We start from the raw sequence: 111,624 nt of genomic DNA, 5'->3' as shown, positions 1-111,624 counted from the left end.
AAATGCACATTGGATTATGCCTTAACAGACTTAGACAGTCCTAGAAAATGAACTAAAAAACTATTTGAAATAACTTTAACAAAGCTATAGAATATAGAAATAAACCCCTATAAATCACCAGCATATATATTATTATATATGTTGTGCTATATATGCATATATATACATATATATATAAGTCTAGAAGCAAGAAAAAGAGAAATTTAAAATAACTGTAGATAATGTAAAATACTTTTGTTACCATTGCAGTTAAAGTCAGCTTCTTATAAGAAAATTCATTTGTATAACCATTGAACCTTAGTAGTAGAAAAAGTCTATCTGCCAAGACTGTTGATCCTATGCTTTCATATATAAGATTTGATCATCAATAGCATCTGATCCTTCTAAGGGGAATTGTGAAAGTAGAAAATTTTCAGAAACCAACAGTATCATACAATACTATACATGAAATGTAAATGATTCTTATGGGGTATACAAAACTTAAGTACTCTGGAATTTTAAGTAAATTGTGTATTCCTAATTTGGTATTTCTCTCATAACCCTATTCACAAGATCAGAACCACAAGGTTTGAGCTAGTTTTCACCATAATAGTTATCTGGGAAATAAAATTTGAGAGGTTATATAGAGATCTGTTTTATAAAATATTTTAGCAGAAACATCTGAGTCACTATAAGAAAGTTGGAACTAGAGAAGCAAATATATTAAAGAGGAAATCTATCCTAAAGTGTCCAAGGGAAGAAGTTCCAGAGACCAGCAGCAATATAGGACATCTGAGAGCCAAGATGAAATTTTCTGACTAAATGAACATTGGGAGCAGGTTATTAAATTTTTTAAAAAACCCTGATGTTTGTTAATGTTGATTATCATGATTATGTGAATGTTTTTTTTTTTCTTTCACGCTATTTTATGCTCAGTTCTCCCAGTTATTTTGGTGGTGTGTAAATTTTCTCTCCAATTGCTCTTGAATTTAGATATTCTTGCTATGGCTTGTACTTTGATTAATTATTCTTGTGTGACAACGCCCTCGCACCCAGGACACCCCAGAATCAGCTGGGGTCAGGATAAGCAAAAGTCCTTATTATTTATTCTTGGTCTTTAGAGGTAGAAGTGAACAGGATGGAAATAGAATCTCTGCAACTGCCTTCTTCCTCCCCCACAGCAAAGAGTGACTCTGACTCGTTTTACTCCACCCCCTAGTCCCTCCTACAATCCTCTGTATACACCAATCATTGAGCCAGCACAGGATAGTGAGAAGGACCATTTTCCAAGCATATGCCCATAGACTATTGTCCAATCAGTAATTAGCCCCAAGTGCTTGAACCGACCTCAATTCAACCACGAGTTTCAGCCCTCTACACTCTTGTTCTTACATTCATCAGTTTGGGAAAACTCTGACTGTTCTCCCATTAACAAAAAGGAGAAAATTGAGAATATCAAATTATTCTAATTCCATTTTGTAATTGATTCTATTCTGCATTGCCCCTGTGAGAGTGTCCCTGAGATTAATATGTCTGTTTTCTATGAGTTACTTCTCCAGGCAGGTGCACTGTTGACAGAGCAATCCTTTTTGCCAAAAAAAGAAAATCAGAAGTCCGCAATGAGGCAAAGTTTTACTCATTCCCAGATGCCTTTGCCAATGATAACTTTGATGAGCTGTGCCTTTCATATCAGCTTAAATCATCCTTGCAATCCAATATTCTGCAAAACATCCTGCTCCTTTTCCTGGAAAAACTGTACATTCTTTACCCTAACTTCTTCCTGAACTTCAGTTTTGAGGTTTTCAAACATCAATTGCCCTTGTCTCTTCCCTAGCACTAGTTTTTCAGTTTCATTCCAATAAATTCTTTCCACCTTCAACTGAACTTGGACTCCTCTATATTTGAGTGGTGGGCTTCAGGCAATTGACACCCCCAATATGTTGTAAAATTGCCCAAATCATTTTTGTCTCTGAACCCAGTTTAGAAATTCAACTAATCTGTTTTAAATTAAGTTTAGAAATCCACTTTTCCCACTAATCACAACATATCATTGGGATGGAAGAAAATTGTAATAATTGTGGTCATTCTCTTAAATGTCATGCTATTTCCTTACATGTACTTATTATATGATAGTATAATGTAGTTCCTTTGTAGGCTCCTCTGCTTTCTCCATATTAGCAAAATGACTTGTGTACTTCTCAGGAAATCGGGAGGAAGAAACAAGACAGAACACTATATGAGCAGCTCATAGGGAACTAGACCTGGAATTGGTGCAAGGACCTGAGACTGCTCAGGACTGGCCTCTTGTGACTAAGCTCCCCCAAGTAACTCAAAATCTATTAACGATGAAGCTGGAAGACCGAATTAATAACTGATGAAGCTAGAGAAGCCTGAGGAGACTTGTATGTAATGATACAGACTGAGATAAATAGGAGAACAATCCATCCTTGGGGACTCGGCTGTCTGTCATCACCAACCACTGCTCTAGAGCGCTCATCGAAGGAAGCTCTCAGCTCCATAGGGCACAAGATCCATGCAAAAAGGTGTTCTTGATTGTAACAATGGTTTTGTTTTCCTTTGATTCTTAATACAGGCATGAGGTGGGAGGCAAATCTGGCAGATTTTTGGTTTTTAAATAAAATAGAATGTTTGAGAGGGACTGCCTTCTGTGGTCCGGGAAACAGATTTTCCTGTTCCATGATCTACGCCATCTTCTAGGGCACCGATGTCAAACAACTGAACCAGATCAAAAGGGAATGGGAGATGTTTAATAAAATAAATGAAAACACGGGAAAACACTGCTATTATTTTTTTTTAAAAAAGGCAGTAGTACATGGCGTGCAAGGATCCCATTATGGATGAATGGCTCCTGATAGCCGAATTTGCCACCCCTGCTCTGGAGAAGCAGCCTTTGTGAAGATCTGGGGGCCCTCCTCAATAAGGGAGACCTGAGCCCCCCGTGGGGGTCCAAAGTCTTGGTCAGACTCTGGGCCCGACCCTGGATCACCGGGTCCTAGAGCCAGGAGAGTTGGTAGGGGTCATTTTATAGAGGAAGAAACTGAGGCCCAGGTTATGGAGGGGACCAGAATTCGTTTGTTTCTTTTAACATAAAGGCACGAAAAAACGATTCTTTCCCAAGTATCTAAGTGAAAGGATCAATGGGCGCAAGTCAGCCCTGGGCAGAGCCCCATTCACTGCGCAGACTCAAGTTTTGAAAAGGAGGGCCGTGATATCTTGTGGGGAATGGAGTCTGGAGACGGGGGTGTGCCCGTGCCTTCCTGCTTCCGCACTACATTTCCCGGAAGGCACTCCTAAGCAATGCCGCGCTTTGGCCCGCTTGGTCTTCTAGTCTGCGCAGTGCCGCAGAACGTGATGCATTGTGGGAATAGTTGCTCCAGACTGCCTGGGGGGAGGCTGCGGTCTCTCCCGTGAGACTTTCCCTTCACCTTGCTCCGCCCCGGCGCCCTCTCCGTCCTCCTCTGCCCCTGCAGTGGGAGCTCGAGGTGAGAGGTGTGAGGCGGAAGGAAGTGCGCACGCGCGGTCCCGGCTCTGCCCTCTCCCTTTCCCCTTTCCTGTTGGGAGAAGAGGTGGCAACCTGAGGCAGTGCGCACGCGCGGTGCTCGCTCTGCGCCCTGACCCCATCCCAGGATGTGGGCGCCTGGGTGAGAGTGAGGAGTTGGTGCGCAGGCGCATCCAGCTTTCCCTCCCTCCCCTTGCCGTGAGCACCTTTGTGTAGGATCCACTGGGACTGCCCACGTGTGACACCACGTGTGTAACAGTTTGTGCTGTGACCGATGGGGCGTGTGTGACGTCGCCCTGAAGGGGGGAGAGTTCCATGTGTGCCCACGTGGGCCACGCGGCTGCCTCCCACCTCCCGCGGCTTCGCAGTCCCTCCCCAGGAGCTCCCTTCCTCTGCCCCGCCCCCACCCTTTGGGGATTTATTCTCCCAGCCTGTGGCGTGAACCCCAGGGATCCGAGTGAATGGGAAGGAAGCTGGGGTAGGGGAGCGGAGGAGAAGGCAGGATCTGAACTGGGGCCCGGGCACGTGCAAAGGGCTGCACAGTGTTGCAGGGTCTCTGAGGAGCCCCGAGAAGGTCCCTGCTCTGGGTAATGGGGCAGCATGTTGGAAAGGATGAGGACGAGTGCCCGCTCCGTGCCCAGCACTGTGCCAGCTCTGGGGCTAACGGGCAGGCCGGCCAGTGCCTGCCCTCGGGCCACAGAGCCCCAGGCATTGGTGCCACCTGGGTTCTGGCAAGGTCGGGTGGGCACAGAGTCCTGGAGGGGGTCCTGGGCCGAACAGGAGCAGAGCCAGCAATCTTGGAAGTGCAAGGGCCACTACTCCCTCACTGGACCCATGGCAGTCATTTGCAAGAACATAAGATCGGGAGGACATTGTTTAGAAGTCACAGTTTGATTAAAAGATTTTCTTATTGATTGTTTTCTTAATTTATCAATTTTGAAAGAAATTGTAGTTAAGTTTTTCTTTTATTAATCTGACCATTAAAAATCGTGTCCTTCTTGACAGAATTCAATAAATCTTTGCCCCGCCCCCCAATGACCCAATTACACATCTTTGTGGTGTCCAAAATCGTCCAATCTGTGGGGAAAACTACTGTGGGAAAGCTCTGAGCCAGTAGCTAAAGAGGGGCCCCCTTTTTCAATGTCCTTTTATGGACAGGGGTGCAGGACACCCCAAGAAACAGATAGGTCAGATACATTCATTTCACTGGGGAGTAGACCTTGATTTTAGCCCTTAGGAGGGCCAGAAATGATATATCAACCTGGACTGTCACAGTATGGACAAGGCAGGGATCATCTGGGCTGATCAAGTAGTCTCATGTTGGGCAAGAGGGGCTGATCTGGGGATGCAGATATATATTGCAAATTGAAGTCCCACTCATGCAGAAGGGTGGAAGGAACTTTATAATGACCAGTGAGCTTATTTATCACTAGTTAGTGGAGAGTGAACTAACTTACAGCTTATAGTTAAAGTTGAGAACTAATGTAAAAAGAAATCTATCCAACCTTATCTAATTATTCCTATATCTGAGATATATAAAATACATATTAGTATGTGCAATTCCTGTACTCATGTTAGTAACAGTAAACATATATTAGTAAATAAGTGTAATACTAACATTTGCTAACAGTCACTAGTCTAGTGGAGTCACACTAAATTGGAGATAAGTTTGGAATAAAATGGGCGTCTACATTGATCATTTCTTTAATCCTAATGCAATGTCCTTTCTCTCTCTAGGGATCTGTGCCTAGGATGGTACATTGCCACATCCAAAAAAGTGATTATCTCTTGACCGGTTTTCTGCAACGTTCTGTTTCTCCTACAGTGTCCACCACTCAGTGCTTCTCAAATACATTGATTGAATATTGAAATTCATCACTCGCTTATTTTTGTGTCCAAGGCCTCTGACTGTTTCTGAAGGCGTTGAGTTATAGTAAGGGGGAGGTGTGTCTGTGTGTGTGAGCTACCTACAACAAAGGAGATTTACATGTAAGCGTGACAGTCATGGTACATTTGCGAAGTATGTGCATTAAGTTTAAAAGTTTGGACAGAAAAGTACTCACATCAGGAGAAGGTTAATAAGGTGAAAAGTACACAGCAGAGAACAAAATAAAACTTACAAAGAAGCATCGGGCTTTCCCATCCCGTCTTTAGATTTGCCCTCCAGCACCTCATTGAGAAGAGCCAAGTGTGTCACAGTTGGTCATCACATACTCTTGTTGCTGTGTACAATTACATATGCTTTCTTGAAATGGAAACTTGTTATATATTTTGAATCTTCCCTGATGTGCTGCTGGGCATATGGTAAGTTTTTTGTTTTGTTTTGTTTTCTTTCATTTTCTATTTTTTTTTCTTATTTTGCATTTTAAAAAATACATTAAAAAATAAAAAAAGAAGGAAGTTTGGACATATTTAGGGAAAGGGCACATACCCTTACCACCCCCTCTCCTGAATCTTTGTCATGGCCTCCCTGGTTCATCACCATGTGGCTGGTGGTCCCTGTGTTAGCTCCTGTTTCTCCAACAGGGTGAGGCAGCAAAGGTTTCTTATGTAATGAAGTACCCCATGCCAGGGGCATGGCTAAGGTTGTGGGTGCTTAGGGAACCCTGTGTTATGTTGTGTGACTGATTCGCTGCTCCCTCCTACTGTCTCCGTTTCCTGGCTCAACTGCCCTGATAGAGTTCTCGGGTCTGGCCAGCAGCAGCCCAAGTGCAGACCCCAGCTGGGGACGGGGATCTGAGCCGCAGAGAGAAGAGCCAGTTAAAGTGACCTTGTTCTTCTGCTCCCAGGTCTGGGCTTTCCTGGAAGGTGGAGCGTATAAATGCTCTCAGGAAAAGGGGCCCCCCAGGAGACACCTCCTGCTCTGAGATCTTCCTCCACGGCTTGAGGGCAGAACGGAAGGCAAAGGAGCGGCCCTGGCGCTGCTGATGGGGCAGTGACTCCAACCGGGGAACCTTGGAGTGAAGTCCTAGCGGGGAGAGCCCGGCCAGCACAAGTGATCATGGTGGAGGTGGCTCTGGTGCTGGAGGAGAGAGGAGAGGAGCCTCTTGGCCCTGTTGGGAAGGACCACCTGCCCAGTGTGGGAGGCCACAGCTAGTTAGGGAAGGGAGAAGAAGGAGGGCACCCATCCTCTGGCCACGCTACCTGGCCTGGGAGGTGAGCCTCATCGGCACTGAGCAGGTGGAGACTGGTAGAAGAAGAAGGCCTGGGAAGGGGAGGACGGGACAGAATGCAGCCTTGGGGTATTCTTCCTCGGAGTCCAGGTTGGGAAGCTGGGGTCCCCCTTGCAGTGGGCCACATGAGGTTGGGGTGTGACCCCTCAGATCCCCAGCGGGTGGGCGGTGAGGAGGGCCTTGATTAGGGGCTGAAGGCGGGACTGATCTCCCCATGCCCTCTCTGTCCTGGTGCACCCCACCAGTCCAGAAGGGAATGGCTTCGGTGCTCCTAACAGGGATGACTCGGGTGAGTTTGAGTTTACTCCCTCTCCCTGTGCCCCGTGCCACGCTCGTGAATTTCTTGGGGTGACATTTCTTTCCACAATCTTCAGTGTCCCCAAGGCCCATCCAGGCTCCTGAGTCACAATGATTCTCCCCTAGAACCCCCTGGCTATCCTGATCCATGGCACAGAGAAGAGAAGGTAAATTCTAGAATCTCCCCAAAACGAAGCAGAAAGTTTTAGAATCAATATGTGGAATATGAAAACCAGGAGTCTTTATGATTGGAGTAATGGGTGAAGGATGGGACTTCCATTTAAATGTGAAACAAAAAGTCCTACCACTTGCTCTCAGGGGCTGTCCCTCCTAACCCTCAAGATTTGTTTTCCCTTTCCTTTCAACATAATGTGCCGGGCATTGTGGATACAGTGATGCAGTTCTGGAACATTTTGTTCAGTTTGTTGCCCAGGTTTTTAGCAACATTGTTGGTAACCAGGAGAGCACTAGGGTTGTAGGTGTGACAACAAAAATAATTTTTTGGATGAGCTCCTGATTATTTGTATCAAGCAAAGCTTCAAAGATGGAGACTCTTTACTACTGTCATGGAAATTCTGCCCAAGGCCCATTATCAACAGGATTACCTGTAGGAGGTTTTCCAAGTACTCTTTTTTGTGTGTGAGTCTAGCATTGTGTAGTGAGATTTTAAAGTTTGAATTAGCTATCACAAATGACATATGTGTTTTAGAAGCCAAATATAAAAGAACTTTAATAATAATAACTAAAAGCAGCAAAGAATGGACTTTTTACAATAACAAAACCAGCATATAAGGATAATAACTAAACACACTACAATTATTAATATAATGATCAGGACAGAAGAAAAAGAGAGAGAAAACATCACCAATTCAGGGGAGCACCGACTCTGATTCACTGTGACTGGGGGGTCCTGTGTTCAGCCTGTGAGTCCCGAACTGGGAACTGTTCCAAGGCAGAGCGTCCTCTCCATGGATGAGACTCCAATGAGCCATCTCAGAGCAGGGGCTTTTATGTGGTTACAGACAAAAAAGGCTTTGGGCTAAGGATTTGGGCTTTGGATGGACCAGGGGCTTTGGGCTTCAGCCCACTTTCTTGGCTATTGGTCATGGCAATACAGATGTGTTAGCTCATCAAGGAGATAATCATGAAGGACTGCAAGGTTACAACCTTTACATTTAATTACAATTAATAAATTATATTTATTAATTAATTAATAAATGACATACATGGGAGATTAGCCATTTCTCCCAAGTACTGTCCTTGAATTTCAGGAGGGGCTAGTTCCTGCAACATAGATAAGCAGCCAACACATACATGATACATTCCTTGAGAAGTCAAAGTGAACTTTCCTTGAGAAGTCAACTAAAGGACAGAGTGAACTTACTCAGGAATGGGGAATATTCCTTCCCATTGATAGGGTTTCCTTAACATGGTACACAGTGGAGGGCCTCCCGAAAGAGATCTGTACCCTTGTAGAATCTAGTCGTCATCAAAAGAAAAACCAAGGAAGAGAAAAAGGCCCGTTGCATGGGCTATGATAGGCAGTTGTAGGGACCAACCATAGAAGTTTATGTAATCTGTTCAGATCTAGACCCCAAACTGAACCAGCAGAAGCGAATAGGCTGAAATTAGGAAATTATATAGGTCTCTGAATGATACAAGATTTTGCCTGGAACAAAATTATTCTTGCTTTTTCTGAGAGTAAAACGAGGAAGACCACCAACCGAAGAATTCCTCTTTGGGGCCATTGAACATCAGAAGGTCCTGTTTTGGGGGTCAGTGCCAAGTCTATTGCCAGTCAAAGCTACATACTGGAAGCAGCACAGAAAGTCATCAGCAGAAAAAGGCTGACCAGAAAATGATGTGGTCCGTGATGGACTGGAGAATGAGGGATGGAAGAGGAACATAGATTCCCCTTCTCTTCCTCCCATCCCATTATTTAGGCTACAATAAGAGACAGAGAGGAAATCTTGTGGAGGATTTTCTGGGAAGAAGTATCAAGCAAGCTTAGGTGTACGTTTACATTGGATCATCAATGAATAAGTGGATTTGGATCCCCTTCTAAGTGGGGATCCAAACAGAAAAGGAAGCTGGGCCCTGCTGTTGAGGAGCTCACATTTTAAGAGGGAGGCTGCATTTGTGCAGATCAGGTAGAGAGATCCCAGGGTTCTCAAGGTGGCAGCAGTGAAGTTGAGAGGCCTTTTTAATGCCATTTCCAGTGATGAAATGGTAGCATTTGATTCGGAGGCTTTGTTAGAATCCGAGACACGGAGGGCCAAGACCTTTGTTTTCTGGGTGGTCGATCCCTATAGCTGTAGCCTGAAGGAGCAGGGGGCAGTCTGTGTCTCCACAGGGGCCGCTTCCCAGGATACTTTAAAAGCATTTCCATTTCCAAGGACCCTGGGTTCTGAGCAGTCTCCATCAGGATCAGAAAGGTACGCTGACCTTTGAATTGCTAGAGAAAAGTTCTCCCTTAAAACTTAAAACAGTTCTCTGTACATATCAGCAACTAATTAATATTATCAACCTGAGAGGCAAAAATTTATTTCCGATCTCCACAGACAAAGGAGAGCAGATTGCCATTAGTGTTTAGAACTCTGGGATATTGCTTCCCTTGTTACTCTGGACAGAATCAGTTGATTAGTAATAGAGAATGATTGCTAAGAATCTTATTTAGAATGTGATTGCTAATATTCCTATTGATTATCTAATGGAGGTTGATTCTGTGGTTTGGTTTGGGATTTTAAGGGTATAATGAATACTTTTCTTGGGGTTACTTGTAGAGAGATTTTTGTCAAGATGAACTTGAGACTCCAGGGAAACTATACATGTGCTACTGAGACTTGTACAAGTTGAAGTATGCAAGGAATCAGGAGAAATTTGGAAAAATCATCTTTGGTTAAGCAGGATTGTGTTTGACTTAGGAATCAGTGACCTTCAGGGACGTGGCCGTGGACTTCACCGGGGAGGAATGGAGACGCCTGGAACCGGCCCAGAGGGCCCTGTACAGGGATGTGATGTGGGAGAACTATCAGAACCTGGTCTTTCTGGGTAAGTGTGACTGTCCCTCTCTAATTCAGAATTGGTCCATGAGGGTATCTTTGCACTTTTCTCAATGCAGGTTGTGGGAGGTCTGAGAGGCTCAGCCAAATATGGGCTTTGTGCAGGAATGCGGAAGGGCATCACATGGTCAGTGCCAGATCCATTATGTCCAGGATTTAGGGTGCTGTTGTACAGATCCAGGTGAAACTGTTCAAATGGAAATTCCCGAGTTTCCTTGTGCTGACTCTCTGGCTACAGCCTCCCTACTTCATGGATTTGTAGGTCCCTTGCTCCAGGAAGTTTTCCTTCCCACTCTCCATGGGAGATGGGACAACTTTTCCCCCATCTGCTTTGCATGGCTTTCACTCTCTCCACATTGGGAGCCCCAGGAGGCAGATGTGAGCCATGTTTTAGCTGAACTTGGTCTCTCCCAGCACAATCCTCTGTCTGTATCATTCAGTCTGGTTCTGTGTGACCCCATGGACTTTGTATGTAAGGTTTTCTTGGCAAAGATACTGGGGTGTTCACCATTTCCATCCCCTGTAAGTCCTCATTTTACAGATGAGGAACTGAGGCAAACAGGTTGAGTGAGTTGCCCAAGATCACACAGTTAATAAGTGTCTGAGGCTGGATTTGCACTCGAGTCCTCCTGACTCCAGGCCTGGTATTCCATCCACTGTGCCTTTTTTCTTCTGGCTGTAGTAAATAGTAAATAACTTTTTGAAGTTTTTTTTTTTTTTTTTAAGTCTTAAGTTAGATAATAGATCAGACCACATCCTCTTGTGGCTCAAGAAGCTCTAGGGGCTCCCTATTGACCAGAGAATCAATTATAGAATCTTACAGTATTTAAAGCCTTTTCAATTTAACTCCAAACTTCCTTACCAAGGTTATTGCACGTTTTTCTGCTTTGGCTACTCTAAGGTCCAGCTGATCAATAAACATTTATTAAGCACCTACTGTGTACCTGTCTTATTTCCTGTCCTCCCATTGTACAGTTCACCTTCTCTCTCACCATACTTTTGTATAACCTAACTCAGGGGCCGTCTCCTCAGGGAAGCCCTTCCTGATCCCTGCTGCAATATCTCGAACCCAAAATTACCATTTTTTATCTTAGAACCTGATGGCCCCGTTCTGGGATCTGGCCTTGTGGCCTATCTTCCTCCCTGGGAAGGCCCAGCTGCCCATTGTGCTTAGCTGCCTGCTTTTCTATAAAGAGAACTAGCTTCCCAGACACCTTTCTGTCCCCATCAGTTTTTCATTTACCTCCCTCTGGGTAGGAATTCCTGTTTGCACCCTGGACATGATCTCCCTGCTGGATAGACGAGAAGTTCTGAAGAGGGCCAAGAGAGAAGTTTGCAGAGGCCTCTGTCCAGGTGAGTGCGGCCAGAGCAGGTCAATGACCATCACCATGGGCAGCCTTTCCTGGGTCCACTCTGTGCTCTTACTTTTGTGTCATCATCACTAAATCCCATAAAGTCCCACTAAATCCTTGAGCTTTTTCTCTCATTGTTATGGCTTTTTGCTTTCCAGAAAAGACTGCATCATTTTTAGTTATGCTACTTGGATAATGTCATGTCCACATCTGCATAGCCCCACTGGCATCACATTCTGTAATTCTCTTTTTAAGTTAATGGGATTTATGTTGTATCTTGAATAGGTTTTCATTTGAATTTTTATAATTATTGGAAGCATTTGAATAATCTTCTGGTGATTCTTGCTAAATTATGTTCCTTTCAAAAGGTTTTTTTGAAATCTTTAATCTTGTTTTACCTCATCTTAATTTTTTCTTTTAAATTTATTTTTATTCTGAATTCTGCAAATACCAATAAACATGAACACACCCATATATAAAGAACGGACTAGGAAACTGAATCTCCAATATATTCAATTTGTTTCTTTTTAATAAAATATAAAATAAACCTAGTGCTTTAGTTTCAGAATTTTTCTATTTGTGTCTTCTGAACCTCTCTTTGTGCCCTCTGCATTCAACAGTATTTTATTTTCCCAATTACATGCAAAGATCGCTTTCAGCATTCACCTTTGCAAAACCTTGTGCTCCAGTTTTTTCCCTCTTTTCCTCCCTTTTCCTAAAATAGCAAGTAATCTGATATAAATCAAACATGTGCAATTTTAAAAACATATTTCCATATTCATCATGTGATGCAAGAAAAATCTGATCAAAGGGAAAAACCATGAGGAAGAAAAAAACCAACAACAAGCCTTTGCATTTTTGAAATTCTTCTCTAGCATAATTTTTTCCTTTATTCTATTTTTGAGCATCCCCATCTCATGCCCTGCTCCTCCATCTCATGCCCTGGTCCTCCCCTGTTATTCTTGCCCCTCCCCCATATCTCCAACCCAGCCAAAAAGAAATTTCTCTTTTATAACACATAACTGTGCTCAATTAAAACACGTCGGTCATGTCTGAAAACATGTGTTATTCTGTACTTTTTACCTTACCTTCAGTTTCTGTTTTTAATACATTTGATTTATTCTACACTTAAACACCAAAAAAAGAGAAAGCCTTTCCATCTACAAAGCAGAACATAAAAAGATGCTCACGTATGAAACCATAAATGACTCCCATGTACACTTTGCTTTATTATTCAGTAAAAATAATAATTATAGCTGTCATTTTTATAGCTCTTTATTATTATAATATATTATATTATAATATATTTCAGATATTTCGGAAATAATATATTATTACATAATAATAGCTGCCTCCCATGGTTGTTGTGAGGTTCAGATGTGATAAGTGCCCAGGCCCAGGTCCCATTGTGGGACCCACTGCACCCCAAACTACTTTTTAGAAGAAATTAAAAACTTTTTTTAAAATAAAATTTTAGAGATTTTATTTGTATCAATGAGCAAAATTCTTCTCTCATCCATTCTCCCCTTCCCATCTCTGAAAAGGAAAAAAAAAATACCTTAAAAGCCAATATGTCTAAAGAGGCGAAATGTCCACTTATGGTCTCTTGATCCAAAAAAAAATGTCTCATCGTTCATATTATGCTCCTCCTCAAACTCTTGTCGGGCAATATTCTTCATTCCTAGTTCTCTGGGATGAAGGTTGGTCTTGGTATTGAGTAGTAGTCAGTGAGAAGTCCATCTTTGCATGTCAAGTAGTACTCAGCTCAGAATAGATCACTCAGACATTTCTTTTTTAAAAAAAAATAACTTTTTATTGACAGAGCCCATGCCAGGGTAATTTTTTACAGCATTATCCCTTGCACCCACTTCTGTTCCGATTTTTCCGCTCCCTCTCTCCACCCCCTCCCCCAGATGGCAAGCAGTCCTATACATGTTAAATATCTCACAGTATATCCTAGGTACAATATATGTGTGCAGAACCAAACAGTTCAGACATTTCTTAAAATTAAGAATTAGAATAGAAAGATTTGCTGGGTTGGAGGGACAAAATTTGGGATGCCTTTCATCTGTTTTGGGGACATTTGTATTCTCTCCCTGAGACCAGACTAAGTCCTGTCTGTGCCGACTCAAACCAACCAAGTACACGTTTCACCACCTCGCCCTCTTCGGCATTCTTCCAAGTTTCGCTAGATGGAGATGAAACATTTCTTTCTTTCTGCTTTAATGCTCATTCAAGTGTGGGTGAGCTGCTGGATCGCCCTTGTTGTAGCAATAAGGAGGCTTAGGACCACTGAGGAAGTCTCTCTGGAATACTAGGCCTTTGGCTTTGCTGCTTCTTTCTTCAGCCTCGCAGGCCTCTGCTTTGGGCTTCTGGCCTTTTTGTCCTGTTTGTTGGGGGAGCCGGCATCCTTGGTTGGTTAGTGGTGCTCCTTCCTGATGGTGGCTCATGTTTTCGGGGCAGTGCAGCCCAGCTGCCCATTGTGCTTAGCTGCCTGCTTTTCTATAAAGAGAACTAGCTTCCCAGACACCTTTCTGTCCCCATCAGTTACTGACAGGTATGTCAGTAGTTTCCTCAGAAATTAAAAACTTTAACACACCACAGAGTTGTTTTTGTCTCTGACTCCTTTTGGACTTCAGTTCTCTTTTGTCCATTTTCTTTTAGATGCTTCTGTGACCCATAACTAGTTCTTTTCTTTGGCCGTCCCTATCACTGATCCCTTTTCCCCTCCAAATGCTAAGAAGAAAACACAAATTAGCTTGGTGAACCCAAACAATTGCATTTTGTAAATTCTTCTCTAGCATAGTTTTTTCTTTTATTCTGTTTTTGGGCATCCCTATCTTATGCACTGCTCTTCCTCTGCTATTCTTGGCCTTACCTTCCCTCCTTTTTCCCCTTTTTCCCCTCCTTTTTCCCACCCCACCCTCCCCAGCCAAAAAACCCCCCAAAACATTTTTAACACATAATTGTACTCAATTAAAATATATTGGCCCCATCTAAAAATGTGCCTGAGCTATTCTGTGCCTGAGTCAATCATTTCTCTGTTAGTAATCATCATCAGCTCACTGGGATTGTGCTGATCATCGTATTGATGAGAATTCTTACATCTTTGAAGTTTTGTTTTATTTTTTTACAAAGGGAATCTCGTGTGTGTGTGGTGTGTGTGTGTGTGATAGATCACTTTGATAGTCTAGTGAAACCTAAGAACCCATACCCACTATGATGCTTTAAAATATATAAATATAAAGGATTACAAAGGAAATCAATTATGTTGAAATAATTATCAAAATGTTAAAACAAGTCTCTCAAAAATGTTTCCTTCACAATGTGGTTTCTGTTGAACTTTTCTCCTGGTTCTACTTCATTCTGCATCAGTTCTAACTACATTGATTTTGTTCATGTAAAACTTTTCAATTTTAAGTAAGAAAAATCGCTCTTTTATTTTATCTCCTTTCTTTATCTCCTATTTAGTTATGAACTCTTGCCCTATTTGGAGGCACAAGAGATATTTTTCTTTCCTTGCTCCCCTAATTTGTTTATGGCATGAACTTTTTAATCTGTGTCATATATGCATTTGGAGGTTTTCTAGGTTTATGTGTGAGATGTTGGCCTGTGCCCTTTTTACTCATTTCTTTCAGCAATGATTGCTTTCTGTTTCTCATGTGTTCCCTTCATTTTTATAAATTGCAGTGTCTGGACTGGTAGAAGATTGAAAAGGCTTATTACCTTTATCCTACTTACTACCTCCCCAACCCCCACCTCCAACATAGCTTTTTTTCTTCAGATATGCTATTTTTAATTTTTAATGACTTGAATTGCTTTCACATGTATTTTTCATTTTTCTATAATCAGTGTTCCATGATTATTTTCTTTTCTTGAGAAGATAAGGTTATATCATTTCTTCATTTTCAAGAAAGTTTTACTTCTTTAGATGTCTCAGAATCACAGAAGTTAAGTTGTATCCTAGTACACCTGATAAGAATACTTTTCACCCCATGAACAAGAGATGATTTGGGAACTCCCTCAGCATTGTGGGGAAAAGCCTTCTCTAGGCTGTGTTCCCAGTGACTTCAGCAGAACCTGGTATAAAGCACCCAGAGTCATTTCCTTTCTGGTTGCTCCAGTTTGTCAATAATCCTGTTATATTAAGAATAGAACAGTCTTCCAGATCTTTTTGACCAGGTTAAGATTGGACTTTTGGATTCTCTACCTCAGAGAATATTAATTTTATTTGCTGCCATATATAGTGCTTTACTTAAGTTGAGAGAGCTTCCATATGGCTAAAATCATTGGACTTTTTCTATATGAACTGCAATTTATGAATGCTTCCCATAATTTATCTTTGTTGAGATAAATTTCTAAATTGAAATATAAGACTTGGTACCTATCACTGTTTTACTTTTATTAATTTCTAACCCAATGATTTATCCTTTAACTCATCTATTTTATTAGATATCCCTCCAAGCTTTGAATTATTTGCAAATTACACTGGTTGTGAATGTGATTTCATTCAGTTTATTGGTAATTTTTTAAAAATGAGGCCCTTTTGGGCAAAATCACTTAACCCCAATTGCCTCAGCAAAAAAACAAAACAAAACAAAAAATGAGGCCCTGTTTCAGTAAAATGATACTTTTCATTTCATTTCATTTAAAATTGATGCCCTACTTTATATTAATTTAATAAGGCTTAGTCAATTTGTTAGGAATTAATGAGCAATCCGCTATATATTGGTTGGCCCTCTCATTAAATGAGTTTGAGCTTCCTTAAGCTTATCCTTTCAGTTACCTATTGTGAAATCAGAAAAAATAGTAAGTCAATTGATTGAAAATTATATCTAATCAGTATGTCTAATCAATATTTGTAAATCAAATTCAAATAAGATCTATTAGTAAAATTTGTAAGAATTTAACTCTTTTATTCCTTTAAGCTAAAAGTCCAATCACAAAGATTCAAATCTGTGACTTTTTGCTGATGAAGTCAATCTGATCATAAGATATTTGCTCACAATGGGACTTTCCAAAGGATGTCAGCCTGGGAATGTTGGTCCACCTGGTGAGGAACTGATATAAGCAGCACCAACCAAACGGAAGTGAAAAATGTAAACACTTTATAAAAGACTTACTCTATCAGGTGTGTCCTTGACTACTGAGGGATCTTAAAACCAATTTATCAGTATTTGCTAGTCTTATAAATTGATTGTGCTCTGAACTTTGTGTCTCAGTTTCTCCTTGTCACAGATTTTTATCACGACAAATCTTTTAATTTTCAAAATATCAAATTTGGGCTTTTGCAATTTCTTAAATTTGCAAATCAAGTTCAAATTTATTGTGCATTCCTTTCTTTTTAGCGGCTTTTGAAATCACTTTGTCCTTATTTTACTGTGGATAGACAATGTATTTCTGTGATTTGAATTTGATGTTCACTACATTTGTTAGTCAATAGATATTTTTGTTGAATTCTTTTTTAGTATTTTTTGAAATAAAAAAATCATATATATATATTTTTTTCTGATATCTACATCTATATCTATATCAGTTCTATCCTTTTGTTCTTAACAATTTTGGGAGAGTCCATTAAATCTTAGGTTCTCCCTAGATCTCTTAATTTTATCTATATAGATTTCAAATTCAATAAAGTTTTAGTTGAAGAATTTTTCAAGCTAACTTTTTCCGTTTTATATGGTTTTCCATTCTTCTATTCTGCAGAAAACAATTTGTTTTTCCCTAAATGGTTTTTTAATGACATCTGAAAGTGCTTTTATTTCTCTAAAATCTGACTCATTTAATCCTAGATATATGTTATTTTCTCCTCTTCCTTTTGACCTCAGTTCCTTCAGTCTGTGGTTTTTTTCTACTTGGTCCAGCTTGAGTACCCGTTCTCCTTGGTAGAGAAGATAAAAACTAGAAGTTGTTCTGAAGCAGATTCCTTTCCTTTGTCAAAGCTAAAAATATCTAATGACCTTTTTACTTCTTATTTCTTTCAGATTTTCTTCATGAGAACAAGCTTGAAAGGAAGGACTCAAATGTGTTACAAGGCAATTGCATAGGAGCATCATTCAAGAAAAGACTGGCAAAGAATACAGTAGTCAGGCATTCCAAGATGAGAGAAGCTAGGGAATGTGGTGTTAATTTGGAGAAACAGAAGTTCAAGCAGGACAGACAATCCAGACAAGTAACAGTCACTCCTAGAAAAACTTTTAATAAAAAGATCCTACCTCAGTGTTCCACATTTGGGAGAAATTTTAGACTGAGGTCAATCTTGATTTCATTGTACAAAGAGACTATGGGCAAATGTCTCCATCAGTATAAGACATATGAAATGAGCTTCCAGAATTATTCTCATTTAATTACACTTCATACATTTGCCTTAGGGAAGAACCTTTCTAAATATAACAAATGCAGGAAGCCTTTCAGTTACCAGTCAGACCTAGTTAAATTTCACGGAACACATGCTGGAGGTAAGTTAGCACATATTAAACACAATGAATATGAGAAAGCCTTCAGCCACAGTCGAAGCCTAACTCAACAAAGGATTCACATCAGAAAGAAATTCTTTGCATATAATGAATATAAAAAAAAACTTTATTTGGAAGGCAGAATTTATTTGCCAGCAGAAAACTCATATTGAAGAGAAACCCTTTGATTGTAATGAATGTGGAAAAGCCTTCATCAGGAGGGATTATTTTGTCAGGCATAAGGGAACTCCTGCTGCAGAAATACCTTTTACATGTAATGAATGTGGGAAAGCCTTTAAGCATTGGGCAAACTTTTTTGCGTATCAGAGAACTCATACAAAAAAGAAACCCTTTTCATGTATTGAATGTGGAAAAGTATTTAGGTACAGTTCCAGCCTCATTACTCATCAGGCAACTCATTCTGGAGAAAACCCATTTGAATGTAATGGATGTGGGAAATCCTTTAGTGATAGTGTAGTCAGAAGCCATCAGACAATTCATACTGGAGAGAAACCCTTTGAATTTAATGAATGTGGGAAAGCATTTAATCAGAGGGGAATCTTATTACCCATCAGAGAACACATACTGAAGAGAAACCCTTCCCTTTGTGGGAAGGCTTCCAGCCAGCGTGAAATACTCAAAAGCCATCAGAGAATTCATACTGGAGAAAAGCTTTTTGCATGTATTGAATGTGGGGAAGCCTTTAGGCATAGATCAAGGCTTCTTATCCATCAAAGAGCTTTATATTAGAGAAAAACCCTTTGCATGTAATCAATGTGGGAAAGTCTTTAGGTACAATTCCAACCTCATTACTCATCAGAGAACTCATACTGAAGAAAAACCATTTAAATGTAATGATTGTGGGAAAGCCTTCAATGAGAGTATAGTGCTCAAGAGGCATAGGAGAACTCACACAGGAGAAAAACCTTTTGAGTGTAATGAGTGTGGGAAATCCTTCAGTGATAGCTAAGTATTCGGAAGCCATCTTAGAATTCATACTGGAGAGAAACCCTTTGAGTATAATGAAGGTGGGAAAGCATTTAGCCAGAGGGGACATCTTATCACCCATCAGAGAACACACACTGGAGAGAAACCTTTTGCATGTAGTGAATGTGGGAAAGGTTTCCAAAATAGGACAAAACATCAATCATCAGAGAACTCATACTGGGGAGAAACCTTTTACTTGTAGTAACTGTGGGAAAGCTTTTAGCAGGAGAGAACATCTTACTAGACATTAGAGGACTCATACTGGGGAGAAACCCTTTGCGTGCAATGAATGTGGAAAAGCATTTAGGCACCAGTCACACCTCATTACCCACCAGAGAACTCATACTGGAGAAAAACCCTTTGTGTGCAATGAATGTGGGAAAACCTTCAGCCAGAGTGAAATACTTAAAAGCCATCGGAGAATTCATACTGGGGAAAAGCCTTTTGCATGTGCTGAATGTGGGAAAGCCTTCAGTGAGAGTGAAGTACTAAAAAGCTATCAGAGAATGCATACTGGAGAGAAACCATTTAAATGTAATGAATGTGGGAAAGCCTTCCGCCATAGAGGACGTCTTATTAATCATCAGAGGACCCATAGTGGAGAGAAACCTTTTGCATGTCATGAATGTGGGAAGGGTGAATGTGAATGTGGTAAAGCCTTCAATGAAAATGAGTTACTCAAAATTCACCAAAGAATTCATACTGGTGAGAAACCCTTTGAATGTAATGAATGCAGGAAAGACTTCAGTAGGAGGGAACACCTTATTAGCCACCAGAGGATTCACACTGGAGAGAAACATTTTGCATGTCATGAATGTGGGAAGGGCTTTAGTCAAAGGGGGAATCTTATTATCCATCAGAGAACTCATACTAGAGAGAAACCTTTTGCATACAGTGAATGTGGGAAAGCTTCCATTGAGAGTGTACTACTCAAAATCCATCAGGTAACTGATATTGAAGAAAAATCCTTTGAATATAATGAAGGTAGAAAAGGTGTTAGTCATAGGACAAATCTTATTTCTTATCAGCAAACTAATACTGGTGGAGAAACCTTTTCTGTACAACTAATGTAGAAAAGTCTTTAGAAAGAATGAAGTATTTAGAAGTAATTGAACTCAGCACAGGTAAGTCCTTTGAATGTAAAGAATATGTGAAAGCCTGCAGAAGGAACCACCATATTACTGATCACAGAACTATTGGACAGAAACCATTTACATTTCTATGAAATTTGGGTAAGGCTTCAATGAAGAGGGAAGTATTCAAAAACCATCAGAGAATGTACACTAGTGGGAAACCCTCAGTATAATGGATTTAGGATAAATGTCACTCACCAAAAGGGATATCTGAAAATCTTATTAACCATCAGAGAACCCATATTGGAGAAAAATCCTTTGCATGTAATTGTGGGAAAACCTTTAACCAACTCAAACCCTTTAAATTGTGTTTGTCAGCAAATATTTCGCATTTAAGGAATCATACTGGAAACTTTAAATGTATGAAGAAGTCCGTAGACAGACTTAGAGGGGTTGAAACATTTTGAATGTAATAAAATGAATAATGGCTGATTCCATGTTGACATTGTTAGGGTGGGGGGATCCTCTAAGATAACTGAAATCTTGTTTGACCTTGTACAAGTTAACATTTTTACCAATGTCTTATGTGCCTTTAGGCACAGGTGTTGTGTTCATCAAATTTACACATAAAACAAGGCTTAGAAGGAAGGTTAACACACTGGTTGCCAGAATGAGAATCTTTAGAGATTAGAGCATTTGGTCCCACTGATGGGAGAATAAGTAAAAGTTGGATGCTAAAGGTTGAAGAAAATCAACTCCAGAAGTTAGAAGATGGGGGGACAGGCAGGAGTTAGGCAGCAGTTATTTAAAAAGTGAATTTTAGAACTGATGCTGAGTGAAATGAGCAGGACCAGGAGATCATTATATACTTCAACAATAATACTATATGATGACCAGTTCTGATGGACCAGGCCATCCTCAGCAACGAGATCAACCAAATCATTTCTAATGGAGCAGTAATGAACTGAACTAGCTATGCCCAGAAAAAGAACTCTGGGAGATGACTAAAAACCATTACATTGAATTCCCAATCCCTATATTTATGCCCACCTGCATTTTTGATTTCCTTCACAAGCTAATTGTACAATATTTCAGAGTCTGATTCTTTTTGTACAGCAAAATAGCATTTTGGTCATGTAGACTTATTGTGTATCTAATTTATATTTTAATATATTTAACATCTACTGGTCATCCTGCCATCTAGGGGAGGGGGTGGGGGGAGGTAAGAGGTGAAAAATTGGAACAAGAGGTTTGGCAATTGTTAATGCTGTAAAGTTACCCATGTATATATCCTGTAAATAAAGGGCTATTAAAAAAAAGTGAATTTTAGTGATCTGCAAGTTCAGTATAAGCTGGGATTATGAAGTTTGTTGGTATTTAGGTAACTAGTCACATCCCACTCTTTGTGATCCCATTTATGATTTTCTTGGCAAAGATACTGGCACAGTTTGCCATTTCCTTCTCCAGTTCATTTTACAGATGAGGAAACTGGTAAACAATGTTAAGTGACTTGCAAGAGTCACACAGCTACTAAGCATCTAAGGCCATATTAGAACTCGGGTGCTTGTGAGCTCAGCACATGATCCTATCCCACCTACCTGCCCTGGGATTATAATATAGCAGCCCCCCCAAAACAAATCCTGGTGCAATCATGGCCTGCACTGAGGAACATAACTTCCAGGAATTGGGAGTTAAGTTACCCTGTACTCTTCCCTTGTCAAAGATTCCTTACTGCAATTATTTTGGTTATTTCTGGATAATTTAAGAAGGCTATGAAGGCTATTAATTTTAATAGTATTTTATTTTTCCAAATACATACAAAGATAATTTTCAACATTCATCTTTGCAAAACCTTGTGCTCCAAATTTTTCTTCCTCTTCCCTTTCTTCGCCCTTCCCCAAGACAGCAATCTTGTTAGGTTAAACATGTGTAATTCTTCTAAACATGTTCCATATTTGTCATGCTGCACAAGAAAAGGCAGATCAAAGGAGAAAAATGGAAAAAAAACTATCAAAAATAGCAAAAGTGAAAATGCTATGCGTTGATCCACATTTAGTCTTCATTTATTCTTATTCTCTGGATGTGGATGGCACTTTCCATCACCAGTCTATTAGAACTACCTTGAATCACATCATCGTTCAAAAGGGTCAAGTCCATTATAGTTGATCATCACAGAACCTTGTTATGGTGTTCAATGTCCTCTTGGTTCTGCTCACTTCATTTAGCATCAGTTCATGGAAGTTCAGGCTTTCCTGAAATCAACTTTCTCATTTCTTATAGGACAATAATATTCCTTTACATTCATATGCCATAGCTTATTTAGCCATTCCCCAACTGATGGGCATCCACTCAGTTTCCATTTCTTTAATACTACAAAAAGGGTCACTACAAACATGTTTCCCTCTTTTATGAACTCTTTGGGATACAGACTCAATAGAGCACTGTTGGATATGGACAGTTTGCTAGCCCTTTGGGCATGGTTCCAGATTGCTCTCCAGAATACTTGCTTCATTTCACAACTCCACCAATAATGTATTAATGTCCCAGTTTTCCCACATCCCCTCCAACATCATCATTATCTTTTTCTGTCAAATTATCTAATCTGAGAAGTCTAAAATGGTACCTCAATTTACATTTTCTAGTCAAAAGTGATTTAGAGCATTTTTCCCCCACATGACTAGAAGTGTCTTTAAATTCTAAGAAGAATATGAATAAGCTGGAAAGAGGAGGGGAAACCAGAATGGTGAAGAGCCTTGAATCTAGATGTTTATCACTTGAGGAAACTGGTCATATTGAACCTAATTATAATGAATCTTATGAGAAAAATGAATCTGTCTTGATGTATTTAAAGTTCTTTCATGTGTAGGCAGGATTAACTTTGTTCTATTAGGCCAGAGAGGGTAAAACCAAAAGCAATGGGGAGAAATATAAACTTAACAGGACATTGTTCAGGGTGCTGAAGGTGGAACCAGGAAAACTATACACAATGACTGCATTAATGTACATGAAAAGAAAGAAAATCAAATGCTTGTAGTTATAATGAATTCATCCTGGAAAATGAGGGAATGCACTTCTCATTTTCACAAATGAAGTATTAGGGATAGAGAACATTACATATATTGTTAGACTTTCTGGACAGGTTTACTAAATTACTTCCTCCCACTTTTTTTTTTAAGAGTGATAGTTCTCTAGGGATTTGGAAATAAATGATTTAAGAACAAACTAAATAGGTAAAATATTTTTTACCCCTTTTTTGTTACTAACTTCATAGATTGGGAATGTATATATGCTTCAAATAGGTATTAGCAAAATATTTTATAAAGTCTTGTTTTATTCTTGTGGAAAAAATAGAGAATAATACAGTTAATTAGCTTGTATTTTGTCAGCCCCCCAAAAGTGGTCATTGAAGATTTCATGTCAGATTGGAAGGCTTAAAGTAGAGTTCCCCTGATAATCTGTAATAGTTTCCTATTTTTATCAGTGAATTAGATTAAGGCATAGATGCTTGTCCAATTCCCGGGTAACAAATTTTCTTCCCTTTTCTCACAAATTCCAGTACGTTGGAAGGTTTCCATCATACCATCCTTTCCCCAGGAAATTCATCATTGGGAAATGTCATTCTCCTGCAAAATTGAATCTTCCTGCTTCTCACATCTTATTTGTACTCTCTGCATCCATTCATCCCCAAGGCCTAACCCTGTGGCTGCAAAGCAAGGCCATGAATTCCAGGACCTATTTTTAAGACAGAGGCTCAGCACAGTCCTTTATATCCCACCATCTATATTATTGTTAGATTTCATCATATTCCCATGTGCTTCTGCCATCTTTCTCACAACTCTTTTCAGTTTTTTTTGGTATGTTGTCATCCTGCATTAGAGATCAGGGACTTTTGTATTTTGTATGTTTTGTATTTGTATCCTTAGATTTTAGCACTTGGCAATAAAAAAAATATTTATTGACTTAGAGGGATAGTAATATGGTGGATGATAGGAATCAGTAAGATCTAGACAAACTAGAACACTATGGAGAATTTATTTTTGTATTCAGAGTTTAAACACCTATAAAAGAGGGTATTATGAGACTGTGAATCTCTTTCCTACCACTTGCTTTTTAAATATATATATACGTATACATAAATAAATTATATGTGTTATTTTGAAGATTTTTCTTACCTTTTGCTTTCTGAACATGCATTTTAAAAGATGTTTCCGTACCTTTCTTTGGAGGGGGGATTACTATTTCCAATTCTTCCCCATCCCCACAACCCTCCACTCAATTAAAAACGTAGAGAAAAAAATCCATTTTAGTAAAAATACAGATAGAAGATCAAAGAAAGAAGAGCAAAATGAATCCATATTCCTTGCCACAAAATGTGGCCCTTTCTGCAACTGGTGTCTGTCCAGCATTCTGTCAAAAGTAATAGTTTTCCTTCCAGATCTTTTGAAGAGGTGGTTGGTCATTGTAGTGATAAGTTATTAAATCTTTCCAAGTTTTTCTTTACAATGTTGTTGTATAAATTGTTATCCTTGTTCTACTTGATTCAGTACATAAAATGAGATGACTTAGGATTCTCTGAAATCATCTCCCTAAGGATCCCTTATATATAGCTCTTTCCATTTACCCCCATCCAATCCCTTAAACCCCTCCTCCCTATTTAGGGTCAGAATGCCCCTTTTGCTGCCTCACCATCCACTTCTTACCACCTCTGGTCTCATACCTATGTGCTTTCTTGTTGAGTCTGATGTGTTTCTACATCACATTATGTATTCCACTCTCCTTTGCCTACTCCAAACAACTTGCTCACATTTATCAAGCAAGAAAATCCCCAAACTGAATGAATTCTCTTCCTGTTCTTGACTGTCCATTCTAAGGACGGCTTATTCAGAAGGGAAGAAGCAGTGCTTGGGCAAGGACCATGGGAAAATTCCCTGGGTGGCCAGCTAGATGGGATGTAAAGGACCATTCCACACAGGTACCATTAGATGGCAGTAGAATTGCATTAATCAGAGCAATGTTGCTTCACACAGGATTTTATTTTTAGCAAAATCATTGCAATATTGTTAAGGAAAAATTTGCCTGAATTTTAATTCCCTTATTTTGAATTTAGTATTTATAAACAAAAATATGAAATATGAAATGTTTTTAAAATGACCATACATATGAAATTGTCATTTTTAAAAAGTTTAACGTGTGATTTCCTTTTTTCAGTTCATCCCTTTGCCATTTTCAAATCTCTTTGTCTTTATATTTATTATTATGATATGGTTATTATGTCGTACTTATACTCAGTTCTTTCTCCTGCATCACTTCATGGGTTTCTTTTGAACCTATACAGAGGTAAAATTTCTTTTGGATGGCTTATCAGTGACCCATCATTTTCCTAAAACAGTTAGTTCAGCCATTCCCTCAGTCACAGAAGACATGAATTCCTTCCATTTTTTCTATTATGCATAATTCTGTGAGTCTTTTTGTACAAATAGGTGTCAGTTTCCTTTTTATCGCTATTGTCTTCCGAGGTTTGGGACAGAAAAATGTGGTGTATGGGACAGAATATTTCCCAACCCCAACATTCATTTCTTTATTTTATTGGGGAAAGTCCTTATTATCAGGCCAGTTTATGAAATGTCACTATGGAGCTAATCTGTTCTCTCTTGTGTTTTACTTTCCTACTTCCCCACTTTGGTAGCCATCTTGTTTGCCAATACTTTTAGCTATCATTGGGTTTCTGGTTCCTCTTTCATGGCTTCTACTGTCCATGTGGACCACTACTGCTCTATTCATGGCTTTTCTCTCTCTTTTTTTTTTTTTTTGTCACTGCTTCTCCTATGCCTCTTAGGCTTGACATACTAAGCTCCTAAGAATCTAACTCGAATATGACTACATTGTCTCTTCAAGAATTCTGTATAATCAGTCTCATTTATAAGGTATGTGCCCAGCATTTGAAATGTAAAGATGCAGATGTCTCTTTGACCAATGGAATTCAAGCAAGTAAAGGAAACAATGACTTGTTTACAAGTATCTAGAAATTAGAAAATAAGATACACAGGAAAAATTCTAGTAAAGAACCATATTAATTCTATTTGGCGCTAAGTCATCTCTTTAGCCACTTAGTATCAAGGACTTTTGTTTTAGGGCTACAGAATATCAGTTATCTTCACTCCTTTTTCTGAAGCACTAGGTGCTTAGAATTACTTGATTTAGTACTTGGGTTATCCAGGCACCAAAAGGCTGATGTCACAAGGATTAGAAAATTTACTTTTTCTGTTTTAAATTTAATTTTTTAAAAATCTTAACTTAAATACCATAGAAAACATTTCTACATGCACAGAACACAAAAATGGGATTCTATATGAAACCACTTCATACTTTGTGGATTTTTAAAAAATTATATAATGAACACGAACTACTTTTACAACCATCCTGCTTGTTTGTGCTTCCTTCTGAATATACTTTTTTTAAAAGACTCTTTTTAATTGGCCTCATGATTGCTAATCTTCCCCCAACTTCCTCTTTTCCCCTACAATTTACTAAAAAGGGAAAAACTGTTATAACAAATAAGCATAGTCAAGCAAAAAAAAGTTCCATTCAATGGCCATGCCAAAAAATGCATAGCCCTGTACCTTGTGTCTATCACCTCTCTGTCAGGAGGTGGCCAACATGTTTTATCATAAGTCTTCTGTAGATGTTGGTCAGTGCTTGGATCAGAATTCTTAAGTCTTTCCAAGTTTACACACACACACACACACACACACACACTATGTTATTCTTGTATAAATCATTCTTTTTGTTCTCTTCATTCTGCATCATGATATTCATATTACCCAGAATTCTCTAGAATAATTTCTTATAATATGTTGCATTATATTTCTAATATCTCTTAACATATTACTGTATATTAATATACACGTAATATAGTAATATTACATGCTAATATTCCATTATTTTAATATACAATTCAGTCATTTTCTAGTAGTCTAAACAGCAATCTAAAGTTTCATATTAGATTCTAAGTTTCTTTTCATTTTTTCTCTTTTAGTGATTCCTTCAGGATTAGGAAGTTTGTTACTTTTAACTATTCTCTTCATAGTATTATACTCCTTAAGCACTTTCCTTCATTCCCACTTGTTTCCCTGTTGAATTTGATACATTTCTACACCCTCTCTCCCTCCCTTTCTCTCTCTCTCTCTCCTCCTTTATTTCAGATAAGAATGAAATTCTCTGATATCCATTCCCTCACTCCTTCCCTTCATTTTTTGTACATTCTTCTCAGACATTCTAATTTTGAAAAACAGCCAATTCTATGCTCTTTTTTCCTCCTTTGTATCCTAATGTATTACTACTATTATCAAAATAGAACCAGGGTTTCCTTCAGGATCTTTTATGTTATTTAAATTCTTTATTAATCTTTGAAGACATTAAGTATCTAAAGGGACACTTGCTTATTCTCCTGTTAGAATGTTAGCATGGCATCATTATAAATTTAAAATCCTAGTTTTTCTGGAATTTTGTGTTTGTATTTCAATGTTCCTACTCAACTGTAGTTTTTTTCATCAGAAATGCTTAAAAGTACTCTATTCTTGATCCAACCATTCTGGAGACCAAATTTGAATTGTTCCCAAAGGATTAGAAAACTATATGTGGCCTTTGATCCAGCAATACTCCTACTAGGTTTATATATTAAAGAGATTTTTAAAAAGGGGGATTTTTGCGATTGTGCATCTGAACTCTAAGGGAAGGGTGGTGTGATATCTGGCTCCCATTTGCACAGGATCACACACAAAAGGTCAGTTGGGGCTCTGGTTTGGAGCACAGTGGAGATGAGTAGAGGTGTTATAATGGGCATTATGGAGACTGACATGAGACCTTGATGTGGCTACAGTGACTTGAAACTTTACCTGTTCAAAGACTACTTACTAATGGGGATGATTGTAACAAGTCTGATAGTAATGTCTGTTGAATTAAAACAAGGCTGTTTGTTTTTTGGGGAAGGGGATTAGCCAAAGACCTGTAACATTACTTTTAATTCCCTTTCTTGATGCTGGTAACTGAAAGGAACTTTACATGCTTTTCTGTTTCTTTAAGTTGTCTTTATTTTAGATTTTTTTGGGTCTCCTAGAAACTAGGGCTGGTTAGAAGTGATCTGTGACTCACATCTAATAAATGTATGAAGAGGAATACAATACAAATTTCAGAGATGCTTGCTATAAATGATTCTGAGTCAGAGCTTTTAATCTTTTGTTCAAAACACTAGGATTTCATTTCTAACGGGATGAACCAAATGGGAAGAACAATTGATGTAGGTGCTGTGGGTGGACAGGTACTGGCAGGTACTGAGGTGTTCAATTTGTCTAAGCAGTAAGAAAAGAAGTTCGTAACCAGTCCCCAAAGTCATCACACTGACAGATACCCCTCCCAGGCCTGCATCCCAAGGAAATGAGAGGGGGAAAAATTCATAAGGACAAAATTGTCTTTAAAAAAAAAAAAGAAGAAGAACAAAAAGAACAATCCTTTGTTGCAAAGAACTGGAAGCTGAGGGTACTGTTATCTGGGGAAGAGATGAACAAATTAAGGCATGTTAATGGAATATTATTACATCTTAAGTAATAGTAAAATCATATAAAAATGGTTAAAAACTGGTGGAAGAGAAAGATTTTTGTGAGGGGCAGGAGAATGAAGCCAGGAGAACCTCGTGTGAAACACAAGTTTGGTAAGAATGGGGAATTCTGATAGCTGCAATGCGCAGGCGCGATCCTGGGAGCTCCACGGAAGAACCAGGTGGCCCACCTCCCCACCCACGAAGTACAGACTTAAGAGCCATGGAGGGATGAGGAGTGGAGGGATGGACAGGGGCTGGAGAGCAGAGCGTTGTTTTCATTTTTTTCAGGTGGAGGAGAGGAAAAGTCAGGATTAACTGCTTGAAAAGACACCCCCACACAGCCCTTTTCGAAGTGGCTAGAAACTGGAAATTGAAGGGATGCCCACCAACTGGAGAATGGCTGAATAAACTGTGGTATGTGAATGTTATGGAATATAATTGTTCTGTAAGAAATGACCAGCAGGATGAATACAGAGAGGCTTGGAGAGACTTACATGAACTGATGCTGAAATGAGCAGAACCAGATCATTATACACATCAACAACAATACTATATGATGATCAATTCTGATGGACGTGATTCTCTTCAACAATGAGAGGATTCAAATCAGTTCCAATTGATCTGTGATGAACAGAACCAGCTACACCCAAAGAATACTGGGAAATGAGTACGAACCGCAACATAACTTTTCCACTCTGTTATCGTTTGCTTGCGTTTTTGTTTTTTTCTTCTCAAGTTATTTTTACCTTCTTTCTAAATCCGACCTTTCTTCTGCAATAAAGATAACTGCATAAATATGTATACATATATTGTATTTAACATATACTTTAACATATTTAACATGTATGGGACTACCTGCCATCTAGGGGAGAGGGTGGGGGGAAGGAGGGGAAACGTTGGAACAGAAGGTTTTGCAAGGGTCAGTGTTGAAAAATTACCAAGCACATGTTTTGTAGATAAAAGCTACAATAAAAAATAAAATTTAAAAAAAAAAGGAGAATGCCTGGAACACTCTAAGGCACCTATAACTGTGAGGTAACTATTTTCACAGGTGAATTTTTAGGTCTGCAAAGTAGAAAGGGGAGTGTTTGCTAATGCCAAGGAAATCCTTTTTTTTTTTTTTTTTTTTTTTTTTTAAACATCCTAAGCAATCTATGCTTATAATAAATAGACTTTCCATAACACTCTGAATTAAATCAAGCAAATCTAAAAAGAAGAAATCCCAATTCAAGCAATGGGGATCATTTCCTTTATTAGTTCAGCTTCATTTGGCATTGAGCACACACAGATTGTTTTAAGAGGGTTCCAGATGGACAGATGAGCTGGGCCCAAAAGTTAGCAGAGGAAAAAGAGAATGTCTTTAGCAACAATCCCAAATTGTACCCTTCCCCACAACTCGTCTTTTTAATGCAAATTTTCTCCTGGTGATGCAACAGATACAATCCCTGAAGAATCAAAGGAAGAGTGCAGAGGCTCATGGTCAGCCTGAAAGTGGACTGTAAGTGGACATCTTTCCAATGATGACTAAACTGCAGAAATGCTATGAAGAATGCTGGCACAGCAATTGTATGTTCAGAAAAGGTCATGACAAAAGAGGGAGGGATAATAATGGAAGCCTCAGAAGGGCCATGGTAAGCACAAAACCTATAAAGACCTGATGGATCCAGGGTACCAAGCAAACCTTTTATTTAAGATGTAGGGGACAAGATGTACAAGAAGCATACAAAATAAGGCATGGATGGGTGGACTGCTATGTTTACCAGTGATGAGAACGAAAAGTGGATGATGAATCACAAATCCACGGAAATATAAAGCTAATATCTGGTTCTAAAAAGAAAAGAAAAGACACCCACACACGGAGGACAGAAATGAGTGCGGCTGAAGCTTTTATTTTCCATCGGCCGCGGTGGAAGTAGTGGAAGATAAGCCCCCTCCTCCCCCCCCCCCCCCCCCCCCCCCCCCCCCCCCCCCCCCCCCCCCCCCCCCCCCCCCCCCCCCCCCCCCCCCCCCCCCCCCCAGGGAAGGCACGGCAAAGTACCCTGCAGGTAGCCCTGTCCAGCTCGGAGAGGCCGAAGGGGAAGGCCTGGGTGTGGGCCTCCTAGGCCCCTGGGGGGACCCGCGTCTTCTCGGAGGGAACCTCCGGCACCGGGAGCGGCGGCGTCCTCAGGGCCCCCCACATCCCTTTTAACAGAGACACGAATCCTGAATTGGCCAATTTGCTGCCTGTGGGCAGAGTCACAGGCCCTGTTCTTGCCTCGGTTTCCCCATTAGTAAAACGCGGGGCTCGGGCTCATTGGTCCGCTTTAGCGCTACACCCGGGACGCCCGCAGCTCCACAAAGGCGGGAGCGCTCCAGGGGCAAGGCGGCCGCACAGGCCTCTGGGAGATGTGGTCGGGACAGGCCCTCCCCGTGTCACTGAGTCTGGGCCCATTTCTCAGAATTCCGTGGGACACCCGCACCCCTCGAGTCGGACCTAGGAGGAGGCCGCAGAGCGTGTTGCAGGGCGGGAGTTTCCCGCCCACTGGGCTGGACTAGAGTCTGTTAGTCCGTGGGGTAGGGCGAGCGGGAGAGTAGATCCCCAGCCCAGTCCCTCTCTCCGCCTTGGTCATTCCCTCCAGTCCCTATCCCGACTCTCGATCCCCGAGTGATGGGGGAATGCAGGGTGAGCGTTCAGCACATTGCCCCAGTCTCCTCTCAGCCGAGTGGGGGGGAGGGGTAGGCACACTGCGCCTGCGCTGGCTTCTTTTCAATGTTCCCCCATCCCAGCGCCTTCACGCTGAGGGGGCGAGGGACGGTGAGGGAGGCAGTGCTCCTGCCCAACCTCCCGTCCCCTTGCTCCCTCCCCCCTCCCTGAAAGAGTGAGCCACGCCCCCCGTTTGGGGCGCCAGCCCCACCAGCGCAGAAGTGAGGGGGCGGAGGGGAGGGAGTGGGGCAGCCGGGCATCCTCGGTCCAACCCGGCGGTCCCGCCTCCGCCAAAAGCCACGGGGGGGTGTTTTGGAGCGTTCCTGGGAGCGGGCGGGAGGCGGTGGGCGGGAGCGTGGGGGGTGTGTCTGAGGGCGTGCCCAGGTGGGAAAGCCCAGGTGGGAGACCCCGGGGCCTCGCTCTTGGGCGGGGGGATGGTAGGCGTGTGCCCGAGAGTGTTGGTGTCAAGAAGTGGAAAGTGGACCTCTGAGGAAGGCCCAATCCAGTGGGAGGGGGTTTTCAAAGTTGGAGTCCTTGTGGTGGCAGTTGGGAGGGGGGTGGCTAAAAGTGGGTGTCCTTGTAATGTGCAGGGGGGAGGGGGGGTAAAGTCTGATGTCCCAAGTGCAGGTGGGAGGGGTGGCAGTCTTGTCCCTTGAAAAGGGCAGGTGGAGGGGTGGGTAAAGGCTTGTCCCTTGTGGTGCAGGTGGGAGTGGGGGGCCAGTCTGTGTCCCTTGCAAAAGGGAGGGGTGGCTAAAGTGTGTGTCCCTTTAAGGTGAGGGAGTGGGGTGGAATGCTGGTTCCCTTGTAAGTTGCAGGGGGGAGGGGCAAACTGGGTCCCTTGTAAGTGTGCAGGTGGGAGTGGGAGTGGCTAAAGTGCTGGTGTCCCTTGTAAGTGTGCAGGTGGGAGTGGGTGTGGCTAAATGCTGGTGTCCCTTGTAAGTGTGCAGGTGGGAGTGGGAGTGGCTAAATGCTGGTGTCCTGTGTAAGTGTGCAGGTGGGAGTGGGTGTGGCTAAATGCTGGTGTCCCTTGTAAGTGTGCAGGTGGGAGTGGGTGTGGCTAAAGTGCTGGTGTCCCTTGTAAGTGTGCAGGTGGGAGTGGGTGTGGCTAAAGTGCTGGTGTCCCTTGTAAGTGTGCAGGTGGGAGTGGGTGTGGCTAAAGTGCTGGTGTCCCTTGTAAGTGTGCAGGTGGGAGTGGGTGTGGCTAAAGTGCTGGTGTCCCTTGTAAGTGTGCAGGTGGGAGTGGGTGTGGCTAAATGCTGGTGTCCCGTGGAAGTGTGCAGGTGGGAGTGGGTGTGGCTAAATGCTGGTGTCCCTTGTAAGTGTGCAGGTGGGAGTGGGTGTGGCTAAAGTGCTGGTGTCCCTTGTAAGTGTGCAGGTGGGAGTGGGAGTGGCTAAATGCTGTTGTCCTGTGGAAGTGGGAATGGCAGTGAAGGATTTGTTTTTGGATTTCTGTGTGTGGAAGTGTAGATTCAGGGGCATCTGTCTTGTATAAGTACATGTCTGTGTACATGTAAATGAGTACAAAAGATTGTGGATAAAATGTTTGTGTTCTCAGTGTGTAGATTCTGGGCTTTGTATGTTTTATGGGTCAATCTGCAGGTAAAATATGAGTGGGGGAACATATTAATGTTCTGTGAAAGTGCAGATTATGGTGTGTGTGCAAATGGAAGCGGTAGTGAAAAAGTGGGTAGAGTGTTAGTGTTCTGTGAGTTTAAGTGCAAGTTCAGTGTCAATGTGCACATGTAAATGGCAGTGCAAATAGATATGGAAGAAGTGTTTGTGTGGTAGGTGTATAGGCCAGGTGTGTTCCTGATTCCCCATAATCCCTGGGCATCCAGCCCTCGCTCCTTGGATGTCACAGTCCCTGTGTGTGACCTGGGTTTCCCTTCTCTGGCCTGTGGGGGTGCTCAGAGGTCCCATGTCCAGTAGTGATCAGGGGCTGCCCCTCACCCCCCCCCCCCGAACTGTACCAAAAGGTGCAGGTGGCTCTGCCCCGGGGAAGCCTCCTGCCTGGCACTGCTGGGGGGTGGCGAGGAACTCTTGCCCATCCTGCCCAGGGGAGGGAGGGGTAACCCTAGAGGCCTTGCCCAAAGGCTTGGGCAAAGAGAGGTGAACATTGCAGACATGTTGGAGGGAGCAGAGAGTGCCCCGGGAGACCCTGGGGAGGAGTGCAGCAGCTAACACCTCTCGGCCCCTGCTTTGGACTGCACATCCTGCCTCATATTGGCCATCATTGCGGGCCATAAGTTAGTCAGAGATCACTTCCTCACCATCGTGCTCTGCCCTGGCCCTGAAGGGCAGGACAGGCGGGCTGGGGGAGGCTGGTTTCATCTGTGGGTGGTGGCCAGGTAGGTGCGGGCAAGTGGGTGCAAGCAGGGAAAGCTCATCTGCGGTGAAAGGTGGGAGGAGGCTGGCGGGATCCTCGGTGTGACTGCTTTCTCACTCTCCCCTGGACAGGAGGATGGAGGCGGAGGAGGGAACGACATCCAGGAGTCCGATGGCCAGGAGCCTTGTGAGTTGTGTTTCATGTGGCCTGTGTTGTGCCGTGTCTCTCAGGGAACGTTTCTCTCTGGACTCTCTGGTGATCTCTATTCATCCTGAGCCATCTCGGCTCGTCTGACTCAGGTAGTCTCCTCCAGAAGCCTCCGTTGGTCAGTCAGGAGCCTAGAACCTAGAGAGTGGAATTGGCAAAATTTAGAACCAATGTACTCAATTCAAAAAGCAGTTGTCATTCTGATTGTTGTACTGGGTGAAGGCGGAAGTCAAACATTAAATATAGATCAGAACATTTGGTCAGTTAACGTGAAAGGTCCTTTCTTCTAACTCAAGATAATTTTTTCCCTAAAATTCAAAAAACCTGTTTTAAGTTCTTCTTATGTTCCAGACCCTGGACATACCCAGTAAAAAAAATAAACTGCCCCTCCCCTCAAAGACCTGGCATTTTATTGAGGGCAGTGTTACAGGAGCCACCTGCTAGTGGTTGCTGGGGATCTAATTATGACCAGCACAATAGATCCCTTCATGTGAGAGGATGATAAATTCCCTCTTCCCTCGGATTTATTTCATTCCCAATCCACAAGCAACATCTGCCCAGCAGTCAAGGCTCATTTGCAGTTCTTTCAGGGGTGGTATGATTCACAGCCAGGAGCTTTCCTCCCTGCTCCTTAATGGTGCAGTCCCCTTTAACCTTTATAGGCTTTCTGGGTTTTGCACTTAGGTGTGGTCCTTAATAGGGATGCATCTATATCCAGATAAGCAGGGGCTATGCTGGACCCAGCTCCCACTTAAGCATTGCATTTTTGGGACATTTATACTTAAGAAATGGCCAAAGTCAGGGCTTGATTTATTGTTTTGCTTAAGTTTATACTTAAGAAAGTGCCAATGACACAAATTAAAACCAAAAGTATGTGTTCATGTATCTCTCCCCCCCCCCCCAGATCTGATATTCTATATTTACCGGCAATATCGCTGTCTGTATTACTCTAGAAACATCTCGAGCTCAACAGATGAAGTCGCCACCAGACTAGAGGGTAATGATCACTGCAGCCGCCACCGTAATAATAATAATGATGAGACCCGGTATTTGCATCATATTATAGGGTTTGCAGAGTGCTTTCCAGCCAACAGCACCCAGTGCTGATCAGAGACCACCTTGAGAGAATAGGGAAAGGTGGGGGCAGGAGAGTGTAGAAGAGGAATGGAGGAGGAAAGGGAACAAGAATTGGGGAAAGACAGAAGCTGGACTGGTTTGGTACCTGGTGGTTCTGGGGTTCTGTGTTCAGCTTGCTGACAGGCAAACCAAACTGATGGACCAGAGCAGGTGACCCAGCCTGGGAAAGTATCTGGACATCATCTGATATGGTGTACACTGGATGGAGGAGAGATATCTATATTTGAGAAGATCTGGGGAGCCCAGCCTCTCAATGTGTTTGAAGGAGTGTCTCAAAGAATTAACAGATGGGCTTGGCCCCCAAAGGGGAACACTGAGGGAAACTGCAGAAGGATGCAAAGGAAGGCTCCTTGCCCGTTAGATGATAATGATCAGCAGTTTCAGAGCGTGCTTTACGATATAATCTCATTTGATCCTCCAAGGACGCTGGGAGGTCGGGGCTCTTAGAATCCCTTTGAGTAAACTCAGACAACAGGGTTCGGTGACTTGCCTACACACCTCTGGTTACAGGATTTGAACTGGGTCCTCCAACCTGCAGGCTTGGTGCTTTGTGTGCTGTTGGGCTGCCAACTACTCACCTCTGGAAGTGGGGCCACCCCTTTCTGTAGGTTTTGAAGCAAAGCCGGAGTCTGCCCCTTGTCAGAAATGTGTGTGGTGAAACCTTAAGTGGGCACGGCTTGGACTGGCTGAGGAGCACAGGGAAAAGCAGGTGGGGAGGAGGGCACGGGTGATGGCTGAGAGATCAGAGGTCGCTTGGTGGTCCAAGAGCAGGCACAGAATGGCAAGGCAGAGGAAGAGGGCCTGTCAGTAGACAGATCAGATGAGGAATTATGGAAGGCAGGATCAAAGAGTGACCATCTTTGTGTGGGCAATGGGATGGGGAGGAGGAGTAGTTTATGGCAAAAGTAGAAGATCTGGAAGGAAAAATGGGCATCTGAAGGACTCATTGTGAGTGTCAAAGTCCCCTCTGTGAGGGCAGGAGTTGGGAAGGAGAGAGACTACAAGGGCCAACACTCACTGAGGAAAGAAGGGTGCTCCTGGAGGTCTGTCAGCAACCAGGATTCTGATTCATGGTGGGTGTGGACCCTCAGAGGACACTGAGGTTCCGATGGTTAATGATAATCGTGGTAGGGGAAGAACTTGGAGAGGATGGGGGGAGCCATGAGTATACCAACCACTGAGTCCGGAGAATGAGTAAAAATGCAGCCAGAGCTGGAGAAGATGGCTGGGGCAGCTGCATCCCCAGGACTGGGCAAAAGGTGGAGAAGGTGGGGCTGGGGTGGAGACACAGCCCAGCCTTCCAGAGCGCTGTCTCTGCGGTGGGACTGTGGGGCTGGGTTGGAGTAGGGGGAATATTCAGGACTAAGGCATTGGACAAGTGGGAAATGAGGATCTGATGCCTGCGGGGGTTCACAGACTTGGGACGGGAGAGTGTGACTGTGGCCCAAGGTGGATATTTATTGATCATTAAAGGAATTATGAAAAAATGCACAGCACTGCCCCATCTGCCACTCTTCTTTAGTTTTCGAAAATAGCTCCTTATAAAATGATGTGATGACTTATCATTTCATAATTGTATCCATTTTAATGTCTAATATGATGCATGTCAAAGGCTGTCACTTTCATAAGCTTTTGCTTATTTTAAGTTGAAAGAGGCTCTGAGACCAAAAAGTTTGAGACAGGCCATCGAAAAGCAAAATCCACCATGACAAAGTGTCCTCTGCTCTGCCGGCACGTCCCTGACCAATGCTCAGCCAGAGAGTTCCCTCGGATTCCTTCTGCCGAGCGGACGTCCTGAGGGACGTTGTCCTTCAGGGTTGGTCACGGTCCAGGAGGGTTTCCAAAGTCTCCCTTGGATGTGGGGATCAGTGACTGGCACTCGGCAGAATCTCCTAAGAGATCTGGATCTGCCCGCTGCCCCAAAGGAAAAAGCGCTGTCCATGGTGTCTGGGAGGGCCACATAAGGTGCCCCATGGGTGGGTAAGACAGAGACACTTAGAGGGCTGATCCTGGCTCAGCAAGAATGTATTTCCTTCAGGCCTCGGTGACCTTCTGGGACGTGGCTGTGGATTTCACCAGGAAGGAGTGGAGGCTCCTGGAGCCGGCCCAGAGGGCCCTACACAGGGACGTGATGCTGGAGAACTATCAGAACCTGGTCTCTGTGGGTAAGTGTGGCTGTGCCCGTGACTCGGGGTCTGGGGATGGGTGTGCCAGGCTGCGGGTGGTCAGAGACAGTGTGATCCTTCCTCCTCCTCAGACAAAAGAAGTCCTACGAGCTCCTAGTGTTGTCCCTGAGGCTGCAGGCTCTCTACTCTGGAGTCTGCTTCCTCCAGGAAGCCTTCCTTCCCACTCTTGTCTGACTTTGTTCTGCATGGAGGATTTCCCTCTCTATGTTGGAGTCAGCAGGGGCCAGGCCTGTCTTGGCTAACCTACTCTCCAGTGTTCCCTGAGACAGAGCAGCCCCCCTCAGGTACAGGGATGCTCTATCGCAAGAGTTCCATCAGAAAGAATGTGTTTATTCCTTTAGGAGGATTATATTTACTCCAGGAACTGGCCAAGTTTCCAGAGTTAACACAGGCCTGCCATGAAGTTTATTAATGAAAGCACAGAGATCAGCTAATCCTTCTAGTGCTCCCTGAGATTTTATCAGATAAGTAGGAGCACATTTCAGAGTTCTCAGCAAAAAGAAGTTTCACAAAAGACATGGCTGAGACTTCCTTAAGGTTCCTACTCACTAAGATTCCTTACAGCAAGTCGGTAGAATTTAAAAACTGTCCCAGGGAAGATGAAGGATCACAGATCTAACCATGCTAGTCCCCGGGAAGCTCCAGGAGTCTACCTCTTTCATTAGTAGTGATTCTGTAATTAACTTGGGTTATGTTTCTTGCACTAAGGTTTTATTTTAAATCTATAAATGTAGATTTTCTATTTTCAGTTTAGTCGTAAAAATCATTTGACTTATAAATGAATAATTATTTTCCTACATGATAATGAAATTTGGGGTTTGGGGGGTCTTTTTTGGTTTCACTTTATTCTGTTTGCCAAAAAAAAGTAAAAAAAATAGTAAAATACCTGTTGATAAAATGGTAGTGACTATAATCTGTTTGCAAGGTGATTTAATACCACACAATTAAAACAAATTACTATGTAGGGGGAAAAAAGGAAGCTCCTGGGCCCTTACTGTGGCCCCTGGAAGCTTTTTGGGCTAGCCCGGCCCACCCGGCACGTCATACCCTCTTAAGCCTGTCCACTGTTTCAGGATCCACACTGTTCCATGTCCTGTTCCTCCCCAGAATTACTGGGAATTGGTGTGGTTTTATTTTTAAAATTTTATTGATTTTTTAAAATGTCACCAAACTTTTGCCCAAGATCTTTCTTCCTTTTTTAAGAGGGGAAGCCAGTTACTGCATTGGAAAAGTTTGGAAATAGAGACTCTTTCACATCAGGGGATTCCCACTTTTGCAAAGGACTGAGTAGAAGTGGGGGCATCTGCTCCCCTTGTCTTGGCAGTGCGTCTGTTCTTTGTGACTTTGACTCAGTTTTTCTGTGGTGGAGGCCCATTGTCAATATTGAGAGTCTTCTTTTCGTGGGTCTGTTTGCTCTTCTCTTTTTGTCCCTTTTATTCTCCCGCTTTCACGCACAGCAGCCTGTGTAGTCATTCTACCAATGGGTGAAGATTTTGTTTTAGTTCTTGGCTACCATAAAGCACTGCCATTCCAAATTTTGTGGTATAGAAGAAGATATTATTCTTATCAGTGACCTCATTGGGTTATGTACCCATATAATCTGTGTTAAGGGTGTGGACATTTTAGTTACTTTATTTGCATAAATTCAAGTTAAATTCACAGCTTTTACTGATTCACAGCTTCATCAGCAAAGCAATAGTGTGTCCATTAGCACTAGATGATGTAGTACCTAGACAACTGGGCCCAGAGTCAGCCCTGAGTTCAAATCCCATGCCAGATACTTACCTGCTGTGTGACCATCATTTACCTCAGTTTCCTCAGTATAAAATGAGGGCAATGGTAGCATTTTTTTTTTCTGAGAGGAGTTGTGAGAATCAAATGAGATAATGATAACCGTTAGTTACTCAGCACAATTATGTGTAATGGGGATACGCTAGAAGCATTCCCAATAAGATTAGGGGTAAAACAAAGTTGTCTAATATGACCACAATTATTCAACATTGTACTAGAAATGTTAGCTTTAGCAATAAGAAAAGAAAAAAAATTAAGGAATTAGAGTAGGTAATTAGGAAATAAAAGTAATTTTTTTTGTAGATGATGTGATGGTATATTTGGAGAATCCTAGAGAAACAATGAACAACTTTAGCAAAGTTACAGGATACAGAATAAATCCACATAAATCATTGGCATTGCTATATGTTACTAACGAAGTCCAGCAGCAAGAGATAAAGAAATCCCATTTAATATAATTGTAGATAATATAAAATATTTGAAAGTCTCCCTGCCAAGAAGCCAGGAACTGTATGAACACAATTACAAACACTTTTCATACAAAGTAAGATATAAACAATTGGAAAAATATCAATTATTCATGGGTTGGCTAAGCTAATATACTAAAAATGACAATCAATCCTATCTAAATTAATCTAATTCAGTACCATACCAATCAGACTGCCAAAAATTACTTTATAGAGCTAGAAAAAATAATAACAGTATTCAACTGGAAGAACAAAAGGTCAAGAAAAGCAAGGGAATTAATGGGAAAAAATGCAAAGGAAGGTGGCCAAGTTAGACCTAAAAATATATCATGAAAACCATTTGGTACTGACTAAGAAATAAAGTACTGGATCACTGGAATAAGTTAAGTATACAGGACATAAAAGTCAATGACTGTAGTAATCTACTGTCTGATAAACCCAGACTCTTGCTTCTGAGATTAGAATTCACTTTTTGACAAAAATTAAAAATAATATGGCAGAAAATAGGCATTGACTAACATCTCACAGCCTATACCAAGATAAGGTCAAAATGGGTTCATCATTTAGACATCAAGGGAAATACTATAAACAAATTAATAGAGTAAAGCATAGTCTACTTGCCGGATTTGTGGAGATGGGAGGAATTTATGGCCAAAGAAGAACTAGAGAACATTATGAAATGCAAAATGGATAATTTTGATGACACTAAATTAAAAAGGTTTTGCACAAAGTCAATGTAACCAAGACAAGAAAGGAAACAGAAAGCTAGGAAACCATGTTTACAGCCAGTGTTTCTAATAAAGTCCTCATTTCTAAAAACATACAGATATGTCAAATAAATGTAAAAAGGCAGTCAAGTAATACATCCTTTACAGACCATATGATGTAATAAAAAATAATGATCAATTCAAGGGAACACACACAAAAGACAAAGGCTCAGATTCTAGGATGAAATCCTAAATAATGAATAGGATAAAGCACAGATAATAGAAACAATGAATAAGTATGTGAAACAATATTCCCCAAATTTGGAATGCAGCTAAAGTAATCCTCAGAGGGAAATTATATATTCAAAAAGATATGTTAACAACACAGAAAAGGAGTCAACAAATAAACTGAAAATAAATATGAAAGAGAAAAGTTTTAAAGTTAGAAGCAAAATAAAAAGGACAATTGAAATAACTAAAAAAAGCTGATCATTTGAAAACATTGACAAAATTGATAACATTTAACCAAATATGTGATGACTGAGTTAGCACCCTGGATATCTTAGAATCAGCTAGAGTCAGGATAAGCGAAAGTCCTTGGTCTTTATTCTTGGTCTTTAGGGGTAGAAGTGAAGGGAATGGATGCAGGATCTCCACGACCTCCTTTTTCCTCCTCTACTGCCAAAGTGACTCTGGCTTGTCTTACTCCAACCCCTAATCCTTCCCACAAGTCTCTGTATACACCAAAAGAGTGAACCAGCACAGAATAGTGGGAAGGGCCATTTTCCAAACATATGTTAATAGAGTATTGTCCAATCGGTAATTAGCCTTAAGTGCTCCGTTGTCTGACCTTGGTGCATCAACTAAAGAGTTTCAGCCCTTTACAAACATAGTCATTTATTTTCTTTTTACTCAGTTGTCTTTATCTTAAAAGATTGTTGATTCTTGGCATTGATTTGTGTATTTTTGGTGTTTGTGTGTCTAATGACTAAGACAATGAATTGTGTATAATAGCATATAATTGCCTATTGATTGAGAGTCCTGAATCTCAATTGAATTAAAAGAAATTGCCTTTTTTCAAAAATATTTATTTTTACTAGCATTTAATCTCTTCCTCCCCATTGAACAATTTAAATAATCAAAACAAAAAAAATACTTATAATGGATTTGTATGATGCAGCAAAAACAAATCCCTAAATTGGTTGTGTTCAGAAATATGTCTTCTGGTTCTAGAAGGGAGGGAAGATGTTTTGTCTTCATTTGCCCTTCATTCTGCTGAATTCATGTTGTACCATTGCATCAGTCTCGGTTCTAAAGTCTCCCAAACCTGTTTTTCTTCATAGCTGTGTTGTTACTGTATACAATTGTTCTAGTTCTGCTTACTTCACTCTGCATCAATTCATTCTTCAAAAATTGTCCATTTTGTCATTTCCTGTTATACAGTTATGTTTACATGCCATACTCTGTTAAAGAATAGTCTTAGCATGAAGTTGAGGAACTAATTTCATTCTTAGTCTAATTTAGATTTTTGATTTATACTTAAAAAGATCTAGGATGTGAAAGTTCATTGGTGGTGACAGAACTCATCCATTTATGATGAACCATCCTGTGTGATTCTTTTCTATTGATATGCCACGGGAGGGTCCACCTTACATGCCAGGAACCTGCATCTCTTTCTCCTGATATTGAAATTGGTTATTTATCAGCTCTTGCTCAGACCCACTGGGATCTTCTATTTATTTTCCTTTCTGTAAGCCCCTCCTTTTTTAAAGATGCTTTTTAATATTCATTTTTAATACTAGCTTTTTATTTTTCAAAACATATGTAAAGATAGTTTTCAACATTCACCATTGCAAAACTTTGTGTTCCAAATGATTCTCCTTCCCTTTCTCTCTGCCCCCTTCCTTAGCAAATAATCTATATAAATTAAACAAGTGCAATTCTATACATTTCCACATTTATCGTGTTGCACAAGAAAAATTAGATCAAAAGGGGGAAAATGAGAAAGAAAAACCAGGCAAACAACAAAAATGGTGAAAATGTTATGTTGTTGTAATCCACACTCAATTCCCATAGTCTTCTTTCTGGGTTCAGATGGCTCTCTCCATCGCAAACCATTGGAATTGGCCTGAATTGTTGAAAAAGTCCAAGTCCATCCCAGTTGATCATCACATAATCTTGTTGCTGTGCACAATGTTCTGGTTCTACTCACTTCACTCAGCATCAATTCATGTCTCTCCTGACCTCTCTAAATTTATCCTCCTGATCATTTCTTATAGAACAATAATATTCCATAACATTCATAGACCATAACTTAATCAGCCATTCCCCAACTGATGGGCAGGCACTCAGTTTCCAGTTTCTTACCATTACAAAAGAGGCTGCTATAAACATTTTTGCACATGTGGGTCCCTTTCCTTCCTTTAAGATCTCTTTGGGATATAGGCCCAATAGAAACGCTGCTGGGTCAAAGGGCATGCAGAGTTTGATAGCCCTTTGGGCATAGTTCCAACTATTCCTTAATAATACATCAGTGTCCCAGTTTTCCCACATCCCCGCCAACATTTATCATTATCTTTTTCTGTCATCTTAGCCAATCTGAGAGGTGTGTAGTGGTATCTCAAAGTTGTCTGAATTTGTATTTCTCCAATCAATTGGGATTGAGAGCATTTTTTCTTAGGTCTAAAAGTGATTTTAATTTCTTCATCTGAAAATTGTTTGTATCTTTTGATTATTTATCAACTGAAAAATGACTTGTATTCTTATAAATTTAAATCAAATATATTTTAGAAATGCGGCCTTTATCAGAACCCTTGGATGTAAAAAAAATTCCCCAGGTTTTCTGCTTCCCTCCTTATCTTGGCTACATTGGTTTGTTTGCATGAAAACTTTTTGATTTAATATAATGTGATATTCACCTTTAAGGAAGAACCCTGTGAATCAAACTGCCAAAAATTATTTTATAGAGCTAGAAAAAATAATAACAAAATTCATCTGGAAGAACAAAAAGTCAAGAATATCAAGGGAATTAATGGAAAAAATATAAAGAATGATGGCCTTAATAGTACCAGATCTAAAACTTTAGTATAAAGTAGCAGTCATCAAACACATTTGGTATTGGCTGAGAAATAGAGTGGCGGATCAGTGGAATAGGTCAGATATACACATGACCTAGTAATCAATGACTGTAGTAATCTAGTATTTGATAAACCTCAAACTTCAGCTTCTGGGATAAGAACTCACTATTTCACAGAAATTGCTGGGAAAATTGGAAAATAATACGTCAGAAACTCAGCATAGAGCTACATCTCACCTCCCAAACCAAAATAAGGCCAAAATGGGTACATGATTTGAACTAACGGGTGATACCATAAGCAAATTAGAGAGCAAGGTGTAGTTTACCTATGAGATCTTTGAAGAAGGGAGGAATTTATGACCAAAGAAGAACTAGAGAATATTATGAAATGCAAAATGAACAACTTTGATTACATTAAATTAAGAGGTTTTTGCACAAACAAAACCAACATAAACGACATTAAAAGGAAAGCACAAAGCTAGGGAAAAAAATTTATAGCCAGTGTTTCTGATAAAAGGCCTTTCTTTTTCTTTCTTTTTCTTTTTTATTTATTTTTAATACACATTGCTTTATGAATCACATTGGGAGAGAAAAATCAGAGCAAAAGGGAAATAACATAGGAGAAAAAAACAGAAAAAAGAAGTGAACATAGCATGTGTTGATTTACATTTATCTTCTTAGTTCATTTTCTGAATGCAGTGGCATTTTCTGTCCAAAGTCTATTGGGATTGCTTTGTATCGCTGAACCACTGAGAAGAACCAAGTCTTTCACAGTTGATTATCACACATTCTTGTTACTGTATTTAATGTATTCCTGGTTCAGATCATTTTGCTCAGCATCAGTTCTGTAAATCTTTCCAGGCCTTTCTAAAATCAGGCCGATCATTATTTTTTATAGAACAATTATATACTTTTATTCCTTCATAGACCACAATTTGTTCAGTCATTCCTCAATTGATGGGTATCTATTCATTTTCCAATTCTTTGCCACCACAAAAAGAGCTACTACAAACATTTTTGCACGTGTAGGTCCCTTTCCCTCCTTTATGTCCTCTTTGGGATATAAGCCCAGTAGAAATACTGCTGGATCAAAGGGTGTGCACAGTTTTATGGTCCTTTGGGCATATTTCTGATTGCTCTCCAGAATGGTTGGATCATTTCACAACTCCACCAACAATGTATTAGTGCCCCAGTTTTCCCACATCTCCTCCAACATTTATCATAATCTTTTCTTAGCCAATCTGAGCAGTGTGAGGTGGTACCTCAGAATTGTCTTAATTTGCATTTCTCTAATCAATAATGATTTAGAGAATTTTTCTTTATGACCATAGATGGCTTTAATTTCTTCATCTGAAAATCATCTGTTCATATCCTTTGACCATTTATCAACTGGAGAATGACTTGTATTCTTATAAATTGGACACAATTCTTTTTTTTTTTTTTTAATAGCCTTTAATTTACAGGATATATACATGGGTAACTTTACAGCATTAACAATTGCCAAACCTCTTGTTCCAATTTTTCACCTCTTACCCCCCCCCCCCCTCCCCTAAATGGCAGGATGACCAGTAGATGTTAAATATATTAAAATATAACTTAGATACACAATAAGTATACATGACCAAAACATTATTTTGCTGTACAAAAAGAATCAGACTCTGAATTATTGTACAATTAGCTTGTGAAGGAAATCAAAGATGCAGGTGTGCATAAATATAGGGACTGGGAATTCAATGTAATGGTTTTAGTCATCTCCCAGAGTTCTTTTCTGGGTATAGGCTAGTCATTTCTATTACTGCTCCATTAGAAATGATTTGGTTGATCTCGTTGCTGAGGATGGCCTGATCCATCAGGACTGGTCATCATCTAGTATTGTTGTTGAAGTATATAATGATCTCCTGGTCCTGCTCATTTCACTTAGCATCAGTTCGTGTAAGTCTCTCCAGGCCTTTCTGAAATCATCCTGTTGGTCATTTCTACAGAACAGTAATATTCCATAATTTTCATATACCACAATTTATTCAGCCATTCTCCAACTGATGGACATCCATTCAGTTTCCAGTTTCTAGCCACTACAAAAGGGCTGCCACAAACATTCGTGCACATACAGGTCCCTTTCCCTTCTTTATAATCTCTTTGGGATATAATCCCAGTAGTAACACTTGCTGGATCAAAGGGTATGCACAGTTTGATAACTTTTGAGCATATTTCCAAACTACTCTCCAAAATGGTTGGATTCGTTCACAACTCCACCAACAATGAATCAATGTCCCAGTTTTCCCACATCCCCTCCAACAATCATCATTATTTTTTCCTGTCATCTTAGCCAATCTGACAGGTGTGTAGTGGTATCTTAGAGTTGTCTTAATTTGCATTTCTCTGATTAATAATGACTTGAGCATCTTTTCATATGACTAGAAATAGTTTCAATTTCTTCATCTGAGAATTGTCTGTTCATATCCTTTGACCATTTTTCAATTGAGAATGGCTTGATTTTTATAAATTAGAGTTAATTCTCTATATATTTTGGAAATGAGGCCTTTATCAGAACCTTTGACTGTAAAAATATTTTCCCAGTTTATTGCTTCCCTTCTAATCTTGTCTGCATTAGTTTTGTTTGTACAAAACTTTTCAGTTTGGTATAATCGAAATTTTCTATTTTGTGATCAGTAATGATCTCTAGTTCTGCTTTGGTCATAAAGACCTTCCCTTCCACAGGTCTGAGAGGTAAACTATCCTGTGTTCCTCTTAATTTATTAATAATTTCATTCTTTATGCCTAGGTCATGAACCCATTTTGACCTTATCTTGGTGTACGGTGTTAAGTATGGATCAATGCCTAGTTTCTGCTATATTAGTTTCCAATTTTCCCAGCAATTTTTATCAAACAGTAAGTTCTTATCCCAAAAGCTGGGATCTTTGGGTTTGTCAAAGACTAGGTTGCTATATTTGTTGACTGTTTTATCCCTTGAACCTAATCTATTCCACTGATCAACTAATCTATTCCTTAGCCAATACCAAATAGTTTTGGTAACTGCTGCTCTATAGTATAGTTTTAGATCTGGTACAGCTAAGCCACCATCATTTGATTTTTTTTCATTAATTCCTTGAAATTCTTGACCTTTTGTTTTTCCATATGAACTTTGTTGTTATTTTTTCTAGGTCATTAAAATAGTTTTTGGGAGTCTGATTGGTATAGCGCTAAATAAATAGATTAGTTTAGGTAATATTGCCACTGCCCTATCCAAGAGCATTTAATATTTTTCCAATTGGTTAGATCAGACTTAATTTGTGTGAAAAGTGGTCTGTAATTTTGCTCATAAAGTTTCTGATTTTCCCTTGGCAGATAGATTCCTAAATATTTTATATTATCAGTAGTTACTTTAAATGGAATTTCTCTTTGTAACTCTGACTGTTGGATTTTGTTAGTGATATATAAGAATGCTGATGACTTATGTGGGTTTATTTTATAACCAGCAACTTTGCTAAAGTTGTGGATTATTTCTAATAACTTTTTAGCAGAATCTCTGGGGTTCTCTAAGTATACCATCATGTCATCGGCAAAGAGTGATAATTTGGCTTCCTCATTGCCTATTCTTATTCCTTTAATCTCTTTCTCAGCTCTGATTGCTATAGCTAGCGTTTCTAATACAATATTAAATAGTAACGGTGATAGTGGGCAACCTTGTTTCACTCCAGATCTTATTGGGAATGGTTGCAGTTTGTCTCCATTACATATGATGCTTACTGATGGTTTTAAATAGATGCTGCTGATTATTTTAAGGAAAAGTCCATTTATTCCTATATTCTCAAGTGTTTTTAATAGGAATGGATGTTGGATTTTATCAAATGCTTTTTCTGCATCTATTGAGATGATCATATGGTTTTTGTTAATTTGGTTATTGACATGGCCAATTATATTGATAGTTTTCCTAATATTGAACCAGCCCTGCATTCCTGGTATAAATCCTACTTGATCATAGTGTATTATCTTGGAGATGATTTTCTGTAGTCTCACAATTCTTGATATATTTTATAAATGAGGTTCCTCTGGTCCTTTATAATGAAATACACCAAGTTTTAATATGTCTTGACTGACTGGCTCCATGATATTTGAATTGATTCTTTTTAACTGTTTGAAACATCTATCAGATCTTTGGAGAAGGGAGGGATTTATGAACAAAGAACTAGAGAACATTATGAAATGCAAAATGGACAACTTTTATTATATTAAATTAAAAAGGTGTTGTACAAACCAAATCAACTCAGCCGAGATTAGAAGGTAAGCAGAAAGTTGGGAAAAAATTTTATAGCCAATGTTACTGACAAAGGCCTCTCTTCTAAAATATATCACCTCATACCTCTCAGATTGGCTAAGATGACAGGAAAAGATCATGATAAATGTTGGAGATGTGAGAACACTGGGACACTAATACATTGTTGATGGAGTTGTGAAATGATCCAGCCATTCTGGAGAGCAATCTAGAACTATGCTCAAAGGGCTATAAAACTGTGCATACCCTTTGATCCAGCAGTGCCATTACTAGATCTGTATTCCATGGAAATCATAAAGGAAGGAAAAGGACCCACACGTGCAAAAGTGTCTGTAGCAGCTCTTGTTGTGGTGGCAAAGAACTGGAAAATGAGTCGATGTGCATCATTTGGGGAAGGGCTGAACAAGTTGTGGCATAGGAATGTTATGGACTGTTATTGTTCTATAAGAAATGATGGACAAGTTGATTTTAGAAAGGCCTGGAAAGATTTCTTTCCATGTTCCATGTTCCATGAACTGATTCTGTTTTTTTTTTTTTTATTTAATAGCCTTTAATTTACAGGATATATACATGGGTAACTTTACAGCATTAACAATTGCCAAACCTCTTGTTCCAATTTTTCACCTCTTACCCCCCCCCCCCCCTAAATGGCAGGATGACCAGTAGATGTTAAATATATTAAAATATAACTTAGATATACAATAAGTATACATGACCAAAACATTATTTTGCTGTACAAAAAGAATCAGACTCTGAATTATTGTACAATTAGCTTGTGAAGGAAATCAAAGATGCAGGTGTGCATAAATATAGGGACTGGGAATTCAATGTAATGGTTTTTAGTCATCTCCCAGAGTTCTTTTTCTGGGTATAGCTAGTCATGAACTGATTCTGAGTGAAATAAGCAGAACCAGGAATACATTGAATACAGTACAGTAACAACAAAAATGTTATGATGATCACCTATGAAAGACTCGATTCTTCTCAATGGTTCAGTGTTCCGGGGTAATCCCAATAAGCTTTAGATGGAAAATGCTACCTGTATCCATAGAGAGAATTAAGAACACTGAATGCAAATCAACAAATGCTCTGTTCACTTTTTTTCTTTTTCTGTTTTTTCTCTCTCATATTTTTTCCCTTTTGTTCTGATTTTTCTCTCCCATCATGATTCATAAGGAAATGGGTGTTTTTTAAATGAATATACATATATAATCAGAAAAAAAGGTTTTTTTTAAAGGAAGAGATCTGTAAGCATTCAGGAGTTTGGCCCAATCATCCACAGCCATGGCTGGGTGGATGAAGAGGGTTCTTTGCTGTGGTTACCACTTGGATTTAGACACACAACTTCCAGGCTTTGTCTGCCAGTGTGTGTCTGAGACATTGAAAATGGATGACCATGTTCTCTTTGGAGGACAGAGAGTGCTTCAGAGATGCTTTGTAGCAGTCTCTGGCCTTCAAGGCTGCTTCTGCTGCTGCTTTTTTAAACAAAATGAAACTTTTTAATCAAGAACACAAACTATCCAAAGACACTCTTGGAAAGGACAGGCATTTACATTATTTACCAACTTTGGAAAGCCTCACTCTCCATATAATCTGTTAGTTAACATTGCAAAGATTTCCTGTGTGCTTATGACAAAAGTGAGTCATCAGTTCTTTGTGGACTAAGCAGTGAAAGAGCACGTTCCTGTATCCTGTCAGCCAAGCTTGGGAAGGCTTAGGCTAGTTCCACCCCTTATTCACAGGCATCCTTCAGGAAAGTTGTTCTATAAAAGCCTGTTCCATTTGGAAGGAAGGCTGCTGCACTCTTGCAACTAAAACTGACCCAGAATAGCTCTGAATAAAGTGTCTAGTGAGATGTTTGTACAGGGACAGATAACATTTCAGTTTAATGTCAAAAATATTGATAGTTAAGTGAATAAAAAAAAAATTCACAAAGACCAGCTAAATACAAATGAAAACTGCATCAAGTTACACAGTCCCTCATTTGCTCCGGTCTTGTTTTCTTCCCAGTGATGGATTTTGGTACATACATATTTATCACTTTTCTGTAAATGGGTTATTCAAAGAATTGTCATTTTTTTCCTTATCTGTCTAAAGTTGAATTGAAGAAAAAGTGAAAGGCAAAATTTATAAGTGTGAGTTTGTGTATACATATGTGTATATATATCTTACATATTATATATATACACATATGTTTATATATGTATATATTTTTAAAATCTTTAAATTTTAAAACTATATTTATATTATTTTATTTTATTCTATTTATTAACATATTCTATAATATAATTCTATTCTAAATATAATTTTATTTAAATAAATTTATTTTATTGTTATTATATCATTTTATTCTATTTATAAATAGATAAATAGAATAAAGGATAATATTTTTATGAATGTGCCTTCTGTATAATCTATGGCTAAATGTGACACAGATGTGCCAATTGCAGAGCTAGCCTGGGTGCTCTGAGACTGATGTAAGCACAGTCTGGCTTGAGTGTCTTCTGAAGTTCTTTGCTATGGGAGGAGGACCAGGCAAGACACAGAGGACCCAAGGGGTATAGGGATAGAAAAGTATCCCTTTCCTCTCTGAAGATATTGCTTGGTTTTACCTGATTTGGACCTGTATCAATTTTTAGCTTTAAACATGTTAATGGTAGCAAATTATAAAATTCTTTAAAGCAGAGGGTTTTAAGCCAATACTTAATGATTTTTAAGGATCTCCTCAGAGACAATTTTTTAAATGAAAAAATTTGTTGCAGAAAAAGAGACAGAGAGGAAAAATGACTCAAAACTTACCTAAGAACTGATCTAAAAAATCCTTTATGCTTTACAATGAGTTTTCAAATCTTATCAGTTGTTTCTTCTGATATTTTATATTTTTTAAGTAATTGCTCTTGCTTCAATTGTTACAGCCTCCAGTTTTAAAAGTGTGATTGTCAAAGGGGAGAAATCTCTTTGAGGAAGGGACCTACCTACTTTCCAAATGGTGAAAAGGGACTAAAAAGATTCCTTGAAAGGCTGAGCCCACCTGGGAGAAAAATGGTACTAGGTATAGGGTTTGAGGAAGGATGGGGGAAAGAAAGCTTTCTAGTTTACTGAGGGAGGATGAGGGTGTTGATAACTGACGGCAGTTTTCTTGTCAGATAAGCCCTGGGCTCTAAGAAAGAAGAAAAGTAGCTAAGATCTAGGATGTAGAGAAGCTGCTGCCTAACAAATGGTTAGGAAGATTTGTCAATGCAGTCTTTTGTTAGATAACCAAATTTATGTGAAAAGGTGCCATAAGAAATGGAACATTTCCTAGATTTTGCTACAGAAAGCCACGAGTGAGGAGGGCTTAAGGTAATTTAATTGGCAAATGGAAGAGACAAAGGCTACTTAACTGAAGGTTAGGATCAATATATTTTTCTTCCTTGTGGCTTCAAAATGGTAGAGGTATGGATTCAGTGTTACCAAATACTATACTAGTTTAGTTTTTTAAAGACCACTTATTTCCTGCTTGCACACAGGTTAGACTCCATGCATTCCAGACTGTAGCATAAATCTCACTGATGTACATAATGTAGAGGGAGAGAAGTAGCCTTTTTATTCTCTAGACTTCTCCCAATTTGGAAAACTCAATCATCTTGCTACTCACTTACATAATCAGTTAGTCATCCTAGCCTGGGACTTTCTCTTACACTGGAGGGTAGCATTTGTGTCTTATGGCTACATGTCACCTCTTTACATGGCAAGTGATTTTGAGAGAAAGCTCAGCAGGCCCTCTCCTTAAAATCAGCAGATTGTTAAGGATTTTCTATACTAAGAATTTTCAGGAATTAGACTAAGAATGGGAGTAAATAAATGGAAAGAGGTTCTGGGATGCTTTTAGAAACCTTAGCCCAAAAAAGAGGCCTTCCCTGTGCTAGGAGAGTCAGTGCATCTGGGTGTAGGGCCAGTGTCACTCATAGCTTTACAGGGGCTTGTTTTCATAAAACTATGATTCTTTAAAACTTTACCTGTTTGATATCCAGGAGCAGCTGCTCCTAAAATTTAAAGGTGTTTTCTCTGGATTAGATTTGTTAAAAAAAAAATCTTTTCAGTGGAAACAATATTATATAGCAAATGTCAATACACTTGACCACTTAGTTCTCTTTGCAAGGAAAGCACAAAACAGCTGAATAACCAAATATCGGCGTGATTGTATATGGTTTGTCATTCTTGCATGCACTTTTAAGTATGCTGGGTAAAGTCTCCTGTACACAACTCACATTTTGCCTCCCAGTCACAGTGCAACCCCGCCACTTCCCATCAAGCACAGGAACCTTTCAGAGTCCCCAAATTGAGTGAAGTATGAAAGATCGTTAAAAATTTGTTGCCATCAACCAAACATGGAAAGGGTTCAACAGCATTCTTCTTTAATGTAAACTGTGCTCTTTAAATGGGCATATAAATCACTGAAAAAGTGGCTTTCATTCAGTAAGTCATCAGTAGTAGGAAAGAAGTCAATTAATTGGAATGATAGGCTAATTTATCTACTGGCAACTGGGTATGATTTACCAGGTGTTCAAAGGCGAACATTTTAGGCAACGTAATTGTACTGGTTTGGGTTTTCTTTGTCTCTTTCCATGTAGTCCCTGTCAATTAAGGATTCTATTCTCTTCTTGAGATCAGCAGGCTTAACTGGGAACCTCAGTTGATTATAGGCTTCTGAAATAAGCTGATTGTGGTCTAGAGCCTTTCTTATCTTCATGATTCTCACAATTGCAGCATCAATGTGATACTGTCGGTCCTGAAAGACTTTTTCAGTAGTGCTTGCTTGTTCCTCTACTGTTTCTTTCATCTGGATTTGATTGATTTTTATCCTGAAGAGTTTGTGTCTGAAGTCATCGTTGCAAGTAAATTTATCACCATCTTCCACATCTTTGCCCTTGGGATTTTTCATCAGAACTCTAGCTTTGCCACAGGCTAAGGACTGGAGTGATCTTCTTAATTCTCCATCCTCTATTCCTGTAGCTTGCTTGATATCTTCTACACTAAATTCTTTGCCATCATTAAACATTAGCAACACCAGTGTTTGGAAAAGAGAGACCTGAAGCTCCTTTTTGCCCTCTTTAAATTCTGCTTTTAGTACACAGTGTCCTAGCGTTGATTGCCACTGAAGCTTCCTCCCACTGTGTTTACCTAAGTAAAAAGTCTTGAAAGTCTCCTGGAGTCTTACCATCTCAGCCGGTAAGTGAACCTCCATGGGCACATAGGTCGGCCAGTGACCCGTTGTCAGGATATTCACGGTTAGTTCAATGCTAACAGGAGAGTTTTGGTTTTGCACATACTGTTTGAATTGAACCATGATATCTTTGGACAGCTCTATGTCTTTGAACATCCCTTCTAGTTTGCTGGTGAACACAGGTCCACATTCGTGCTTGAGTTTGGAAAGCATCGACTTTTCAGCATCTGTCGATGCACTCTTTCCAACCAAGAGCCTTTTGACTAAGTCCTTCTTATAAAAGGCTTCAAAGACATCTTTCCCATAAATGAACCGAAATATGATCATGATCTTATCCAACATTTTCTCAAGTTCTTCATCTGTAGCTTCCCTATTACCTGCACGGAGCTTCGAATCCACGTACTTTGCTATGAGCTCAGCAGGCTTATTTGGTCTTTTGTTAATGAAGGTTTCAAATGCTTCCTTCGTGGCATTGACAAACCTTTCGTTTTTCATAAAACTGATTTCCGTAATATAGTCAACTTTATCTTTAAAATCCAGCAATTCCTGTACCATGGTCTTATCTTTTTCGGGATTGATGACAATAGCGCTGCCAAATGCCTTGATGTATTCAGTCCAGTATTGCAAGAGAACCTGAACTCCATTGCATACCCTACTAAATAGCTGATAGAGTAGAGACAAATCTTGAGTCCGATTTTCATCGAGAAGGTGACTTAAACCTTTCTGAAGGATGGCTGTTAAATGTTCACCTAGAAGTTGCTTTTCTACAGTTGCAATTAGTGGCTTCTGAGTACTCAGATCTAGATAAGTGATCAGCCTATCTTCTTCTTCTTCTAGACGTCTGTTGACATGATGAAAGTATTCAGAAACCTCTCTTTCTTGCATCAAACGCTGACCCTCGGCCGCATACAGCTGGTTGGTTTCTTCCAAAAATCTTTGTTCAAAAGAATCTTGATAAATCTGCAAGTCTGAAAGCATACTCAGGAGGCTTCTAAGCAGACTCCTGTCAATTGCTTCACCGTTCCTTTCCCTGTCAATCAAAAGGAGAATGCCTTCAATAGTCCTGTTCTGGACTGTCTGATCGTTAATTATATGGGTCCTAAATAATTCTAGACCCATGTCCCAAATGGAAGGCAGCATTGAATTCTGAAGAACGTACGTTCTATCCAAATACAAAAAAATGCTCCTAATCATGGACATTTGTCTGCAGTGATTATGCCAGCACTTATCTATCTTCTTTAGAAAGAGAACACTGTCCAATGAATCCTCTCGGAATTGGTGAATTTGGGTTCTGATGTGTTCTTCACAAATTTGTCTCAGCTGTTTGTATAATTTTGCAGAGATCCTGTAGGAACAGAGGTTTTCAACAGCCTGATAGAGTTCTTCTAAATTGTATGTAATCGAAGTACTGTTCTGAATGGCTTCTACTGCTTCCTTCAGTTTCTGCCATAATTTCTCTGTGTAGTTTTCTGGAAGAGGTTTCTCTTTAAAGTTCTTGATCACCAATTTCTTGGCTGAGCCTGGTTTACTGGTGGTAAAGCTAGAGGTAATAGAGGAGGCTCTGAGAAGCTCACTTGCATGCTGCCCTTTAGTCACAGAGGGGGGAAATAAATTTTTGTTTTTAAGTTCTTGCTGCTGATCTGCAGCAAGTTCAGGTGAAGAAGAAGATGTGGATTCCTCAGCCATCTTCACATTAAGTCCAATAAAATCCAAGGAGTCTTCCAGGTGCAGTTTCTTCTGGAGGTAGTGATACTTGAGGATAGCAACTGAAATCCCGGGGCAAGAAGCTGTAAAAGTGGTGGAAGAGGTGGGAGAGGAATTCTTGGGGAGGAGCAGGAAGAAGGGAAGGGATCAGTCTTCTTTTTGTTGCTGCTGTGGTTGTTGTTTAACTTTCTCTTCTTGAAACAGGAGGTAAAGGTGGCCAAAGTAGGGCTGGTGCTGTTATAACCATCAGTGGCAGGTCTGACCTCCTGGGAAGGAGGAGCAGCAGCAACTGGGGGGCTGGGGAATGAGAAACCTGTTGGAAACATGAAATTGCTGGTGTCAGTAGGCTGGGAAACATGGACCCTTTTGGATGGATGAGAAAGAAAAGGTAGAAAAGCAATCCATCCAGGACCCAATGAAGGGGGTTGGCAGGGGAAGGCAGGGAAGTCAGCCTGCTTCTTTATGAATAGAGTTAAATTCTGATTGCTTTTTCTCCCTGGCATTTTCTCATTTCTTTCCCTGCATATAGGGATTCCTGTTTCCAGACTGGATGTAATTTCCCTGTTGGCAAAACAAGAAGCACAATGGATACCAGAAGTCCCTGGGGGGACCTGTCCAGGTGAGTGAGTGCAAAGCAGGTCATTGGGGGTCACTGCAGGTGACCACTTCCTGCATCAACTAGAGGGTCCCCGGTTAGGATGGCATCCTGACCTTTTTGTAGCTCTTATTGTTTATTGCTGTATTGCCTTCCAAAATGATTATACCATTTCATAGCTTTAGCTTTGGGCAAAATCATGTCTGTTTCTCCATGGAGTGAGTCACTGGCATAATTCTTTTTTCTCTTTTTTTGTGCATACATTTTTAAAATAAAAGCTTTTTATTTTCAAAATATATGAAAAGATAATTTTCAACATTCATCCTTGCAAAACCTTGTGTTCCAAATTTTTCCCCCGCCCCTGACAGCAAGTAATCCAATATAGGTTAAACATGTGCAATTCTCCTATATGTAGTTCCACATTTATTATGTTGCACAAGAAAAATCAGATCAAAAAGTTTAAAAAATGAGAAAGAAAAACACAATTAAGCAAACAACAACAAAAAAGGTGAGAATGTTATGTTGTGATCCACATTCAGTCCCGACAGTCCTCTCTCTGGGTGCAGATGGCTCTCTCCATCACAAGTCTATTGGAACTGGCCTGAATCATTTCATTGTTGAAAAGAGCCAAGTCCATCAGAGTTGATCATCACAATCTTGTTGCTGTGTACAATGTTCTCTTGATTTTACTCACTTCACTTAGCATCGGTTCACGTAAATTTCTCCAGGATTCTCTGAAATCATCTTGCTGATCTTTTCTTATAGACAATAATATTCAATTGCATTCACATACCATAACTTATTCATGGGCAAACATTTTTACAATTTTAGTAGTATTTTATTTTTTTCAAATACATTCAAAGGTAGTTTTCAACATTCACTTTGGAAAAACCTTGTGTTCCAAATTTTTCTCCCTCTCTTCCCCTTCCTCCCTCCCTAAGACAGGAATCTGATATAAGTTAAACATGATATAGGTTAAGCAGTTCTTCGAAACATATTTCCATATTCATCATACTGTGCAAGAAAAATCAGATCAAAAAGGGAAAAAAACATTAGAAAGAAAAAAATCCAAGGAAATAAACAACAACAACAAAAGGTGAGAATACTATTCTTTCATCCACATTCAATCTCCATAGTTCTCTCTCTGGATGTGGATGGCCACTTTCCATCCAAACTATAGGAGTTTTTACTGGCATATTTCACAACTTTCTTTTGAATTTAATGGATTTCAATCCCTTAAAGATGATTTCATTTGCCTTTTTACATTTTTTGGAGAGCAAACACAATTTTTCTTATGGCCATTGCTCTTTGTATTCCCTTTAAAAAAATATTCGGGTCTTTTAAAAGATTTTTTTTTAAGTAAATGGAAAAAAAGATTTTTATATCAATTTCATTTTCTTTAAAAAAAAATTATGTTTTTTGTTATTCTGAATTTGATAAACACCACTAAATATGAACATTTTTATTTGAAAAACAGAATAACAGGACTGCATTTGAAACTGTTGATCTGTATCCATCATATGTCCTTTAAAAAATATACATAATAAATTCAACACTATAACTTGAAAGGTGTTGTGTTTCTTTGTATCCCTCTGAATCTTTTTCTGTACATTCTTTTAAATGCTTTATTGATGCAATTTTCTTCCCCTCCCTTTTTTGTCATTAGACCTTAATCATGCTCTCTGAAATCCTATTATAAAATAAACATAATCTAGGAAAACAAGTTCATGTATTAACCATGATCAAAACTGTAGATGCTGCTCTGTACTCTTTACATCATCATTTTCAAATATGTCCTTCACCTCTCACTTACCTGGGAGTCATCAATGTCACAGAGAATAAAAATCAAGGGGAGATAAATTATTTCTAGAAAATGAACATATCAGTGTATCTCATGGCATCCTCAAGAGTTCCACACATACAAAATTCCTCACTACTGCAAAGAAGGCTAGGACATTTTCACATCTCTGTTTCAGGGCTTCAGGGCTTTGGTATTAGATTTATCCAACATCCAGTTTGAATTTTGTTCATTTTTTTCTCATTTAAATTGTTGTGGTCATTGAATATTTGTTTTCCCGATTCTGCCTACTTTTCTCTGTATCAGTTCAAGTGTTCTCCTGAGATTCTCTGAATTTTTCATATTTATTATTTTGTAAGGCAGTGTCATTCCATTCCATTCATGTACTGGGATTTTTCTTTTCTTTTCTTTTCTCTTTAAGCTATTCTCTTCCCAGTCACTGGGCATTAACTTTGTTTCAAATTCTTTGGTACTGCCAAAAATGACGTTATGAATTTTCTGGTAGCTCAATAACAAATTGTTCTCCAGAATGGAATTAATATTGGTTATGTTGTATGTAAATTCCACATACCTTTTCTGTATCTTTTTAAAAAGTTTTTTTTAATTAAATTACCCAAATTTCCCACTAGATTTCTCCTCCACCCCTCCCAAAGTGCAAAGAGGAAGAAAAATTTTTTATAATACTTGACATCCTATCAAAATATTTAGATTATATGTTTCATATATGTGTGTATACAAATTTGTGTATACAAATACATAGAATATATTATGTATCACATTAAAATATATAGAATATATAAATATATATTTATTTGTTTAGTTATTTATATAATCCACTTCCCCATAGTAGAAGTGGGGCAGAAGGTATCTTTTCAAATCTCTTTTTTGGGGCCAAGGTTAATCGTTATAATATCTTATCATTTAGTTTAGATTCTATAATGGTATAAGTTATTTCCATTAACGTTTTGTGGATATTGATTTTTTTGGTTCTACTTCATTTTGTATTATTTCCATAGATGTCTTTTTCATGCTTTTCTGTATTCATTTTGTTCATTGTTTCTTCAGCACACCCATATAAATGTCCCTTATTTTAGTACCATTATAAAGTTTTTTTTCAGGCTTTTCATTAGTTTTTTTTTTTAATTATAAATTTCAATTTAATTTACATGGGTAACTGTTGATATTTAGAAATATTGAAAAAAAAGCAGAAAATAACAAAGTACACATACAAGGTGAAAACTCAAACTATTCAATGGTACATAAATATACCTGGTTCTGTATACTTTTTAATATTTATTAATGCTACCCCCCAGACTGAATTAAAAACTCTGTTATCCATCATCATCCATATTTTTATGCTTTTTTTTCCTACTCACCTGTGAGTAAAACATCACTTTGTTGCTGTTTCTGTTTATCTATATGGTTGTAGCCAGTGTATATACTGTTCTTTCAGCTTATCTTTCCTTTCTCTGCACCATGACCTAGAAGTCGTCCAAGATGTCTTTTGATTCTCCATTTTCATCCTTTGGCTGAATAATATTCCATTACATTTATATATTATAATTGGTTCACCCCTTCCCCAGTTTCTGGAAATCAAGCATGTTGCTTTTGTTTTGTTCTGTTTACAATAACCAGTAATGCCGCTAGGAATATCTTTGTGTAGATAAGTCTTTTCATTCCTAGGATATTAGACCTTGAGTGGGAAGGGACTTCTGAAACTCTGTTGTAACCCCTTCATTTTACAATAAGTAAACTGAGATCCAGGGAGTTTAGGCAGTTTGATTTACTCAAGGCAGTAGTTAGTGTCAGGAGCGAGATTTGAATCTAATTCCTCTCATTCAAGAGTCAGTGTTCTTTTTACCAAACTATGCTACTTTCCATTTTTATCAGTCTGACTTTTTTTTTGTAAGAAATATTGATGACAAACATATTTCTCCAGTCTCTTTTCCTGGTGATTTTAGAAATATTCTTATTGTGGAAAAAAATTTACATAATTAAATATTTGTCATTATTTTCTGATGTCTTTTATTCCCAAATAGATAAGAATATTCTTACCTCTCCACAGTTGTGTTCTATACCTATCATTTTCTTTAGCTATGTATCACCTGAAGCACCCTCTGCCATCCTTAGACCTGTGCAAAGTTACCTCACATACTACATACTTGTTAGATCATAATCCTTTCCAAACTGTAGCACAGAAGCCCTCACTAGTGTGTTTATTTTTACTAGTTAGCCTCCAGCAATACTTAGGTCAAAGTAAAGGCATATCAGGAAACATTACAGGAATAATAATTACTGTAGAATTCTCTTCCTCTTTCACATTTGGATATCATGCTTCCACAAATAGCAGTCTTCTTTGGAAGAATGGATTTGCCCCTTGTGTGACATGTTCATATTAAGAAACCAGTGGAGCCAAGGTACCTCTGCTGATGAGCCACTATCAGGCTTCAGACTTATGGATGCAGCCGGATAACACGCGTCAAGGACCATCTCAGGTTTCCCGTAACGCAGTACCCCAGTGCCTTCTAGCAAGGCCGTTATGCTGCTTTCTGCTGAGTCGTCTTCTGTCTCTTCTGGGCATTGTATCTCTGCTCTTTGCTCTCCATTGCTGGTCATCACTATGTCTCAATTTTCTCTTGATTCATCTGTCTCAGTAACAGCCTAAACTCTGTCAGCAACCCACGGTGGGATACGGTAAATAGTAAGACCTTATTTAGGCAATGAGCTCTTTTAGACTAATATCCCTGCCATCTACTAGTTGGTCCCATGTTTTAGGATGCCTCTCTATGGCCATGAAAAGTTCCAGTTCTTTTCAGCCAAATCTATTGTCCATTGACTATTTTGAACCACCTCTCATCATCATTTCCCTCTCTTTTGTAAAAATTCCAAGAGTTGGACTTCGCTCTCCATTGTTGGCCATCACTCTGTCTCAGTTTTATCTTGAGTACAATCTAAACTCTGTCAGCAGCCCATGATGGGATACAGTGAATAGTAAGGCCGTACTTAGGCAATGAGCTCTTTTAGACTGATATCCCTGCCATCTGCTAGTTGGTCCCATGTTTAGGACGCCTCTCTATGACCATGAAGAGTTCCAGTTCTTTTCAGCCAAATCTTTTGTCCATTGACTGTTTTTAACCGCCTCTCATCATTTCCCTCTCTTTTATAAAAATTCCAAGATTTGAACTTTATCTCTGTATCTCCAGGGCACAGACTACATCTAGGTCTTTCCTTTCTCCACAGATTCATAATTTTTGAAATTTAACTTTCATTTATGATTATAATTATTTCTATCTAATTTTTAAAATGTTCATATAATCAGATTTTTCCATAATTATTTCCTTTACTTCAAAACATCAGATGGGATCTGATCAAGAGAGATGCTTGATTTTTCCCATTCTGTACTCTCTTTCTCACTTAAAGCAGCATGCAACAATAGTAGGTATTGGCTACTCTGCTAATTACTTGTGCTTCTAAGTCACTGAAAAGTTGGTTGTTTAGTTGATTAGTTGTGACCAGTCCTATGTGAGCTAATTCGGAGTTTTCTTGGCAAAGATACTGGTATTTTGCCATTTCCTTCTCCATCTCATTTTACAGATGAGGAAACTGAGGCAAACAGGGTTAAGTGATTTGCCCAGAGTCACATAGCTAGTTAATGTCTGAGACTTGATTTGAACTCAGAAGTGACTCTTCTTGACTCTAGATGGCACTCTATCCATTTTGCCACCTGGCATTAAAAAAAACCCCTGGATATTTTTTAGATGAATTGCTATCTAGCTATACTTTTCCTATTTTGTACTTGCAGAAATGAGTTTATTCATACTTTGTCTCCAATATACATTCATTAAGTTTAATTCATTGGTTTAGTCTGTTGATTTTAATACTGGTTTTGATCTCCAAATCCTCCTTATCATTTGGACGGATATACATCCTTGCTGGTTTTGTGTCTTTTGTAAATTACTTTGGCTTATCCTGAATTATAACAGATCATAACAGAATAGAGTCTTTTTTAAAATGATTCTCTATTACATAAAATAATGATATCATTACTCTTTTTCACTTTCAGTTTATCATATTTAGGATTTTGTATTTCTTATTTTTGTAAAAAACATGCAAATCTCATTATTTAATATGTTATCTTTTGATTACATTATTGTTAATTAATAGTAATAGGTCTATGTGAATTGAATTTGGTGTTCACCCTGTTGCTAAATGAATAAATTCTTTGTTTAATTTGCCTTTTCCCTAATATTTTTGGAATTTAAAGCAAATACACTCATTTCTGTCCAATTTATTTGCAAGTTAAGATATCACCCATGATATCTGTGGTCCTCTTTGAGAACAAAGGACAATAATAGGGACAATCTTCTGGAAAATGGATTCAATTATTTTCTTTACAATTTTGGAGAATTCCTATTAATTTTAAGTTTTATCCAGTTGGTGGCTTCCAGATATGTCAGGTTGGCCTGCATGTATTTAAATTAGAATACATTTTGAAATGAGCAATTTTCTGAGCTAATTTTTATTCTTTTGTAGATTTCCATTCTTTTTTATTGGAGATTATTCAGCTTTTTACTGAGTATTGTCTTTAACAACCTATATAAGTGTTCTCAATGCCCTGAAATGTAATTAATTTAGTCATGTGCAATTGGGTGCTCTTTTACTATCACCTCACTTGTCTGTGGTGTTATTTCCCCAAAATAGCAAATCCTTGACTTCCTTTAAACCTCTGTTCAAGTGCCAGTGCCTCCAGGAGGTCTTTTCCAAAACTCCATCTGTTACAGTGTCCCCCTTCCATTTACTACTTAATATTTTATCTTCTCTGTATCAATTTGTATAGATGTCAGTTCCATTAGAATATAAGTTGCTTGAGGGTTGGAATTAATTAATTTGCTTTTTATTTGTGGTTTCAGTACTGGGAATATTGCCTGGTACATAATGATCACTTAAATATTTATTAATATTTGGTTCAAATTAAACATCATTTTTTTTCTGATGAAATAGAAGATAGAGTTTACTCTAAACAAGAATCTTTTAGTACTGAAATCAATGCCTAATTACTTTTTAAAACATTTCTTCCAGATTCTTCCAGTGAGGAGACCAGATTTGAACCCAAAGATTCAAATTTGATGCAGGCCATTCGCCTGAGAGCATCATTTAAGAAAAGATTGACAAAGAATACAGTAGCTCGGCATTCCAAGATGAGAGTACCTGAGGCACGCAATGTTAATGTAGAGAAACAGGACAACCAAGAGAGACAATCCAGACAAATAACAATCACTTCCAGAAAAACTTTCCATAATGTGAAAGTACCTCGCTGTAATAAATTTGGGAGAAGTTTTAATCTGGAATCAAATTTTGTTGCACCATGGAGAAGAACTATGGGAAAAAGTCTCCAAAAATACAAGACACTTGGAAGAAACTTCAAAGGTTTTCCCTATTTAATTACAAGTAATAGATTCTTCTTCCAGAAAGACCTCTGTAAGTATACCAAATGCAAAAAACCCTTCAATTACCACTCAGATTTAATTAAATTTCATAAAATGCCTGCTGTAGGAAGGCTATCTGAACCTAATGAACGTGAAAAAGTATTTGGCAAAAGATCAGATGACAGTGGACATCAGAGGGTTCGTAATGAAGAGAAACATTACAAATGTAATAAATATGGGAAATTCTTCAGAGACAGAAAAGGTTCGATTAAACATAATGTGATTCATATTAGGAAGAAATCTTTTTCACATAATCAAAGTGAGAAAGTCTTCACTGAAAAGGGACATGTTAATACACCACAGAGAACTCATAATGAAGAAAAACTCTTTAAATGTAATGACTGTGGGAAAGCTTTCAGTCAGAGGGGAAATCTAATTAGTCATCAGAGAGCTCATACTGGAAGGAAACCCTTTGCGTGTAGTACCTGTGGGAAAACTTTTAGCCATAAGGGAAACCTAATGAGTCATCAGAGTGTCCACACTGGAGACAAACCTTTTGCATGTAGTACATGTGGGAAAGTCTTTGGCCAAATGAGACATCTTATTATACATAGAAGAAATCATAGCGGGCGGAAACCCTTTGTTTGTAATGAATGTGGAAAAGCCTTTATCAGGAGAGGGCACCTTATTACGCATCAGAGAATCCATACTGGAGAAAAACCTTTTGCCTGTAATGAATGTGGGAAAAAGTTCAGTGAGAGGAGAAATCTTATTACCCATCAGAGAATTCATACTGGAGAAAAACCTTTTGCTTGTGATGAATGCGGAACAGGCTTCCGACAGAGAGTAAGCCTCATCATACATCAGAGAACTCACACTGGAGAGAAACCTTTTGCATGTAATGAATGTGGGAAAGGCTTCAGACAGAGTGGACACCTTACTACACATCGAAGAATTCATACTGGACAGAAACCCTTTAAATGCAATGAATGTGAAAAAACCTTCAGTGAGAGGAGAACGCTTATTACTCATCAGAGAATTCATACGGGAGAGAAACCCTTTACATGTAATGAATGTGAGAAAACCTTTACTCAAAGGGCAAGTCTCATTACTCATCAGAGGACTCATGCTGGAGCCAAACACTTTGAATGTAATGAATGTGGGAAAGCTTTCTTTAGGAGGGGACACCTTATTACACATCAAAGAAGTCACACTGGAGAGAAACCCTTTGCATGTGATGAATGTGAGAAAACTTTCAGTAAGAGGAGAAACCTTATTACCCATCAAAGAACTCATACTGGAGAGAAACCCTTTACATGTAATGAATGTGAGAAAACCTTTACTCAAAGGGCAAGCCTTATTAGCCATCAGAGAAGTCACACTGGAGAGAAACCTTTTACATGTAATGAATGTGAGAAAATTTTCAGTGAGAGAAGAAATCTTATAACTCATCAAAGAACTCACACTGGAGAGAAACCCTTTACATGTAATGAATGTGAGAAAACCTTTACCCAAAGGGCAAGCCTTATTAGCCATCAGAGAACTCATACTGGAAAGAAACTGTTTCCATGTAATGAATGTGGGAAAGCATTTACCCAAAAGGCAAGCCTTATTACTCACCAGAGAACACATACTGGAGAGAAACCTTTTGCATGTAATGAATGTGGAAGATCGTTTACTCGAAGAGCAAATCTTATTACGCATCAGAGGACCCATGCGAGAGGAAAATCTTTTGAATGTAATAACTGTGAAAAAAGCATAGAAAACCTTTACCCAAAGGGCAAGCCTTATTAGCCATCAGAGAACTCATTCCAGAGAGAAACTGTTTCCATGTAATTAATGTGGGAAGTCATTTACCCAAAAGGCAAGCCTTATTACTCACCTAGAGAACACATACTGGAGAGAAACCTTTTGCATGTAATGAATGTGGAAAATCATTTACTTAAAGAGCAAACTTTATTATCTATCAGAGGACCCATGTGAGAAGAAAATCTTTTGAATGTAATGAATGAAAAAAAAAAAGTTTCATCCTGAGGAAACATCTTATTGCACATGAAAATATTCACTCTGAAGAGAAACTCTTTGAATGTAACAAATGTGGAAAAGCCTTCAGTGGGAAGGAATGCTTTATTAAACATCAAAAAAGTCAAACTGGAGTGAAATGTATTGAAAATGATAAATACAAGGTGCTTCTGATGTCCTTGCTTAGTTCTGTACTGTTTAATATTTTTTATCAATTACTTAGTTGTTATGCTTATCAGGTTTGCAGATGGCCCAAAGCCAGTAGCTGGGAGAATAAGGAAAGGCTTCCTTCAAAAGTTGGCATTTGGGCTATGTTGGAGGAATCCAAAGAAGGTAAAAGGCAGGATGAGAACATTTCAAGAATTGGAGACAGTCTAGGCAAAAACAGAGGGTAGAGTATTGTGTTCAATGAACAGCAAGTGGCCTATTATGTGGGAAAGAGTAAAGGATGAAAAAAGAAAAAGGGACCGAGTTGTGAAGAGTTTTAAATGGCAAACCAAGGAGTTTATTTTTAACCTTGGACATAAGGCATTGCTGGATTTTATTGAGTGTGGAGGGGAAGTAACATCATCTTATCTAAGATTTAGGAAAAATCACTTTGGCAGCTAAGTAAAGGTTGGATGGAAACGGTACAGATTTGAAGCAGGGAGACCAATTATGAGACTATTTCATTTGTCCAAACAAAGGATAATTGATTGGGTAGTGTTTTTTTTTTTTCTTTTTTCTTCCTTCCTGAAGAGTTAATAAAATTCTTTAAAAAAAGAAAAACATTGTCCTATCTTCAGGAACAGCTGAGTTTTAAAACTAATCAAGTTAGTAGCTATTGTTTTACATTAAGTCATCTTAAAACATTCACACAGTATAGTTTTCTTAGCTAAGTAAATATAGTCGAGTGACAAGGAGTTAGTCAACAAATATTTATTACAGTATGTGTGTGAGAGGGACATAGACTATTCTAGGGGAAAGGCAGTAACTCCTGGGAGTGATCAGAAAAGGCTTCATTTACAAGGTGGATGGTACTTAAGCTGAGGGATTCTGAGAGATGGAGACCAGGAAGTACATTCCGGACCTAAGCACAGTCAGTGCATGGATTGGGAATGGAGTATCACATGAGAGAATACTGAGGTGGTCAGTGTGGGTGGATCATTATTCACTTGGAGGTAAATAAGAGACTGGAAGAGTATTTTGGGTGCAGATTGTGAGGGACCTTAAATGTCAAAAAGACATTTGACTATGAAGTTAATAGGGAATATAGTGTTTTCTTAATAGGGGAGCAGGACAGTCTTGTACTTAAAGACAGTCACTTTCGCAGGTGAATGAAAGATGAATTGGAAAGGGCAGATATTCAAGGCAGGAACACCAATTAGGAAATTACTTCAGTTGCCCAGATAGAGGTGATGAGGGCCTGAACTGGGGTGTAATGTATGGGAGCGAAGAGAAGGGGGTGTATGTTAGATATGTGATGGAGATTGAGGACATTATTAAATTGAAGAATGACAGGATGATGTAGTTTATTTCATATAAACATCATTTGGTTTAATAGGATGTTTGCTTGGAGAAAACATTGGGCCAAATGAGAGCTTTCTTTAAGAACTAGAAGAGCTGTTAAGTGAAAGCGAGGTCTGTCTGGCTTAATTAATAATAAGAATTAATTCCTTAAGGGAATGGAAAAGTGCTTCTGGCTGTCCAGTATGGAAGTGGTGTTCAAAGGAGGGGCCAGCTCTCAGCAGCAGGGCAGATGTCTGGGGTGGACGGCTGGAAGAGATGAATGGCTGGTCTGGGCTTGCTAGAGTGTTTCATGTGGTAGAAGCGGCATATATAGATCAGGCAATTTTGCGTCAACTACAAGGTTCCTGCCATGAAAGGTAGGCTATTTTCCCCCTAACAGACAGTGAAACAATCAAGATTTACTTAATCCAGGGGATTAAATTGGTATACTTGTCATAACTCTCTTAAATATAAAATCTAGTCTTGAAGAGTCAAGGCTTTAAACACCCATTGTTTTCAGGGGGGCAACATGCCCTTTGAGGGGACACCTCTTTATTAATACTAAGGAACTGCATCCATGGGAACCAATACTTTGTCTCTCATCTCGTTTTATCCTAGAGTCTGAATCCAAGGCCCAGTCTATGTCAGGGCTGGTTCTGTACTTAAAGGACATAAATTTAAGGAGGGAGTCATTTGCACTGAGCTGCCATCAGTCCAGAATTAGAAAGTCCTCACCACTGAGACCAACCCATAATCAGCAGAGGATTTCTTCTGCACTATCACCTTTATCCAGCTTTGCTTGACTATAGGATCTGAGATTTGGAACTAGAAGGGACCTTGGAGGTCAAGTCAAACTGTCCACTTGCCAAGAGAAAAATGAGACTGAGATATATGAAATGACTTGTCTGGGGTGACACAGTAATTTTTTTTTTTTTTTTTTTTTTTGCTGAGGCAATTGGGGTTAAGTGATTTGCCCCAGGGTCACACAGCTAAGAAGTGTTAAGTGTCTGAAGGCACATTTGAACTAGGGTCCTCCTGACTTCAGGGCTGGTGTGCTAATCACTGCACCACCTAGCTGGCCCTAACACATTAATTCTGAAGCAGGATTGAAACCCTGGCTCCAAGTCCAGTGCTGTATGTTCTCAACAGATGACATGCTGAGTTTTTAAAAAATAATAATCTGAAGAGAAGTAATCCTACTATACCAAAAGGTCAAGGGGTTAGAGACCACGTTGATGTCAGTGTTCTTTTTCCTGGTACACATCACAATCCCGTGGCTGTCCTTAAACATGCCATGCAGAAATGTGTTTTTCTAGGATCTTTCCTTGGATTTTCTTAACATCTTTTAAGTTTTCCTTTTGTATATGTAAGTGGGTTTATAAATAAAGCACTTTTAAATATTATCTCATAAATCTGTCAGTTATTAAAATAACTTTTAAGTAAGACCAAAGGATAGAGTCTTTCCCTTTACTTACTGGCTATATACACAACCTGCTATCTTTGAATACAATCCTTTTTGTCTATGAGGTCGTCTTCAAAAGAAACTGAGATATTCTCTTCTGTATCTCCTCCCCCGCCCCCCCCCCCCAAAAAAAACCCCACACTATCAAATTAGAAGATATACACTAAATTTCCTGGAGAAAGTTCTTACTTTCTATCATTTCTATAACATATCTGCTCCTAAGAAGCTTCAAGACTGCAAGTACAGGATGTTCTAGATTCATATATTCGAGTTCTAAAATTCTAGGATTCTCAGATTCTCTATAGCCTAAACTAATTCCTTTCCTCCTCTTCACACTGGAGATTGAGAAAAATAAAGGGAAACACACCTGAGGACTTATTTAATTCTGAGAGACCTCATTACTTGTTGAATGGAATGGAAATTTCTTATTTAGTCACTTCAGTGACTCTTTGGGACCTAATTTGAAGTTTTCTTGGCAAAGATACTGGTGTATGTTGGCCATTTCCCTCTCCAGTTCATTTTACAGATAAGGAAACTAAGGCAGAGCTAAGTGACTTCCCCAGGGTTAGACAGCTAGTGTCTGATTTGGCAAGATTTGAAATCAGGAAAAGAATTCTTCTGACTTCAGGTTCAGTATTATTAAGACTCGGGTCTCAAAAGTATAAAATTTGATTGAAAAAAATCTTTTTTAATAGTCTTGATATGGCACAGAAAAAGCTAGTGTATTGAATTTTCAGAGTTATACATTCTATAGGTTATCAGATTCCTAAAACTAAAATTAAAATAGAAACAGATAAATTGTAGTTTTGTGGAAGAACTTAGAATTCTCCAGAGTACTAAAGATTAAAAATGGCCAAATTAATAGTTTAACCTTAGTCCAGAAGAAAGCTTAACTTCATTGTGTTCTGATTTCTTAAATGTGTCCCTTTAGTTTGCATAAATTTTAATTTTATAAAATGACAAGCTTAGCAAACATATGAATTATTTCGTAAACTGTCATGTAAGCCAGAAAATAAAAATAAAAATGGAAGATAGACGACAGTGGATAGAGTGCCAGCCCTGGAATCAAGACCTGAATTCAAATTCAGTCTCAGACTTACTTAGCTGTATCACCCTAGGCAAGTCATTTAACTGTTTGCCTCTGTTTCCTCATGAGCCAGAGAATGAAATGACCAATCACTCTAGTATCTCTGCCAAGAACGCCCTCAAAGGAGTCATGAGTTGGAAGGACTGAAAACACAATGAAAAGTAAAAATACTGATTGAATCATCATTCATTGAATTTGTTTGTTTCCTTCTTTTTCCATTTTCAGCCAAGAGAGTTTCTTGTGCTGTTTGCAATTTCTCTAATTGTTCAAGAGCTTTATGATGGCCACCTCCTCTTCCAGCGACAAGCGGCTTCTTTTTGGAAAGACTTTTTGGGCATCTGACTTAGCCTCGGACTTTTCGGGATACTTGTCTACCGCACTCGGTTTCCTTTGGGTGATGCTCTTGCCCTTGTCTGGCTGGCGGTCCCCTGGGGGCCAGTGGATGCCGAGAGCCCCCTCCCCAGCCAGCTGCAGGGCTTGAGCTCCGAGGCCCTGTTGCAGCGTTTCCAAAGACCCGGTCGCACGGTTACTCCTTTTCTCACCTCCTTTCTCCGGCGCCCAAGGGTAGAAGTTGGCAAGATGGTGCCCAGAGGTCAGGGGGCCCTCACAGAAATTGACAAGACGTGCGGTTCATTCTGTAGCCAGATTCAAACGTTTTCACAGCCTGACCATGGGCGGGCCGATGGGTCCTTCGTGCCCGCGGTCCCTCCCCACGCACCACGCTCTGCCCACCCGTGCTGGTACTTCCGGCCTAGTCCTCACGGGGCCTTCCCGGGACTCAGCCAGAGCGAAGCTGCCCTGGCTCTGGGGCAAAGTGCGAGTGCAGGAAGTGCCTCGAGGAATAGGGAACAGAGGCAAGAGGGCGATAACCCCACGCCCCGACTAATAGAAGGTGCCGCTCCACAGCGAGAGACTAAGTCCCAGCCAAGCACGCTGGCTTTGTGACGCGGCCACAAGGGCTCAGGGCAGGCCGCCTCGGTCTGGAGCGCAGGCGCACAAGCAGCCGCTCCGGCAAAGAAAGGGGACCACAAGGCCATCTGGGACATGTAGTTCCGACGGAGCTCGAGCGGTGTGGCCGAGGCGGGCCGTGGCGGTTCCTGGACTCCACTTCCCAGAATACTTCGGGAGACTCCGGGGGTCTCGTGCCCCCGAGCCATTCAATGAGAACGGCCGCAATGGGCGCTGTGTCGTGGGAGTCATCTTGGGAGGCCCGACTTCCGACACTCGTGCCTGCCTCCTGCGTGTCCTCGGCTTTGAGCCCACAGCGCTGACTGGAAGCGTTGGCAGGCGTCCGCCAAAACCCGCTCCCTGGTTGCGCCACCCTCCTCGGCGGCGGCGTCTCCCCGCCCCTGAGCTCTCGGGGTGAGTGAGTGCGCAGGCGCGGCGTCTGGGGCCGGCCGCCCCCTCAATTCCCTCCCCGCCCTAACTGGACCGAGTGCAGGGAAGGGCGTAGTGCGCAGGCGCGGCCTGGAAAGGGTGGTTGCTGGAGGTGTGTCCGTAACGGAGCGTGAGGGCGTTCCAGTGGGGCTGTGAGCGCGGGAATGGCCTGGAGCGCTCCCAAATCCGTCCCTCCTTCATTCAGCAGTCTTTAAGCGCTGTCTGGGTGCCTGGCTTTGGGCCCTGCGCCGGAGTACCTAGAAACGCTAAAGCAGGCCCTGCCCGCAGCGAGCTTCCGCTCTGGGGAAGGAAACCACCCGCAAACCCCTGTCAGTGTGTCCCGGGGCAGGGCCCGGCCCGGGGCTGGCGGACGGGCGGGCGCAGAACTGGGGGCCCCGGAACAGGGTGGCGCTTGGGACCCGCTTAGAAGTTATATTGGACGGGGAGACCATGGGGAGGCAGGAGAGGGCCGGCGGGAGGAGAGGCTTGAGGCAGGCCGGCCTCGGCTTTGTCACGGTCCGGGCCCTCCTGGCTACCATTGCCGCCGGCCACGCGGAGGCTGGGATCTTCCGGCTGGGGGTGTGCCCGTGGTTCTCTCCCTTCATCCGCGGAAGTGCTCTGAAACGCAATGCCCACTATACGTAATGAAGTCATGCGGGGGAATAAAATGAAAAAGAAGGAAAAAAAAGTCTCATCTACATCCGGGTCCATGAGTGCTCTGGAGGTGGATCGCGTTTGTGGTCCTGAGGCCTTTGGAATTGTCTCCGAGTGTTGTTAGTTTGAACAGTCTGGTTCTGCTCATGGCCATTGCATCAGTTCTTAGGAATCTTCCCAGGTTTTTCTGAAGCCATCCTTCGTTTCCTCCAGCACAATAGCTTTCCATCACATTCGTATTTGCTGGTAGCTATTTGACAAGTGGCTGCAGGATTTATTGCCAAGTTTAATCTGTGGTGTTGACATCTTTCTTAAGGTCAGAGAATCAATAAAACCATAAATCAAGCCCTGATTTGTTGTCTTTGCTGGTTTCTGAAGTGAAAATGTGAATACTGAAAATGTAGCCATGAGACTTCATATCTGGCTGTGACAACCTCTGGGAGTGTCAGTGTCAGAAGAGAAAAGGAAAAGTTTCAGGAAAGGAAAGGAAAAGTCCGGGAGTGCCTGAGAGGGTGGTGGTGTCCTCTACAGCAAGAGAGATGTATAGAACAGGGCAGAGTTTGGAGGGAAAGAGAAGTTCAGATTTGCCCAGTTCTCAAAAGTAAGAACATCAGGGAGTCAGTCATGACAAACAAGTAAATCGGAGTGAAATGAGGGGAGGACATTGTAAAGGCGCAGCCTCACTTTCTCTTCCAGAACCAGTTGGGGCCAGTGGCCGGATATAGAGCAGGATACCTGGAGATGGCCCAGGAAGCAACAGGAAACTTTGGCCTTTTTAAGCTGGGGTCTTCTACAGGTCTCAGTTTGACTGAGGATGCACCCATTCAGTAATTAAGGCTAAGTAAGAGAATAAGGCAGAGAATAGCATCTTTTACATAGTCAATATATGTGTCTTGTACATGTCAAGATTAAGATGTTTGTTAAATATATAAGTCTAATGTCTCATTGAGTCTTGCAGATGTGGCATGAGTGAAAATCCAGTAAAAGGGCAGAGGAGTGGCCAAAAAGGTAGGTACAGTTTGGGGAAAGCATGGTCTCCCCAGAACTCAGAAGAGAAGATCCTAGAGAAGGGACTGATGGATGGTGTCAGAGGTTGCAGAGAGGTCAATAAGGATGAAGCTTGAGAAAAGGTCACTAGACCTCGCAATTAAGAGATCATAGAAAACTTGAGAGAAAAGCCTCCATGGAATGGTGAGGGTGGAAGCCAGACTGTATGTAGGGAATTAAGACAGGGAGAGCAAAGGTGGGGGCCCCTATTATAGATGCTCTTTTCAAAGTGTTTAGCCACAAAAGGAAGGGCAGGGATTGATGGGTCAGATGAGTTTTTGGAGGATGGGGCACAGGAACATGTTTGTAGGCAGTAGGGAAGCAGCTAGTAGATGGGGGAGGATTGAAGGTGAGGGAGAGTGGGGATGATTGAAGGAGCAATCTGCTGGAAAAGAAGGATGGAAAGTTATGGGGGATTACTTGTGCATATAAAAGGATTGTCCTTGATAAGGAGAAAGGGGTGAGACAAAGCTGAAGGAGAAGATGGTGTTAGGAGGCATCTGGATAATGAGACATGGGGAGGAGGGGAAAGTAAGATTGCAGCAAAGGGCCTCAGGTTTGTTATTAAAATAGAAGTCAAAATTCTCTGGTGAGAGGGTTGGGAGGCGAGATCATAGAAGAACTGAGGAGGATGAGAAGGTTTGGAAGATCTGTGGAAATCAGGGATAATAATGATTTAATTTAGGAGATGCAAAGGTTGCCTAGCAATCTGGAGGGCCTGTTAATGTGTGAAATCTTAGCATCAGGTAGATACTCTTCCTTTGTTGTGGTCCCAAACACTGGATTGTCTTGTATTCTTGAATTAATGTTTCTGTTTAGGATGATTCCTGAGTTACCCTTGGTTCTTTTCATTAGTTTCTCAGCTCCTCCTACTGTCTCCATCATTTCTTTAGCATGAGTACTTTTTTTTTTTTAACTTTTTTTTTTCTTTATTGAAGGTACGGTCCATGAACTCACATGTCAGAATCAGATTCATATCTAATTTGGGATTCAAATTTGGAACTACTCTTTTTTTTTTCTTTTTTTTTTTTATTATAGTAACTTTTTATTGACAGAATCCATGCCAGGGTAATTTTTTTACAACATTATCCCTTGCACTCACTTCTGTTCTGATTTTTCCCTCCCACCCTCCACCCCCTTCCCTAGATGGCAAGCAGTCCTATACATGTTAAATAAATTACAGTATATCCCAGATACAATATATGTGTGTAGATCCAAACAGTTTTCTTGTTGCACAGGGAGAATTGGATTCAGAAGTTAAAAATAACCCGGGAAGAAAAACAAAAATGCAAACAGTTTACATTCATTTCCCAGTGTTTTTTTCTTTGGGTGTAGCTGCTTCTGTCCATCATTGATCAATTGAAACTGAATTAGGTCTCTTTTTCAAAGAAATCCACTTCCATCAGATTACATCTTCATACAGTATCATTGTTGAAGTGTATAATGATCTCTTGGTTCTGCTCATTTCACTTAGCATTAGTTCATGTAATTCAGCATGAGTACTTCCTAATGATCCTCATGGGACTAACCTCATGGGACTAACCTCAAGGGACTAAAAAGTACAGTATTCACTTGGGAATGGGCATCTGAACCCAGGATGAGAATTCTAATGAATGAGATCTTGCCTTTAGGCCTCCAGGCCCCACCTTTACTGGGATGTAGAAGTGGTAGGGGGATATCCCCCAAAAAAGACCACAACTCAGAAGAAGACTCCTCCCCCCGAGCTTCAGGGCAGCACCTGAGGGGGAGGAGCTGATCCTGGCACTGCTGGAGGTCCAGCAGTAACAACCTGGCTGGGCAGACAGGGCTGGAGTGAAGTCAGAGCAGGGAGAAAACCAAGTAGAGCTGACATGGAGGACTTGTGTCTCGTAGTTCTGGACAGAAGTGAGAATCACTGAGGTGTGAGTGGGAGACAGAGAAACAAGTGGGTTAGAACCATTTCTGAGGAATTGTTCTAGGAGGGAAGGAATGCATATGGCGCCTAACCCCAACTTCAGGGTCTCTGCCTCTCCTCTGTATTGCCCAGTGGGTGCCATTGGCTGGCTCCGTATCCCCAGAACGTCTGGCTCATTGTAATCATTAAGCTTCTCCCCTTGCCAGTGTAGAGTGGAAGGATCAAGGTCACTGAGGAGGGAAGAATGAACTTTCAGCACTGTAGCTGATGGCAGCTCAGGGCGAAGAACTGGGAAAGTTGTGGGAAGGGGTGTCTTGTTGAGTCTAGGGAAGGGTAGGCAGAGCTGCAGGGCTTGGGGGTGAGGCCCTCTGGGAAGCTCTTGGACATTGTCCCTACCCCTGACCACTTTCTCCTCCTTTCAGTTCATCTTCTAGAGAGACAGGGAAGAGGAAGAGGAGGAGGAGGAGAGAATGGCTTCTGTCTTCTGCTCAGCTCAGGTTCCCGTGAGTTCAAGTTTACTCTTTCCCCCATCATTTCATACCATAATGTTCCTTAGTGTATAGATTCTTTCCCTTCTTTTCATTAGTTTAAATTTATCCCCTTCCCTTCTATATTCTGAGAATCAATTATTCTCCAGGGAATGCTCTGCCTATTCTTAGTGATGGTATAAAGTTTGCAGATCATCAGAGTTGAAATGCCTTCATAATATCAATAGATTTTAGAATGAATGTATATAGTTGGTAAGAAGATTTGTGTGTGTGTGTGTGTGTGTGTGTGTGTGTGTGTTTGTTATAACAAGTTAATTAATGGTAAAAAGTTTTTAGCTGGTGACTATGGTCTGAGAATTTGGACTAGATTTCAAATTTCCCTTCCAACTGTTTTTTGAAAGAAATTTTTATCAGTATTTTTTGTTTTACATAATCTAGATTTCTTCCTGTATCCCTTCCTTCTCTCTGAAGGATAACTCTGAAAAGGTGTACTTAATTGCTCAGTGTGGTAGTGATGTAATCATACTGAAGTAATTAAGGGCTGGGACAACTGGGAATGATCTCTCAGCCACAGATACAAGAGAAGACCGTTTTGCCAGATTCCAGACTCCATCTTTGACCAGCCTCATGGCTCTCCTACCTCCTTCACTTTTCCACTAAGACCTAGGACTCGGGCTAATCCCGAGGTCCTCCAGAGAGCTAGTCAGGACATTACACCCTCCCCCAAGAAAGCCATATTGTATAATAAAGAATTTTTTAAAGAATAAACAAAGAATTTTTTAAAGAATAAACAAAGATAAAAAGTTGTTAGGATTCTTACAAGGTACTAAGTCAGTAGAATTGATGAAATAATGATTCTCTAATTTATATGCACTTAGTACTTACTATAATTCCACAAGATTCACACCTTTAAGAGAGCATAGATAAGGAGGAGCTCTCAGGGCCAATGAGCAGAAGCCCACTAGAAGCTCATTTGGAGGAAGCTAGAGGCAGAAGCTGGCAGAGGCAAAGGACTATGGACAGGAGCTCTCGGAACCAAGGAGAGAGATAGGCCTCTAAGAAAGCTAACCAGGCCCAAGGAAGGAGAAAAGACTTGGAGGGAGATAATAAAGGATTTGGACTTTAACTCCTGGCTGCATTTGGGGTGATTACACTTAACTGAAAGGAAGGCTGCCTCCAGAAACACCCCAAGAAACCTGCTCCCAGAGAACATTAAATTTTAGAGAAGAATATTACAAAAAGTAGGAAAAATGAGCAAAAGTGATTAATGCATTGAAAAATTCTGACATTATTTGCAACATTTCACTTTCCTTTTAAGTTTACAACCTTCATTTTCTGTCGTTTTATGGTTTTTATTACTTTTTTTACATTGCTGTAGTCATTGTGCATGTTGCTATATTAAGGGAAACACATGTTTTGGAGGCGTGCTCCCTGGTTAAACAGGACTGTGTCTGATTCAGGCTTTGGTGACCTTCCGGGATGTGGCTGTGGACTTCACCCAGGAGGAGTGGAGGCACCTGGAGCCGGCCCAGAGGGCCCTGCACAGGGACGTGATGCTGGAGAACTTCCAGAACCTGGTCTCTGTTGGTGAGCACAGCTTTCCCTTGACTCAGGCTGAGAGAATTTGTCCCAGTGGAAATCCCTGAGCCTCTTGAACCCCTCAGCCCTTTAGTCTCTGTCTGGCCCATCTTAATGTCCCTGAGTGGTTAGGAGGCTGCTTCTTCCAGGAAGTCTTCCCTCTTCCCGGAATCATTGGAGCACTTGGAACTCTGGGTTACATGGATTCTATCCTGCCCCATGAGTCAAGCAGACACCATGTCTTGGAGTAGCTTTGTATCTCTGGGAGAGTGTTTGCTGGTACAAAATCCAAGGAAAGAAGCCGTCCTTACTCTCAAAGAGCCTCCATTCTAACAGGAAGACAGCACCCAGCACATCAAAGGGAACTGGAAGTCAGGAAACAGGACTGGGAAACAGAGGGAGGGAGAGTAATGGGCCCAGAGTGGAGGCTCCTGGGGAGGAGTGAGCTGAGCTGGGAGAGAGCGCACAGCCAGAGATGTTAAACACACAGTCCGCAGCACTAAGTGTGACCCAGACCAGATGCAAATGTGGTTCTGATCTGATTGTGATGTGTTGACATATCAATAAAAAAAGAAAAATATTAACATGTTGCTTTCTAAATCAAGATGTCATCCAAAGGCAGCCTTAGGTATGCTTTGGTGGCTCCTGTTTCTGAGTTTGGTGCCTTTGATCTAGAGTAGTGCTTTTAAATTCATAAGGTAGCATTATAAAGGAAACTAGTTCTGTTGAAATGCAGTTATCACAATCTTAAAAAACAACTACAACAAACCCTGTAAGATTCATTGAGGCCTGATTAAAAATCTGATAGATACTAGTCTGTATCTATGATACTATGATACTAGTCTGTATCTATGGAAGTGAGAGAACAAACGGACGTGTTATGCCCAGAATGGAATACAAAACAAAATGTACTCCAGAAGTTGTTTCTTAGCTTTACCATGTAGACAGTTTGTTCTTTGCATGTTTTCTGTTTCTAGCACTTTATCATTTCTATGCCTACATGTAGGGCTTCCTGTTTCGAAAGTGGATGTGATCTCTCTGTTGGAGAGAGGGGAGGCGCCATGGCAGCCTGAGGGAGGAGGCCCCCCTGACCCTTGTTATGGTGAGTGAGTGAAACTTTTTCAAGCTTCAGAATCAAAATTGCCAATTTTTTCTCCTGTGATCTTTGCTATTCCTTGTTTGCCTAAGAATTCTTCCCCATCCATATTGTGTATCTTTTCCCCAATTACCTAATGTGTTTATTTCAGCATTTATCTCTCTACAATTTGTTGTGGTATATGCTGGGAAATGTTGGCCTGAGCAGTACCCTGACTGCTTTCTGATTTTCCAGCAGTTCCTTGAATTGATGCAGTTCCTTCTGTACTACCTGAAGGCATTGTCACTAGATTACTATTCTGTTCAGTTATTTTTACATCTTTTGTTCCTAATCTGTTCTGCTGGTTAACTTTGCTATTTATTTGCTTGTTTGTTTGTTTACTGGTATCAGAGTGTGTTGATGAGCACAGTTTGTGGTGTAGTTTGAGATCTGGTACTTCTTGCTATGTCTTTTCATTGTTTCTCCATTTTGTCTCTTCAGTTCACCTTATGTCCTGTCCTGCCTCCTTTACTCATTTCATTCACATGACCACCACCCAAAACCCTCATTACCTTTTGCCTTAGACTCTTGCAATAGCTTCTTAATGGATCTGTCTGCCTCAAGTGTCTATTTTGCATAATATAGAATACTCAGTTTTACAGGGTAAGTTACTCTCTGTTATAAGCTTAATTTTTTTATTCCTTTAGGAAGAGTATATACTAAGATTTCCTCTCTTTTGTAGTAGTTTTAGCATAGTCTGGTGTGATCTTGACTGTGGTTCCTTGGCATTTCAACTCTCTCTGCATGCTTGTGGGGTTTTTTGTTTGTTTGTTTATTTTTTGATATGGATATTATAGATTTTGACAGTAACATCCTTTTTTTTTTTTTTTTTAATAAAGAAATTCTCTATTCTCCTGATTTGATTTTTTTTCCCCCGGGAGGTTACTGGTAGATGCTTTCTATTTATCTTTGTCCATTAGTTGTAATATATCTAGATAGTTTCCCTCTATGATTCAGTGAAATATGGTGCCCATGTTTTTAGGGAATCTAATGAGTCTTAAATTTTCTTTCCTCAATCTGTTTTCCTTCCTTATATTTAATAGTTACATTTATTTCTATTTTTTCAATGTTTTGACTTTGTTCTTATTTTTCATATTATCTTATTTAGTTATTGAGTTCTTATTCCTCTTCCATTCACCTGGGTTCTGTTCCTTTGTTTTCTACTTTCTAAATATTTTATTTAGAAATTTCTTCCAAGTATAATTACTTCCATCTTTTGTGGCCAGGCCATGCTTTTCTTTAAAGTTCTGTTTTAACTTGTAGAGTTATTCTCTTCTAGATAATCTATGGCATATCTTTATTGTGTTAGGTACTTTCTTCTCTTTACTCATACTTCTAGCCTTGGTGATTAGATTGAGGATTTGTACTTGTACTTAAAGCTGAGTGGCTGAGCTCTGCTTATTCCTATGCCCCTCTGAAATCTGGATGCTACTATTACTTCTGCTCTTCTGTTTGTTTGTAGGCTGCTGTTATTGTAAAAAGTGCTGTGATTAAAATTCTGGTGGTTGTCCCGTTCTTTCCTCCTGTCGTTGGCTTTCTTGTAGGCTATGAATATTTGAAAGGCTTTCCAAGCGTAATTCAAAATTGTGGTCGGTTCAATTCACATTTCTACCAAAAGCATGCCAGTGTCTCTGCATTCATCTAGAAAGAGACTAAAATCAAAGAGAAATCAAAGACAGAATGCTTTTTTATATATTCCTGCACTCCTCCCATTATTTCTTTTGAGAATGTCAATATTTATTCCTCCAAATAAATTCTTATTTTGTCTAGCTCCATAAAGAATGACCTTGGTTTTCTTGGTATAGTAACAAATCTGTAAAGTAACATAATTATTATTGTCAGTTTTTATTATTTGAGCCCATCAACTTTGAACAATGCATATGCCTCTAATATTTAAGTTGTTCTTTATTTCATAAGTGTATTTATGTCTTGGGAGTGTGCCTTGGCATACTGACTATCACAAATACTTTATTCTTTTTGTCTTTATTTTGATAGGAACTTCCTTTTATATTTTTTCCTCCATATTTTGTATTTGATGCTATACCTTAAAAATATTCTAATGGGCTTGATGAGTTTCTTTGCTGATTTTCTGGGATTTTCTAAGGAAACCATTTTATCAGTTAATAGAAATATGTTTAATATTTTTGTCAGTGTTTTATGTTTTTAATTTCTCTTGTTTTAACTTTAGCATTTGTAGAACTATGTTAAATAACATTCCAGAAAATCATATCCATGTTTTAGTCCTAATGGATTACTAATGAATATTGATGCAAAATGTTGGATGAAATCCTAGCAAAAATACCACAGCAACATATGAAAAAAATTGTTCACTATAACCAAATTGGATTTATATCAGAATGGCTCAACTTAATTTGGAATAGGAATTAATTAAATAGGATATGAATTAATGTAATTAATCCTATTAAAAACAACAGTGCCTCTAATCCCATGATTGTACATATAGAAAAAAATCTATAATAAAATACTCTATAAAATCTAGCCTTAGATGGTACATTTTAATGTGAGAAAAATTATGTGAATAAAATTAAAAGTCAGCACTTTTATAATTGTCCTTCAGTTCTCTTTAGATATTTCCATGACTCAAATTAGGATCTTGTTCTTTGTATAAGAGACATTAACTACAAGTTAAAGGTATAATGAAAGTTATTTTCAATCCAGCCAAAAGTGATCACTGACCTTTTCTTTTTTTTTTTTTCATTTTTTAAAGATTATCTTAATTGGCAGACCATATTTGAAACCAATGTAATTCAGGACATTTTCATGAGATCATCAGCAAAGAAAAGTCAGCTAAATGACAGTCCCTGTTATCCCAAAATGAGACAAGTTGGAAACTGTGACATAGAGAACCATATGGGCAACCAGGGTGGAAATTCCAAACAATTAACAGTCACTTCCAGAACAACTTCTGTTGGAAGAAGTTTTAGTCTGGAGTCAGTCTTTCTTGCACTGTGGAGAGGCAGTATGGAAAATAGTCTTCCTAAATACAAGACACTTGGACAGAATTTCAGGAATTTTTCAGATCTAATTTCATGTAATACTTTTTCCTTGGGAAAGACTCTTTCTAAGTATAGCACACACAAGAAGCTCTTTAATTACCATTCAGATCTAATTAAATTTCAAAGAGAACAACCTGGAGAAAAGCTACCTGCATACAATGAAAGTGGGAAAGCTGTTTGCAAAAGGTCAAATATTAATGAACTTCAGAGAATATGTATTGGGGAAAAGCATTATAGATGTAATCAGTATGGGAAAGCTTTCAACCCTAGGGGCAGCATGGCCAAACTTAAAAGGATTCATACTAGAGACAAACTCTTTGATTGTAATGAATGTGGGAGAACTTTCAGCCAAAAGGCATACTTTATTTATCATCAGAAAACTCATACAGGCATGAAACCCTTTGAATGTAATGAATGTTGGAAAACTTTCAGTAAGAGGGGACATCTTCTTCGACATCAGAGAACTCATACTGGAGTCAAACCTTTTGAATGTGATGTGTGCGGAAAAGGCTTTAGCCAACGGGGAAACCTTATTAGCCATCAGAGAACTCATACTGGAGAGAAACCCTTTGCATGCAATGAATGTGGAAGAGCCTTTAGTCGGAGGACACATCTCATTTATCATCAGAGAAATCATACTGGAGTGAAACCCTTTGAATGTCATGAATGTGGGAAAGGCTTCATCCAGATGGGGAGCCTTAATAGACATCAGAGAGCTCATACTGGGGTGAAACCCTTTGAATGTAATGAATGTGGGAAAGCCTTCAGAGAGAAGGGCTGCCTTAAAAGACATCAGAGGATCCATAGTGGAGTGAAACCCTTTGAATGTAATGAATGTGGGAAAACCTTCAGTAAATTAGAAACTCTTATTAGCCATCAGAGAACCCACAGTGGAGTGAAACCTTTTGAATGTAAGGAATGTGGGAAAGCTTTCCAAGAAAAGGGATGTCTTAATAGACATCAGAGAACTCACACTGGACTGAAACCCTTTGAATGTAATGACTGTGGGAAAGCTTTCCAGGAGAGAGGATGCCTTAATAGACATCAAAGAACTCACACTGGACTGAAACCCTTCACATGTAGTGAATGTGGAAAAGCTTTCCGGGAGCGGGGATGCCTTAATAGACATCAGAGAACTCATACCGGAGTAAAATCATATATGTGTAATGAATGTGGGAAGGCATTCAGTGAGAAAGGAAAGCTCATTAGACATCAAAGAATTCACACTGGAGAGAAAACTTTCGGATGTAATGAATGTGGGAAAAACTTTAGCCGGAAAGCAAATCTTATTAGACATCAAAGAACTCATACTAGGGAGAAACCCCTTGCATGTAATGTGTATGAAAAAGCCTTTGGTGAGAGTAATCGCTTCATTTATCATCAAAGAATTCGCACTGGAGAAAAATCCTTTGACTGTGATGAATTTGGAAATGTCTTTAGCCAGCATGCATAACTTATTACCTATCAGAAAATGTATCCTTGAGTGAAACCTTTTGTAATTAGAGAAGGCTTTAGCAAGAATGGATACCTTATTTAATAACAGAGAAGTCACCTGGAATGAACCTTTTTAATAAATCGTTCATTTAGAACAGTAGGCCAAAATAATGCCCATTAAGAGGCAGCTGGTAGCTGGTGGCTTGGTTGATGGAGTACTTGGTGTCCTGGAGTCAGGAAGCCCTGAGTTCAAATCCAGTCTCAGACATTTCCTAGCAGAATGATCCTGGCAGGTCACTTAAATCTCTGATAACTTGGCAAAAATGGATTCACTGGAGAAGGAAATGGCAAATCACAGCGGTGTCTTTGCCAAGAACACCTCAAATGAGGTCCTGAAGAGTTGGATATGATGAACAGCAGCAAAAAAAAAAAAAAATGCCTATTCATTGGGGAAAGACTAAACAAATTGTGTTGCATGAATGCAATGGTCTAATACTGCACCTGTAGAAATAAACATGAAGAATCCAGAGAAACACAAAAGAACTTCCATGGAATAAGGCTTGACCCAGAGGACTGGAAAATATACTTCCCTTCTTTGCAGAGTCGGGTAGAGATGTGTAATGTTGCATTATTTTGAATAAATTTAATAAAGGTAGACTGAGCTACAGACTCTTGAGCAAGATCAGTTTATTAACTGTGATATGTATAACTGTTAACAAAGCAAGTCACACTGGCAACCTCAGCAAAGGCAATGGTCCCCAGAGGAGGAGAGGGTCCTCTTTATTAGCAAACAACAAAATAGAGGGGTCTTGGGAGGCATAGAGACAAGGTAATAGGTTGTAGGATTGGTATGAGAATATTATGATTGGTTATACTGAGAAAGATGGGATGACATTCAGGTAAGACTAACCATTTCCCTCTCTAACAATTAAGGAATGTTAATTGTTTTATGGAACCCCTTTGTATCTTATTGGTGAAAGGATCACGATAGAATTTCCATCTCTCTAGAAGGGAAAGAAACTCCTTTAACTACACAAAAATAGAAAGGGACAGATAGCATATCTTTGGAGGATGGTGATTTTATGGGGCTAAATAAACATTGGTGAAGTATATTCTGGGGGTTACTAGCATTAAGAGAGAACAATTTCTTTTAAACTAAATTTAAGCTAGTTTGGCTAGATCTCTGAGCTCAAGTCAAATGAGGTAGATGTAGATGCTGTTATAAAATATAACAAAATCGATCACATTGTGAAGTTAATACAGTAGAAATAGAGAAGAAAGAAGTAATGTTAATTTTGATATTTTCAGCATATACTATCAGAATTGGGGAAAAGAGGAATATAATAAGGCAGAAAAAAGGTAACAAAAGCAAAGTGTTATCAGTAACCTGTACTGGTATTATTTGCTTCCCATCCTCTTTCATCATAGAGTAATAAACTGAAAAATCAGAGTAGTGCTGTAGATATGGTTTACTCCAGCTTTATCAAGCCATTTGATCAAGTTTAAAGCTATTCTTGTGGGCTAGAAAATAATAAAATTAGAATGTTCCAAAATGGGTCAAATGGTCAGCTCCAAATAATAGTCAATGAGTATGTCAAATTAGAAGGCACATAGTATGCTTCAGGAAACTGCTTTTATTGATGATGGATACATAGTAGGATTATCAAATTTGCAGATGACATGTTAGAGGGATAACTAACATACTGGAATAATTAGCATTTAAGATCCGGAGCCTAAAATCAAAATTATTGGAGTCGGGAAGCCCCGAGTTCAAATCCATCTTCAGACACAAACTATGTGCCCCCTGGACAAGTCATTTAATCCTGTTTGCCTTTGTTTCCTCATCTGTAAAATGAACTGGAGAAGGAAATGGTGGACCAGTTCACTGTCTTTGCCAAGAAAACCCCAAATGGAATTATGAAGTATTAGGAGTAAAATTACTGAACAAAAGCAAAATGTGAATTTTTTGAATTTAAGCATCATCAGCTTCTTAAAAATAGGTTTTGGGGAATCTTTTTATATTGAAAGTTCACTGAGTTATTTGTGTGATCTAACAAGTAATACAGTGCTGCCTTTGAGTATGTAAAGGGAGGTAAGGTTTCCAGGAATCAGGAATCATTCTATTGTGGTCAGGCAATATCTGGATTATTGGGTTTGGTTCTGGGCAGCATACTTTAAGGATGACATTAAAATAAATTTATTCCAAAGAAGAAAGGCACAGGATGGTGAAAGGCTTTGGTTTCATGCCATATGAGTGTCAGTTTGGGGGAATTATGGTCATCAAGCATCTGGAGGACTATCAGGTGAAAGAGAGGCTAGCTTGTTCTACTTGACCCTCAAAGGCAGAAGGAGGGGGCACTGAATGGAAATTCTCAAAAGGCACCTTCTATTCAATGCAAGAAAAAACTTCTCAAGTGATTTAGATTTGAAGTGAGTTGTCTTAGGAGGCTGTGAGGTTCCTCAAATCGAAAATATTTAAGAATGAGTAGCAAAACAAATTAAAAAATGAAGATTGAAAGCTCACAAAGTGGTGGTCAAGGGACTCTTTTTGATTGTGGGTTAGACTAAATTACCATGAAGGAGTTTTCCAATTTGAAATTCTGTGATTTTGTCAGAATCTGTGATTCTGTGACTGGTTGCTTCAGAGAGTGTGCAAATAGTAATTATCAGAGAACTACTCCTTGGAAATGGAGCCATGAGAAAGAGCTTATATTATTCCTCTCCTGGCATGAGTGACTCTTGTTTTAACTTGGTCACTATTTCAGTGTAAAATGAGCAGTCACTGCAACTCCTTTTGTTTCTCTTCTTTAGTTCTCCTGGTGTGCTGGCCAGAGACCAAATTTGCTTTTTAAAAAAAATTTTTTTGCTCCTTCAAAGTCACTAACATTGATAAATCCATCCCCATTTTCAAGGATCGCTACAAATCTACTGTATACTTTTTTTTTTTTTTTTTTTTTTTTTTTTTTTGCCTACTAAACTCTCCAGGGTATCCCAAAAGTCTCAGTGTCATCTTGGGCTAAAGAAATAGAAACGCTGAAGGTTTCCCCCCTACTCCGGTGAGCTATAACCCACGTGCCTGGGGAGAGGCTCTGATGGGCAGAAATCGGTGAAGGCTCTTAGAAGGGGCTTGGCTGAACTGAGTTGCCTTGACTGGGAAAGGAAAGAAATACGTCTGCACATTGAGAAAAGATGGGAGCGTAAATGGACTCACCCGAAACGCTGCGGGGAGGGGTATGGAGGCCATTCTCTACCTGGTCCTCCTCTCTGGGGGAAAGATAAAGCGTGGGGAGCTGGAGAGGTCGCCAATCCTGGGCAACGGCCCCCACCGGGCGCTTCCTCATCCAAAGGCCTCTGCCCTGCCAACCGCGGCCCCGGCGCAGGGGAGTCAGTGTGGCTAAAACATAATTGGATATGGTGAAACACGGAAAATGTTTAACACCAGGTTTTCTAAACGCACTTGTGGGGGTCCTCATGGATGGGTCAGTGCCTGGGTCACTCACCCTTCCAATGACTGTAGTCCTGGTCCTGAGCTGCCAGAGGCGGCCACACAGTCGCTTTTAGACTAAGGTCGCTGGAGCCTTTCTGAGCTGTGTCGAGGTGGTGATGGGTGAGCAGACAAGCTGGCAGAGACCTCGCTGCCGGACCACTGTGCCTTGAAAATCCATCTTGCCCCTCCCAATGGTTTCATCCTGGGCTGGAGAGGTCCCATGGCGCTGAGGGGCTCACTCCCTCCCCACTCATGAGGGCCAAGCCTTCCACAGTCCTGTCCTGGTTGAGTTCCCCTGTCCCTGCAGGACAGGCAGGAGCCCCTCGCTATCCCCCAGGCAGGGCCAGGGTCGCCTCCTTGTGGACATGGGGGTGCTCCGATCTCAGGGCCCAGGCGGTCTCCTGGTGCGGGTCCTTTTTGTGTAGGAAAGAACCCACCATCTTCATTTCCCAGTCCAGCCAGGGAGCAGGAGCTCAAAAGCAAGGTCCCGTTAGCTGGGATCTTCCCTGGGGGCTCAGATGGCCGCCCCCACCTGAGAACCGAAGCAGCAGGAGTGGCCCAGACATCTCCGTCTCACTCGTTACTCCGGATCCTCGGACAGGGGCAGGCCCTGGAGGTAAAACGGGCCAGGGATGAGTTTAACTGGCTCACAAAACACGGAAGGGAAATCCTTCACAAACTCACAAACTGGGGGGAAATCAAGGGCTTATGATCCACGAGAAAGAGGATCATTTGGGGATGCATCTTACCCACCCACCCCCACCGGCAACAGAGCCTTCACACAGCGGTCCCTGAAGCTCGGTTTCCCCCAAGGCCCCAGTCTTCCTCTCCGTTGTCCAGCCTAGGTTCTTCCGCTTCCTCCGCCACTCGGTCACCTTCAGGCGCCCATCACAGTCCGGGGAGCTTGAGCTATAACTGGGTCACTGCCTCACTGTCCTCATCCTTCTCTCCTTCCCCAAACTGCCCTCAGGGGAGGGAACTTCCACACACCCAGATTCTCCTTCAAGCCCGCTGACCACTCGGTTCCCGCACCCCACGAGAGCCCCAAGACGGTGACGTCCCTGCCCTCCCCCCACCAGGACTGCAGCCCCTCCCCCCTTATCTACTCCCAGAGGGCGGGGCAGCCCAGCTCCAGCCCCACCCAACTGCGGGGGCTTCTGCTTGCCTCCCCTCCGCACAGGGACCCCAAGCTCACACGACGCCTGCAGGGGCTTTTCTCGGGGTTCAGGATTTCCCCATTGAAGCTGGTCTGAGCCAGGCGGGCTCGGAGCCCTCTCCATGCGGCAGCTCCCCTCTAATGCTCCTCACCCCCGGACACCTCCGTGCTGGCGTCCCCCCCATTAGAGCAGAAGCTCCCGGAAGGCAGGGCGCCTTTTGCTTCTTTTTGGACCCCCAGGGCCTCGCCCAGTGCCAGGCACACAGTAGGCTTTTCAACGACGTGTGATTGACAGCTGAAAGCACCGCTAAGGCAGGGGTCCGGTACTGGGGGAGGGGAAATGTCCAAAAGAATCGGAAACCCCAGGACTCAGAGACCTTGCATTGGATCATTTCGGGCAAGGGAGGCCGGCGGAGCTCAGAAAGGCGGAAGCGGCAAAGGTCAAAGGGAATCGGTGGGCTGGGGGTGCCCAGAGAAAGGCGCAGAAAACGGCAGATGGGCTGGAGGTTTGCTGGTCAGGCAGAGGAGGGGGAAGGGGGCGGGCCCACGGAGAGGGCACTGCCAACTTCTCCAGAACGAGCCGTCCCGGTGACAGGTCACGCGCTGTGAGTCTGGCCTCCTAGAAGAGACGCGGCTTTAGCTACCAACTCTCTGGGACAGGATTCCAACTCAGCTCTCCCTGTCTCCAGCCTCCAGGGGAGACTGTCCAAATCTAGCTTCAGACGCTGGCTCCGGGCTCATCACTTTTCCCGGGTTCCTCTCCTACAAAATGGGGACACTCCCCAGCTCACATGGCTGTTGTGAGGCCGGTACAGGCCGGTAAGCACGGACTCTCAGCCATGCTGATCGCTTCCGACGCCCGGAGCCTTGCAGGAACGGGGAGCAATATCAGTAGCACAGAGGCCTGGCCTGCTGGGAGCTCCCATTCTAACAGGTAGGCAGCTCGTGCGGACATCTCAGCTGCAAGTCCGGTGGAGGCTTTCGAGGAAAGTCCTGAGGCCCCACCACTCATCTCCCAAGGATCGGGGCTGATCATGCAAGACCGCCGCCCTCCCTCTGCTTTTCCTCTTGCCTTCTGCCCCTACTGTCCATCAGGGCATTAATTCACTCATTTATTATTCTCTGCCTCCATTGCTGCTTAGTCTGAATCACTGAATGGGTGCTGCTTCAGTCAAAATGAGGCCTGTGGAAGGCCTCAGCCTAAAAATCCCGAGGTCTCCCCCTGCATCGGGCCTCATCCCCAGGCGTCCTGACCTCTCTCTGGAGGGGAAGGTGAGGCAGAGAACCTCACACAGCACATGCTGGCATCCTGCCCCTGACATCAGGCCATTCCCTTCCCTCACATAAAGGTCACCTTGGAGAAGGAAGGACACACAAGAGCTACAAGCAGCAGCCACGAGTCCAGTGTCAGAGCGGCCCGACTTCCGGGCCTTGCTCCTTCCTAACAGAGGCTGCAGTGCAGGGGCTCAGAACACCCATCACAACCCCCCAATCCCGCGGAGAGGAGGGCTCGCAGGCCCTCGCACCTTCTCCCGCCCCTCCGGTTCCAGAGAAAACGTCAGAGCATGCGCACTCCTCCCCTCCCGCTCTGCCTCCCCCGCCCTCGCTGGGGAGGAAAAAGTTGGGGCTGCGCCTGCGCAGTCCTCTTCTCACCGCTCCCTCCCTCACTGGCGTTCTCAACCGCTCACCAAGAGTCCGGAGCTGCAAGTCTGGGGCCTCTCCTTTAGGACCCATTCCCACGATCTATTGCGTGACGTGTCTGGGAAAAGGGGGGCCTCTCCCCTCGCCCCCCATACATACCTATACCTCAAATTCATGGGCATTCTGGGAAATGGAGTCCGAAGCGGAACTTTTCTGGCCCTCGGAGCGCGCGCAGTAGCAGCCGCGGGCCACGAGGGGGCTCCAGAGCGTCCTTTCCCGAGAGAAGCTTCAGTGCCCTGGGCTGCTGGGGCGAGTTCCCGGGAGCCTGGTCGGCTGACACCTTCTTCTCCAAGAGCTTGTATTCTTTCGATGGGGACAGCCAGGACGTGCTTAACGTGCGTTCTGGTCTCCTTCCATTGAGGGTCGGCGCCTTGAGGAGCTTCCTGGGCCTTGGCCTGATGAACCAAAAAGGGCCCTGAAATCGTTCTCTCCTGAGAAGCAAACAGCCTCACGCTCTAGATCTAAGGGACAAGCGTGATCAGAGAGTGGCCCTGCCTATTTCTGTTCTGCTTTCTTGGGCATCGTATCTGCGAAGAGTTTCTACAGATTAGATTCTCGGGAAATACTGACCCTGGAAAGCTCCTTAAGCCCATTCCCATCACTGTGGGCATCCTGTGATTGCTTTCATTCCCACCACTGTCTACCTCCCAAGGAGCAAGTCCTGCCTTCAGGGAGCTTGTGAGAGAAAAAGCAGCATGAACATCTAGAACTCTCGGGCCCAACACCCTGATTTCACAAGTGAGGAAACTGAGGCTTGGAGGGGAAATGGCATGTTTCAAGGACCACAGCCAGTATAAATCAGAAATGGAAATTGAACTTTTGGAGTCTTCCTGACTCCCAAGTTAAGATAAACAATGTTGTGTCACAGTTCCCTTCTAATTGTCCTGCCTCAGTTTCCCTTAATTGTTCTGCCTCAATCCCGCTGGGTTGCAACACCACCCTTCCCTCCTAATCATTAGAACTGAAACAATTTAGGGCTGGCTACGCTAAGATTATAAACTGTAAATGTTTAACCCAGGCAAGGAGAAAGACCTTCTGTCTTAGACATCATGACCCCAGACGTTCCCTACTTACCAGAACGTCCGGTGCCTTCCCCCACCCTGTCAGAACCGGATTGATAGTCTGTTCCCTTCTCAGTGCTCTGACTCTGTCGCTGCCTCAGTCTGTTGTGCCACAGTTCTCTTTTGTTATTCTGACTCAGTTTCCCTAATTATCCTGACTCTGTTTCCCTAATTGTCCTGCCTCAGTTTATAATTGTTCTGCTTAATCCTGCAAAACCACCCCTCCCTCTTAATCAGAATATTTGATAAGGACAAAAGATCTTATGTTTTAGAGTATCAGACAGAATGCCTCCCATCTCCAGGGTGCCTCCCCTCATTATGTCATCCCCATCTCGCCCCACCCTGTCAAAGTGATGGAAACTGGCTGGCAATGGGAACCCAGGGAGCCGAGTTCGAATTCCGATTTCCTCATCTGCTTCCGGTGGGAATCGGATTCAAGGGCACAGATGAGCCCCCGCAGGGACAGACATGGACCCTCCAACCACCTCCGCCTCCGTTCCCAAGGCAGACCTGAGACAGCTCTTGGCGCTCTCTAGTTGAGAGCCAGACCGCAGAGCATTCTGGGATATGTAGTTCAAGTAGGCCCGTTCGATGGGCAGGCCGGGCGCTGTTTTGGGACTACACTGTCCAGCATGCATCAGCCAGATCTCTGCCCACCCTCCTCTCCCCCCTTCCTCCGCCGCGATGCCTCCGGGCAGTCCAAGGAGGAGCCCTGGAAAGGGGCATGCGTAGTGGGAGTCCTCCCTTGCCAAGAACAAACTTCAAGTGCCGGTTTTTCGGTCAGGTGCCCGAGGGTGGGGCGGGGCGGGGGAGTCTCTGAGTGCGCAGGCGCCTCTTCTCGCCTCCGCCCCTTCCCTCGTTCCCCCGCCCCTTGCTCCGAGTGTGGAGCTCGGGGTTCCCGATCCCCCGAGGGAAAGTGTGCGCGCGCGTGGGCTCGGCTCCGAGCGTGCAGGTGGAGGATGGGAGGGGGGTTGGGGGCGTGAGTGGGTTTGCCTGTGGAGCCGTGGGAAAGTTCACGGGGGCCAGGGAACGCGTGGGCAGAGGGCCTTCTGCGCTCGTTACCCTCCGGGGCGCGAGCTGGGGGATGATCTGTGAGTCCGAGTGACCGGGATTCCCCCCGGCCCCTGCTGCTGCCCCTCCCCAGTATTCTCAGGGCCCCGGGACGCCCCCACCCGAGGACACGCACCTGTGCTCCGAAAGGAAGGTCACCGGGCTTTGGGAGCCCCGCCCCCCCCCATGGCAAAGGAAGCCCCCAGGCGCCGCCCATGGCGGTCACGGCAGCTCCCGACCCCAGGGTGGGGCCCCAGGGAGAAGCCGTGGGAGCGGGCAGAAGGGACCGCGGACTGCTCGGCCCCAGAGTCTGGGGAGAGAGGTGAGGAGGGTGGTGGGAGGAGGGCCCTGCTCCTGCACAGAAGCCCCCACCCCTTCCCAAGTGCCCCGGGGCTGGGCCCATCCGGCCGATCAATAATCAATGAGTTCCCAGGCTGCTCCTGCCGGGCCGAAGGCAGACTTCCTGGGGGGAGGCCGCGGCTCGGGAGGAGGGGGCGAAATGGGGGGAGGGGGCGGGGGGAGCCCGGGGCTGGTGGACCCCATGACTGCTGTGTCTCCCTCCAGCTCCGCCTGCGGAGGCAGCTGCTCCTCCCCCCAGTGGCGGGATCCCGGAGGAGGCAAGGATGTTCCGGACGCAGGTGAGTCCCGGGCCGGGAGCCTGGGAGTGCTTACTTTATCCCGGCGCTCAATGCCCTCCGTCCCCAGTCCCAGCCTCAGGCCTGCGCTCCTTTCATGCTCCCTCAGAGCCCCCATCCTTCTGAGACTCAATAAAGACAGGGCGCTCCAAAGAACGGGCGCGTCCCCGGGGCAGGAATGGACAAAGGGCCGGATCCAGTTCCGAAGCGAATGATGGCGGCCGGATGCTGCCACAGCGCACAGAGCCCTGGCTCAGGCGGGAAGACCCGAGTTCAGATGCTGCCTCGGGGGCTTGCTAGCCGCGGGGCCCTGGGCAAGTGCCCAACTTACCCTGTTTGGCTCAGTTTCTTCCTCTGTAAAATAAGCTGGAAAGGAAAGGTCACAGCCCTCCCACAGCTCTACCAGGAAAACCCTAAATGGGGGCAGTCAGACACCACAGAAAAACGATTGAACAAAAGGAGAGTCGTGAAGGTTCTAAAAGCCGGCTAAAGAGTTGTATTGGCGGCCTCCTGGCTCCAAGTCAATAAGCCTGGATGCTCGATCCAAATGGAAGGGTCTGGAACTTAAAGATCTACATCGAGGGAAGGATTGTCTCTAGAGGCACACGTATGTATCCACATGTAGGCGCACATGTATGTGCTTGCAGTCATACACGCGGATGTATAAAGTGGATCGTTCAGTAAACATTTATTAAGCACCTGCTGTGTGCCAGCCAAAGTGCTAAGTGCATTGATAAGATGCAAGGAAGAGACTAGAACAGACCGGGAGGGAGAGTGGTAGAGAGGCTGAATAGGAGCTGGGAAGAATGGTGGGGGAGGAGTTGGAAGCAGAGAGGGAAGGGTATATTTTTGGTGCCTCATCATTACTTGCGCATTTGTAGAGTCCCTTGTTCAGTCGGCACATGATGGAGTGCGCCCATAGCAGACCATCCCAGACCGGTTCCTTACATTTAGGTTTGAGAAGATGAGATTTAGGAACATGGAAAATGGGATGGGAAAATGGAAAGAACTTAACTTTTTTTTTTTTTTTTTGATTTGGCCCCAGAGGGTCAAACTGGAAGCAGAACAGAAATTGTAAGGGGAATAAATGTTTCATATGAAAGAAAATTTTTCTGACATATTGAGATCTGACATTAATTAATTGAAAAGTAGAAGGGATGATGTTAGGAAATAGGAGATAGTCAAAAAATAGGATTTAAGATTTTTTAAAATAAGATTTATGGGATTTGTCTATCTATATATTATACACACACATACACACACAAATGATAGCTGTTTTCAGCTATTTAAGTAGATTTTCCCCTATATCCCTTTTCCTCCCTTCTAATCGATAAAAGAAAAATGAAAAGGAATAGAGAAGAAAAAAATTCAGCAAGACTGAAAATAACCTAAAGTTATACTCAGTAGAGAGGGAAATTGCCAGGATAGTTAGCCCACAGAATTAGCTCAACATTTTCAGCAAAACATTTTATTTAAAAACTACTTTCTGGTTAGTTTAGGAACATACAAACACACACACACGTATATACATATGCACAAACTTTAAAAATTCTTTATTATATGTAGGAGATAAGAAAGAGACTATAGGGGAAATAGAGGGGAAAAGGCAATATTAAAACAGAAATGATCGAATATATAATACTTAATATGTTAAATTTTAAATTTTACATTTAATATACATAATATATTTAATATGTATATACATTATATATATATATATTTATCAATAAATGATCAATTAAATACTGCATATTTGATTGATATCTTTTATTTTGACATTGCCTAAATTTCCTCTTGTAGTCCTTTTCCTGCTCTTCCCATATAAAGCAAAGGCTTTAAAAAAAGAGAGAGGAAGAAGATGAAAAAAACAAACCCCATGATGAATACATTGAAAATTTTGGAAAACATGCAATATTGTACATGCAGGGACCTCCCACTTCTGTTAAGGACTAATCATCCTCTCTTCTCCTAACTCCTCCTTAGAACCATTGAGATTCTGCAACATTCATTTTTACTTATTTTTGATTGTTGGTTGCTCCATTTATATTGGTACAGTCGTCATATTCTTTTCTTGGTTCTCCTTACTTCAGTTTGTATCAATGTTTGTAAATCTATCGCTCACCATTTCTAACAACATAGCAGAATTCCATTCACATGACATGGTCTGTTTCGCTTTTCTCCAGTTAATGGACATCCACTTTGCTTCCAAATCTTTGCTACCACATGTTTAATTCAATACCTGACATACAGTAGGCTTTTAATAAATGCTTGTGGCTTGATTAATTGCTATATGTCGAGTCTTTCTTTTTAATCAATGACCTTCTTGGGATATATGCCAAACCAGGGAATCTTTGAGTCAAAGGATATGGACACTCTTATCTGCATTTTTATATAATTTCAAGTTGCTTTTAGGAATATTATGCTAATTCACATATTCACCAGTATTACATTAATGTGCCTGTTACCATTCCACTCCAACATTGTTTATGCCCATTTTGGGGCATCTTTGCTAATATGCTGGGTGGTAGGTGAAGCTTCAGACTGGTTTTGATGTGCATTTCTTTTATTAAAAACAAAACCGAAAAAGATCCCAAATCTTATGATTTTTCAAATGTAGAGAATTTCAGGATGTAAAGAGTCAGTATTAAAACTTAAGAAGAAACTTTTGACCTGGGACTGGGAACAGAAAAACAAAACAAAACAAAAAAAAAACACCTTTGTATCAGGGAATTCTAACTGTGTACTCTATATTGGCTAATGTTATTAATTATCATTTTTATCATCAATTTTCATTCTCTGCTAAATTATCAAAACATGTGAATGAATAGTTCTTATGGAGAGAAGTACAAACTATTAACAATAAGAATGTTCCAAATCACTGATAATAGGAAAGAGATTTTCTTTTTTTTTTTTTTTTTAATAATGCCATAATTTGGTCTTGTGATGAAAAGAGCCATCTACACCCAGAGAGAGGACAATGGGAATTGAGTGTGGATCACAACATAGTATTTTCACTCTTTTTGTTATTGTTTGCTTGCATTTTGGTTTTTTTTCTCATTTTTTTCCTTTTTGAATGGATTTTTCTAGTGCCACATGATATTTGTGGAAACATGTCTAGAGGAATTGCACATGTTTAACATATTGGATCACTTGCCAATGGGGGAAGGGAAGAAGGGAGAGAAAAAATTAGAACACAGGGTTTTGTAGGGGTGAATGTTAAAAATTATCCACGTTATATTTTGAAAATAAAAAGCTATAATTTTAAAAAAATCAATGTTGAAAACTATCTTTATATGATTGGAAAAAATAAAATATTATTAAATGAAAAAATGTAAATAAAACTTAAAAAATAATGCTTCATATAAAAAAATACCATAATTTTCCTAGATGTCCTCCCCCCATTACTGTGATGGGTGAAAGATGAAATAATGGTGAAAACTCAATCTTCCGAACTTCTCGATTTATTTACATGGCATGCTACTTTTCATAACAAATAGGGTCCAGGTCTCCTCAGTTTGGCTCTGGATCCCAAATACAGGGATAAACATATTTCTATGCATTTAAAAAAAAACTATGAATAGAATGTAAATCAGGACACAAGATTAGGTCATTTGATTTCTAATTGGAGGAAAGATTATGGGCTTTGTAATTTATGAGGGAAAGAGCAAATAGATGGGATTCTCTGAAATTAGAAAAATAGACATCCCATGCTCCTTCTCTACCAAATGTTTATTCAAGTAAAGGAACATGGAAACAATACAGAGTGATTGACCAATACAGAGTGTTTTCAGATCATTCAAATGAATTACTTGAGGGTGTATAATTGTGAGAAAACTTGCATTAGTCTTCAGATCTGACTGAGTTTCTGGTCAGCATTACCTCAGTCCTTGTTTAAAGGCCACTAAGCAACAGGTTAGGGTGGTCCAGCCTCACAAGACTAGATTGAAACAATGCAACAAAGTTTTCTCACAAAGCAAAAATTGGACTAGACGCATAATTGAATAGAAAGGGAATTGAGCTTCCTCCAGAACTGAGTCCCCAGATGGAGTCAGTGTGGTTCACTCAATTCCTGTACCTCCAAAAAGTCTTCCCATATAAATAATATTTTTTGAAGATGAAAAGCCAAAAAAACAAGGAGAAAAATAATCACTAAAAGGTATTGAGACATCAGAAATCTCTGAAAATATGTGCAATGGGACACCCTTGTGGGTTTCCTATTTCACAAACTGGGATATCTTTTCTTCCAAGTGATACTTCTTTATCACATAACGTTTTTTAATTGTTTTATAGTTAATGGACTTCTACTTTGTTTCCAAATCTTTACCATCACACAAAAAAAGTTACAATAAATATTTGCAAGACCTTTTGTATATAAAACTAATAAAATTTATGGGTCAGAGAGTTATGGGCACAATTGTAGTTGCTTTCAAAATGGCCATTCCTATTCCTAGCTCTATGAACATACCAATGTGCCTATCTTTATTTCTCCTCTACTTTTAAAAATCTCCTCTTTTGTGCTTATGTTAGTTTTGTTTGTTGGCTTTCTGATTTCTTAAAATGCACATTCATTAATCCTCTCATTTTTTTAAAGTTTTGTTTTAATGGATGCTCTCACAATTATAATTTTCCCCTTGACAACTGCTTTTAGCTGCATCTTGGAAATTTTGATATATCATCAAAATTTTCTTTCACATAATTATTGATTGTTTCTATGATTTTTTCTTTGGCCTAGTCATTATTTAGGATTTTATTGTTAAGTCTCCAGTCTTAAGTTCCCTAAAGTGATTCATTTTTTTGTTTGTTTTGTGCTCCATAAAAGATGTATTTACTTTGTGTATCTCTCTGATTCTCTGTATTTCTTTCTGTGTCTCTGTGTCTGTCTGTCTGTCTGTCTGTCTCTCTCTCTCTCTCTTTCAATTCCCACCCAACCCTCTCCCCCATGATTCACCTCTAGGCTGAGTATTGTGGAATTTTCTTCCACCATCAATCTTCATATTTGACTTCTCCTTTCTTTTGTCCTTGTCTCTTTAAATACATTTATAAATAAAACTCTTAATGGGCTCTCTATTGTTATTTTATTATTGACCCCATAGGTAGCTTTTTCTTTTTTAGTTTTTCCTTCCTTCATTTTCTGGAATGATTAATTTTGTATCTGCACCTCTTTGGTTACTGTTTTTGTTTACCTTTTTCATATATTCTATTATATATGGTGTTTGTAAAGCAAAAATCTGCTTAGGTCTAATTTTCTTTGTAGGAATGCTTCAAATACCTCATTATTATTGAACATATATCTTTTTTCACATGGTTCAGGTTTGCAGAGCTTACCTCCTTGGGTTACATCTTCTTTGCTCAAAGAAATACCGTTCTCTTCTTTGGTTTCTGGTGGGTGGAAAATAGTCTTGTGTTACTCACATTTTCTTTCCTTTATATTTGAAAGTCTTTCTTTTGGTCACTTGTAGAATTTGCTGTATGTCAGTGGAATTGTTCAATTTAATCACTGTGGAAGGAATGGAGCCAAAGCTCTCCCAGATCCAACCTCTGAAGTCACTCTGCTTTCTCCTTCACACTGTGGAGAGCTAGAATAAAATCGTGTGTCCTTCTCTGTCATAACATTTCCTAACTACATATAACGTGTGTAACTTATAGAGGAGCTCTTTATACCTCTTTGTGGCAGCAGGTTGCTGAAACCTCCAAACAACTTTAAAATAATGCCTGAAATCAAAATTAGGATGGCAGAGCTGATAAAAGGTCAGGCTGAGTCACTGAGTCCTTTTTCTAGAAAGCTTCGGAGGTTGGCAGGAGAGGTCTGTGATCCTGGGGGGAAGTCAGTCCAGAACATCCGTGGGTGATGGCCATAATAGTGGTGGGGATTAAGTGACTTACCCAGGATCACACAGCTAAGAAGTGTTAAGTGTCTGAGGGCAGATTTGAACTCGGGGTCCTCCTGACTTCAGGGCTGGTGCTCCACCCACTGCCCCACCTAGCTGCCCCATTCTTCTCCTCCCTCCCCCAGTGTGACTGTTTGATTTTTGGAGTCTATCAGAAGTGATCCTGCTGCTGATTCCTTGGTATAATCTGGGATCTTATGAGTAATGTGCACGATTTTCTTGGGATTAATTTGCAGAGAGAATTTGGCACGGTGGTTTGAGCTACAGAGAACACTAGTACAAAGTGAGGGCTTTGAAGAATGGCTGGGGCTAATACAGAATGTATCTGATTCAGGAGCCGGTGACCTTCCGGGACGTGGTTGTGGACTTCACCTGGGAGGAGTGGAGGGTCCTGGAGCCGGCCCAGAGGGCCCTGCACAGGGACGTGATGCTGGAGAACTATCAGAACCTGGTCTCTGTGGGTAAGCCGGGATTCTGAAGCTCTCCGTCAGGGAATCCTCTTTGTTCTCCTAACCCTGATGCACCTCAGAGTGCATGGGCTGCCTCTGACCCTCCACATGGAGCTGCTCCTCTTCCCTTCTCATCATGTCTCCTTAGTGATTCTTTTATTGTTCACATGAGTTACCATGTCATAGACTGCTTAAAGTGGTTACCTGATCACACACTCTGTGTGATACCTTGTCCCAGCCCTTGTCTCTGACTCAGAGCATCACCTGCTGTAGGGAAAAAGATTGACCTTTGTTACCAGGGAAACCTTGAAGTCATTAAAGGAAGTCTGTCACTGTGCCAAATCTGTGCAACCTCCTGTTCAGTGATATTCACCCCATGCTACAGGAAACACAGAGGGGTGTGTGTGTGTGCCAGGTCCCAGCAGGGGGTTAAAGTCCAAACAGAGGGTCAGCTCCAAGCAGGGGTTCAGGTCCTAGAAGGGGGTCAGGTCCAAGCAGAGGGTCAGGTTAAGAAGCCTTTCTGTTGAGATTCCCTCCACTATTCCTGCTTGGGCAGTGTTGTGCTGATGCCATTGGTTCTTAGGACATTGTAGAGCTTTCTTTTCTTTTCTTTTTTTTTTTTTTAAGGTATAATAAGGGCAAAGACACCATTAAAGGGAAGGCACTATGAGGGAGAGAGAAAGTACTTCATAGTGGGTTTTGGGCCTGAAATGGACTTAGCCATTATAGAGCCTTCCCAAAGGGGTCTCAGTCCTCCAGAGTTTGGTCCGGTCAGCCTGAGACAAAAGGTCAACTGGATGAAAGGGTCTATTGCCCTATATTTGGGTTAACAGCTTGCCTACCACTGTATCTCTCCAGGACAGAAAGTACAAATAGATGTGGAATTGGGCATGGAATTGTGAACCATCCTCCCATCGAATCCAGAAAAGGGCTTTGAGATCCCTCGGACCATCTGCTGTGCTTTCTTACCTTCCTGCTACTCTTTGACTTGAACTGAGCTCCAGAACCCTTGCTATCTCCAACATTTTCTCATTTATCTCCCCCTGTGTAGGGATTCCTGTTTCCAAACTGGATGTCATTTCCCTCTTGGTGAGAGGAGAAGCGCCATGGAGGTCCAGTGGAGAAGGCCAGAGGGTCTTTTGTGCAGGTCAGTGAGTGAAGTGGGCATCATCTCCCTGAATCTGTTATGGTTCTAAAGAGATTTACTAAACTGTAGGGCATAAGAATATTTGCTTGGTTTTTTAGTTCTTATCATTTATTGCAATATTTCTTCCTGAAAGATCACACTATCTAATAGTTGTTGTACAACAACATATTTCTTATTTCTTCATGGGCCAAGTGACAGCAAATTGTATAACTCCTTTTAATTCATTTGATGGATATATGTTTTTTTCATTTTAATGTTTATAATTATTGGAGAGTTTGAACAGTTTTTATTATCGTTGTTGCTATTTGTGTCCCCTAAAAATTCTTTTTAATTTATCTTTTTCGATGACCTTCATTTTCTTTTCCTTTTAAATTTTTATTATTTTTTTAACCCAAGCTTGATAAACACCAGTTAATATGAATATTTCCATATACGAAGAGTATTGCACATGAAACTGTGAATCTGATTTAGCTGGTTTCTTTTTAAAAAACATTTGATAAATTCAGTGGATTAGCATCCAAGCTGTTCCTCTCATCTATGGTCCCCTCAGAGCTTTTTTTTTCTCTCTTTTGCATTCTTTTAAATGCTTCATTGTCACTCTTTCTTTTCTTTTCTTTTTGTATGGTATTCCTCTGCCAAAAAAATCTCTTCTTTATAACAAATATGCATCAGTTGGTGAAACAAACAAATACTGACTGTGTTCAAAAATATGTTTTATTTTGTACCTCTCATATCACTTTAATTTTCATTCATAACAAATCCTCCACATAGAACCATCCTCTGTAACAAAGAATAAAAGTGAAAGAGTAAAAAAGAATTTCTAGAAAACTAAAGAATGCATCAATATCTGCAGGATTCCACCTTCCTCATCCTTCCCTCACTATTAGAAAGAAGAGGCAGCAGTATTTTCTCATTTCTTCCCCATGGCCAAGGATGGTTAATAGAATTACACCATTCACTTTATGGGGTTTGGTTTTTGTTTTTTTTTTTTTTTTTTTTTTTGGTCTTTTGTTATAGTCTTTATATATTTTTCTAGAACTTCCTACTTGACTCTGTATCAAGTCATATAAGTCTATTCATGCTTTTCTGAATTCTTCATATTGATTCTTATATTCCTTGATCCCCAGGTTATTTTTTAGCAATTCCTCAAACACTAGACAGCTATATTCTTTCTAAGTCTTTGTTACTACAGAAAGAACTGTTGTGAATATTTTGCCATAAATGAGATCTTTCCTTTTATCTTTGTTCTCTTTGGGACATACACTTAACTAGAAGGTCTCTGGATCAAAGGATAAATACTTTCTAACCTTAATTTTAAATTGTATTCCAAAATGGCTAGAGTATCTCACTACTTCACCAGCACTGTAATATTTATATTAAACATAAACAAATTATAAATACACAGTATATCATATGGTATAGCATAATATATGATATGTTGTATATATTTTGACATATCATACAATGTATTATAAATAATGTATATCATATGTATAGTAGCTAAACAAGAACTTAAATTGTAAGTGTATAAATTATAAGATTACAATAAGTGAGGTAGTATTTTTATTATTTATTGCAACATGAGAAATCAATAATAAATATATCATTTTTACATAACACTTTTTGGCTTGCAAAATCCTTTACAGATTGTACCTCGTATTCTTCCAATTATTTATGTTGTTCTTTTGTTAGGTTCTGTCTTTTGCTTTTTTTTTTTTTTTTGTATTTTGTATTCTCCACTTACCACAGTGCCTGTCACATAATAGATACTTTAAAATATGTTTTGATTGATTAATATCTTGTAGTTGAGTTTATGTCTTTAGCATCTGTTGGTAGATGGACTCCCAGGTGTTTTACGCATGTTATATCTATTTGATTTAGTCTCCTTTCTTCTATTATTTTATCATGGGTAAAATAATTTTTATTCAATTTTATTAACATTTTTTTATTACTTCATATATCTTCAGTTGGTTTGTGGTTGAGTTTTTCACATTCTGTACTCTCTCAATGCAGTCAAGATGAAATTTCATCTAATGAGTCTCATTGACTGCCACAAAGTAAGCTCCCCTTTGATTAAGCATCCAGATAACTAAAATCCCTGAATTTTTTTTTCTCTCTGATGAACAGCTGTTTAGCCAAACCTTCCCTGTTTTGTACTTGTAAACATAGTATATAAATTTATCTCTCAACAAAATGGCTCGTGACTTTTTAAAAATAAATATCTTTCAGATTCCACAGGTGATAAAACTAGCTCTGGAACCAAAGATTTGTGTCTAATCGAGAGCGGTTGCATAGGAGCATCATCAGAGAAGATTCTGCCAAAGGACACTAGTTGTTATTCCCAGATGGGCAAAGTTAAGGAATACGACATTAATTTAGAAGAACAGAAGGACATTCACCAGAAACAATTTAGACAAGTAACAAGCAATGCCAGTATGATTTTTAGCAATGCCAGGGTACCTCAGTATAAAACATTTGGGAGACATTTTAATCCGGGATCAACCTGGAAAGAGACAGTGGGAAAAATCATCTTTAAATATAAGACATTTGGAAAGAACTTCAGCCATTTTCCTGACCTCATTATATCCAATGCTTTCTTCTTCTGGCAGAAGTATTCTAAGTCTAACAAATGTAGGAAACCGTTCAGTTATCACTCAGACTTACTTAAATTTCATAGACTTCATGTTAGAGAAAAGCTACACAAAAAGAATAAATGTGGAAAATCCCTTGGCAGAAAATCAAATAGTAACAAATTGCAGAGAATTCATTCAGGCAAAAAATATTACAACCATAGCAAATACCAGAAGTCCTTTAGGTACAGAAAAACTTTGACTAAACTTAATGCAGTTCAAACGTGGGGGAAGTCCTTGGTTTATATTAAGTTCGAGAAAACCTTCATCAAAAGGGGATACTCGATTGCCCATCCAAGGATTAATATTAGCAAGAAACCCTTTCAGTGTAATGAATGTGGGAAAATTTTCAGTGAGAGAAAAAACCTTATTAGTCATCAGAGAACTCATACTAGAGAGAAATCATTTATATGTGGTGGATGTGGAAAAAGTTTCACCCAGAGGGCACATCTTATTAATCATCAGAGAATTCACACTGGAGAAAAGCCCTTTGCATGTAATGAATGTGGGAAAGCCTTCATCAGAAGAGGACAGCTTGTGACACATCAGAGAATTCATACTGGCGAGAAACCTTTTGTTTGTAATGAATGTGGAAAAACATTCAGTGAGAGGAGAAACCTTATTAGCCATCAGAGGATTCATACTTCAGGAAAACCCTTTGTGTGCAGCGAATGTGGAATAGGTTTCCGGCATCGAGTAAGTCTCATCATTCATCAGAGAACTCATACAGGAGAGAAACCATTTGCTTGTAATGAGTGTGGAAAGGGCTTCAGACAGAGGGGTCACCTTATTACACATCAGAGGATCCATACAGGAGAGAAGCCTTTTGCATGCAGCAAATGTGGGAAAACTTTCAGTGAGAGGAGAAACCTTCTTGCTCATCAGAGAATTCATACTGGAGAGAGGCCTTTTGTATGTAATGAATGTGGGAAAGGCTTCCGATGCAAAGTCAGTCTTATCACTCATGAGAGATCTCATAATGGAGGAAACCTGTTTGAATGTAATGAATGTGGAAAGCACTTCAGTTGGAGGGCAAGCCTTATAATCCATCAGAGAATTCATACTGGGGAAAAACCATTCACATGTAGTGAATGTAGCAAGTCCTTTACTCGAAGGGCAAGCCTTATCATCCATCAGAGAATTCACACTGGAGAGAAACCCTTTGCATGTAATGAATGTGGAAAAGGCTTCAGCCAAAGGGGACACCTTATTACACACCAGAGAATTCACACTGGAGAGAAACCCTTTGAATGTAGTGAATGCAGGAAAACCTTTAGTGAGAGGAGAAACCTTATTACTCATCAGAGAATTCACACTGGAGAGAAGCCCTTTGCATGCAACGAATGTGGAAAAGGTTTCCGATGCAAAGTGAGCCTTATTACTCACCAGAGAACTCATGGTGGAGAGAAACACTTTGCTTGTAAAGAATGTGGGAAAGCCTTTGGTGAAAGGGCACACTTTATTATCCACCAGAGAACTCACACTGGAGAAAAACCCTTTGAATGTATTGACTGTGGGAAAGCCTTCAGTGTGAGGGGAAGCCTTAATAGACACCAAAGAACTCACACTGGAGAGAAACTCTTTGAATGTAATGACTGTGAGAAATCTTTCAGCCAGAGAGGAAATCTTATTAGCCATCAGAGAACTCATACTAGAGAAGCACCATTTGCTTGTAATGAATGTGATGTTTCCTTTATCAGGAGGACACATTTTATTAAACATCAGAGAACTCATCCTGGAAAGGAACGTTTTGCATATAATGAAAGTGGGACAGCCATCATTGACCAGGAACTGCTCAAAAGCCATTACAGGAGTCATGCTGGAGATAAACCCTTTGCATGTGACGAATGTGGAAAAGCCTTTAACAAGAGGGGATACCTCATTAGACATCAGAGAAATCATAAAGGAATAAAACATTTTGAATGCAGTTAGTATAAAGAGTAGCCCAAAAAAGTTCAATATTAGTGTGGCGGAAGGTATCCAGTCCAGTCCCCCAGCATCCCTGTGTGACCCTATGCTATTGAAGTCAGTGACTTAGATGACACAATCGTCCAATTTTCAGATTATCCAAAAGTGAGAGGGATTGCTAACATACTGTATGGCAAAGCCAGGATCCAAAAAAAATCTTCCCCAGTTTGGGCAATGGGCTAAACACTAAGAAGATGAAATTCAAGAGGGAGACAGGCATTCAGGAGCTTTTGTAAATCAATCAGTAAGTGTTTATGATGTGGGAGCTCATGGGAGCTTTCTTCAAGAATTTGATGGGCTATCAAGTGAAAGGTATGTTCTGTTTGCCCCCAGAGTCAAAGCTGAGCCATGGGATGGGATGCATTGAAATATATTGCATTGAAATTCAGCTCGCATTAAGGAAATGATACAGAAGGATCACAACTGTTAGAAGACAAGAGGGAGTGGGTTAATCTTTCCGGCCTCAAATCAGGCTCTAGCAATCTAATACATATTAAGCATCTACTCTCCAGGTACAGCTGGAAGACAGAAATCTAGATTTTTAAGGTATATATATGGGAAACAGGATGACTGCAAAGTTGGCTGGTGCAGCTGAGGATAAGCAGCCAGCCAGCAGCGTGGTCATTGAATTTGTAGCTCAATGCACTCATCAACAGAGAAAATTTGAGCCCAGGATGCCCCAGCAACTGGAGGTATTTTTCTGACTTTCCCATGATTCTTTTTCATGCAAGGAGAAGGATTCAGCATCAGGGCAGATGGAAAGATAACGGGTGGACTGCTGGAAGGGATGTGGAATATCTTCTGGAAGCTCTTCGATATGGGGGTGAGCTCAGTTTTCAGTCCTGCTCTAAACAGACCAGGCTAGTTTTACAAACCTAGGGTCCCTGCCATATAACTGGGCTGGTTATACCTTTAAAAACAACTACCGCCACTAACCAACAAACGTGAAACTGACTTCAAGACAATGAGTCTGAGGACTAGGATTGATCTACTGATAGTTCTACTGCTAGATCAACTTTTTGGTCTCCTAAGTATAAAATCCAGGACACTGGGGGCAGTCAGGGCTTTCCTGCAGGTTCAAACCATCGAACTTGACAACCTTTCACGTGACAGTCCTTACAGTCATGTCACCCCAAGCTTATACATGTTATTCTAGAAAAAGCTTGACTTCTCAAACTTTTTATAGCTTTTGTTTATTTAATCAATTCAGAGATATTACATATAATAATTGTATTCTGTGATTTCCATCTATCAAAAAACAACCACCATGTAGATATTCATCTTGGGGTAACCCAGATGGAGTGTCTGCCGTGTATAACAGTTGAAAGCTACTTAACTCTCACTTCACTTTTCCTGCTATTGCTTCATTTTCCTAGAAATTTTCAGTCTGTATTCTAAGTCAAATAAAAAGATATTTGTCTTATAAATTAATAAAAATGAAGAAAAGTCTTAATTACCCCTGTCCTATTGTAGTTGACCTGAAGAATCAGCTTTTCTCTTAAACTTCTTTCCTTATCTCAGCCTTTTTGGTCTTTGTTTAGACAACATCAGTGTTATGGCTCGTGTTATTTTATAATAGCAAATAATAAATCTTTGCAATGTGCCAACAGTAAGAAAAATCCCCAGAGTCATCTCTGGGCTTTTTAAGGGCAGGGGAAAGATGGAACAAATTATTCTCCTGCCCCCATCTCTGACTCAACCTTGGAAACAGGATGGTAATTCTCTTGGAATGGTATTCCAATTCTCTCCAGAATTCTCTGTGGGATATCTCTTTATAGAATAGGACTTGAACTCAGTACTTTTGCAAAAAACAAAATCATGTCCTTTCATGGATTCTTCACAGATGCAATTTCATAAAAATAATCATTAAAAACTTATAGTTTCTCACGAGATGGGTGGCTAACAGTCCTCTCACAGAGGAAAATTGTCTTTCTTTTCTCTCAGGAAAAAAGTTATACTATGTACCTTCTTTTACAACACTTTCCCCAGTATTCTTTTCTCTCTTAATGCAGTCCTTGTGCCCACAGTGCCAGGGATGGAGAGGGCAGCTCAAGTTGGAGAAAGTGGGCTTTTCTCCAGGTGAACTTGAGTCATTCTATTAGCAAAGAAGACCTTGCTATGAAGTGTGTTTTTTTTTTTTTCTGATGCTTACGAGATTCTGTGTTAGAACTGGGGAATAATTTATACCATTTCCACGATAATACACAGGAAAACAACATTGAAAGGCTCCAGTGATTTCTCGAGCACAGCTCCGAGCTGCTTTCTTGAGGGCTGGGATTGGGTGATTTTATTACAGAGTCTCTGCCAATGCAGATTTGAATGAACATGTTGCCAGGGACGCTCCCTGATGTCCTAGTCCTTCTTCAAAAGGAAGGGCAAACAATAACAACAAACAAGGGAAGGATGACGTAGCAGAAGAGTAGGAGTTTGGGAGTCAGGACCCAGATTCAAATCCTACCTCTTCTTCCATTACATCCACATGATCAGGTCAGGGTCTCTAGGATTCAGTCCCCTCACCTATAATATCATTTAAGGTCCTTTCCGGCCCTACTCTAATCTTTTTTTGGTCACATCAGGTGTGTATGTGTATGAGGGAGATTTGATGCATTTGAACAGGTTCATTTATGACACAAATGACAGAATTGCAAATCTCCAACTCAAAAGTATCTTAGGGGCATCTGAATGAATTTCATTTTTACAGATGAAGAAACCAGGCTGAAAGAGGTTAAATGTCAGATAGATAGCAAGTAGCAGAGCTGAAATTAGAACTCAGATCCCATAACTTCAAGTCCAGCCGTCTTTCCAGTGAACCATGTTGCCAAGTATGGTTGCCATGTTGCAACCATATTGCAGAAGACGTTAAGTCCAGATTAATATTTTCCTATAAACTCTTAGAGAAACACATAAAAATGCTCTTGTCTCTTTTATTTCAATCATAAACTTCAAAATATAAAGCAAGCAAAAAATACCAGAAATCTTGCCAGAAACCATATTTGAAAATAGATCTGTTTGTTATTCTTTGGAGAACACTTGGGTTGCTCAAAGCATCAGGCTCCCTTGTTCAGCTGCCCACTGCTCCCCAGTGAGCACAGTAGGTGTCCAGAGTTCAAGCATTCATGCATTTTGTCCCAATAACTATTCATTCTAGGTAAATATTCACACAGCTTCCAAAAAGAGGTGCCCATTTTAGTTTAGTTGTTTTTAAAAAAAACAAACACAGTTGTGCAATTTAATCATGGACTTCTTTTGAATATCATAACGGACAGCATTAATTTCTCATGGGGGCGGACCTGATTTCCAAGCAAGAATAAAATTAAGTGGAAGATGAAGTAGGTAAACACATAAACAATTTACTCTACTTATTGGAGCACTGTTAATGAAAGAAATTACTCTCGTTAATCATATGCATTTTGTCCTCTAAAACACATAGCTATGGGAAAATACTGCATAAATACTTGTTATATGTGTTGAATTAATGAACTGCTCAAGGGAGCTATGGCTGAAGACTTGACTATCCAAAAAGAAGGGTAGTCATCCTATTTTACAAAATATAAGAATGCTTTAAGAGACGTACGGAGTTTTAAATACTGATATTCCGTACGATGCTCTTTAGGGACAAATCTTGGATCAGCACACATTTGTAATAATTAAATTACAGTAATAATAACCATACATAAAACTCATAGTTCACTCTTTTTGTAATGCTTTTGGATTTTACAAGCATCCTAAATGTATGATCTCATCAGACACTAAAGATATCTATAGCAAGAGGATGGAGGCAAATTAAATCATAGACGGGGAAAGGACATTTCTACTGGTTTGATGAATAAATTGGAGCTGGAACTGAATCAGATGCATCCTTTTGGCTTAAATGTCATGTGACATTTTATTAGCTAGAAAACAAGATATTTTATTGCTAACTGAATTGAAAGAAGAGTAATTCTTGGTTGCATCACCACCCACCAAATTTTGCAGAAAAACTGAATTCCCTTCTTCCCCTTGCCAGGCTCTAGTGCCCATTGTTTTAAGTTTCTAGACGAGAACATGTTTTTTAAATTCCATATATTTTATTTTTGTGGAGCCTTAGTCAATCATTCGCTTTGTGAACAATGCCTACTTTTCCGTGGCTCAATTTTAATTTCTACAGAGGTAAGACTGTGTGTTTTGCTTTTGAGTCTCTTCAGAAATGACCAACTCTCCATGACCCAATTTGGGATTTTCTTGGCAAGAATACCAAAGTGGTTGCCTTTTCTTTCTCCAGCTTATTTTACAAGTGAGGAAACTGAGGCAAAAAAGGGTTAAGTCACTTACTCAGGGTCACACAGCTACTAAGTCTCTGAGAATGGATCTATCCACTACACCACCTAGCTGCTTTTTAACTTAATTTTTAACCTAGCTCGACCCACTTTAGGTTTTCAGTGGTTCCTGATTTTCAAAGACCAACGGTACAGGTCAAATTCTATTCCAAATAACTGTTTGTTTCCTCTTTTAATTATTTGTAAACTATACATAGTTTGCTTTGTATATATTTGTCTGCATGTTGTCTCCTCCATTAGATTGTAAACTCCTTGAGGGCAACAAAGTGCCTAGCACATAGTAGGTGCTTAATAAATGCTGATTGATGGATATGTAAGGATACTTCAAAGCTTTTTTCTTTTCTTTCTTTTTTTATTTTCTTTTTCCAAATATAGTTTTCAACATTGACCTTTGCAAAACCTTGTGTTCCATATTTTTCTCCCTTTCTTCTTCTCCCTGCCCAAGATAGCAAGTAATCCAATATAGGTTAAACATGTGCAATTCTTCTAAACGTATTTCCATATTCATCATTCTCTGCAAGAAAAATCAGATCAAAAGGGGAAATAAAAAACACAAGAAGGAAAAATAACCCAAGCAAACAAACAACCAAAAGGTGAAAATATGGTACTTTGTTTCATATTCAGTCTCCGTGGTTCTCTCTCTGGATGCTGATGGCACTGTACATCCTAAGTCTATTGGAATTGCCCCGATCACTTTATTGTTGAAAAAAGCCATGTCCATCATGGACACATGGGCACAGTGTCCCAACTTATTTAATCCCAAAATAATGGTCCTGGGCATTGGAATTATTTTTTGTACTTACAGTTAAATATGGGTTTTTATAAATATGTAGCTATATCACGCACATATAAAATACAGCTAGCATTTCTATAACGCTTTACAAGTCTGCAAAGCACTTTATTTCATTGTCATTTCATTGAAGAATTTATAAAACCAGAAACAAATAATTGTATTTAGGAGAAGGGGGAAGTGGCTTGGTTTCTTACTATATCTGGCTTTCTTCTTCCTTAGTCCTTGCGTGAGATTTGGCCCAAACTCACCTCTCCGACCTTCCTAAAGCACCACCTTTCTGTGGTTTCTCTAAATTTGAAGTCTTTCTGGCTCATGTCTTCCCTACGCTGGGGCTGTCATTAAATTGCTATATCCTTAAAGGGTCTGGTTTGCTTAGGGATACTGTGGAAGGGAGATGGAGAGAGAAAAGAGTAAATTTAAAAGCTATATTATGTCAGATGTTTCCCCCACCCTAAGCTTCCCAGTGTTATTGAAGTCTGATCAAATTAAAAAGCTCGAGCAGGTAATGAGAGGAGATGCAAGAAGCAGAAGCAGAAGCCAAAAAAAACCTTAGTGGAAAAAATCCGGGTATTTCTGGACTTTGAACATGTCACTTCTCATGGTATATACCCAGATGAAACGAAGCAGCTGAAGAATAATTTCCAGATTTAAACTGTAAGCCCAGTATTCAAGCACTGTGGACTCTTGTCTTTTTTTACTATTTCCTTTTGCCCAAATATTTACTTGCTGAATAAAAATCAGAAATCAAGCCAACTGAGTGTCTTCTGGAAAAGGACGCATGAGGGGAAAACTTTGAAGCATTCTATGGCTTGGTAAGAAAAAGAGAAAGGCCCAGTGTGACTTCTTGGATGGAGAGCCAGTGACTCTCATGCTACCCTAAAGCCATCACCTGGGACAGGATGCACGGGATGGGTTCCAGGTGTTCAAAGCAGGTGCCCAGGAGCCATGGAGTTCTCCAAAGGCATCATCTGAGGGGGTTATGGATTTCTACTGGCTTCGTTCTTGCTAGCTTTGTTTCCCAATGTCTCCTTCCCCCTCTCTTGCCCAAAGAATTGAAGTGATTAGCCTAAGGTCAAACAGTAGTGTCAGGGCTAGACTTTGAGTCCAACAGCAGCTATCTGGCCTATGTCCCAATGGGTTTCCAGCGGGCTCCTCCAACACATCCTGGGCGTTTGCTCCACCTTCTGTTGGACAGGACCTCACAATCTCTGGCAGCAGCGACCCACTCACTCCCTAATGGTCCCAGTGGCTGAGACGGTCCTCACTTTGAGCCAAAATCTACCCCGGGCAGCCTCTTCATTTCCTCTCTTATTGTCTAGAGCCACAGAAGGGCTCTTTCCTCTTCTCCATGACAGCCTTCAGGCTCGGAGGAGATCCCTAGAACACCTCCTTTCTCTTCATCCCTATCGCCCTCACCATTCTTCATCTGATGTGGAGTCTAGAACCCTCCCCACCTCGTTCTGTTCCTCTAACCTGCGTGGAGTTCATCGGGATCCCTTAGAACAGGGTCTGTGCCCTCCTCCAGATTTAGTCTGACCAGGGCAGAGGCTCGGGGGTCTCCCCACTCCCATCATCCAAACTTTAAGCTTTCAAGGGTATAATTAAGACCGAGCTGCCCATTGATGGCGTCTTCCTGCTTTTGAGATTTCCTCAGCTCATATTTTCACCCAAGAAAATGCCAGACAATGGTCCGTTAAAAATTGTTTTATTAATGTTTTAGCAAACTTTGCTCCAAAAAAGCAAGACTAGGATCATTTGGAGCTTGACAAAGAGGGAAATGACATTGTACTGATGATGGGGGCCCCCACAAGAAGCATTGTTTGGATTTAATCAACAAGTGTTTACTAAGTGTTTATGGGTGGTCATGCAGTTTAGGAAGAAAGGAAATTGGGGATTTCTTTGGCCCTGTTCTAGGGTTCTGTTCGGGTCAGTCTTCCTGATACGGGACGTTATAGCCCAGGGTATTGCCCAGGGGGAAATGGGCAAAGAAGGTCCGCGCCATATCATCGATCTGGTAGTACGCTCCTAGAGTCTGAAAGTATTCGACATAGGACCAGAAGTCTGAAGTGGAGAAAGGCCAGTAGGGCAAGGCTGGCGGCTCCGCAAAGGGATCTGATTAAAAGAGAAAATAATCATCGTCATAACAATTACGGAGCAAATTAAAGTTAGCAAATTTTTTATATAGATTTGGTCTTCGTAACAAGCCTTGGAGGTGGGGGCGATTAGTCTCCTCGGGTGAGAAAGCTCCAGAAATATTCAGGGACATGGACGGTCACCCGGCCGGCAGACTCTATTCTTCTGCCTCCCAGTCTCACCCACTGTACCCCGTGCCCCCAGCCGGCTCCACTCACAGCAGGATGGATGCCCAGAGGAGAGTGTGGAGAGGAACATTAAAGGTGGGATGGGGTATGTGGGGCCCCTTAGTTCAGTCTCCCCATTTTACAGAGGAAGAACTGAGTCCCAGAGTGGTTGCCCTGTGCCCTGCCCACTCTGCCTGGGCCACACTACCGCCCAAGGAACGGGTTTAGATGTAATGATGTAATGCCTTTTTCTCCTCCCCTGGGCAGATTTAGAATCATTTTTGATTTAGTGCCAAGGATATTGAAAACCTGCGTTTGAGACTTCAGATATGTCACCTTCACAGGTTTAAGTCTCAGTTAGCCCATCTGTGAAATGGGGACAGTACTTCTTATGTGGTTTACTTTGGGGGCAGAGCCTTTGCTGACCCTGAAGTTCATTTATCCAAACATGAATTATTTTGATGAGCACAACAGCAGAAGACACAATTCTGCCATATTTGGAACTCCCAGAGTTGGGGGAGATAAGACCCATATTTGGGGCAGCTAGGGGGTGTCATTGTGCATACAGTGCCAGGCCCAGAGTCAGGAAGAGCAGAGTCAAATCCGGCCTCAGACACTTACTGGCTCTGTGACTCTGGGCAAGTCACTTCATCCTGTCTGCCTCAGTTTACTCATCTGTCAAATGAGCTGGAGAAGGACATGGCCAATCACGCCAGCATCTCTGCCAAGATGTGACCGAACAACAACAAAAAAAGAACTACATATGTGGGACCAGAAAGGAACGATATAAAATAAAATATAATTTAGTGCTTGTATGCATTATCCCAAAAAGGGTCACAGGATGTGAGAGAATAATAATAACAATAATAAATATGTCTTTGGTCCTTCAAGGTCTACAAGGCACTTCACATATTTCATTGCAGCCTCACGAGACCCCTGGAATGTGGGGGGTAATAATACCTCCCCCCATTATACAGATAAGAAAACCATTAAGGCAAGATTTGAATTCAGAACTTCCCAACTCCAAGTCCAATCTCCCCCCTAAGTGCCCCTGGTGGGAGACTGGTGGGAGCTGGAGCTTCATGGAGGCAGAGGGTCTCAAACCTTCAGGAATGGAGAGAATCAGGATGAAGGAAGGGAGGAAGAACAAATAACATTAACAGAGGTGCAGAGTGCAAATGATGGCTTGGGGCCACCAATGATTCCTCTAGGGCTTCATCTCCCTGGACTGGGAAGGGATCTCTGAAATAACTGTTCTACAAAGAGGGCAACTGAGACTCATAGAGGTTCTTTGCCTTCCCTGGAAGAACTTGGCCAGGCTTATCAACTGATCAACAAACAAGCATTTATTAAGTGCCTACTGTGTACTAGACCTGTGGTAAGATAGGCTAGCCCTACAGAGAAAAAAAATAAATTGGTCCCTGCTCTCACAGAGTAGACACAAAATAGATGGGTGACTTTGTGTTGTTCCTTTCCAAAGTTAACCGGAGTGTCCGAAGGTGTGGGAGGGGCTGCTGGATGTCCCAAAACCTTGGGACCCGGCCTCATCAGGCAGTGTGATCTAGGGGAAAGATTGCCAACTTTGGAAAGGAAGAACCCGGGTTCAAATCCCATCTGGGATGCTCCTCTTCAGTTTCCTCAGCTGTCAAACCATGGATGGTCAATAAGGTCAGGAGCTCTTTCAGAAAAGGCCCCTGGACGGAGGCCATCCTGAGGTGAGAAGGAAGCCTGGATCCTACCAGAAAGCCATTTCTGTCCCAATGGAGGCAAGTCAGAACCAGCGATCCAGACAAGAGCTTTCATAAAAGCAAGGGGTGCATAGGACCAATGAGGCCATATGGAGCAATGGCAAGAGCTTTCTACTTGAAGTCGATAATATTGAATCTTTAACATTCAGAACATTCAAAAGAAAGCAAGATAAACTCCCTGGCTCTGCTGGACGGTCTTGGGACCCACAGAGTGAGGACAGGGGAGTTGGGCCCAGTTCTCTGGGACAGGAAGTCAATCTGCTGACCCTTTGTCTTGGACAGATGCCTACAGTTTGACATTCAGCAAAAGCAAATCATTCTCCAGGAAGAAAATATTTATTCCTGAAGGGAGCTGTGCTGTGCAGGGTGAGGGGGACGCAGCCAGGAACCCCACTGCCCGACACGTGGCTGTCCCCGGGTGACCAGCGCTGCCCGCTGCCCTGTCCTTGGCACTCCAGGAGGGGGTGGGGGAGTTACAATCTGTCCTAACGGAATGGTGGGAAATCAGAGCCCATCCAAGTGGTCCATGCACCTTC

The 111,624-nt window shown here is 40.8% G+C and overlaps 4 protein-coding genes and 2 pseudogenes across 4 annotated transcripts in view; 4 read left to right on the top strand and 2 right to left on the bottom strand.

Annotated features, from left to right (window-relative positions):
- Positions 1-6,500: 6,500 nt before the first annotated feature.
- On the top strand, positions 6,501-20,237 carry LOC105750558 (annotated as a pseudogene).
- A 16,044-nt stretch (positions 20,238-36,281) lies between these two features.
- LOC116423498 (zinc finger protein 260-like) lies at positions 36,282-65,696 on the top strand. The gene is made up of 3 exons (XM_031968201.1): positions 36,282-37,012; positions 54,787-54,876; positions 61,730-65,696. The coding sequence occupies exons 1-3, from the start codon at positions 36,871-36,873 to the stop codon at positions 63,868-63,870; spliced, it is 2,373 nt and encodes a 790-aa protein (XP_031824061.1). The 5' UTR covers positions 36,282-36,870; the 3' UTR covers positions 63,871-65,696.
- On the bottom strand, positions 50,634-58,787 carry LOC100920571 (annotated as a pseudogene).
- Positions 65,697-69,110: 3,414 nt separating the features above from the next.
- LOC100920050 (zinc finger protein 883-like) lies at positions 69,111-81,428 on the top strand. Its single transcript, XM_031968200.1, has 6 exons — positions 69,111-69,497; positions 71,125-71,174; positions 73,530-73,610; positions 75,056-75,182; positions 76,180-76,275; positions 79,037-81,428. Exons 3-6 carry the CDS (start codon positions 73,578-73,580, stop codon positions 80,776-80,778), a joined length of 1,998 nt encoding a protein of 665 aa, XP_031824060.1. The 5' UTR covers positions 69,111-69,497; positions 71,125-71,174; positions 73,530-73,577; the 3' UTR covers positions 80,779-81,428.
- A 7,759-nt stretch (positions 81,429-89,187) lies between these two features.
- On the top strand, positions 89,188-106,157 carry LOC100919526 (zinc finger protein 84-like). The gene is made up of 5 exons (XM_031968197.1): positions 89,188-89,536; positions 89,779-89,852; positions 96,072-96,198; positions 97,238-97,333; positions 99,563-106,157. Exons 1-5 carry the CDS (start codon positions 89,401-89,403, stop codon positions 101,893-101,895), a joined length of 2,766 nt encoding a protein of 921 aa, XP_031824057.1. The 5' UTR covers positions 89,188-89,400; the 3' UTR covers positions 101,896-106,157.
- Positions 106,158-108,735: 2,578 nt separating this feature from the next.
- The window catches only part of OTOS (otospiralin), a 5,519-nt gene continuing 2,630 nt past the window's right edge, over positions 108,736-111,624 (bottom strand). Inside the window, exon 3 of the mRNA XM_003770166.2 lies at positions 108,736-109,152. Within this exon, the coding sequence (XP_003770214.1) occupies positions 108,968-109,152 (185 nt within the window). The 3' untranslated portion in view covers positions 108,736-108,967. The remainder of the gene's footprint in view (positions 109,153-111,624) is intronic.

Source organism: Sarcophilus harrisii, chromosome 4 (assembly GCF_902635505.1).
Source record: "Sarcophilus harrisii chromosome 4, mSarHar1.11, whole genome shotgun sequence".
NCBI lineage: Eukaryota > Metazoa > Chordata > Mammalia > Dasyuromorphia > Dasyuridae > Sarcophilus > Sarcophilus harrisii.
This window is presented reverse-complemented; position numbering and strand designations above follow the sequence as displayed.

Bases quoted from the DNA above. Each gene is read 5' to 3' on its own strand.
- LOC116423498 (XM_031968201.1), top strand. From the start codon at position 36,871: ATGTATTTCCTTCAGGCCTCGGTGACCTTCTGGGACGTGGCTGTGGAT. The intron at 37,013-54,786 runs GTAAGTGTGGCT...CCCTGCATATAG, and splicing joins TCAGAACCTGGTCTCTGTGG to GGATTCCTGTTTCCAGACTG. The intron at 54,877-61,729 runs GTGAGTGAGTGC...CATTTCTTCCAG, and splicing joins CCCTGGGGGGACCTGTCCAG to ATTCTTCCAGTGAGGAGACC.
- LOC100920050 (XM_031968200.1), top strand. From the start codon at position 73,578: ATGGCTTCTGTCTTCTGCTCAGCTCAGGTTCCC. The intron at 75,183-76,179 runs GTGAGCACAGCT...GCCTACATGTAG, and splicing joins CCAGAACCTGGTCTCTGTTG to GGCTTCCTGTTTCGAAAGTG. The intron at 76,276-79,036 runs GTGAGTGAGTGA...CATTTTTTAAAG, and splicing joins CCCCCCTGACCCTTGTTATG to ATTATCTTAATTGGCAGACC.
- LOC100919526 (XM_031968197.1), top strand. From the start codon at position 89,401: ATGGCAAAGGAAGCCCCCAGGCGCCGCCCATGGCGGTCACGGCAGCTC. The intron at 89,853-96,071 runs GTGAGTCCCGGG...TATCTGATTCAG, and splicing joins CAAGGATGTTCCGGACGCAG to GAGCCGGTGACCTTCCGGGA. The intron at 97,334-99,562 runs GTCAGTGAGTGA...AATATCTTTCAG, and splicing joins CCAGAGGGTCTTTTGTGCAG to ATTCCACAGGTGATAAAACT.